Raw genomic sequence first — 144,179 nt, 5'->3', positions numbered from 1 at the left:
GTTCATACGATTTACGTTATTTAATTTGTTTACAGTGCATTCTAACTAACAGACGCGATAAGTGTTACATCCATATTCCAAATTTTGGAGTTGAAGTGCAAAGTAAATATATAAATAAATAAAACAAAATGAAAAACTAAATGACAATGAAAACGGAGAAAGCGTCCTGTTTCCACCAGCCTCAAGAGATAGAAGAGACAGAGAAGAACAAAGTCGATAGAGCTTCTTCGTGTGAAGGGTAAAGGTCTCGAGTTTGAGTCTACCAAGATCTTACGATGTAGGAATATTTCAAAGAAGGGTAGGAAAAACAACGCGTAGAATGCTAGCTCGTTTAGTAGGGACGAGAGAAAAACACAGTCCGAATTAAAAATGATATTATGATATGGAACCGCAGAACATCGACGCTACAACAGAAGACTAGTCGAAGAAACAAAAAAGATAACTGAAGTTGAGAAAGACGTGTTGGAGGAAGTAAAATTGCGTAGGATCAAATTATATGGCTGCATCTGGAGAATAGGGCAAAAGCGTTGGTCAAGGAACAAGTGAGATGGAGAAGGAGAAGAATAAGAATAAGAACAAGAAACTGAATAAAGCATGTGTTTTTAATAGTGGACGAGAAATGCAAAGAAACCTTTAATAACAGAATGATACTTGGAAATGAGGATGTAAGAAACGGCCAAAGAGTGTAAAAATTTCAAACAACCAGCTTCTCATGGTCGGTGTTCACAATTATGTAGCTTCTCCAAAGTACAAGGCTGTAGTCTACAGTAACAGCGAATATGATGTCTTTTAGAAGATTCAAACAAATAAAAAAGGAACATGCCAGTGGTAGTTTTAAAGCTAAAATAAGCACAGACAATATAAAGTTACATAATATTGGTGATGTCGCAAGAGAGAACTGTTATTTTCCACGCACACGCAACATACATCGGAAGCTGTTGTTAATAGAAAATGATTCGTGCCGATGCTGGCGGCTAGCCAGCGGCTGGTTGAGGACATGTCCTGCGTACATGAACGGCATAAAAATGGAAATGGAATAAAAAACTGTGCACACAATTGCGTCTTACTGGGAAATGAAGGAATCAGGAACCAACAACTGTACATTTAACAGCCATATCGGAGACGGGGAAATGATTTCCCCAGACAATCTACCACGGGTAAGCAAAAAGTAATAAACGGTACGTAGAGTCTTTTTGTTTCTTTCTGTAGCTAGACACAACAATTTCCTGATACGTCACCCAATCTATAATTTGTGTACGCAATCTCAGCTGCTTCGCTGTTGTCCCATTTATTCCCAAGAAACTGGAGGTGCTCTGTAGGCCACTGATTGTCTACACATACGTTTTTGCTGCTACGTGATAATGTTTTTTGCTTCCACATGGCGTCCAAATACGCTGTCGGAATCAGAAATTGTTACACTATGAAGTGTCACTTTGACATTCAAGAAATTTTGTGGAGATATTCATCATATAAACGGTGTTAAATGATTAAACTTTCAGTCCATTCGGTGACGAATGCACTTTCCTATAGTCGTGGCATAGATACAAACAACCTCGAATTGTCACCTTGAGCGATTTCTTTTCATGCTGTGTCGGTTCTGGAAAACTGCTACTTGCTGTTACAAAGTATGTAACTTCTCGTCGTATCCCAGACTTACTCTGTGACAGATCAGGGGACCTAACAGGCCAGTCAGGCCGTTTGTGGTGTGAACTGCATGAAGGGGTATTGCAGTATCCAACTGGAATATGTCATTTTTTGCCGTGGTCACTAAGAGAATGACAACAGGGTTCTCGCTACATCACGAGGGCATTTGTATTCCTTTCAACAACTGCCAAATCCGTCTAGATGTCATATCTACTTGCTCCAGGAGTTGGTGAGATATTGTTCTTCAGAATCATTGGTCCTTATGAACTTTTACCTGGTCTCAATGGACACCTTGGCGTCGATCTTACTACCACAAAAAGCAAAGAGGCTCATCCTTGAACACCACATAATAGCATTCAACGATCCAATTAATTATGGGTCTACGCTCCATATGTCTCCATTCAGTGTGGTATGGCGTTACTTTGCTGGTACCCTCTACCTACATTTCCAGTAGTGCAATCCTTGTCTTAGCCACTCGACGAGTACTAAGGTCTTCCCATGTCGTGGTCTTTTTGGCCGGACATTTGCCTTCTGCTCTTGGAACACTTTGGTCTGAGTCCACCACACTACCACTTGTGCCGCATTCTTTGCACTACAGCCAACTTTCTGTCCGGCATGTCTTTACGCTGCTCCCATGCCTCTCATGGCAGTTATTCGACCTGCCTCAAAGACCGAAAGAGGACGGTAACGCACAAGTGCATGTCGTCTGGAAATACTGTGTTGCGGTTACCACCTGAAAAGTTTCTGTAACGATGGTCTCTCCAACTAGCCATCACGAAGTAACATCGCTCGTCATTTGTAGCAATGGCTTTTTTATGTACTGAATGCAGTGTATTTCAGAGAGGTTTCTAAACGAGGAAACATTCCTCTCCCAAACATTCAGAGACAGGCACTTCTACCTGCATAATGTTAATAGTTGGCGGTTTGTATGTCAGGGATCGGTGGCCAGTGGTAACAGTATTAGGTTTACATATGTAAGATTTAGGTTAGTTGTATGATTATGTCCACTACAAGCTGCAAAAAAAATCACTTTCTGAAGTATAAGGAGGATTAATGATGTCACACTTGGATCAAATTTCACCATAGTTTTGTCCAACGCCACCGTGGATGTGTCACACGTAGGGAAGGGCGTCACATCACCTCACATTTCACCACTTCTTTTGACGTACCTGCGGGGCAGCTCACAACCACGACACCCAGCGATTAAATCACACGGTTTTCTTATGGATGACTGAGGAAAACATTTCAGCAACATATCGGTCAGAATCGACACGAAAAGCCATGGACACGCACCAACTGTGCTTCGCTGTTGTACCCAACATCGCCCCACACCATCTGATGCTGCATGTCTTGTGCAAATGCAGTCACTTTGATGCCGTTCCCATTGTCTGCGACGAATAAAATTACAGTCATCATTTTCAAACAAACACAACTTGGATTCGTCTGGAACGACTATCTGATGCCATTCCTATCCCCAGTGATGTCGTCCCATACATCACTCCATTCAAGTATGTTTCTGCACTTTCGACAAAGGTAAACGAAGAGGTAGGCGACGCCTACATAACCCATGCCGTAATAAATGGCTACAAATTATCATCTCTGATTGTGTAAGATTTGTTCCACTGTTGCACCAGAGTCGAGGAGGACGCAGATCTGTCCAGCAACACCATTTGGATGCGCTGTCTATCTTCTCGGTGGCTGGTCTGGGTGGTGCAACATGACACATCTCGTCGAGTTCAACGGCATTCCGTCAACCGTTGTGCATACACCAGTTGCACTGCTGATACACTTCGTCCCACACGAGTGGCAATATCCCGGATGGATGCGTCACATTCTCTCATGCTAATAATGCGCCCTCTTTCAACCTCTCTGATTTCACAGTATGGTTCGCGCATGCTTCTGCGAGGCATTTTGCACGTCTGTTCATGTCACATTGATCATTACCTTTGGTTTATAGCTACAACGAGAGCCATAGCCACATTTTACCTTCAGGTGGACCCATTGCAAGGCCCCAAAGGCTCAATTCCACATGAGGCCTTCCGTCGGCATTTTATCTCTCTTCCTGACCAGTTTGAGGGCTCAGAAATAATTTCCACCGATTGATCAGTGGTTGGCGGTATTGTTGGCTGCGGTTATGCTCAGGTTGGCCATACTGAACAACACACCTTGCTGGATGGCTGCAGCATTTTCAATGGTAGCCATATATCGCGCTCTTGATCACATCCGCTCCTGCTCTTGTGAGTCCTTCGTCATTTGTAGTGACTCTTTTAGGAACCTACAAACTCGACCAGTGCTTCCCTAGGCATCCTTTGGTACTGTTAATCCAGGAATTCCTACCACACTGCCTTCGGTGTTAGGCGACAAAGCCTCAACGGCAGATTTAGTTTTTCGTTTTGTTCGTGAATGGGGTTTTTATCGTGCCTTCTAAGGGTGGGCGTTTGGCGTTCTCTCTGACTCCACCCTACCTCTGTTTTAACTCTGTCACCCTTCCGTTGCATTTGTTTGTCTCTGTGTTCGTCTTTTCCCTACATGTGTTCATCTCGCCTTGTCTTTTTCGGGTGGACATTTCAATGTATTGCAGAGTTGCTGGCTCTGGGTATGGTTCCACATTCATTTTCCCCCTTTTCCTTTGCCAAACGTACTTTGGGAGCTGTTTTACCGTGTGCCGTGTTTGCGTCTGGAGCAAGAGACTGATGATCCTGTGATTTAGTCCCTTTATCCCTCAAACCAACCGACCAACCTGCAGGTGGTGTGCGTCGCGATGTCGATGTTGACCTTGAACCCGCGGGCCGCCATAGTTTAAATGCTAATCATTTCTGTAGAACATACTAACATATATGTCCTGTGAAGATGAACGTCCTACCTCCAGTCGTTGAAAGTGTTCTATTTTTTCTGAAGATGAGTATATATTTGCTGATTTCTGATTTACAGAGGCCTCAATATGACGATAATGAAGCTTCGAAAGTGGCTGCTTAAATAATAAAAATTTTTAGAAACATTTACGACTTTTGGTATCCTGTTTCTGCGACCTTCTGGAGTGCAGTACGACCGCAGTTTTTAATGCTAAAAAAAAGAAAGATAGGAAATATTTTTTATGCAAAAATGTGAATGGATGAAAAAATGAAAACGGGGGAGAAATGGCTTTAAATATTTATGTTATTTACTCTTTCAGTACGAACTTTGTTGTAGAACCCCTTATTTACGTGTGGTAATAAAAATTCATTTCCACAGAATTAAGCACATTTAAAATTACGTGAACCTTAGCAACCCTCTCATGCTAATAAATTTAAACTAACTGATTAATAACTTTTATTTGAAACTTATTTAAGTTAAATTTTTTTACGTATTTCGGCCTTGGCACACGTTTTCTAGATGCAGTGGATTTTTTAAATATTTACTGAATTCTTTCCCGGCGTTAGCTATGGAACACAAGACTGTCTCTGTTAGCATAAAATGGTTAAATATTGCCAAGCCGACCTGAACGTTTGATTATCATTGACAAAACACACTTCACTATACGTTTAAGTTATTTGCTTTAGAAATGGAAAGCACCAACAGATTAACAACTTCAACGTTAATTATCCGCCTACGAATGCACAAATGTAAAACCAGTAATAAATTCAGTCAGCCTCAGGATCGCTGTAAAAGAAAAATATTTGGTAATTCACTGCTAATTTTACCTGCTCCCGATTTACGGGTTTGGTTAATTTTATAGCGGAACAATTTTTTAAATGTTCCGCCGCTGCAAATCGTTCGGTCGCGGCACAGCCCAGCAACACCAACGATAATCGCTAAAGGTGCTGAAAATTCTTTAAAGAAATATTATAGATGACATGGGCAAGCTAATTTACATTAGTAATACACAATTTTGATAAATTATAATGCATTTAGACCATAACAATAATAAAAATTACACACCTTTCCAATTTCTCCTCTAATGGCGGCTAAAGATAGATACAGGCAAACGAAGTCTACTCATTCATATAATGCTACGCCACAGGTTCCTCTCTCTCTCAGCTCTCGAGGAAGACGACAAAGAATGCACGTTATGTAGTGCTTTTTGTATTATTGCTGATTGTGAATGTCTCTTTGTAATCTTACATTATTTTCCTCTGTGGCTATATTTTATATTTTTTTCATCGCAGATATTAACATATTTCGTAATTAAATTATGAGTATAGAAATATTACAATCATAAATACATCGAGAATATTATTACAGAAAATATTACAATAATAACCAACGTCCTTTACAGTAAACTAAATAACATTTTTTGTTAAACAATTAGAGTACATACGAATTGCTTCACAGCGGCGTACATAGCACAATTAAATGTCGTTTCATTTTATTTATAGTGTGTGTGCTGCCAGGAAACGTTACGATTTCTTGCTCTGGTGTACATGGTGGAACCACTAGGAACCTTTGAAAGCCGGTGTATGCCAGACAAGATTAGTGTTTATTGACACTTTTAGATTGTTTTCCGTATTTTGATAGTTCTGGTGTCACCTAGCCGAAGTTGACAACCTGTTTGAGCCAGACTCGTTACCTCAGTTCTCTACACCAGCGGACTTGACAGTTTTAGATGCTTCTAATAATACCAAAGCTGTAATTAGATTTAATTAATATGGAAATATACGTAAACAACGATGCCTATGAACTCTAACTTCGGTGTAGCCTTTGCTGTGCTTGGTTGAATCACTTCGCCCACATTTGAGAGTGAATTGCGGACAAATGTGAGGTCGCTGATGTCTATAATGTAACGTGTGTGGGCATATTGAACTACGAGTATTACTTTGGAGCAATAACTTACAGCGTCGTAGTTCCAACTGTGTAATAGGTTTCAGAACTATAATAGTCATGTAATGGATTTCACATACGGCGTGAAGCACACTGAAAGCAGAGAAATAGTAGTTCGCACCAATGTCGCACATTGTTTATAGTTTAATAACTTAGTGTCCGATGACTTCACTCCGGCGACCTGTGACTGCTTCATATGCCACTGTGGCATCGTCGTTGAGTGACTGTAAAAGGATACACGGTTGTTTAGACAGTTGCTAAGACAATATTTCTATTTGTTGTGATGAATGGTAGCGTGCTTTAAATGTATAAAAATTTAACTTAATGGAGATGAGTAGCAAAAAGAACGCCGTGATTGTACTGCGCTGCTTGACACAGTCACTTCGATTTAATATCTAGACGTCACGTTGCAAAGCAATACGAAATGCTTCGAATATCCAAGCAATATAGTACGGAACCGGATGATCGACTTCTGTTTATTTGGAGAACTTTAGGGAAGCGTAGTGTCTCTGTAAAGGAGAGCGCGTGTAAGAACACTTGGGCGACTCAATCGTGAATAGTGTTACAGGATTTGGGATCCCCACCAGGTCGTATTAAAGGAAGACATGGAAACAATTCCCAGGCGCGCTTCCAATTTTGTTACAGGTACGTTCGATCAACACGCGAGTGCAGGGCGGTTATAACTAAACCATAGCTACTTGGGAGGGACCCATGACGCACGGCTATCGTAGGATAACGAAACTTTGTGGAAATATTTGTAAGGACATGCAGAAGTGAAGTAACGAATAAACAATTGAAAGAAACATGTTTAAATTTCCATATGAGAAGGGAACATATTTTAACTGCGTACCATGTACATTCAAGACTACAGGTGTTCAATGTGATGAACATGTGCATCCACGACAGCCTGGAACCGCAGTAGAGACTTTTCTACTGCTGTCCGCAACATCTTAGGTGGGCCATGGAACGTTCAACTGTCGTACCGAGCGAGGTGGCGCAGTGGTTAGCACACTGGACTCGCATTCGCGAGGACGACGGTTCAATCCCGTCTCGAGCCATCCTGATTTAGGTTTTCCGTTATTTCCATAAATCGTTTCAGGCAAATGCGGGGATGGTTCCTTTGAAAGGAACCCGAGCTTGCGCTCCGTCTCTAATGACCTCGTTGTCGGCGGGACGTTAAACACTAACCACCACCACCACCATCAACTGTCGTGAAACATCTCGGTCACCGCTTGAACATCGCATGCAGCGTGCAGCATTCTCAGCCATGGGAACAACAACTTCAGCAACTTGTGGTGCATTTTGTCGTCAGCCTGACCCAGTAGCAGTTCCCAAATTGCCATTTAATTCTAACTTCCGAATCACGTACTTAGACTCTGGTAGGGAAAGAGGACCTCTCCGTTTCTTTTAATGCGTCAGTACTCGGGAGGAACAGCAACAGTATTGCTGTTGTCTTGATAAAAAATTTGATACGAGTAAAGCTGTGTTCACTTTGTCCAGACCTGTGTTGACTGTCTATAACTGTACAGCATACTCGTGTTTGAACCCTACGTCTCCGTACGCGTACCGGCAAGCCATGACACCAACACTGAAAAAAAATAAAACAAAGTTTAAAAAAAGCGAATCCTGCAGTCCTCAGCCTGAACATCGGTTCTATAAAGTTGGCTACCGTACGGTAAATAGTATTCCGTCTACAGTGGCTCATGCAGCAAAAGTTTAATTACAACCATCCTGTAATATGGCGAAACGTCGTGAACTAAAATCACACTGAAGCACCAAAGAACTTGGTGCAGGCAGCATTTGCTGCCACAATGGCAGGTAATCAAGATTTAATAGAATGTTCGTAGATTTTCCCGGCGAATGAGATGCTTGAAGGTCTCTCGGGCATGCAGCCGGGTTGACTGGTCGTTGTTGAACGAATTTTCGACGGCGTAACGTGCCATCATCATCAGGTTACTCTTGTTGACTGACGTCCTAGGCCGGCGGGTGGTGTGGTGTATATACCTGTCGCCTCTCCCCTCCACTGACTCCATGTATGGACCGAGGGATGTGCAGGCCGCGGTGGAGGGGGTGGTGCCCCGTTTCCGCTGCTCCTGCGGCACGCATACTGACGCCCATCAGTCATCTCGTCAGCGCAAGCTACCCCCACCACCGCGGCCTGCACGTCCCTCGGTCCATACGTGGAGTCAGTGGAGGGGAGTGGCGACAGGTATATATACCACACCACCCGCCGGCCTAGGACGTCAGTCAACAGGAGTAACCTGATGATGATGGCACGTTACGCCGTCGAAAATTCGTTCAACAACGACCAGTCAACCCGGCTGCATGCCCGAGAGACCTTCAAGCAAGATTTAATAGAGTTGGAACGTGGTGTTATAGTCGGAGCACGAACGATGGGATATAAACTGCACTTTTCTATAGTATCTTACATCTGCGTAATAGGCGAGAACATGACAAAACACTGGGGGCTGTAAATATCTCTCAAACTCCGCATTTGAAGTAGGGCTCTGGTTGCGAAGTGGATCGACTATCCATCCGGAGGTCAACGCTCGTTGACTATTGCCGAAAAAACGAAAACATTACAGCTGAAAATTACACCCTAACGACTCGGAGTTATTAATTAGTCACAGCTGTTGCATGCTGCAATGGAATGTTCTGAAGAAACGAATACATTGCAAGTGCGCGAGTAACACCCCCGACTGCACGAAGCTCTCCGTGCGTAGCAGGTTGCGACAAGAAACTCCGAGGCTGTCAGTTAGGGAGACAGTGAACGATACACACTGATTTAAAGCTACTATAATTTTAACACCAAGATGATCAGTGTTATGAAAACTTATTAGTTTTCTCGTTAATATTTTAATCAGAGACATTTCTCTTCGTGCATCGTACGTCACGAAAACTTTTTATAGGCTAAGGTGTGAAACTTATTATCCGCTTAACACATTTCAGGAAAATGTGCAACACCTTCAGCGACTGTCTGCAGGGTATAATATACGCATTCTGAGGGATTGTATGTTAGTTATTCATTTTTTAAATGGCTCTGAGCACTATGGGACTTAACATCTCAGGTCATCAGTCCCCTAGAACTTAGAACTACTTAAACCTACCTAACCTAAGGACATCACACACATCCATGCCCGAGGCAGGATTCGAACCTGCGACCGTAGACTGAAGCGCCTAGAACCGCTCGGCCACTATGACCGGCCAGTGATTCATTTGTCACGGTAATCGGCAGTCAAATGACAATCAGAAGGGGTATGTGGGCCAGTGTTATCCTGCTGGGAAATATGCCCTGCAATGGTGTTCATAAATGGCAGCACAAAAGGCCGAATCACCATAGTGACACACAAATTTGCACTCAGGGTGCATTGGCACACTACAAGAATGCTTTTGCTGTCATACAAAATCACACGTAGTCAATAACTCAACGTGTAGCTTCAGTGTGTCTACCACACAGAGAGGTTGTTTTCAGGCCCTCAGCTGCTCTCCTCCTAATCAACATACGGCCATCACTGGCATAAAGGATCGAGGTAGAACGAGCGTTCATCCCAAAACACAACAGACCTCCACCATACCTTTCAATGAGTTCTCGCTAAACTGCACTGAAGTCGCAAATGGTGGTGGTTTGGGGTCAGCGGTATGAAGGACGTCTGGCTCGGAGCTTTCCTTGAAGAACCGATTTGTAACAGTTCGTTGTGTCTCTGTCGCGCCAATTGCTGCTCCAATTGCCGCTAAATATGCAGTCTGATTCGCCAGAACCTTGCAGTGCCACGTGGCCGTTCGGAGTTCCGTCTTCCCGTGACCGCAGCTGCCAGTTAATCATGTATAGTGATTACAATCCTGGCAAGTCTTTCTGCAATGTCGCAGTCCTAACATTCAACTTCCCTTAGGTCTATTACACGATTTCGTTCAAACTCAGGAAGGTGTTCACGATGTTGTCTTTGCCGCCTTAAAGGTATTCTTGACTAACATTAACTCACCGCGTCCAGTCTCAAAGATAACAAACGCTCATGATGACTACAGCGTGTTTTCAGAGCAGACCTGTTTTGCATCCTCATAGTGGTGCTACTAACGCCACGCTCATGCACCTGGCGTGAAATCTGAAGAAACATCATCATTCATATGTACAAAAATGCCTGCTAACTTTCGTTTATGTTGTACAACTCCATCTTTGCACTGCGACTTTTCCCGTCAGTGTAACTACTGCGAATTATGCTTATAGCCCCTATGTGTTAGACAATACAACGGGGATTTTACATCCCCACTGCACTCGTTCTCTCTTTAAGAGAGGATGCAAACATACTTTCAGGTCGTGTTATGAGGATTAAGTGAGTTGATAATTTTGCATTGACACGTATATAAGACCTCCTTATAATTACTGTTACAGTATGAAATCCTTTCTGCTTTTGAGTGTATCATGAATCGAAGTCATAATTTACACCGAAGCAATGATTAAGAGGTCAAGTTTTTTTTCTGTCTCATTTGATGCAGCCCGTTACGAATTCCTTGATTGAGCCTTGCTCTTCATTTCAGAGCAGCCCTTGCACTCTTCGCCCTCCATTGTTTATTCGATGTATTCAAATCTCTGTCTTCCTCTAAAGTTTTTCATCGCCACAGCTTCCTCTAGTACCATGGAAGTTATGGCTTGACGCCTATCATGCTGTCCATTGTTCTTGCCAGTGCTCTCCATACTTTCCTTTTTTCTTCGACTCTCCAGAGAAACTCGTCGTTCCTTATCTTTTAAGAGCACATGATGTTCAACGTTCTTCTGTAGCAACACGTCTACCCTTTGATTCTTTTCCTTCAAGTTGTCCTACTGTCCGCGAGTAGCTACCATACGATGCTGTGCTCGAAACGGACATTCCCGGACACTTATTGTTCAAATTAAAGCCTATGTTTCATATTAGTATATTTCTTTTGGCCAAGAATGTTCTCTTTGCTAGACCAGCACATGGTCTATTTTTTATGTCTGCCTTGCTTGTCATGGTTTATTTTGCTCCCAAGATAGCGCAATTCCTTAACTTCACCTACTTTCTCATGATCAGTTCTGATCTCGACCTTCTCGCTAATTTTATTTCTGCTACATCTCATTACTTTCATCTTTCTTTGGTTTACACTCAGTCCATATTCTGCACTCATTAGAATGTTTATTCCATTATCTAACTCTTATTCGCCTTCACTAACGGTAGCAATATCATCAGCAAATTTATGAGTTATATTCATTCCGCCTGAATTCTAATTCCACTTTTGAAACTACACTCCTGGAAATGGAAAAAAAGAACACATTGACACCGGTGTGTCAGACCCACCATACTTGCTCCGGACACTGCGAGAGGGCTGTACAAGCAATGATCACACGCACGGCACAGCGGACACACCAGGAACCGCGGTGTTGGCCGTCGAATGGCGCTAGCTGCGCAGCATTTGTGCACCGCCGTCAGTGTCAGCCAGTTTGCCGTGGCATACGGAGCTCCATCGCAGTCTTTAACACTGGTAGCATGCCGCGACAGCGTGGACGTGAACCGTATGTGCAGTCGACGGACTTTGAGCGAGGGCGTATAGCGGGCATGCGGGAGGCCGGGTGGACGTACCGCCCAATTGCTCAACACGTGGGGCGTGAGGTCTCCACAGTACATCGATGTTGTCGCCAGTGGTCGGCGGAAGGTGCACGTGCCCGTCGACCTGGGACCGGACCGCAGCGACGCACGGATGCACGCCAAGACCGTAGGATCCTACGCCGTGCCGTAGGGGACCGCACCGCCACTTCCCAGCAAATTAGGGACACTGTTGCTCCTGGGGTATCGGCGAGGACCATTCGCAACCGTCTCCATGAAGCTGGGCTACGGTCCCGCACACCGTTAGGCCGTCTTCCGCTCACGCCCCAACATCGTGCAGCCCGCCTCCAGTGGTGTCGCGACAGGCGTGAATGGAGGGACGAATGGAGACGTGTCGTCTTCAGCGATGAGAGTCGCTTCTGCCTTGGTGCCAATGATGGTCGTATGCGTGTTTGACGCCTTGCAGGTGAGCGCCACAATCATGACTGCATACGACCGAGGCACACAGGGCCAACACCCGGCATCATGGTGTGGGGAGCGATCTCCTACACTGGCCGTACACCTCTGCTGATCGTCGAGGAGACACTGAATAGTGCACGGTACATCCAAACCGTCATCGAACCCATCGTTCTACCATTCCTAGACCCGGCAAGGGAACTTGCCGTTCCAACAGGACAATGCACGTCCGCATGTATCCTGTGCCACCCAACGTGCTCTAGAAGGTGTAAGTCAAGTACCCTGGCCAGCAAGATCTCCGGATCTGTCCCCCATTGAGCATGTTTGGGACTGGATGAAGCGTCGTCTCACGCGGTATGCACGTCCAGCACGAACGCTGGTCCAACTGAGGCGCCAGGTGGAAATGGCATGGCAAGCCGTTCCACAGGACTACATCCAGCATCTCTACGATCGTCTCCATGGGAGAATAGCAGCCTGCATTGCTGCGAAAGGTGGATATACACTGTACTAGTGCCGACATTGTGCATGCTCTGTTGCCTGTGTCTATGTGCCTGTGGTTCTGTCAGTGTGATCATGTGATGTATCTGACCCCAGGAATGTGTCAATAAAGTTTCCCCTTCCTGGGACACTGAATTCGCGGTGTTCTTATTTCAATTTCCAGGAGTGTATTTTTCTTTCCGTCATTGCTTCTTCGATATTTAGATTGAATAGTAGAGGCGATAAACTGCAACCTTTTCTCACACGCTTATTAATCCGAATTTTTTGTTCTTCGTCTTCCGTTCTCAAAGTATCTTCTCTTTTATTCTACATACTTTATTTTACTCGTCTTTCCCTGCACTTTAATTCTATATTTCTCAAAATTTCGAACATCTTGCAGCATTTTACATTGCGTAAAGCTTTTCCCACGATTTTTCTTCGGGCACATTTTTAATTTTTTTCGACCTGTAAAAAGAGTCAGACAGTGTAAAATGGTACAAAATATTCGAAATTCTGAGAAAAATAGGGTTAAGCTATGGCGAACAATACGAGGAACGTCAGTCTCGGTGCGGCTGTTTCCGTAAATGAACTGAATTCATCACTCTGATGGGCTTATTCAAATGTAACGGAGATTGAAGACTCACAAGTCAGACTGAATGCATAGCACTATGCTAAGAATAAATTATCCATTACGCAAATTAACCTAACTTTTCTTGTGTACCAACGTATTCCAACGACACAGAGTGAAGGTAAGGTAAATTTTTTTCAATAGTTGTAGTTAATAGCGTAGCATGATTTTGGGCATTCCCTGAATGCTTTCAGAGTAATTAAAGGGAGAAAGTCGCCTGTGTTCGCGTAGTAATAAAGCATTCTCAGTGCTACAAAACTCTTATAAACTGCTAGCATGAAATATATGATGGAAAACTCCATTTGACTCTGGGTCATTAACTGAAGCATGGCGACAGTCGGATGCCATCCGCAACGGAACACACAGCAACGTCGCACCGGGACATTCAATTCCAGCGACAGGAATGCCGAAAACGTAAACACAGGCATTTGCAATATACCACTGGATGTAGCTACTGACAGGGTAGGCATAATTTACGGAACAGATAAATCGTGCACGATCTGCTGCATTTCACGAGACTCTGATACGAAGTTCGAAACAGAGAAGAACAATTTTAAATCTTTCACCTGAGTGTACACAATGCAGAAACGCAGATACTCAGATAAGAATACAATCCCAATATACTTTATGGGCGCTAAACTGAAGTGAATGTAAGAGGTAATGCAAGTTGACAAAAACAAGGGCGCCCAAACTCGGTGGAAAGGGCGTAGCGAAATCATTCCCTCGCACTCAGGAAAAGGGGAAAAATATAGTACAGGCAGACCTTATGTTTAAAAAATATCGTTTATAAGTCAATATTATGCAGTATTTTAGAAAGAGTAGAACTGGTTTTTGGCTACTTACAAGTCGCCATTCCTCTTCTTAAAAAGAGGGATGTTCAATAAGTAATGCTACACCTATTTTGTCAATCAGTTCCAGCTAAAATAATGCGGAATTTGCTTTAAAACATAGTGGAGTATTTCTGCTTCAGTTCCAGCTCCGACAGTTTCATGAAGTTCCGGAAAGTGGCGGCGCTACACGTAGTCTTCAAAATGGTGTCTGTAACAGAGATGCGTTACAAGCAGAGAGCTGTCATTAAGCTTCTTTCATCGGTAAACTAGAGCATCTCAATATTCATAGAGGCTTGTAGAATGTGTACGGAGACCTGGCAGTAAACAAAAGCACGGTGAGTCGTTGGACGATGCGTCTGTCGTTGTCGCAACAAGGTCCCACAACCCTGTCTCACCTTCCATGTGCCGGCCGATCGCACACTGTTGTCCTATCCTCTGGAAATGGAGGGAACCACTTCAGCAAATTCGCCACATCTACATCTACATTTATGCTCCGCAAGCAACCCAACGATGTGTGGCGGAGGGAACTTCACATGCCACTGTCATTACCTCCCTTTCCTGTTCCAGTCGCGTATGGTTCGCGGGAAGAACGACTGCCAGAAAGCCTCCGCGCGCGCTCGAATCTCTCTAATTTTACGTTCGTGATCACCTCTGGAGGTTTTAGTATTTGACACCTCATGCACAAACGCACCCTCTCGAAACTTGGCGAGCAAGCTACACCGTGATGCAGAGCGCCTCTCTTGCAGAGTCTGCCACCTGAGTTTCTAAACATCTCCGTAACGCTATCACGCTTACCAAATAACCCTGTGACTCAACGCGCCGCTCTTCTTCGGATCTTCTCTATCTCCTCTGTCAACCGGATCCCACACTGATGAACAATACTCAAGTATAGGTCGAACGAGTGTTTTGTAAGACACCTCCCTTATTGATGGACTACATTTTCTAAGGGCTCTCTGGCACCCGCCTTACCAACAATTAATTTTATATAATCATTCCACTTCAAATCGTTCCGTACGCATACTCACAGATTTTTTTCAGAAGTAACTGCTACCAGTGTTTGTTCCGCTATCATATATTCATACAATAAAGGATCCTTCTTTCTATGTATTCGCAATACATTACAGTTGTCTATGTTAAGGGTCAGTTGCCACTCCCTGCACCAAGTGCCTATCCGCTGCAGATCTTCCTGCATTTCGCTGCAGTTTTCTAATGCTGAAACTTCTCTTTATACTACAACATGGAAAAGCCGCATGGAACTTCCGACACTATCTACTAGGTCATTTACATGTATTGTGAAAAGCAATGGTCCCATAACACTCCCCTGTGGCACACCAGAGGTTACTTTAACGTCTGTAGACGTCTCTCCATTGAGAACAACATGCTGTGTTCTGTTTGCTAAAAACTCTGCAATCGAACCACACAGCTGGTCTGATATTCCGTAGGCTCTTACTTCGTTTATCAGGCGACAATTCGGAACTGTATCGAACGTCTTCAGGGATGTTGCAACGGCCTTGTGATCACTGATTCCCTGTTCTGCGCTTACAGAGTTGAAAAGTTCGGGTCTGTTTGTTATCAGTAGGTCCAAGATGTTACCTCCACGAGTCAGTTCTCAGTTTAATTGCTCGAGGTAATTTTCGGATAGTGCACTCGATTCTCTGTCCCTACCACCCGTCCCAAACGTCTGAGTGTCCCAGTCTATATCTGGTAAATTAAAATCTCCATTTAAGACTTCAACGTGCTGAGAAAATTTATGTGAAATGAATTCCAGATTTTCTCTCAGTTGTTCTGCCACTAATGCTGCTGAGTCGTGAGGTCGGTAAAAGGAGCCAATTATTAACCTGGCTCGGTTGTTGAGTAAACCCTCCACCCATAATAATTCACAGGCACTAACCACTTGTATTCCACTACAGGATAAACTACTACTAACAGCGAAAAACACGCCACCACCGGTTGCATGCAATCTATCCTTTCTAAACAGCGTTTCTACCTTTGTAAAAATTTCGGCAGAATTTATCTCTGGCTTCACCATGGAAATACGAATGAACTGCGCCTTGTTCGCGGCAGTGCAAGGCCTCACACAAGTCTGCGCACCCAGAGGGGCTCACAAAACTTCATTGGCCAGTTCTTCCTCATCCACTCTACCGCCTGGATCTTGCACATACTACCATCTGCTTGACCCAATGAAAGGTGCGTTCCGCGGGAGACGGGACACGAACTTGGAGGTTAGGCATGCAGAAAGACATTCCGTACGACGTCGGTCAGTAGAATGGTACCCTGCGGCAAAACTGGTCTTTCCAACAAGGCGGCGTAAGGCTGCCTCATGAAATGGAGAATACGTTGAAAATTAGGATTTAGTATCCAAAAGAGCGAGCAATAGTATAGTGTATAGGAAGCCCGAATAAAACCAACTAGCTTTCAGAAAAAATATGTTGCATTACATATTGAGCACCCCACGAATAGAAGTAAACCATGCCCTTCGTCTAGAAAAATGATGGAACAAAAGCAGAACAAGCATAGATTCTGATTCGCAGCATCAGTAATATTGGAATTCGTGTTATGCAAACTATTTACTACGTTGAGTAGCCACAGTGAAAATAACCACAGTAGAATTACACCATGCAAGCAGCTCTGGCCACCCTCTCCCACTCCTATGGGATATCGTATGAGCACACTTGAACAATAACAACTTTCGTCAACACGGGTTTACTTCGAAATTCTCAGTTCATTCGTGGAGGAGTACACCTAGCCAAATATTTATGACAGTTCCAGAAGCGTTACCATGTTGGAAGTTAGTCTGTGAGTAGGTTCTTCATAAACAGGAAACTGTAATTAAATGGTAATTATTTTCTAGATTTCCTGCTTATCGTTTGACTGATATAGCCGATATAGTGGGTCTTCAAAATTTCCAACATGCCATACTGGTTATCAGCAAGCAATTATTAAACACATAGTCCCCAGAGAAAAGAGTCATAACTTTTATGGGCGGCACAGAAACTTGAAACTAGCAGAATAAGATAAAAAAAACCGAATCTAAATCGCTGGTCACACGTCCTAAGTAAAAAATAGTGTTTTACGCAAACTATTTACTACGGTGAGTAGCCACAGTGAAAATAACCACAGTAGAATTACACCATGCAAGCAGCTCTGGCCACCCTCTCCCACTCCTATGGGATATCGTATGAGCACACTTGAACAATAACGACTTTCGTCAACACGGGTTTACTTCGAAATTCTCAGTTCATTCGTGGAGGAGTACACCTAGCCAAATATTTATGACAGTTCCAGAAGCGTTACCATGTTGGAAGTTAGTCTGTGAGTAGGTTCTTCATAACCAGGAAACTGTAATTAAATGGAAATTATTTTCTAGATTTCCTGCTTATCGTTTCACAGATATAGCCGACATAGTGGGTCTTCAAAATTTCCAACATGCCATACTGGTTATCAGCAAGCAATTATTAAACACATAGTCCCCAGAGAAAAGAGTCATAACTTTTATGGGCGGCACAGAAACTTGAAACTAGTAGAATAAGATAAGGAAAAACCGAATCTAAATCGCTGCAGTCACACGTCCTAAGTAAAAAATAGTGTTTTACGCAAACTATTTACTACGGTGAGTAGCCACAGTGAAAATAACCACAGTAGAATTACACCATGCAAGCAGCTCTGGCCACCCTCTCCCACTCCTATGGGACGACAAAAGGAATTTTATTGTTATTTGTTCTAGAGCCTCGGAACTTCAGCATGTTACAATAACTAAGCCTCCCTCACACAGTATTGAGTGCTTAAAAGGTGGGATACATCGTCCAGAAAAATGACTAGGTTCTTCATAACCAGGAAACTGTAATTAAATGGAAATTATTTTCTAGATTTCCTGCTTATCGTTTCACAGATATAGCCGACATAGTGGGTCTTCAAAATTTCCAACATGCCATAATGGTTATCAGCACGCAACTATTAAACACATAGTCCCCAGAGAAAAAGAGTCATAACTTTTATGGGCGGCACAGAAACTTGAAATGAGCAGAATAAGATAAGGAAAAACCGAATCGAATTCGCTGCAGTCACACGTCCTATGTAAAAAATAGTCTTTTACTTACGACAAAAGGAATTTTATTGTTATTTGTTCTAGATGCTCGGAACTTCAGCATGTTACAATAACTAAGCCTCCCTCACACAGTATTGAGTGCTTAAAAGGTGGGACACATCGTCCAGAAAAATGATGGAACAAAAGCAGAACAAGCGTAGATTCTGATCCGCAGCATCAGTAATATTGGAATTCGTGTTATGCAAACTATTTACTACGGTGAGTAGCCACAGTGAAAATAACCATCGTAATTTAAAACGCAAGAGCTACAATACGTGGCAGTACAATGATCATTTTAAAAATAAATTCGAAATAAACAAAGAATATTAAATGTATCACATGTGATTCCTCGGAGAAATCAATATATATTATAAAAATTAATGTCTGTATATATTGGTATGTTCGACATCTCTACTAAACCATACATGTTCAAATTACGTGCATTGTGTTGTCACCTACTGCCAGGTACTCCAGACCAGCGATCTCAGTAGTCATTAGACATCGTGAGAGAGCAGAACAGGGCGCTCTGTGGGATTCACGGAATTCAAACGTGTCAGGTGATTGGGTGTCACTTGTGTAATATATCTGTACGCGAGAATTCCACACTCCTAAACGTCCCTAAGGCACGTACAACACCAAAGCTTATAGGCCGACCTCGTCAGTTGACAAACAGAGACCACCAACAGTTGAAAAGAATCGTAATGTGCAATAGGCAGACATCTATCCAGGCCATCACACAGGAATTAAAAACTGCATCAGGCTCCACTGCAAGTACTGTGACAGTTAGTGGGGAGGTGAGAAAACAGATTTCATGGTCTAGCGGCTGCTCATAAGCCAAACATCACGCCGATAAATACCAAACAACGCTTCGCTTGGTGTAAGGAGCTTAAGCATGGGACGATTGAACAGTGGAAAAACGTTTTGTGGAGTGACGTATCACGGTACACAATGAGACAATCCTCATGGCCGGTCGTGGGTACGGCGAATGCCCAGTGAACGTCATCTGCCAGCAGTAAAACTCAGAGGCGGTTGTGTCAAACTGTGGTCGTGTTTTTTTATGGAGGGGGCTTCCACCCCTTGTTGTTTTGCGTGGCACATTCACAGCACAGGCCTACATTGATGTTTTAAGCATCTTCTTGCTTCCAACTGTTGAAGAGCTACTCGGGGATGGCATTTGCATCATTCAACACGATCACGCAGTTGCTCACAATGCACGGCCTGTGGCAGAGCAGTTACACGACAATAACATCCCTAAAAATAACTGGCCTGCACTGAGTCCTGCCCTGAATCCTATAGAGCACTTTAGGGATGATTCACAACGTCGACTTCGTGCCAAGCTTTACCAACCGATGCCGCACTCCGTGAAGAATGGGCTGCGAGAGTGGAAGCTGTTATCAAGGCTAAGGGTGGGCACACACCTTACTGAATTTCAACTTTACCAATGGAGGGCGCCACGAATTTGTAAGTCATTTTCACCCAGGTGTCCAGATACTTTTGATCACATAGCGTATATGACTTACTCTCGGCAAAGAATCGCTTTGTTGAGTAAGGCCATCGTCCTATCAAAGGGGTGGGAGGGTGCAAAAGTGCAGCGAAGTCCACAACGCACGAACACCCTTACTTTGGCCATCCAGTTCTTGAGAATTAAAAGCACTTGACTTGCAATAAACTTTACTAAGCTTTTTACGTTTACGAAGCTTTTTTTGGATTACAACACACACAACATGTTAAAAGTATAGATGTTAATCACTTACGGCATTTTCCGTGTTCATGTAGCAAATATATCGCATAAAGTACGAGCGTTTAATTTATACTCTTTTATTGCTCACTTTATTCACAACACATATTGCACTGATTGTACCAAGAAAAATATATCATTTTATGACACGTAGTTCAGAAGATATGACCTCATGAACACTGATATGCTTGTAGAACAGCCGCATCATGCATACTTTATTACTACTAACTCTATTCACAAAATATCTCGGAAACAATATTCACATAAACCAAACATATGATTGCAGAATAACGTCATAGTAAGCACATATTTCAGGAGGTACTACATCATGAACATTCAGCTACGTGGAAATGAATCTGTAGGGCGAAATTTGCTGAAGATATATTTGACATGTCGCTCATCCTAAATTCTGAATAGATTTAAACCAAATTTTGTACTCAATGAGACGTATCACACCCACACAGGGAAAACAGTGATCTATGTTTACAGAAGTTTAATGACCAAGGAAACAAACGTCCGCTTAGACGATAATAACAAAACGCCAATTACTGTGTCTCACAGGCACACATGACACATTCATAGACAAACACACTTTTATGGTACGTATTCTAAGTCAAATGAAGCTATTCTGAATAGGTCGGCCGGTGTGGTCGAGCGGTTCTAGGCGCTACAGTCTGGAACCGTGGGGAATGGATGTGTGTGATGTCCTTAGGTTAGTTAGGTTTAAGTAGTTGTACGTTCTAGGGGACTGATGACTTCAGCAGTTAAGTCCCATAGTGCTCCGAGCCATTTGAACCATTTTTATTCTGAATAACACCAGCATAGAAACAGAGAAGTCTATCCTGGATAGTGTCTGACTGCACCAGGGGAAACAACGATGAATGCTGAATACAGCGGCGTAGGTCCCTATGATGGAATACGTTCTAAGACGATGGGGTAGGTACCACACACTCGGAGGCTAGGCCAGGTTCTCCAAGCCAGAAGAACTGACTTGCGCAACTCTGGCGCCGACTTTATAGAGGCCAGCTGCGGAATACTCGAGGTATTATTTTCAGATTACATGCATGGAGGTGTCTGCTAGCGCTGGTACCGCCACCTGCGTTTTGCGAGAGGGCGAGTTCGAAGCGCTGAGGCGTGCAGGGCCCACGTAGGTTGCACGAGTGCACGAGGTGCCCGAAGGGTTGCCGATAGCTTTTGTGAAGATCTCCAGTATATCATTCACATACACTCCTGGAAATGGAAAAAAGAACACATTGACACCGGTGTGTCAGACCCACCATACTTGCTCCGGACACTGCGAGAGGGCTGTACAAGCAATGATCACACGCACGGCACAGCGGACACACCAGGAACCGCGGTGTTGGCCGTCGAATGGCGCTAGCTGCGCAGCATTTGTGCACCGCCGCCGTGTCAGCTAGTTTGCCGTGGCATACAGAGCTCCATCGCAGTCTTTAACACTGGTAGCATGCCGCGACAACGTGGACGTGAACCGTATGTGCAGTTGACGGACTTTGAGCGAGGGCGTATCGTGGGCATGCGGGTGGCCGGGTGGACGTACCGCCCAATTGCTCAACACGTGGGGCGTGAGGTCTCCACAGTACATCGATGTTGTCGCCAGTGGTCGGCGGAAGGTGCACGTGCCCGTCGACCTGGGACCGGACCGCAGCGACCGCACCGCCACTTCCCAGCAAATTAGGGACACTGTTGCTCCTAGGGTATCGGCGAGGACCATTCGCAACCGTCTCCATGAAGCTGGGCTACGGTCCCGCACACCGTTAGGCCGTCTTCCGCTCACGCCCCAACATCGTGCAGCCCGCCTCCAGTGGTGTCGCGACAGGCGTGAATGGAGGGACGAATGGAGACGTGTCGTCTTCAGCGATGAGAGTCGCTTCTGCCTTGGTGCCAATGATGGTCGTATGCGTGTTTGGCGCCTTGCAGGTGAGCGCCACAATCAGGACTGCATACGACCGAGGCACACAGGGCCAACACCCGGCATCATGGTGTGGGGAGCGATCTCCTACACTGGCCGTACACCTCTGGTGAACGTCGAGGGGACACTGAATAGTGCACGGTACATCCAAACCGTCATCGAACCCATCGTTCTACCATTCCTACACCGGCAAGGGAACTTGCTGTTCCAACAGGACAATGCACGTCCGCATGTATCCCGTGGCACCCAACGTGCTCTAGAAGGTGTAAGTCAACTACCCTGGCCAGCAAGATCTCCGGATCTGTCCCCCATTGAGCATGTTTGGGACTGGATGAAGCGTCGTCTCACGCGGTATGCACGTCCAGCACGAACGCTGGTCCAACTGAGGCGCCAGGTGGAAATGGCATGGCAAGCCGTTCCACAGGACTACATCGAGCATCTCTACGATGGTCTCCATGGGAGAATAGCAGGCTGCATTGCTGCGAAAGGTGGATATACACTGTAGTAGTGCCGACATTGTGCATTCTCTGTTGCCTGTGTCTATGTGCCTGTGGTTCTGTCAGTGTGATCATGTGATGTATCTGACCCCAGGAATGTGTCAATAAAGTTTCCCCTTCCTGGGACAATGAAATCACGGTGTTCTTATTTCAATTTCCAGGAGTGTAGTTACGATCTGAAAGAAATACAGTGGGGATTAGAACCTCCAGAAGATACAGGGGGATTAGCGGGTGGATAGAGAGGGGGGGGGGGAGAAGGGAGAGAGAGACGGATGGGGAGGGTATGGACAAAACAAGTAAGGAGGAGGAGATGAGCAGAGCCAGGGGGAGGACGACAGAGGCAGACAGAGAGGGGAGGATAAGATGAACAGTGGAATGGTGAGGAGGAAATGGACAGAAAGAGGGGAGATGGGCTGAGAGAGAGGGGAGAGGAGCAGATGCACTGAGAAAGAAAAGAAGATGTGCAGGAAGAAAATAATGGAGCAGATAAACAGAGACGGGGGAAGAAGGAAATGAATAATAAAAGATAGGAATTTGAAGCAAGGTCAGAACAGTCTGAAACACTTGTAAGGGTTGTTGAAGGTTGGGGGTGCTGAGAAATAATTGTTAAGGAAAATTTCGAAGTTTTGCGCCATTTCCCAATTAATTAGCATTGATATTAGCAAAGCAGTCAGTTTCGCGCCGGCTGGCCCGGGGCATTTAGTGTCATTTTTTCCTCACAGCGCAGATTATAGTGTACGAGACATCTCAGCCTTCGGTCTAGTATGTGAAGTATGAAAAATGTACCAGCTTATTCGAAATAGGTTATATTTCAATAATACATAGAAAAGGAAGACAAAATGGTTGTAAACCGTGTAGGGGAAATCAGTAACTAGTCCCCTCAGTTGACTTATGGAAAAATTGTTGACAGTAGTGGATAAATTTTGCCTATGACAAATAATTGAGAAAAAAAGGATTATCTCATCTTTCAGTGTCTATGAATACAGTAAACGTCTATGTCTGTGTACAAAATAGCTAGTCTGCGGTAGACTTAAAACCAGATGAAATATATCAAAAAATAATAAACATAATTTCAATATTATAGAAAAATTCTCTATAAAACTATTTACGTCTTCGATTTCAAGTTACTAAATGATTACGTCGGTATTGTTGCAATTAAATCAAGTTACATATAATATACGCCGTAGAAATCCTACAGCACCGGAAGGCGAACTATAAAAATATGAAGATCTCAGTGAATCATAAAATGATGTACTCATTATCTGCCTTCTTATTCAATTGCTATACGGAGGGCGTTAGTCCATTTCCTTGTACTGTCCATGATTTTTCCTGGAACAGGGCGCACACGTCCTATGGGAATATGGCGCATATGTCCAGAAATCAAATTATAATAATATAAAAAGATGGGTTAAAAATAAATGGCATGGTAACTGATGAAATAAATGAATATTTATGATTGGAATAAGCGAAAGGAACAGTAGTTGCTAGGCAAAAATAGAAAATACAACGAGTGAAAATTACAAGTGACGGCAAACAAGACAAAAGAATTAGATAAAATATAATTCTGGAAATATGTATATTTCTTTGTTCAGTACAATACTCTGTAATAAGCGCAGAAGAACTAAGACTATAATGACAGTTTTTAAAACAAAAGCTAGGAGATTTAATGCAGATCGTTTAGAAGTGTGCTCTATCAAAACCCAACTAAATTAAAAATCAGTCTTCTTCTACTTCACGAAACGTTTCGGATTATGCAAGTCGTTCAGACTTGAAATTAATAGCTGCAGAAATACTTTTCTGGAGGTGTTCGGCAATTATTTCAAGGAAAGGAAATCTAAGACTCAAAGTAATCACGCACCAAATTAATGTTCAAAATCCAGTTCTGGATTTTATTCAACAGAAACACTTTAGAAATTTCAGTTTTCAAAAAAAGTTCGGAACGAAGTATCATGGATGATATACTTTATACCATAATGAAGAAAGCAGAGACCAACAAGTAAATTTTGTGGATTGAGGATATTCGGTTGTTAATCAGGCAGTTAAATATTCGTGAAGAGTTATGGGTAGAGAAAAAAGTGGAGAAAAAGAGTTAGAATTACTCTGTAATCACAGGTGCATATACACAGAAATTCTAGATATACACTTGTAATGCCGAACATCTTAAACGGCAATCTATGGTAACGTTAAACCTTTGCGAGGAATTTTTGATAAAGTTGTGACCGTGAGATAACCAAATGGGAACAGAACAATCACACTGGGATTCGTTTGCGGAACACTTCCGCACAGTGTAACCTACAGTGAACAATTTAGTCAGGAACAGACATTCTTCCAGTACAAAAGAAAGTCGTAACATTACATATTAATATCGGTCGCGAGCCTAAATAGGCATTCTTGTGTCAAGCAATGCAATAAAGCAGAAGGCAGTGCTAAGGCTAACCTAACGTTCCTTGACACACACACACTAAACTCTGTTCACACTGCAATGCAACAACCTAACATTGCAGATAACTGTACTACTAATTTGAAAACCAGACAAGCAAATGGCCAATGAAACAGCAATCAGTAACATATGCGTTTCAGCAACATGTACCTTAAAGGAACTAGATGCAACAGTTCATAGAACCAATCACCAACACACGTGAAACTAGTATCAATACTAAACAGAGAAGAGCATGAAATGATTCTGATTTAAATCAGGGTTTATGTTCAGGATCATACTCTATAACGACACTTCTTAGTACAGAGTGCCTATGACTGTGTATTAACCAAGTTGCATTATAATAGGTAATACAGTAAAAATTTCTTTCTTATACTCGGTCTGCAACAATTGATCAGAATGCAAATCTAGCTGGTAGTACTGGTGGCGTAATTTTCAGTTGCTTTTAACATAGCGGCGACGCAGTCATTGTAGTTCTGTGGGCATCGCAATGTTAAAGATCTTCTTGGCGTCGGATTTATACATTTATAGGGCCAAAAACCATGCCATGATAATACTATCACCAAATAAACATCCGAGGAACATAAATGATGCTCTTAAGCTCCTCTGGCCTCAAAACTCGAAGAATATGAGCCACAATGATCCGCTACTGCTAGCGAGATGCTAACCACGGCATTGCTCAGTCCTGACAACTAACCCGTCACAAAAGACGAGTTGCCACACTAGGCTAGGCTACTTCCGTAACTGTGGGGCTTCCCCACATATTTTACATTCAACCCCTACGTTCCCTAACTATGGACCAAGTCATTTACAGAACATTATGTAACAATCATTCCAGTTGCTATCTAAATCATAAAGCACAGTTCACACATCATCATTCAAAATATTTACAAAATTGGAATAGGTATACATAGTCAAAGAATTTTCATGACAGGTACAACATTCTACATAAGCAGCACTACGAATTTAAATAGAAATATCGATACAGATACAAAATAGGTCGAAAACATGTGTTACACTCTGAAGAGTCAAAGAAATTGGTACACCTGCCTAATATCGTTTAGGGCCCCAGCGAGCACGCAGAAGCGCCGCAGCACGACGTACCAGGGACTAGACTAATGTCTGAAGTAGTGCTTGAGGGCACTAACACCATGTATCCGACAGGGCTGTCCATCAATCCATAAGAGTAAGATGCGTTGGAGACCTCTTCTGAACTGCACGTTGCAATGCATCCCAGATATGTTCAATAGTCTTCATATCTGGGGAGTTTGGTGGCCAGCGGCAGTGATTAAACTCGGAAGAGCGTTCCTGAAGCCACTCTGTAACAACTCTGGACGTGTTGGTTGTCGCATTGTCCTGCTGGAATTGCCCAAGTCCGTCGGAATACACAATGAACATGAATGGATGCAGGTGATCAGACAGGATGCTTACGTACCTGTCATGTGTCAGAGTCGTACCTAGACGTATCAGGGGTACCATATCACGCAACTGCACACGCCCCACAACATTACAGTAACTTGACCAGCTTGAACATTCCCTTGCTGACAGGCAGGGTCCATGGATTCGTGTAGTTTTCTCCACACCAGTACACGTCTATCTGCTCCATAGAATCTGAAACGAGACTCGTCAGACCAGGCAACATGTTTTCAGTCATCAACAGCCCAAGGTCGGTGTTGGTGGGCCCAGAGGAGGCGTACAGCACTGTGTCGTGCAATCATCAAGTGTACACGAGTGGGCCTTCGACTCCGGAAGCCCATATCGATGATGTTTCATTGAATGATTGATGTCATAGCATTGAAATCTGCAGCTGTTTTGGGAAGGGTTGCGCTTCTGTCACGTTGAACGGTTCTCTTCGGTCGTTGTGGTCCCATTTTGCAGGATCTTTTTCCGGCCGTAGCGGCGTCCGAGATATGACGTTTTACCGGATTCTTAATATACACGGTACACTCATGAGGAGGTCATACGGGAATATCACCACTTCAACGCTACCTCGGGGATGCTATGTTCCATCGTTCTTGCTCCGACTATAATGCCTCGTTCAAACGCACTTAAATCTTGATAACGTTCCATTGTAGCAGCAATAACCGCTCTAACTACTGCGCCAGACTCTTGTTGCCTTATATAGGCGTCACTGACAACAGCGCCGTATTCTGCATGTTTACATATCTCCGTATATGAATACCCACTCCTATATCAGTTTCTTTGGCGCTTCAGAGTATATGCTGCCTAACGAAAGACATACGCGGATGTCAGTGTAACTTAGTACACGTACACACCATCGGTGGGTATGTAAGAGATTAGTTGCAATTCTCTATCGCAGGTAAAGTTGTCACCAGTGTGAATTATTGTTTTAGTACTGGTAGGTTAGATAATTGGCGTGACCAACGTCATATTTGATAATCACTGTGAACGACATTGAGATGTCGCACATTTCTGTCAGACAACGTTATCAGCACCTCACACAGCTTGAACGGAGCCTGGTTGCAGTCTTCATTTTACGGCTGGTCGAATTGTGCAGCATCTAGATTTGTGGAGCGTTCGGATGCTCAACGGCCCGATGATGGACTGCATGGAACGTAAGAGCAGACATACTCAAGTTTCCTAAGACAATGTCTGTCCACCACAACGCAGGATCACCGTGTTCTACACCAAGCAAGTAGCAACCTGTTCACATCTGTGTATGGTATCCAAGAACAAGCAATGGACTCCATGCAACATTCTGTTTCCTCCCAAATCAAGGGTCGGAATAATCCAGGAGCCAGACTAGTAAATTATCATCCCACGCGTAGACTGCCATTACTACAACAACACAACGGGCTTTGTATGGACCGGGAATCATGGACGATACTTACTTCCGATAAACTACCTCCGTTAGGTACATCAGGACCAACATAACAAAATTCCTCTCAGAGGGTAACACTGCTCTGCTTCTTCATACTATAATTACTTGAAGAAGAATAATTTCATTATACGAACTGCCTTCAGCTTTGAGGTTATGGTACAGTAGTAGCAGCAGACGGAAGTGTCATACTCTCACTTGATCATCGGTCTGAGTATGCACTACCACCTCACCTCGAAAATTCAGCACGTATAACCGTCGAGATTGTTTTACTGAAACTTTTCTCAGACTTATAACCACTTGAAGAAGCCTCAGTAGCTTCTAGTCTAGTCCCACGCAAAGAAAGACACTTTCGCTAAAATAAAATCATGTTTCCAGTCACGATGTCATACTACACATTTAATAGAATCAACTGTAGTGATCATGGTACTATTGGTTGATTAATTAGAAAGTCGACGTAATTAATCACTTACTTAAATCATTAATATCAGTTTTCCCTTTCCAACGGAAACCACCGATGACTCGCGTAAGTAGAATTGGCCCAGATCGTCGATTGGTAGGGGGAGGGGGAGACTCATTTTTCATATCCACCAATCAATTACATTGGAAAAACCACAAGACAACGACAGTCAATAAGGTTCGGGACTGTTACGTTCAAATTATAGCTGCAGACACATCGTTGTGTAGGGGCACCGATTTCTCCGCCGCTCACTGACCTGTCGCCACAGCAGGATTGTCAACTGAAAAGCCAGAAGTTCGGGCCATCCCACATGCCGGAAATAGCAGATAACCTCTTCACTGCTGCCATCAGTAGTGTTGGATATATGAAACCTGGGTATAGGAGCCTTTTTCACTTGTAGCAAGCACACTGCTGCGCTGCGCCAGACTTTACTAAACAACGGAGAGACGCGCTGGGACCCTTACTTGGTTGCAATTTTTAACTGGTGTTAATGTCATTGCTGGTATATGTGCTGGGTTTTTCCGCCATTTTCTTGTACATGAGTTCGCTTCCATCACTTTGGAAGCAGCGTTGTGTGGAGTCAGTCACCTTTAGGTTCTGCGCTTTCCAATAGAATGTCCGTGGCTACTTGGGTCGTTTTTATGACGCGAGTACGCCGCTTGCACCGCGACCGAGAGGCACAGCAACTTCATCAATACTGACGCGGTAAGCTGCCTCTCGCTGCCCTTATCTTTGCACTGGTATCAGTAACTACTCACGGCTAACCACCTTCTATCGTGATACTCACCTTCAAGAGCTCAATATTCCAAATACTACACTCCAGAGACGGAATGATTTATAATTTGTTTATTATAGATTTCCGTGTACTTTTCACGTTTTACTGAGAGACGTCTGTGTGCCAAGTAATCCAGAAATCCGTACCTGCAACTTCCTTCTTTATTTTTACATACCAACAACATACTTTGATTTAATTTAAAATGCTGTCCGTTACTGGTCTGTATTCCCCCCCCCCTTTTCCCCTTCCTTCTTTATGTTATTAATTCTAGAAATAGAGACACTTACATTAACTTAACAGGTCTCACATCCCCATGGTCAGCGGACAGACTTCTGGCAGGAGAAATTTCTTTTATACGTAAACAGGGAAACGGTGACAAGCAGTACTGATGATTCTATCATTCATTCAACGCTATGAGGTTATGCCACATCACTGCATAACTTTGTTACATTTTCATTGCTACGTTTCATTGCACAACACAGAAAGTTTTGATACGGAAGGCTAGCGAGTAGATAGGGTCAGAAGGCCGACTCATCGAACGACGAGCCAGATGGTGACCTAGCGTGAGATCGGCCAGGTGAGCAGGACCAGAATCGTAGTGGAGCAGAGTGAAACAGTGAGGATTCCCGTACGACCATTTCGCGTCGTGAACATCAGGAATCCGGCAAAACATCAAATATCCGGCGTTGCTGCGGCCGGAAAAGGATCCTGCAAGAGCGGGACCAACGACGTCTGAAGAGAATCGTGCCGTCAACGTGCGAACCAAGAAGCGAAACATCATTGATATGGGCTTTCAGAGTCGAAGGCCCACTCTTGTACCCTTGATGACTGCACGACACTAAGCTTTACGCTCGTCAACACCGACATTGGACTGTTCATGACTGGAAACATGTTGCTTGGTGAGATGAGTCTCGTTTCAAATTTTATGTGGCGGATGAACATGTATGGGTGTGGAGATAATCTCATGAATCCATGGACATTGCGTGTCAGCAGGGGACTGTTAAAGCTGGTGGAGGCACCGTAATGGTACGGGAAGTGTGCTATTGGAGTGATATGGGACCCCTGATAAGTCTAGATACGACTCTGGTAGGTGAAACGAACGTAAGCATCCTATCTTATCACCTGCATCCATTCATGTCCATTGTATATTCCGATGAACTTGGGCAATTCTGTCAGGGCAATGCGACACCACACACGTCCATAATTGCTACAGAGTGGCTCCTGGAATACTCTTCTGAGTTTAATCATTTCCGTTGGCCACCAAACTCCCCAGACATGAACGTTACTGTGCATATCTGGAATTCCTTGCAACGTGCTTCTGAGAACAGATTTTCAACCCTCGTACTCTTACGGATTTATGGACAGCCCTGCAGGATTCGTGGAGTCAGTTCTCTCCAGTACTATTTCGCACAATATCCGAGTACATGCCACGTCATGTTGCGCCACTTGTGCGTGCTCGCGAGGGCTCTAGACGATATTAGGCAGGTGTACCACTTTCTTTGGTTCTTCAGAGTAGTATTACACTTTCCATTCCTTGCGCATGACAGCGTAAAGACGTCTAACAGTTATCGACAGATTTTATTGGATTTCCTTGTTTTCACTTAGTTAAATAGTTTGAAACCCTTCACTGCTGATTCCGTAGTTACTTCAGATTTATTGCTCAAAAACTGCGACGAATTCTGCCTTAATGCTTGCTTTCTTAGCATCACTTGCCTTGTTCCTGAGCACCAAACAAACAAACAGTATTACGACAAAATCAGTTGCAGCTCTCACACTACAGTCTGAAGATGTTGCCATATCAACAGGGAAGTTTCTTACGTTTTAATTTAATGGGAAGCAAATATGGAAACAAGGAAACCAAACGATCTCGATAGCGAATATCTGTAGAATGTTTGTAAGCGGACCGGAAGTACGTACTCTAATGCATGACTATGAGGTGATGGCTCTGAGCACTATGTGACTTAACATCTTAGGTCATCAGTCCCCTAGAACTTCGAACTACTTAAACCTAACTATCCTAAGGACATCACACAACACCCAGCCATCACGAGGCAGAGAAAATCCCTGACCCCGCCGGGAATCGAACCCGGGAACCCCAGCGTGGGAAGCGAGAACGCTACCGCACGACCACGAGATCCGGGCGACTATGAGGTGAAGCGCATTGTATCTCGCGTTTGTAAGTCGGACGGTAGCGACCAGACAGCTACGTAAATTAGTCACGGTTGTAGTGGGACAGAAGTGCTCTCTGATCCAGCAGCAGATGTAAGTAGTTTCGGCTGTGACTGAAAGGAATTAGCATCTTACGGACCTCAATCATACGTAGTTAAGCCGGTATATTTCGAAAAAAAGCTGTCTCTCTTGTGAATATTGCATCTTCTTTAATTACTGTTGAATCAATAAGTTTAATTACACTGTCCAACAATGAAAATGTTTCGTGTTCTAAAATACTTAATTCCTGTGTATTTCGTTTGCTGAATTAAAAAAAAACACGATTAAAATGAAAGATTACTTCTTGCTTTGGAAGTAAATTGATATTTCATTTTTTGTAGTCAACATTTTCAGTTTGGGAGAAATTTTGTTTTCGGAGCTGGGACACTTTTCCGTCAAGATAACACAAATGCTCTTACGCTGTTTGTAAGTCATAAACATAGATACTGTTGCTGTGTCTGTTTCGTATAGTTTCTGCTGTAATTAAAACAGGATTTCCGGTTTGAGAGTGCTTTTCTAATGTATAATTCGTAACAATACAACTACAATGTGTAAATAAAACCAATAATTTATGTTACATTTGTAGTGAAATAACATTTTACTCACGGAAACACAATCTGCCACCTCCTGTGGAGACTGTCCATCAGCATTATTTAGGTATGAAAGCAGGGATTCAGGATAAGTCTTGGGCTCCACATGTATGTTGCAACGCCTGTTCAGTTATATTGCGATAATGGTTGACAAATAAAAAACGTTCTGTGGCGTTTGCTGTGCTTATGCTTTGGTGGGAGCCTACAAACCATACAGATGACTGCTGATTCTGCTTGACTCCACGTGCAAAGATAGGATTTTCTAAGAAGAAAAGAAGATCAGTTTAGTATCCCAATCTTCGCTCTGTTAATCAACACATTCCGCGTTCAAATAGTTCACCAGTTCCTACTTCACTGAAGTAGAAAATGAAGACAAAGTGGAACAAGCCTTACGTATCCCGTTACCCTGATTTTGAGGGAAAAGATGATGAGCACACAGACTAAGGCAAGCGGAATTGAGTGAACTCATTACGAGACCTCGACTTGTCAGAGGAGAAGGCAGAAATTATAATGTCCCGACCACAGCAATGGAAACTTTTCGAAAGTGATGTCTCATCTTACAGTATATAAAACATCACATGGAACTGCTTCCCTATTCACATACTCCTCCAAACTTAATTTGAAAGCTTTGTTACTTCTCAATGGCACCGTCTTCATGCTATTCCTATTGGTCATGCGGTTCACACGAAGGAGACATGTAAATATGACAGCCTTCTTACACTCAATCAAATATCGTGAACGCAAATGGAAATTCTGTGTTGATCCAAAATTCATTGCCATACTCTCAACTGGGCTACACGAGACACTGCCGCTTCTTGTGTGACTGTAGGGATAGGAAATCACGTTATATTAAAGCAGACTGGCCTGCAAGAAATCTTTACCCGAGCGAGAAAAATGTAATTTCCGAGCCTCTCGTGGACCAAAAAGATGTTTTTTTTCCACCCCCCCCCCCCCACTCCCGCGACCCACCCCTTCCCATTTATAGCTGGGTTTGATGAAAAATTTTGTCAGGGGTATAAACCAAGAAGGACGGGCATTTAAGTACTAAGACCGAATTTTCTGAAATTAAGCGATGCGAAAGTTCAGGAAGGTTCTTTTATCGGTGGTTCTTCAAGAGGGGCAGCGGACTTCTCAGAAGTTGCAGAGACAACCGTCTGGTAGAGGACTGACCTTGTAACATCAGCCAAAAGGGCCTTTCTGTTCTCGAATTGCGATGAGATGAAAGCAAGCGGAAACTTCATCCGTAACTTTTCCCGAGAATATGCAGTTCTACTGCATGGTTAAATGATGATGACGTCCTCTTGGGTAAGATATTTCGGAGGTCACTAGTCCACCATTCAGATCTCCAGGCGAGAACTACCCAGGAAGATGTCATCAGAGAAAAAACTGACGTTCTCCGGATCGGAGCGTAGAAAATTAGATCCCTTAATCGGGTCGATATTTCTGAAAATATAAAAACGGAATGGACAGGTTGGACATAGTGCGAAAACTTCGGAGGCAGGAGGAACGAGATTTCTGGACAGATACTACAAGGCTACAAAAATAAAATGAAACAGATGTAATGCAGGAGTAGGTTTAATAAGGAATAAAAAATAGGAATGCAGATAAGCTACTACGGACCGGATTGTGAACGCAGAATAGTAGCAACAATAGACACAAAGCCAACACCTATCACACTAGTACAAGTTTAAATGTCAAATAGCTCCGCACATGATGAAGAGAGTGAAGAAATGTATGACGAGGTAAAAGATATTATTCAGATAATTCAGATCATCATCGAAAAGGATTGTGACGAAAAATAAGAGGATGACATCTACAAAAGGCACTACAGAAGTGGTGGTCACACTCGTGAAGTCTGGCGGGACCAAAACAACACGAAAAGAGTCCCATTAGCAGGGAATTTCAGGGCTACCTGTATTTCCAAAGCAAATCGTGATGCAAATGCCCGTAAAAGGGAAATGTGATGCCGAATCAATGAAATCCTGAGTATGGAGCAAATCCTTCATTCGGATGAGTGTTGTTGTACAGTGTTTCTAACGTCAGAACAGTGCAACGTGGCGGGTATTCGGTGATTATTTGAGCAGCCGTATCGTGGTATTCCATGAGCCCTATGGATCACGCGACCACACTGGCTGATCGGGTCCAGCCCATTAAACACCGTTTTCTCCCCAATGAAGATGGTGACAAGACCCCTATTCACACAGCTCGTATCGTCAGCATTTGTTTTGTGAAAATGGAGATGCCTGTTCGCATCTACCTTGGGGGCTATATCTCAAAACTAATGAGCCTGTATGGCCTATCTTTGAATAAAGGATGATCGCCCTCCACCTCAAACTTAATTACTTGAACTTGCGACTCTGTTGTAGGATGAATAGTACAAGCTCCACTTTATGACCTCACAGGGCCTATAGTTATCCCTTCCGAGACGACTGGAAGCTGTTTAGAATGCCAACTGTTTTCCTACACTGTTTTAGGCAAACTAATGTATTTGTAGTATTTCCATATTTCTCTCCACCGTCTCGATGTTTAGAACTCTGCTACTCTGTTTTTACTGGAAATTTGTGGTAAGTTCTTATGGGAACAAACTACATCGGTCCCTACACTTACACACTATTTAATCAAACTTTCTAGTAAACTGCCGTACGCTAAGGACAAACACACACCCATTCCCGATGGAGGGCTCGAACCTCCGACGAGGGGGAGCCTCGCGAATCGTGGCAAAGCGCCTGAGACCACCTGGTTTCTGTTTTTAGTCTGCAAATCATTGTAGCTTACGTGGGAAAGGGTACTTGTCATTGAACTATAAAACGAAGTCTGTTCCCGTTCCATTCGCGACTGGTTCTACGACTCTTTGCGAGGCCACATTCTGCACGCTTTATGCGGGACGGATAAGTAGAGCGCTGATGAACGTTGACGGTTTTTTTCTCCGAAATATGAGCCTTGGCATTTTCCAAGCAAGTTCTCGAGGAATGTACGACAACTTGCATCGACTTCTGCCAGTTAACGTTTTTAGTCGTTTCTGTTTTTTCTGCCAGTCAAACAAACCTGTGATCAGTCGCACCAACCTTCTCCTGTTGATATCACTGCAAAACAGAATATTCGTGTCAGACTCATTGTCGAACGTAAATATTGTTAAACAAAAAAAAAAGAATTTTCTCTCTTGAAGGAGGAACTCTCAATTTTTGTAGCAGCCGCAGATTTTGTCTGACACGACATAACGGCTGTGGCTACTTCACTGTAACTCAATACCACCTCTGCTAAATCCAGTACACCACACACATTTTACTTCTTTGCTTCAAATGTAGTTCTTATCTAAATTAGCTTGGTTGGAAACAGAATGGAATGTGATGATAAAATGTCTTCAAATACTTAAGCGCTCTCTTTTAAGTCTTGGTCACAAACGATTGTATGAAAACAAGTTGTACTGCTATCCACGCATCTATACTGTACATCATTCCTTAAATCCAAGAAGAAATGTTTTACATCATTGGATAACACTTTAAGACCAGTTATGGGCTCCGTCAGTCAGCCGTCCTAGCAACACTGATCGGAGTACTTTATTGTTAATTTTGCAATTTATTAATGGCTTTTCGGCTACACCCATAAAGCCACCTTCAAAATGATTTTTTAACAGTTAAATGTATAACATCCTGAAACATTATAAACAACAATTACCTATTACATCCATTTAACTTGAATTAAGTTCATTATCTGATGAAATTAAAATACGTTCATTGATATGAAAAAAGGATTGCTAACACAAATCATATCTATTCATTTATAAAGAGAGTTCCACAAACCAACTAGTGTCGGACAAATGGTTTTCAAGAGACTATTACACTATTCTTCCTGCAAAATGTGGCAAATACAGATAACAATGATGGACGCGGATCACTCACTTTTCTCTCCAGAGTAAAGCACAGTGCCTCAATGATAGTGAGATCTGCTAGCTGTGATGGCCATGGGAGTGCACCACTTCATCCTCGAGCTAAAAACCTGTCCTGCACGATATGCACTATGTAATTTCGATCCGTGTCGTCTTAGAGCACAGAATCACCACTGAGGAAAAAATGGGATGTAGTACATCACACGAAATGGTCACATAATCCTTCGCAGTGAGGCAAAACTGCAGAATACACACGGGGTCTGTGGAATACTACCGATATGGCCACCCAAATCATCACCGAACTCCAGCCATGCTTCACTGTTGGGACGTAAATTCGAACCAGAGGTTGTAAATAGTGTGCAGCAAGACTCATCCGACCAAATGGTTTTTTTTTCATTTCTCCATTATCCATGTTCATTGGCTTCGGCACCACGTTTCCCCGTTATGGGCATCAGCTTCACTTACGAATGGTTTCGGAATATGAGCTCGTCCTGCCATTCCCGGCTGCTGGAGATCCGTTCGTGTTTTTTTTATTATTATTATTTTCCGCAGTGATTTTTGCAGCTGCCATCCTCTTAGCGATCGGTGCCTCTTGAAACATCAAATACTTCATCTCCCTTGGTTACGGAAGCACCAGCCAACCAAATGACAACCAGCAGTTTTCCCACGTTCACATTCACTTAGCACCACAATAAAGCACTCACAACATCACAAAACACTGTTCTGACCACGACTGACACTTGAAACCTGTTAAAGACTTTGCACATATGTCATTCGTGGTCACAATAACAGGCTTCACCTGTAGGCTTGGCTAGTATCTGCGTTTATGTTCAAGTACGCAGTTCTCGTCGAGTTTACCCCATGTACGAGGGTTGGAACTTTAATAGTGGCAACTATTCATTTAAAGTTCTTGCAAAATAGATACGTGTTTCAAAGCTTTTCCGACCTTTCCGTAATAATACGAGGGTTGGAACTTTAAAAGTGGCAACTATTCGTTTACAGCTAGTAAAAAAATTTATACTTCTTTCAAAGTTTTACTGACTTTCAGAGAAGTCACCAGCATTGTGTATAACCCGTTGCCAGTGATGTGGACGTCGTGGGATACTCTTAGCAGCGGCAGTGTTGACAGTTCGAGCGGCGAGGTCTACTGCCTGACGAATTTGTAGCATTTCCGAAGCGAATGCCTAAGTGTGTTTCCTTCAGTTTGGATATCGAGCTGAGCTCACGAGGGCTTAAGTCAGGGCAATGTAGTAGTTGGTATAGCACTCTGCAGCGCCATCAGTCAAACAAATCAATAACAGCTTGCACTGTACGTGCTTGAGCATTGTCCTGCAAAATGATGGCCACGTTCTGCAAAAAGTATCATAACTTCTGTCTCTATGCTGTTCATTTTCTGAACACAACCTCCGACCAGCTTAGAGACAGATGTGATGACACTTAGAGCGCGCTGCTCGAACTGTCCTCACAACTGGCATTGCTAAGAGTATCGACTTCCACATCGCTGGCACGGGTTACACACTATGCTGGTGACTACTTTGAAGGTATGTAAAATTTTAAAACACGTAACTATTTTGTACGAGCTGTAAATAAATAGTTGCCACAGTTGAAGTGCCAACCTTCGTATTACTATGGAAAAAACTGAAAAACAAATAAAATTAAAAATAAATGGATTTAGTTGTATTATTGTTTGCCCTTCTGCTATAAAATTACACAGGAATTTATACACTAGTCCTCTGTCGGTAAAGGAGTTTGAGTGTATGTTAGTAAAATTGTAGCCAGAGGACATCAGATGCTCAATTAGTTTCGTGTAAGCTGAAGGAAATGTGATTAACAACTTTCTTGCTGACACATTCAAGTGGAAAACGTGTGATCGCATTGAGGCGGTAGTGTAGTTCTCGGAGTCACCCGTGATGTAGTCGACGCTGTGAAGCTGTCACTATAAAGTTCCTGTTGTATCTGCAGTTCTGGTACCAAGTACACGATAGGAACTTAGGTACCATTGCAGTACAGTGTCTCTCCTAATTTCGTAAAACCGATGGAGGTTTTCGCTCCTGCATAGCCTATCTTTCACACATGTTGTAAGTTTCGTCAAGCCATTTGCCGAATGATACTTCGATCCCAGTTAATTCTGTTAGTGACGCGCAGAGGTGGTGTAATGGTGAAACACTGGACGTGCGCTCGTGAGGGTGGCTATTCAGATACCGGCATCTCCCAGACGCCCTTCCCCCCCCCCCCCCCCCCCCAATCTAGATTAAGGTATTCCGGGATTTCCGCCCCCTCCCCCCAAATCGCATGAATTATACAGTCGATATCTGTGCCCACACTTACCCTGTACGAGATTGTGCTCCGTCTCTAAGAACCTCGTTGTCGACAGACGTTAAACGCTAACCATCCATCATTTTTTCTGAGAAAGTCGTTCCTAAAATTCGATGTGTAGCTGCAACGCCCACAGTCTTAGACTGTAAGTTCTTAGGTGTTGTATCAGTTCTTCCCCTTCATTCATATTCGATCTGAAAAGCATACAACTGTGTTATAATATCTATTGCTATACTTCGTTCGTTACATTTCTTGTTCCCACGAACAATGCATGTCTGGGCCTTACGAATATGTATGAATGTCTGTGTAAGTGTACAGATGGTTTCTGGTCGCCATGCAAATGAGTTGGATTTGGTCTCTTTAGTGTTACATTGGGAACACTCTCGGAAAAAGTTTTAAAATCCTACGGCCGTCCCATGATGTAACGAAAAAAATTGTAATTTTCTTAATTGTTTTACAAGATGAGCTATTTCCTGATTAGCCTCTTTGCTGTACAGAGACCTAAATTGCAATTGTGACTTGATTTTTCTTCGAACATCATTCTATGTGCCGCTCATGGTCGATGCTCCGTCACAAGCTTGGCAGGAGCACTTGCTCACATTCACTTCCTTTCTTTCTATACATCCAGTTTACTTACGCTGGTGTCCAAATGTAGAATGATCTTCTACCTGGGAAAACCAGCTAAATGATACGCGTGACTTTCGTCAAGATGATTTACGAAAAAATCTTTCATTATTTCAACATAACGAAAGACTTCTCTTGACTTATCGATTTTTCTGATTTTCCCACTTTCCTTCTCCGTTTTAATATTCTGCTTTTTTTTTCCAGAGGCCCGGTAACATCGTGGGCACTGCACCGGTCGTCTCACGTAGCGACTCTGTCGCTACTGTCACTGGATAGTTTCCTCAACTTACGGCTATTATTTTCCAAACACCCTCTTAGAGAAAACAACGTATCGCGAGGTGGCGCAGCTCTTAACAATACAGGGGTCTTTTCAGAGGCCAGAGCCGCTGCTTAGCAACAGCCTGTGGCGATGTAACTCCAGAACAACATGAATGTGTGCATCACCAGTCAGCAGAATGTTAAGAAAACCGTGGACTGCGGCAAGAACACGCAGCATCGATGCAAGAACAGTCAAAAAGTAAGCAAACAGCAAACGTCTGAATTACTCTCTTCCGTACGACACAAAACACGTACGTCAATTTGTTTGTACCTTTCTGCGGAAGCACTACGTAGCAGCTCCCATTCATGTATGTTTAATGGATATGGAGATCTTCGACCGCGCATTCATACTGAGGCTACTTTTATTCTGTAAACCAGTCTTCTAGACAGTTTATCAAAATTTGTGTGAGGCAGTTTACGTTGGATACGAATGAATTAGCAGATCTCACAAGAAATAACACATTTTTAAAAGAATTTCTGACGATTATAGACTTGCTTCAAACATCAAGCTGTTTCCTGTCAGACATAATTTTCCCTGACATTGGTGGCTTATAAAAAGAATGAAATGTGGTGTTGTTTGTGCTGACGTGTAAGTAAATAATGTGGGTCAGAGGTACAAGTGCAGTTTGTATCTGAATGCCGGTACAGTGCGCCCATGCGTCCTTGGTCTTTCGTCTTCCTAGTACCGTATCGGTGCAAATCGCTTGATTCTAGCTGCCAATATTTTGATTCTTTTTTCAGCCAACTTTGGCGATGAAATAATACCGTGAGCGATAGGCCTTACATAGTTGTCAGTGGAGCCAGGGTTTTGCCATTTGAGTAATAAACGCATATCTAAAAGATATCGTCGATATACACTCCTGGAAATGGAAAAAAGAACACATTGACACCGGTGTGTCAGACCCACCATACTTGCTCCGGACACTGCGAGAGGGCTGTACAAGCAATGATCACACGCACGGCACAGCGGACACACCAGGAACCGCGGTGCTGGCCGTCGAATGGCGCTAGCTGCGCAGCATTTGTGCACCGCCGCCGTCAGTGTCAGCCAGTTTGCCGTGGCATACGGAGCTCCATCGCTGTCTTTAACACTGGTAGCATGCCGCGACAGCGTGGACGTGAACCGTATGTGCAGTTGACGGACTTTGAGCGAGGGCGTATAGTGGGCATGCGGGTGGCCGGGTGGACGTACCGCCGAATTGCTCAACACGTGGGGCGTGAGGTCTCCACAGTACATCGATGTTGTCGCCAGTGGTCGGCGGAAGGTGCACGTGCCCGTCGACCTGGGACCGGACCGCAGCGACGCACGGATGCACGCCAAGACCGTAGGATCCTACGCAGTGCCGTAGGGGACCGCACCGCCACTTCCCAGCAAATTAGGGACACTGTTGCTCCTGAGGTATCGGCGATTACCATTCGCAACCGTCTCCATGAAGCTGGGCTACGGTCCCGCACACCGTTAGGCCGTCTTCCGCTCACGCCCCAACATCGTGCAGCCCGCCTCCAGTGGTGTCGCGACAGGCGTGAATGGGGGGCCGAATGGAGACGTGTCGTCTTCAGCGATGAGAGTCGTTTCTGCCTTGGTGCCAATGATGGTCGTATGCGTGTTTGGAGCCGTGCAGGTGAGCGCCACAATCAGGACTGCATAAGACCGAGGCACACAGGGCCAACACCCGGCATCATGGTGTGGGGAGCGATCTCCTACACTGGCCGTACACCTCTGGTGATCGTCGATGGGACACTGAATAGTGCACGGTACATCCAAACCCTTATCGAACCCATCGTTCTACCATTCCTAGACCGGCAAGGGAACTTGCTGTCCCAACAGGACAATGCACGTCCGCATGTATCCCGTGCCACCCAACGTGCTCTAGAAGGTGTAAGTCAACTACCCTGGCCAGCAAGATCTGCGAATCTGTCCCTCTTGAGCATGTTTGGGACTGGATGAAGCGTCGTCTCACGCGGTCTGCACGTCCAACACGAACGCTGGTCCAACTGAGGCGCCAGGTGGAAATGGCATGGCAAGCCGTTCCACAGGACTACATCCAGCATCTCTACGATCGTCTCCATGGGAGAATAGCAGCCTGCATTGCTGCGAAAGGTGGATATGCACTGTACTAGTGCCGACATTGTGCATGCTCTGTTGCCAGTGTCTATATGCCTGTGGTTCTGTCAGTGTAATCATGTGATGTTTCTGACCCCAGGAATGTGTCAATAAACTTTCCCCTTCCTGGGACAATGAATTACGGTGTTCGTATTTCAATTTCCAGGAGTGTAGTTCCATGAATATAGACACTTAGAATGCGTACTACATTATATTTCTAGCCTCAATGGGTATTTACCAATAGATTCAACGATAGCACCTGTTACTGATGTTTTTTTACTTATGGATTAAGCCAAAAGGGCAGGACATGATTAGTTTCACGTATTTTGTTATAGTATGTACACTTTTTAGTAATCTCAGGCCTCCCAATTCTGCTCGGCAGATTTTGGTAGAAGTCAACGTATTTCGTGACAATAAATTTAAGTAACAATGGGCCCTGTTGTTGTTAAACGGCGCTGCCTCATGTATGATGAAGCCCAGGAAAACAATTAAAATATTTTACCTTAATGTTACTTGTTTAGCCCATGCGCTGCATCGTATAGCTGAAACACAACGTGTAAAATACGACAATGTGAACACGCTGACATCCTTCACAATAGAGGTAAATGGAGACACATAATACAGAGGTTTAATAACTCTGAGAGCATTAGCTAACTCATATGAAATGCATTGTCTCTTTTTCTTAGTGATGGTACTGAAAGCACCTATCAATGTTAACGCATTTAGAAATGCACTGCCAGATTTAGCTTTACCACCGCAACCCATTTTAACAAAATGGAGTACCTGCATTAATGCTACCATCTTTTACAGTGATAATTTTAATGAAGTTGAGTCGTTAATAGACAGTAAATTTTCGTAAATTTATTGAAGTAAACATCCGATTGCTTCATTGCATTGAAAATTTTAAGGTTACTGTGATTTAATTATTTATGTCGGTTTTGGTTCGGGAAAACATTCGAAGCGAGTAATGCAGCATGTGGAAATGGCATACAAGAAAACCAATTTGAATAAAGATCTGATTTATATCAAATCACGTTCTGTGCATTTGCCTGCGACAATAAGGGTGTTGGAAACCAAAAGTAAATGGTAAAATCTTTGATATTTATTGAAGAAGTTGAAAAATCCTTGCAATCATCCTATGGAGCAGCTGGAGTTGCAGCAAAAAAATTAGATGAAGAAAGTTATCGGTTCAAATCCTGATTTTTGAGTTTACGAAGCAGACAAATTAAAGTTTTGCAGTGAAAATGTAAAATACGATCAACCTGATCTGACTGACTGCAATTTCTTCACTTTAGTGTGCACCTGTTACATCCTGTCACGTGGAAAGATTATTTTCTATGTGCAAAAATGTATGAGCATAAGTAAAGGTGATTTGGAAAAAATGGTTTTAGTGTACTGCTATAGAACAAAATAGAAATTATTATATAACTGATTTTCAGTATCGCATATTTTTATTGATTTATCTCCTCACTATGCCTCACGATGCGTACCATCTGACCCGTCGCGTTGTGTATTAATCTCTACTCTGAGAGGACTGTAGGAGCAGCGACTGACGGGAGTAACTGTTTCGATGGAGGTCGAAAGACTGTGTGACTTCAAAATGATATGCACTTGACTTCAGCCGATACGAAACTTAGATTTCAATGCTAGGTGCAAAAGTTATCTTCATTGAAAGGATCAATAATTTCATACCATTTCAAATTCAGTTATATACAGGGTGAAGAAAAATTCGAGCACTCGGACTTCGCATGGCGATACAAGAATGTCTCACATAAAATTTCGTCCTGCCCATGTTACAGGCAGTAAATCGACGTTAAAGGTTGGCAATCTGGCAACACTGTAATCACACTACGGCAACTACCTCTATGAGCAAGTAGAGAAAAGCTGTGTAGTTAGTGCAGTAGACAGCATTTTGATTTAGCATGCAGCAGGTTGAGGCTTCAGTTCTGGGTCGAGGGTTATTTGTTTTTGTTTGCTAAACGTTGTCTGCGTGGTACGGTATCTGGCGTCTTAATCGTCATACAGCGATTACAGTGGGTCTTCTGCAAAAAATTTTTGGTTATATACTATGAATACAGAAATGGAAGTACAATCGTTTTCATTGGTCATCTTTTAAAGAAGTCTTTTGCACGTCGTGGACGCGAATTGTTTCACACCCTTGCATCTATTAGATTCCAAACCTATGTGTGTATCCTTCCCCAATGGCCTCATAGAAATTATTTGCAAAGCACGTTGCTAGTCTTAGTGGCGAAAGCCCAACGATATGTGATGGACCTAAACTTGGCACGAATAGTAGTTGGTATGGAAAATGCAAATGAGCGCTGGCGTCATTGGCCTGGAAGCCCCTTACAGGGCAGGTCCGGCCGCCTTGGTGCAGGTCTTATTACATTCGACTCGCCACTGGGCGAGCTACACGTCGGATTGTATTTGGTATTAATCGATGGGATCGTTGGGGAAGGGTACCCGCAGAACAAGTTTGGAATTTAGTGGATGGAGTGGTGCGAAACCGTTCACATCCACGCCATGCAAAAGACTTCTTTAAAAAGTGACCTATGAAAACGATTGTATTTCCATTCCGGTGTTCGTAGTAGGTAACTGCATATGTTTTGTAGAAGACCCACTGTAATTGCTGTCTTAGCAAATTAAAACAAATAAGCCTCGATCCAGAATCGAACCCTCGACCTCCTGTGCACTAAGCCAAAAAGACTATCCACTGCACCAATTGCACAAAGCTGATCAGGTGTACTGACAGAGACAGTTACCGAACACCTGATTTCAGTGTTGTCAGATTGCATATATTTAACGCCCATTTACTGTCTGAAATATGCGCAGGATGAAATTTTGTGAGAGATGTTTTGTGTATTACTAGTACGTGAGGAATCGCACTGTTACGCCCGAGTGAGAAAATTTTATCTGCGTCCTATATATACCGTTTCCAAGCTCTTCCACTCCCTGTGTCGTCTGCTTTCGTTTACACACTATTGTCTGCTAGCAAAAGCTGTCTAAATGATTCGCATGGCGTCTGTGGCCATGAGACAATGTCTCTAACTATCCGAGTCTTTCTGCTTTTTGTGGTTTGGCTCACAACCTAGTAATCAGTTTATCGTCGCCAGTTTCTGCCAATGCCGATACAGTTCTTCCAATTAAGATGAGAGTTGTTGCAACATTTATCCTTGCACATTCATTTCGTTTTCTGGGCACCGCATTATACTGGAGCATCATATTAAAGGCGTGCTTCTGATGGTGAGTTTATGGTGCCACCACGCTGCCCGCAGCCATGACTCAGCGTCGATGAAACGAGGCCACAGAGTCCTGCTCCATTGCTGCTTGCTATAAGGGTCACCAAGAGATAGTTAGACAGGTTTGAGGTTTTTGTCTTGCACTGCAACGACCGTCGTATTTTCTGAAACTTGAGCCGCGATTGGCTACTTCAAGGTCATTGTAGGAGTGCCGTATTTGGCTGTCCCTCACTGCGGAGTTTCTCGCACAATGTACATCTGCTTTTGCTCTTCATATGGATTCATAATCTGCATGACCGTAACATTAATTGAGGCATAGAATGCTGGAAAAATGACTTCTTAAATAATACTTTGCGAGCTGAAATTAGATTAATGTTATCTTCGTAATCACTGCAAGGCAGGTGGTACACATGGGGCTGTGGTATAATCTTAAATGCCTCACATATTTGAAACGTTACAAGCTCTGTCTCAAGAGATAATTTGCGCCCAATTTCAAGCTTCTTAAGCTCAGCATTTCCTGCTCTTTCGTGATACTCATCATAAAACGAACATGTGACCGTTGGTACTGCCCTTCCTTGTATATTTTCAATGTCTTCTAACAGTCTAAAACGTCCCCTTAGAATAATTATACACGACTGGTCTATATGAAACGTCCCCTTAGAAAAATTATACACGACTGTGCTTAAACTGACATACAACAGTTTTTAGCGCAACGCAATCTGACTTTCAATAATCCCTACAAGAGAATGGCCCTGACTAACATTAACCTATATGTTTCACAAATCACTTACCTCACAAAAATCTTGCTTACTCGAACTACTGCAATACAGCGAACGCCACTACTGCCAGCTAAATAAAAGATTCAAACTACTGAAGGCACTAACTACTGATAGGCATAGTTAGCAAATGAAAGATTTTGATAGAGAAGAAACAATGTATTTACCTTAATAGTCATAATATATATAGCAGTTCATGACATCCAGTCTTACCAGTTACAAAACTCCGCCATCTCTCTCCCCACGTCCACCACTGCTGGCGGCTCACCTCCAACTGCGCAACGCTACGCGCTGTTAGCATCCAGCCGCCCAACACTACAATGGCGAGTATTGCAACAATGCCAACCAGCCACTGACTGCACACAGGACAGCCAGTGATTTTCATACAGAACGCTACGTGGCGGCGGCGTTACCAATAAAAAAACCTAAACAGCCTACTTACAAGTCTTATTTGGTATCGATACAATACACTTCAGCTGTGTCCTAGGATGGGCCATGTGAATGTTTCGTAAGTAACCTTCTTTGTAAAACGAGTACATTTTCTCTGTATCCTACCAATAACGCTAAGACATAAAGTTGTGAGAGTTGCAAGTGATGTTTTAAATAGACACTCATTTCAGTCATTTTTGGACGTAAAGCTATTTGGAACCAGGGGCATCCATATCATCATAACCACTTTATGATGGATAGCATCAGACATAATAATTTTGGGAAATTAGTTACTCTCATTTACCCATTTTATAGTTCTATTTACTTCATTAGAATATTACACGAAAATCTAGAAGTGGTAGATGTAGCAGATGAAGTATATGTGGATAAAAACTGACGAAATATCATCTCAGAGTGAATAGGCCTACGAATTTCTGCCAGAACTGGTGTCCACTCACGAAAATTTTAAAGCACCTATCACAATGTACATTGTCCACTACAAACACCTGCTTTTGGCGTGGGATCATTTCAACGAACTTTGACATCAATCGCTCCCTCCATACAGTCCCATAAACTGCCGCTAGATCTAAAAAAAGTGCACCAGATTTGAGACCTCGTTGAAATCCTGCTAGAGTTGCCAATGTTAAAACCTAGTAGCATTTGGTTTGATGTTTTCTAAAGCCGCCTTTTCGGGGAGGATTATTTGATCAAAGAGCTCTTGAATGGGATTTAGAATAAACCTTTCTAGTAGCTCTTGTACCAATGGGCGCTTAGTTTACTACTCCATAATATCCTATGGAATTTTGAAATCAGAGAATTACCATTTCAAAGTTTAAGATCTCTGTAACTTACTGGAATACCAATAACATATTTTGTTCAATGGGAGCTTTCTAACGTTAGAGAATAAAAAAGGAATAAGTATTAAAAACATGTTTATTTGGTAACAGGCATATTTTTGTACAAATGTATAAAATGGGAAGTCAGTAATGAGTATTCTTTCAGTCTAAGTGAGTCTATGATGGGAGTGCAGTTTTCACTTTGGTGGGAAGATGTCATCGTATGGCACCTTGTGAAATAAATTGTTGGAGATGTCCTTAAAGGCCACAGAAAATGCTTCTTCTATTGTCGGCCTCAGCTCCTTCAGGATCTCTTCCCAGTTGTCGTTCAGGAACTTGTTCATGTTGTCTCCTGTAACGATAGGCAAATTAATTAATCCCAAGGAAATAATTGAGATCTAGTAACGTACGTGGATTGTATGACTTAACATTCACTTTCATCAGGAAATAAAAAATGCAGTAACTCTCGACGCGAAGTAGAAGCACTACATTTTCTAGTGCAGGTGGTCCAGAGCAGCAGAGGTAAAGATAGAAACGTCGTACTTCAGACTAAGGGGGAACTGAGAAATACGTTAGCAGAGAACAGTAGTAGGAAATAAACTGTTACCAAAGCCTAGTACATAGTGACGACCGTCTCTGGTGTCAAAGCTGTTACCGTTTGGCAGCTAGAGCGACAATAGCACTCCAAGCGATGAGAAATGAGGCAGTCACATGCTTCGTAATGATAGTGTACGTTTCGATTCATTTTTCTACTTAATTAACGAAATAGTTGTTCAATAAATTAATAAATCAAGAGACGTGAATTATCGTGGAACGTAAAAACAACCGAATTTAACTGATTCAGCGACATAAGCTACAACTCGTGAAGAAATATATTCGCATATGTGTACAACTGCAGTTTACTCTGACAGCAAGAGAATATAGAATACAATTTCATGCATGAGAAGCATGTAATTCTGTTGTGATCTGCTCTTGTTATGATAGGCATTTCTCTTGAGGTGTAAACTTTTTTAAGGAATCTTATGATTCACCCATTCTTATACATTATTCGACTTTCTAATAGACGAATATTTTTGTAAATATAAATAGTCCTGCTCCAACAGTGAATATGCAGAATATTCTTGCCATTTGTGCGTCAGATGTAGCAAGAATAGTGGAATTGTTCCTTCTGTGTTGGGAAACAGTTTTATTGCGTTTGACGTTTTATTACGACGTTTATGTGGTTTACCCTTCAGCTACGGATGTGTTGATACGTTACGTAATGTAGCTATTACGTTCCACACATGTCTGCTACGTTTCACATTCACTGATTTAGCTACAAGTGTAGCGAGCAAAACTTCACGTCGTTGGGTAGATTCTAGACATCTTTCTGCAAAAGGTCATGTCATCTGGTGTTTACTAGCAAATTTTCGTTATTAAAGGAAAACTACATTTTTCCGTGAATATCTAAACGTTAGAAGTTAATCCTAAATAAACTGTCCTGTAATGTACCGTTTCATACTTCGTACTGGTCCTTAGGAAACTAAAGAATGACAAATGTGGTGTTAATTTTTAGTTATCCTCCATCTTTATGGAATTTCATACCCTCGCTATTGTGAAAAGTATCTAATAAATCAGTTTAATCGGTAAAATTTTATCATGTTCAAAAGTGTCACTTGCTGGCCACTTGGTGCGGTGCTAAAGCAGAGAGTAACTAAAAGGAGACGTTGACTCTACTGTTAAGTTAGACAATCGGCCGCCAAAACCTTTCTGTTCAAGAGCGATACTGACCTTGTGCAATAGCACCTCGGTCTGCATTTGTACCGATCTTATTATTAATTGGCAACCTACGTAAATTAGTGGTTCATTAGCCACGAGTAGGGCGCGAGAACTTGACCGCGGACCCCCAAGTACTGATGATTAAAAGTCGGCACCACTCAAAATGCTTCATGTAGACATTTCTCTGCTTCATATTGCTGCCAGCCTCGGCGACACCGAAGTTATGACACTGTGATTATCTAAGTATTGTTGTGTTGTCTATGCGAGCTAATGACTAACTGACTAATGACGATAGTTTTACTTATTCTTAAATGCATTATGGAATATGAGCCGCAATCATAAATGTTTACTAAATGTTTTGAATGTCAATTTTTTCTTCTATCTGTTGCGTTGTAGTGCAACAGCCTTGATTTAATTTCACCAAGCGCCGAGGCGCAATAAGTAGAACAGTGAACTCTCGTTCGGTAGGGCGACAGTTCAAATCGGTGTCCGGACATTCAGATTTAGATTTTCCCCGAATTCCCCCAATCACTCCAGGCAAATGTCGCTATGGTTCCTTTCAAACATTCCGAAATTTGGCTTCGACGTTAATAACTTCGATATCGACGAGACGCTAAACACTAATCTTCTTTCCTTCCTTTATTTAATTTCGTGATCCTTGTTACGAATATATACCGTATTTTCAGCTGGCAGTCTGTGTCAAAATTTATGCTATAGTTGCTGATCGGTACGAGTCGCTGACGGTACGAATCGCTGACACTCGTGAGTTGTCAGTATTGAAAGACATATCCCTCTGTCTCTGAGGTAAGTGGCCAACTTTACTTACTACCGAAGTCACCAACTCAATTAAAATTAAGCATATATTATAATCTTACTGCCTCAATTGTCTTTGGAAGTTACTGAGTGCGAAAATTACTCCCTTAAGAAGTTCTTAATGCGAGCTGATGTTCTGGATTCGGCTGTTAGTTGCTAGATGCGTTTTATTATAACATACGGCTGAGAACCGCGGGCCACACGAATATTTTACTCGCTGGCCGCAGTTTAATGAACACTAAGTTAGACTGTGGCATTACTTACATACGATATAGTACTACATACAATGACGGAAATGGAAAGTGGTATGTGGTGAAAACCTTGTTCGAACGCTACCTGACTGCTACTCCAGTATTTTCATGCCTGTAGGAAATGCTAATTAAACCCTTATTCCTGTGCGAGTTTTTTTTTTTTTTTTCAGCAAAGAAAAGAACCATTCCTGTGGTATGCGTACATGACAGCTACCTGGCGTGTATAATATAATTTTAAGCTTCGAAGTGGACGTCTCTTGGCATGAAGGGCGAGGGAAAATCGTATTGAAAGATGATCACATAGACAATAATGAGTGCATAGCAAATTGTGACAAAGTGAACTCAGAATATTGCGGCAAGCAGACTATGCACTGCTCCTACTGAAGGTTACACAGCGAGAATATCGTAGGACCGTTACACTTGCTCTGACAAATAGACGGATCTACTGAAAGAGGCTACAAGGCGTAATCTCACTACAAACAGCCGGAACCAGATCACTTAATGCTAGTTTGTGGTCTCGAGCTGCCAGGTGTTTCTTTACTAGAGACATCATACAAACATATGTAGAATGTAGAACAAGAGTCATTTAGGACAACAGTGGGATTTTGTGACGTCCAGCGAACAGTCTAGATTCTGTTTGCGTCTCCGTAAACGAGCTGGTGAAAGGTCACAGGTAGCAGGGACTTTCGTGACCCGTACTTCTCCAACTGCGGGAATCAAGGTCTGGGGAGATATTGAAAATTCCAAAATGTCTGATTTGGCAGTTGTTGAAAGGAAGCTGAATTCTCCCCGGGATGCAGCAAGAACTGTAAATCCCGGGAAGGTAGCCGAGTGACGTCGTCGAGAACTGCCGACATTTCGGCAGGAGGACAACTCTGCCATTTCAAGGCAAAACTGCAGGAAATAAGTGCTGAAATTAAAACCCGGTTTTCACATAAACTAGGTAAATATAACAAGCACACACTGTAAACATTATCACAAACCTAAGACGACCGATGTCAGAAGCTATCGATAGGGAAATTAATAATCAACGCGTGAGGCAGCCTCTGTTTCTTTGACAAGGAAGAGAGCAGGATTCCACGTAGAATTTAAACAAAATCCGTCATCCATATTTACAAGCTTACTTGCTAATCTAATATCGACAGCTTCCTTAAAATAGCTGGAAGTAAATGTCAGAATATCAGTGTTATATTCTTTAGGATGGCAGGTGCCAAGATAATGTTGTGCAATGACGAATTTGCTCGGGTGTTGTAAGCGTGTGTGCCGCTTCTGCTCAGTACACCGGTCCTCAACAGTCTTGATACTCTGACCTATATTTGACTTGCCACATTTGCAAGGAATACGGTAGACACCCGCCTTGCACAAACCAAGATCATCCTCTGCGTAACCTCGAAGGACACTAGTCATAGGTGGTGGTTGGAAAATATACTTCACATCATATTTCCGCAAAATACTACCAATTCTGTTCGAAATGCTTTCTGCGTGAGGAAAAAGGCCCGTACACTATGGTGCCACCTCGGTATTATCATCACTCGTCCGGCGCACAGTTGGTCGATAGCGCAACACACATCTAACCTGTCTTTCAGTTCAACCAGTCTGACGAAAGTGACTTCAAGATGGGCTAACTCAGCTGATAACCTCTCAGGGTGCGAGATGACTTGGGCCTTCTGAAGCAATGTACGGTGTACCTCTTCACATTGAACTGGATACTGACAACTGTCTGCCTGCAGATAATAATCAGTGTGAACAGGCTTCCTACAAACAGCATGTCCCAAAGTACCCCCCACCTCACTCCAGACCAACACATCAAGGAAGCGAAGACAACCCAATCTATTGTGAAACGAATATTCGAATAGATTGAATTCAGTTGTTCTAAAAAGTCATTCAAAATTCTCTCTGCCTTGGGCCCAAACAACAAAAGTTTCGTCTAGATATTTGAAGAAACACGCAGATTCCAAAGACTCCGTCTCCAATACACGTTGCTTGAAATCTTCCATAAACAAATTGGCGGTAATAGGTGACAATGGGCTTTTCATAGCAACTACACCTGTCTGCTCGTAGTACTTGACATTGAATAAGAAGTAACTCGAAGTCAACACATGTCGAAATAGGTTCGTTAGTTCAGCACCGAACCTAACGTCAATCAATCGTAACAAATAAAACAGAGGAACACGGCTGAATGGAGAGACCACATCAAATGTTTCTAGAATATCAGAGCCATTCAAACGCATTTCCTCTAATCGATGTAAGACACCCCCCGAGATCTTAATATTGTGTTCACACCGACCAACTATAGGGCTCAACAAGGTAGCAAGGTATTTTGCTACACGATATATCGCAACATCGGTGTTACTTACAATCGGGCCAAGAGGAACCCCTTCATAGCAGATCCTAGGGAGGCCATATGACCTACGGGGAAGAGCACGAGTCGAATTGAGACTCTTGATGGTCTTCAGGGATAAGGAACTTTTCTTCAGGAGGCTGTTAGTCTTCCTCTCAACACTTCTCGTGTGGTGGCACCGATTCTGCGATACGTTAAATCAGAAAGAAGACAATGCATCTTTTGAACGTAATCCCGCTTGTCCATAACAATGGTAGCACTGCCCTAGGCCAAAGGTAAAATGACATCCGGATCAACTCTGTTTGTACGTAAAGCAGCCGTCTCAGTCTCTGCGATATTACTCTTGGGTGGACGTGCCTCAGTCAGTATACAACATTCCTCCCTCCTCTGCAACCTTAGGAGGTAGTTTAGAAACAAGCCTGCTCAGCAGAAGTAATAAAATCAACCACTGGCACACGCTTGGGAGTCGGTGTAGTTTTGCCTTGAAAAAGGCAGGCTGTGCTCCAGTCGAAACATCGGTGGTTGTCGACGGCATCACCCGGCTGCGGTCCCACAAGTTGTTTGAAGATTGTAAAGCCGGGAGAATATAAGGCCTCATAGTAAATCCTATTGCCATATCCTTCATCAGGAAAGTAAGAAGTGGCATATTCTGAATCTACATCTACATTTGCTATTTCGGCAGCTAAACAACTGATGACCGATTTACAGAAGATATGAAACAAATAATTCGCAGTAATAAAACAACATTTATGAACATTTGTTAACATTGAAGATCAGTTGTTAGGAAATCTCATTTGAAGATGTCTGTCTGAAGTGTACACTTGTCAGGAGGTGAAAAATGGACGATATGCTCTTCTGACAATACAAGAGTAGTAGCCTCTGGAATGTACTGCTATACAGGGTGAAAAGTATTTAAACCGACATACTCTGGGAGGTTGTAGGGGACATCAAAACAAATATTTTTCCCTAATGTCATTTTTTCCTATGAGGAAGATTCCTGTGGCGGCAAATTAATTAAACCAACAAACACTTTTCCATTTTTTTATGACCAAGAGACAACACATTAACACAACCCAATTTCAATTACAGATTTTTAAAAATGCCTCCATTGACAGGTAAACAAAGATTACACCGTCGGATGATGTTCTGTCTAACACGGGCAAAAAACGCAGGAGTATCCTGAATTGTTCCTGCTGCTGCTACTATCCGGGCAACCAGATCCTCTTCTGATGCAACAGGAGTTGCGTAAATAAAGTTGCGCATCTCTTCCCCCACAAAAAGTCAGGAGGGGACAAATCTGGGGATCGAGCAGGCCATGGTACAGGACCACCTCTGCCAATCCACGTTTCTGGGAACCGTCGGTTCAGGAATCGACGCACACGTCAACTGAAATGTGCCGGCGCCCCGTCATGTTGGAACCACGTGCGTTGTCTTGTAGGGAGCGGGACGCCTTCCAGCAATTCTGGCAATGTTCTGGCGAGAAAAATTGTAATAGTGCCTGCCATTTAATGACCTAGGTGGCAGATACAGCCCAATTAAACTGTCCCTAACAACACCGACCCACATATTAACGAAGAACCGCACTCGATGAGCCCTAGTAACTGTGGCATGTGGGTTATCCTCACTCCAAACATGCGAATTGTGCGTGTTGAACGTTGTTTCATCTTTAAACAACACAGAGAATGGAAATGTTGGATGCATTTCACACTGTTCCAGGTACCACGGTGAAAACTTACTCTGGGTGGATAATCAACTGGTACCAGGTTGTGGACACGCTGTAAGTTAAGTGGACGTAACAATTGCTCTCGAAGGACTGTTCTTACATTCGTCTGATTCGTCCCCATGTTACGTGCAATTGAACGAGTGCTGATTGAAGGATTTCGCTTCACATGCTGCAAGACAGCGTCCTCAAATTGCAGCGTTCTTACCGTGCGACGGCGTCCCTGTCCAGGTAATCTGCTAAATGGCCCGGTCTCACGCAGACGTTGGTACTCAGCAGAAAGGTCGCACAGTATGATTCAGGATAGTAACGAATAGGATATTGTTGTTGATAAACCCGTTTTGCAGCTCGTCCGTTGTGGTGGGCTACGTAGTACGAACCAACCATATCAGTGTACTCACTACAGCCGTATCGCTCCATTAGTAAACAGAGACAATGCACTACTGCACTGGTGGATAGCAGTTGGCTACAACTGAAGAGCGTAATATGCACTCTAACAACTGAAGATCGTAAAACGACCCCTAACAACTGAAGAGCGTAATACGGCCTCCACCGGTTTAAATAATCCTCACAGGAAAAAATGACATTAGGGAAAAATATTTGTTTTGGTGTCCCCGACAACCTCCCAGAGTTTGTCGGTTTAAATACATTTCACCCTGTAGAATGAAGTTGAAAATTAAATAGGCAGAATGAGTAACTGATTAACATGTACTAAACCTAACTTTAAAAAATGAAAGAAATTTACTGCACAATTTGACTGAAAGATGAAATCAGTTGATATTACTCATCCCGAAGCATTATGAAATCGTAAATTTGGTACTAGAGGGAACTGTTTGGGAGGGGGGTGACAAAAACTGTAAGGGAAACCAAGGCTTTAGGTTCAAATGGATGCCGTTTGCTGTAGTTACACAGAGATGAAGAGACTTGCACGGGATAAAGTAGCGGGCAGAGCTGCATCAGACAAGTCATCGGGCTGGAGACCACAACAGCAGCTCATGGTTGCAGCAAAGTGCGATAGTTCTCACCGAGTGCCTTGTCTCCGTTGAAGAGGTTGTTGAAGGTGAGGTAGACCCGGTCCGTGGTGAAGCTGAACTTGAAGTCTTTAACGTCGAAGTACGTGTCGCCGTCCTGCTCCAGCGGTGCGCCCTTCAGCAGGAGCTCCACTACGGTGTTGGCTGGAACAGTAGCAGTAGCAGTATTTGTACTCGCTGCTGATGGAAAAACTTTCTGAACTACTGACATTTCGACAAATTATCTACATGGCATCGAATAGGGAAGGTGAAGTATCAGGGACGATCAAAAAGTTTCCATTCGAAGGCTGTGCAATCCAGAATCGGTATGCCAATCAGACAAAATCGCCGTGACCACTGAGGTTATCACCCGACTGACGCACCAGATTAAGGATATCGGTCCACAATGGTGGTTTTCGACAGTCATAATGCCCCTTCCACATATTTCGTTCTTGGTGGATATCTACGGGTGTTTGTCCTTCGGCTGCCAAGAAAGGAATGACAGAACGTTGGTCGAGTTCCGACACGTTTGGTAATGACGTCGCCATAATTGACCGTTTCGCATTTACCGCACGCACGTCGGAAAGACAAAAACGCCACACCAATCTTTTGCCTACATTTTGGTGCTTATCTACCAACATCAGAGTCGCGCTGCGTTGCATACAGGGTGTAAACGGTATAAGGCGCCAAAATTATACAGATGGTACATCTCGGTGTGCTTGACAAAAAAGTCTAATGACATTGTCTTGTATAATGTACTTTATTTTTGTATTACTAAAATCCAATGTTCGAAGGATAGATAGTATACGCATTTCTGTTTACGTAGTCAACCGACACTGCCCCTACAATGACGGGGCGGCCAGAGACAGGCAACGAGCCGACCAGAGGATTGAAATCATCAGACGTGTACAACGACGTGGTGTGATAATCAGGTAGTACCGAAAAAAGGAATGTAACCGATTCTTTGGTTGTCAAGAATGTGTAAATCGCTTTAAGTGAATGGAATACAGCCAATTTGTTTCTCAACAAGTCGATAACGAAGGTTATAGTAGTAATGAAAAGCTAATATCAAACACAATGTATTTCCATTAGTACAAATTCAATCAATCACCAAGTAGATAGCTGTGCATTAATTACAATCAACTGTTTCACCTTTTTACGCAATGCCATAACGAATACTAAATTCACATTATTTTCCTTCTGTACAACAACATCGTAACGAAAAGAAAACCCATTACTTCGTTTCCTCTTACACCAATGGTACAATAAATGTTCGAAATGACCATCATTCGCTTCTATACGGAGAACCCAGTTTCACACACATGCACATTGGCCTTTATGGTACTGGCATCATCTAAAACCTTCTACGTCAATTCCTCCACATTATTTACTGGCTCAGCATGAACAAGTTCCTTCATATGGCCCCAAAAGTAAAAATCCAGTGGATTTAAATCAGGGCTGCGTGCTGGCCATCGATGTGGACCCGAACGCCCGATCCATCGCCCTGGAAATCGACAATCCAAAAATCTGCGTACTCTGTGACCAATGAGGGGTGGAGCACCAAGTTGGAGGAACCACATGTTATGACGTACACCTAACGGAATTTCTTCTAACAACGTTGGTAACAATGTTTCCTCTATAAACGTTCGGTAATAGTTACCAGTCAAACTTGCAGGTAAAACATAGGGCCAAATAATTTAATTATTGAGCATACCCGCCCACATATTTACGGAAAATCGTCACTGAAAACGTGTTGCCACTACGTGGTGAGGACTGTGTACACTCCACGTGTGCATGTTATGGAAATTAGTTATTCCGTCGGGAGTGAAACATGCTTTATCTGTGACGAGTATTTTGTTGACAAAATCATGCTGCGCACTGTGTAACAAAAACCACTCTGAGAATTCACGACGTGGAGGGAAATCTTGTTCTTCCAATGCGTGTACGCGTTGAATGTGGTAAGGCCGCAGACGCTCCTCTTGCAAAGTACGATGAACGACAGTGTGCGATATACCCACGTGGCGGGCGATGCTTCTAGTACTCTGAGAAGGATCCTCCTGGATGCGTTCCAGAATTCTTTCCTCAGCTTCCAATGTACGATCGGGGCGTTGTGGGCCTCTGCCTTCTGAGCGGGGCAGTAAAGAGCCAGTATCTCTCAGTCTAATGAAATTAAATACGTACTCGTCAGTTGTATTCTCTCATGATGTAACAAAAACGGAAAGCATATCAGAACAGAAGATACGTTTCGCATACGGACGAAAATTTACAAAGGTGCAGATAACTACTGTACTTTATTAAAATGTAAATGCATAATAATCGCATACAAGTAGAGAATTACAATGACACAAACCTTTGGTGGACAGCAGCAAATGTCTTACGTGCAGGAAGTCGTCGTTGTGGGAAGCGTTCACGATAAATTCGTACCGCTGCCCTCACAACACCTTTTGCCTCTCCATAAATTAAATGCATATCGCATAGTTCAGCTATAGTAAATCTCCTTTCCATCCTAGCAGTTAACAGAGTTGCAATAACATCTGCACAGGTTACTCGCCTACTGTCGTCGCTCGGTGTATTACAATGATGCAGCCACTCAAGCCGCAGTTGCCTATATGTTAACGATTTACGCTCGCGATGTCAATACGCGCAGCGGGCAATAACAGGAACCGAATGATTACGTACGTGCACCGCCAAGTATCTACATTTCCAAAACCATTATACTGAGACGAACTGTTTTTTTCTGGGACAATCGTAGGTCGCCGGTGGCGACACCTACAACGGGCTGACATGAGGTAAGTTTCTAACTGATTTCTCATGCACAAACGGCAGTTGACAGGTGTTGCCTGAAGAAACGTTGTTGTGATGCCTCGTCTAAGAAGGAGAAATACGTACCAATACGTTTCCCACTTTGATAGAGGTCGGATTGTAGCCTACCGCGATTGCGGTTTATCGTATCGCGACATTGCTGCTCGAGTTGGTCGAGATCCAGTGACTGTTAGCAGAATATGGAATCGGTGGGTTCAGGAGGGTAATACGGAACGCCGTGCTGGATCCCAACGGCCGCGTATCACTAGCTGTCGTGATCACAGGCATCTTATCCGCAAAACTGTAACGGATCGTGCAGCCACGTCCCTGAGTCAACAGATGGGGACGTTTGCAAGACAACAACCACCAGCACGAACAGTACGACGACGTTTGCGGCAGCATGGACTATCAGCTCGGAGACCATGGCTGCGGTTACACTTGACTCTGCATCACAGACAGGAGCGCCTGCGATGGTGTACTCAACGACGAACCTGGGTGCATGAATGGCAAAACGTCATTTTTGCAGATGAATCCAGGTTCTGTTAACAGCATCACGATGGTCGCATCCGTGTGAACGCACATTGGAAGCGTTTATTCGTCATCGCCATACTGCTTATTACCTGGCGTGATGGTATGGGGTGCCATTGGTTAGACGTCTGGGTCACCTCTTGTTCGCATTGACGGAATTTTGAACAGTGGACGTTACAGTTCAGATGTGTTACGACCCCTGGCTCCACCCTTCATTCGATCCCTGCGAAACGCTACATTTCAGCAGGATAATGCACGACCGCATGTTGCAGGTCCTGTACAGACCTTTCTGGAAACAGAAAATGTTGGGCTGCTGCCCTGCCCAGCACATTCTCCAGATCTCTCACCAGTTGAAACGTCTGGTCAATAGTGGCCCAGCAACTGGCTTGTCACAATGAGCCAGTCACTACTCTTGATGAACTGTGGTATCGTGTTGAAACTGCATGAGCAGCTGTACGTGTACACGCCATCCAAGCTCTGTTTGACTCAATGCTCAGGCGTATCAAGGCCGTTATTACGGCCAGAGGTGGTTGTTCTGGCTACTGATTTTTCAGGATCTATGCACCCAAATTGCGTGAAAATGTAATCACATGTCAGTTGTAGTATAATATAGTTGTCCAATGCATACCCGTTTATTATCTTCATTTCTTCTTGCTGAAGTAATTTTAATGGCCAGTAATGTATATCAGAAAGTGTGACTTTACTTCTAAAAACAAAACCTTGTTAGTCCGAAGCGAGAAATTGTTACTTGTTGTATTATATTTCTGTTATTGTTGATTTATAAACATGTTTCAAGAGATTTGTTTAATTTTTGTGTGCAAGAACTGTAATATATTTAATAATTACAAGTCTCAGTGAACCGAGCTGCCCTGTTCGCACAATGAACGAAATCAATGATAAGCATTTTCGATCTGACTAGCAGATCATGTTCGAATCGGGTCCTGCAAACGTGCAGTTTATTAATAGCGGTCACTACTGACAAACCGCACCTTACAACGTTAGATCTGAAGACGATTTGCTAGTCATGTAGAAACCGATCATCATTGTTAAAAAATCGATAGTGACCCTGAAGGTATTTTTCATTCATTGCAAATTTTTATTACATTCAAAATAAATGAAATCTATGGAGCTACGGAGTGGCAATGAAGTTAATGTAAGCTTTGAGTAATCTGAATCGCAAATAGGGACGACAAAGCAGCAACGTTAATGTATATCGTGATTTAAATTGACAAGTGAGCTGTGCTATATTTCAGGCATTCAGTGCAAACAGGATGAACAGTATTGTACTATTTCGTTTTCAGTAATGATGATGCCAGCCTTTGAAAATAGGCTCTTAGCTGGTACTGAACTCGGAATACCCCTCCGCTACTTTCTTGCTAACAAGTAACAATGCCGAGTACACATGATCGAGATTTTCCCACATTTACAGGATTGGCCCTCTGACTGACAGCTACAGGAGTTGCCAAGTCTTCTAACTCGAGGTTGTCAGAACAAGGTAAAAGACGCCTCCATTTTCCTGGTCGTGTTCATTTCGAGCGGCTTATGGTGTTATCTTACTCCTTCATTTCTCTCTCTGTGTCTGATCACGGTGCCTTTACTGACAGCACTGCAGGGAGATGTTCAATCTAAATTATAGTTCTATGAGATAAATTTCGCTTCAAAAACGAACCTAGTCTCCAAAAACATTGGCACAGAGACTAAACATGTCAGGTCACAGTCCTTAAACCTCGAATCAAATTCCTTCAAAAAATCCAGCTGTCAAGTTGCTGGTCAGTGCTAAAATTGGACAGTGTGTAAACACTGACGTCAGGAACCAATGTAATAGTGAAACTGTCGTCTGTGCTGTAACATATGGGTCTATGCATGTTGCTGACAATATCTGATGAAACCATATTTGTTCCATCATGTAGGGTGTGGAGTTCGGGTGTGTCTCAACTCAAATGCGATTTTAAAATTTTCTCCATTTAGAAATCCTGTCATCTTTAGCTATTGTCTCAAATGCATTTGTATTTACTGTGATTTTTATGAATTTGATAATCTCTCATCTCCTTAATTATTGTCATGTGAATATGATACTGGAAATACTTTATGAAATCATGTTGTTAAGTTTATTTGACAATATATGCGAGAAAACTGTGATTACTTACACACAATGTCGAGGAAAAATATATAGAAAGTACAAGTATAAAAGCCCGACAGATGGGGACAATGACCGATATCATTAGCATAATAGCAATGTCTAAATATCTATATTATTTCTTCGGAGCCTATAGGCGTCCAGGAGTACCAGAATCTGGAAATATAGCATACATAGACCAAGAGAAAACAGTTGAGCTCTTTTTGTTCTGTCCACCATTTATCCTTTCCATGAACGTCAATCCAGAAGTGTCATTCCTTTTACTTTTACTGCGTCTTCTTTGGTAAAGGAATTTCGGAAAACCGTGAGTAGTAACTTCACTTGAGTAGCACTGCCTTCGGTATTATTACTATTACTATTGTGAAATGAAGGTCTTCATTGTGTCTTGTCACTGGTGTATTTAACACACGAGCACAGTCTATTTGGATGTTCTATCGGATTTCAAGAGAGTGTTTCTTTGTAGCAACTAACTCTCATTGAAGTCCGCGCTAAACTTCGACCTTCTGCAAAAGATCGACAGTCTTTGGAGATTTTGGTTTCTTTTAAGTCTGGCATGCTTTTTTCATTACTGCTACAACATTTTTCTGACGCCCTTTGTGTACCATGGGGACCTGGACCGTTTCTTATTATATGGTATCAATTTATCTATATCTGTCAATGTTATTTCTCTGAATTTAAACCTTATCTGGCCTATATTTATATATTTAATATACTCTACGGGCCATTAAAATTGCTACACCAAGAAGAAATACAGATGATAAACGGGTATACATTGGACAAATACATTATACTACAATTGACATGTGATTACATTTTCACGCAGTTTGGGTGCATAGATCCTGAGAAATCAGTAGCCAGAACAACCACCTCTGGCCGCAATAACGGCCATGATACGCCTGGGCATTGAGTCATACTGAGCTTGGATGGCGTGTAAGGTACAGCTGCCCATGCAGCTTCAACATGATACCACAGTTCATCAAGCGTAGTCACTGGCGTATTGTGTCGAACCAGTTGCTCGGTCACCATTGACCAGACGTTTTTAATTGGTGAGAGATCTGGAGAATTTGCTGGCTAGGGCAGCAGTCGAACATTTTCTGTATCCAGAAAGGCCCTTACAGGACTTGCAACATGCGATCGTGCATTATCCTGCTAAAATGTAGCGTTTTTCGGGTAAGAGCATTTGAAATGTAACGTCCACTGTTGAAAGTACTGTCAATGCGAACAAGAGGTGACTGAGACGTGTAACCAATGGAGCCCCATACCATCACGCCGGGTGATACGCCAGTATGGCGTTGACTAATATACGCTTACAATATGCGTTCACCGCGACGTCGCCATCACGGTTGCGACCATCATGATGCTGTAAACAGAACCTGGATTCATCGGAAAAATTGACGTTTTGCCATTCGTGCACCCAGGTTCGCCGTTGAGTACACCATCATAGGCGCTCCTGTCTGTGATTCAGCGTCAAGGGTAACCGCAGCCATGGTCTCCGAGCTGAAGTCCATGCTGCTGCAAACGTCGTCGAACTGTTCGTGCAGATGGTTGTTGTCTTGCAAACTTCCCCATCTGAGCGATCGACACGTGCTTGCACGATCCGTTACATCCATGCGGATGAGATGCCTGTTATGTCGATTTCTAGTGACACGAGGCCGTTGGGATCGAGCATGGCGTTCCGTATTAGCCTCCTAAACCCACTGATTCCATATTCTGCTAACAGTCATTGGATCTCGACCAACGCGAGCAGCAATGTCGCGATACGATGAACTGTAATCGCGATAGGCTGCAATCCGACCTTTATCAAAGTCGGAAACTTGATGGTACGTATGTCTCCTACTTACACGAAGCATCACTACAACGTTTCACCAGGCAACGCCGGTAAACTGCTGTTTGTGTATGAGAAATCGGTTGGAAACTTTCCTCATGTCAGCACGTTGTAGGTGTCGCTAACGGCGCCAACCTTGAGTAAATGCTCTGAAAAGCTAATCATTTGCATATCAAAGCATCTTCTTCCTGTCAATTAAATTTCGCGTCTGTAGCATGTCATCTTCGTGGTGTAGCTATTGCAATGGCCAGTAGTGTATTTATTTTGGAACGATGGAGACTGTTCCTTAGGATGGCCCCAACTGAATTTGTCTTTGCTTGCTTTTAAACAGAAATATTTCGCTTACATTTTTGGTCACTTTAGACATTACGATGCTGAGTCTCGCTTCAACGACCTTATGGTCACTAATCCCTGTATCCATCACGATGTTACCTATTTGTTCAGTACTACTTGTTGCTAAGAGGTCGAATATACACTCCTGGAAATGGAAAAAAGAACACATTGACACCGGTGTGTCAGACCCACCATACTTGCTCCGGACACTGCGAGAGGGCTGTACACGTTAGGCGGGTGATGGAGCCCCTTAGGGAAATAGCGGAAAGGTCGGGGAAGAAGGCCAGTGTTCACTCTGTCTGCTTGCCGGGGGGTCTCATCCGAGATGTGGAGGAGGCCCTACCGGCGGCGATAGAGAGCACTGGGTGCACCCGACTGCAAATTGTTGCTCATGTCGGCACCAATGACTCTTGCCGTCTGGGTTCAGAGGTCATCCTCAGTTCGTACAGGCGGTTGGCGGAGTTGGTGAAGGTGGAAAGCCTCGCTCGCGGGGTGGAATCAGAGCTAACTATTTGTAGTATCGTTCCGAGAACCGATCGCGGTCCTCTGGTTTGGAGCCGAGTGGAAGGCTTAAACCAGAGGCTCAGACGATTCTGCGGAGAGCTGGGGTGCAAATTTCTCGACCTCCGCTATCGGGTGGAGAAATGTAGGGTCCCCCTGAATAGGTCAGGCGTGCACTACACGCCGGAAGCGGCTACGAGGGTAGCGGAGTACGTGTGGAGTGCACATGGGGTTTTTTTAGGTTAGAGAATTCCCTCCCTAGGCCCGACAAGACGCCTCCTGAGACGCGGCAAGGCAGGAGTAGGCAAAATGCAACAAGGAATAACAATATTAATGTGCTAATAGTAAACTGCAGAAGCGTCTATAGAAAGGTCCCAGAACTGCTCTCATTAATAAACGGTCACAACGCCCATATAGTACTAGGAACAGAAAGTTGGCTGAAACCAGACGTAAACAGTAATGAAATCCTAAACTCTGATTGGAATGTATACCGCAGAGATAGGCTGGACAGTGAAGGGGGAGGCGTGTTTATAGCGATAAGAAGTGCAATAGTATCGAAGGAAATTGACGGAGATTGGAATTGTGAAATGATTTGGGTGAAGGTCACGGTTAAAGCAGGCTCAGACATGGTAATTGGATGTCTCTATAGGCCCCCGGGCTCAGCAGCTGTTGTGGCTCAGCACCTGAAGAATAATTTGGAAAATATTTCGAGTAGATTTCCCCACCATGTTATAGTTCTGGGTGGAGATTTTAATTTGCCGGATATAGACTGGGAGACTCAAACGTTCATAAAGGGTGGCAGGGACAAAGAATCCAGTGAAATATTTTTAAGTGCTTTATCTGAAAACTACCTTGAGCAGTTAAACAGAAAACCGACTCGTGGCGATAATATATTAGACCTTCTGGTGACAAACAGACCCGAACTATTTGAATCAGTTAATGCAGAACAGGGAATCAGCGATCATAAAGCGGTTACTGCGTCGATGATTTCAGCCGTAAATAGAAATATTAAAAAAGGTAGGAAGATTTTTCTGTTTAGCAAAAGTGACAAAAAGCAGATTACAGAGTACCTGACGGCTCAACACAAAAGTTTTGTCTCAAGTACAGATAGTGTTGAGGATCAGTGGACAAAGTTCAAAACCATGGTACAATATGCGTTAGATGAGTATGTGCCAAGCAAGATCGTAAGAGATGGAAAAGAGCCACCGTGGTACAACAACCGAGTTAGAAAACTGCTGCGGAAGCAAAGGGAACTTCACAGCAAACATAAACATAGCCAAAGCCTTGCAGACAAACAAAAATTACGCGAAGCGAAATGTAGTGTGAGGAGGGCTATGCGAGAGGCTTTCAATGAATTCGAAAGTAACGTTCTATGTACTGACTTGGCAGAAAATCCTAAGAAATTTTGGTCCTATGTCAAAGCGGTAGGTGGATCAAAACAAAATGTCCAGACACTCTGTGACCAAAATGGTACTGAAACAGAGGATGACAGACTAAAGGCCGAATTACTAAATGTATTCTTCCAAAGCTGTTTCACAGAGGAAGACTGCACTGTGCTTCCTTCTCTAGATTGTCGCACAGTTGACAAAATGGTAGATATCGAAGTAGACGACAGAGGGATAGAGAAACAATTAAAATCGCTCAAAAGAGGAAAGGCCGCTGGTCCTGATGGGATACCAGTTCGATTTTACACAGAGTACGCGAAGGAACTTGCCCCCCTTCTTGCAGCGGTGTACCGTAGGTCTCTAGAAGAGCGAAGCGTTCCAAAGGATTGGAAAAGGGCACAGGTCATCCCCGTTCTCAAGAAGGGACGTCGAACAGATGTGCAGAACTATAGACCTATATCTCTAACGTCGATCAGTTGTAGAATTTTGGAACACGTATTATGTTCGAGTATAATGTCTTTTCTGGAGACTAGAAATCTACTCTGTAGGAATCAGCATGGGTTTCGAAAAAGACGATCGTGTGAAACCCAGCTCGCGCTATTCGTCCACGAGACTCAGAGGGCCTTAGACACGGGTTCACAGGTAGATGCCGTGTTTCTTGACTTCCGCAAGGCGTTTGACACAGTTCCCCATAGTCGTTTAATGAACAAAGTAAGAGCATACGGACTATCAGATCAATTGTGTGATTGGATTGAGGAGTTCCTAGATAACAGAACGCAGCACGTCATTCTCAATGGAGAGAAGTCTTCCGAAGTAAGAGTGATTTCAGGTGTGCCGCAGGGGAGTGTCATAGGACCGTTGCTGTTCACAATATACATAAATGACCTGGTGGATGACATCGGAAGTTCACTGAGGCTTTTTGCGGATGATGCTGTGGTGTATCGAGAGGTTGCAACAATGGAAAATTGTACTGAAATGCAGGAGGATCTGCAGCGAATTGACGCATGGTGCACGGAATGGCAATTGAATCTCAATGTAGCGAAGTGTAATGTGATGCGAATACATAGAAAGATAGGTCCCTTATCATTTAGCTACAAAATAGCAGGTCAGCAACTGGAAGCAGTTAATTCCATAAATTATCTGGGAGTACGCATTAGGAGTGATTTAAAATGGAATGATCATATAAAGTTGATCGTCGGTAAAGCAGATGCCAGACTGAGATTCATTGGAAGAATCCTAAGGAAATGCAATCCGACAACAAAGGAAGTAGGTTACAGTACGCTTGTTCGCCCAATGCTTGAATACTGCTCAGCAGTGTGGGATCCGCACCAGGTAGGGTTGATAGAAGAGATAGAGAAGATCCAACGGAGAGCAGCGCGCTTCGTTACAGGATCATTTAGTAATTGCGAAAGCGTTACGGAGATGATAGATAAACTCCAGTGGAAGACTCTGCAGGAGAGACGCTCAGTAGCTCGGTACGGGCTTTTGTTGAAGTTTCGAGAACATACCTTCACCGAAGAGTCAAGCAGTATATTGCTCCATCCTACGTATATCTCGCGAAGAGACCATGAGGATAAAATCAGAGAGATTAGAGCCCACACAGAAGCATACCGACAATCCTTCTTTCCACGTACAATACGAGACTGGAATAGAAGGGAGAACCGATACAGGTACTCAGGGTACCCTCCGCCACACACCGTCAGGTGGCTTGCGGAGTACGGATGTAGATGTAGATGTAGAAGCAATGATCACACGCACGGCACAGAGGACACACCAGGAACCGCGGTGTTGGCCGTCGAATGGCGCTAGCTGCGCAGCTGCGCAGCCTTTAACACTGGTAGCATGCCGCGACAGCGTGGACGTGAACCGTATGTGCAGTTGACGGACTTTGAGCGAGGGCGTATAGTGGGCATGCGGGAGGCCGGGTGGACGTACCGCCGAATTGCTCAACACGTGGGGCGTGAGGTCTCCACAGTACATCGATGTTGTCGCCAATGGTCGGCGGAAGGTGCACGTGCCCGTCGACCTGGGACCGGACCGCAGCGACGCACGGATGCACGCCAAGACCGTAGGATCCTACGCAGTGCCGTAGGGGACCGCACCGCCACTTCCCAGCAAATTAGGGACACTGTTGCTCCTGGGGTATCGGCGAGGACCATTCGCAACCGTCTCCATGAAGCTGGGCTACGCTCCCACAGACCGTTAGGCCGTCTTCCGCTCACGCCCCAACATCGTGCAGCCCGCCTCCAGTGGTGTCGCGACAGGCGTGAATGGAGGGACGAATGGAGACGTGTCGTCTTCAGCGATGAGAGTCGCTTCTGCGTTGGTGCCAATGATGGTCGTATGCGTGTTTGGCGCCGTGCAGGTGAGCGCCACAATTAGGACTGCATACGACCGAGGCACACAGGGCCAACACCCGGCATCATGGCGTGGGGAGCGATCTCCTACACTGGCCGTACACCTCTGGTGATCGTCGAGGGGACACTGAATAGTGCACGGTACATCCAAACCGTCATCGAACCCATCGTTCTACCATTCCTAGACTGGCAAGGGAACTTGCTGTTCCAACAGGACAATGCACGTTCGCATGTATCCCGTGCCACCCAACGTGCTCTAGATGGTGTAAGTCAACTACCCTGGCCAGCAAGATCTGCGGATCTGTCCCCCATTGAGCATGTTTGGGACTGGATGAAGCGTCGTCTCACGCGGTCTGCACGTCCAGCACGAACGCTGGTCCAACTGAGGCGCCAGGTGGAAATGGCATGGCAAGCCGTTCCACAGGAGACATCCAACATCTCTACGATCGTCTCCATGGGAGAATAGCAGCCTGCATTGCTGCGAAAGGTGGATATACACTGTACTAGTGCCGACATTGTGCATGCTCTGTTGCCTGTGTCTATATGCCTGTGGTTCTGTCAGTGTGATCATGTGATGTATCTGACCCCATGAATGTGTCAATAAAGTTTCCCCTTCCTGGGACAATGAATTCACGGTGTTCTTATTTCAATTTCCAGGAGTGTATTATCGTAACCATTTACAGTTGATGTAGTTTTACATACTGGCTGGGTTATTATTCATTTCTATCGTGTGTGTTCAGACCGTGAGAGTAATCGTTTAAAAGCAGTCGTTAAGTATCTTCATAGTTTTTCATCTTAACTGAGCTGTTTTATCCTTTCTTTTAATGTGAGACCTGTCTGTAGTTTCCCTGTCGGTTGAACCACGTATTCGTTTCCAGAATGAGATTTTCACTCTGCAACGGAGTGTGCGCTGATATGAAACTTCCTGGCAGATTAAAACCATGTGCCGGACCGAGTCTCGAACTCTGGACCTTTGCCTTTCACGGGCAAGTGCTCCACTGTCTGAGCTACCCAAGCACGACTCACGACTCGTCCTCACATCTTCAGTTCTGCCAGTACCTCGTTTCCTACCTTCCAGACTTCACAGAAGCCTTTTTGCGAACCTTGCAGAACTAGCACTCCTGAAAGAAAGGATATTGCGGAGACATGTAAATTGACCCAACAGTGTTTATTTTTATTTTTATTTATTTTTTAAAAGGTGAAAACATTTTAAAAAATGAAAATAAACTGTACAAGGACGGTACTCGTATCAATGCTGGCCGCAATTTACGTCTGCTTAAAGCTCAACAGTGACGTTCTGCTTCAGTATTGGACAGTCCTACTTGGAAAGCGAGCGAAGCAACTGCGTGTCTATTGTAAAGGGCTGCCTATACATTTTTCTATTCGGCATATTATACCAAACTTTTGCTGACATAGAGGATAATATTTTTGTAATTTCTCTTGAGGTGCAATTGTAACTATGTAATCGACATTTTCTCCGTCATGGGGTGGTAGTGTGTACAAAAACCGGTAGCGAGTAGGAAAAATAAATAAACTACTACTGTACGCTAAAACATTTGATTTTTTCAGCGTTGTATAGAGCATGTGAAGCAAAATTTGTTCCAAAATCGTTGGGTTCCGATCAAAAACAGCGCCTAATGTAAGGTGGTCAGGAGTCACGAGCTCATATTAACAACGATGCAGAATTTCTGAAACGTGTTATAGCAGGTTCAAACGGTTCAAATGGCTCTGAGCACTATGGGACTCAACTGCTGTGGTCATCAGTCCCCTAGAACTTAGAACTACTTAAACCTAACTAACCTAAGGACATCACACACATCCATGCCCGAGGCAGGATTCGAACCTGCGACAGTAGCAATCGCACGGTTCCGGACTGCGCGCCTAGAACCGCGAGACCACCGCGGCCGGCTGTTATAGCAGGTTATGAAACACGTCAAACAAAGGCTCAGGCGTTCCCGAGGAAGCATTCTGGATTGACAAGACCGTAAAAAGTTTGGCAAGTGCGCTCAAATATTAAAATTATGCTCGCTGTGTTTTGAATTTGACGCCACAATGCACCGTGAGTTATTACAACAAGGTCGAACCATCCATAACGCGTACTACTTGCAAGGGCAACGCCGTCTGCATGAAAGATCCCGAAAAAAACAGGAGCCTAGATTTGCGGCGAGACAATTGATGGTTTTTTCACAATGATAATGCAACTGCTCATATTTCTTGTTCATCAATTTTTGGGCACAAGTAATAATATAATGATGGCCCACACCCCATATTCGCCAGACATGGCCCCATGCGACTCTTTTCTGTTGACAAAATTAAATAAAATCTTGAAGTTCCGCCATATTATAAGCATAGATGTGATTAAAATGTTAAAAGTTATCTCAGTGGAGTGTCGTATGCGTTTCTGGGACTGGAAAAGGCGCTGGCATAGGCGTGTCACCTCTGATGGTTACTGTTTTGGATAGGATACCATAATGTACAAGAATAAATGGAATTATTTTCATAATAGAAAAATTCCCAACCACACCTACTGCCGGACGGACATTTCATGAGTGTAATGTGTTACACCTGCAGGATAGTCACGCTTTGGTGATGGATACTTACAGATGGTGATGTTGCAGTCGCCCATCCCCTGGATGGGCAGTGCGAGTACCTTCCCCTCCAGTTTGTAGTTGCCGTTCATTGTAACAGGGGAGGCAGCGTGGGCGATTATCTTGATGTCGTAGCTGCCGGGCGTCATCCTGCGAACATTTCGTACCGTATGACGTCACTGACGCACAAACGCAGCGACAGTACTGCACAGTCAGAACATGGATTCTCAACTCAGAGTTTCGGAATGAAACCGACACAACAAGATCAATCTTAACCATATCCTTGTATATTGGTTGTATACGTGACTGTTGACTTCCGGTGACAATGAAGGGGAAGAAAAAATCTTAACCATTACATCTATATCTACGTCAGTAATCCGCAAGCCAGAATCACGTGTTGCACAGGGAGATCTTCATCACGTGTAGATATCACTATATACCTAACGGGTCCGTGAGGTGTCAACTCCTCGAAGAAAAACACACCAAGAATCAACAGGCTTGTGGTATCTCATCACACAGTCACATAAGCTGCGTACAGTGGAAGTTACGCACAACATGTGGCGGAGTAGAACCCGATATGCGACAGTTCTGTGCATTCATTGCACCGTGAAGAGGATATTGTGCCTCATCCATCCAAAGAATATTTCCCAGCCATATGTCATCAATTTCCATGGATGCCAAAAAACGAAGGGCAAATTCACTACGTTGTAGCCTGTCTTCTGGCTTTACTGGGTGCACGTTCTGAATAGTGTAGACATACCAGCAGTGCATAGTCTTCCTTCTCATAAGCCACTGGGATTACTACAGAAAACTTTAATCTTCTTATCCCTTTAACACCAATAATAATTTCACGAAAGAAATTAACACATCTTGCCCAGCGACAAGGAGCATACTGACGTCAAAACAGAAAACATTTCACGTTCTGACTGCTTACAGCGCCATATTTCCACCTGGTGGTAGAAAGGGGAACTATTCTTTTTTCAGACTATTGAGCGAGCACCCCGGACTAATGAACAGACCTGCGATGTTTTGGTGCCATCTAATGTATACAGCCCACTGTGCAATACTCGGAACACCATCCCTTTCATTAAAACCACTCAGTGTTTTGGCATGAACGGCAGCGAGTAGATAAATTCGTTTATAGCAAGGAGGTTTTTCCTGGATAAAAAGAGACACGAATGTGTTAGTGTAAGGATGCAAGCAAGGTCGATAACCGATATACAAGACGTCTAGAAGCAACATGGAATCGTAGACATGACCTCAATGCACGAGAAAGTCTATCGGGCAAACCTGCGGATGACGACGATAAGATTCGATTAAATTTCACAGTTACAAGTGAACTGTTGGATTCCTTTTACAGTCCTTCTTTCTACTGCTCCATCCATCGCCAAATTAATTTTCCGGTATGTCATGTATGTACCACTCTCCTTTGACTATTTACTGTCAATGTCTTCCGCTGAGTTATCTTTCTATTACTTTTCAGGATTGTGTTTGCTATGGATTCATAGTCTAGTTAAAGTCTTTGAAAGACTTCGCGTTCGTCATTGTCAGTGGGTTTACTAAAGATCCATTAGTGCAGTTTCAAACACTGGTCATTTCTACGTCAGTAACAGATACAAAGAGTCTCCAGAGCCTACGCCAACCGTCTTGCCGCAGTGTTAACACCGGTTCCCGTCAGATCACCGAAGTTCAGCGCTGTCGGGCTGGGCGTCACGCAGAAGAACGCCGCGCCTACTCGTCACCGCCTATTTCGTCCAAATTTATGCTATACGCAGGTCTTGGCCAGAAATGAAAGTTACAAAAATGCAAGATCCAGATGGCTAAGAGTTTTTGGCATGGGTCGGGTGAGGCATGAGCCATTTGTGTTAGTATAGCTTCCAGACTGCGCTTGGCACAGTGAGAAGAGTGCAGGAGGGTAATCCGTGAGTTGTGGAGTCGAGTTCTCATGCGAAAATTTCTTCTATTTTCAATTTTTAACGTTACCTACACTGTAAGTGAACCCATGCAATGCTAAGTACATTATATTTATTAATCGTTTCATAAAAGGAACCAAAAGGAAATGTAAACGTAAATTTATAACTGCAAATACATTTCCGGTACGGTATTTAAGCTGAACACGAGAACTTCGGATGTAAAATTAGGTACTTTTATAATTTTACGTTTGATGTCTTACATGTGTAAGGTGATATTGATCGTAGAAATAGGGGAAGCAGTAATTTCCTCTGCGCACATCGTAAACGCTACATTTTTAAAGTTACACTGTTGCTTAAAGTTTCTATGTAAAACTAAACTTGGTTTAAATTCATAACAGATTCTCTCTCATCACACAGTTTGGTTCAAATGGCTCCTAACACTATGGGACTTAATATCTGAGGTTATCAGTCCCCTAGAACTTAGAACTATTTAAACCTAACTAACCTAAGGACATCACACATATCCATGCCCGAGGCAGGATTCGAACCTGCGACCGTAGCGGTCTCGTGGTTCCAGATCGAAGCGCCTAGAACCGCTCGGCCACATTATCCGGCACGCAGTTTGGTAATAAACCACGCGTAACGCATCGTTTCGCCGATAATCGGATAGGATAGCTGATGATGTAAATACAACGTAATTATTTTGGTGTAGTCTCTCAGGAGGCGATTTCTTTTTCTCTCTCGATGAGATGAGAGGTGTTTCGAAGCTTTCTGCTCAATTTCTTTACTTAATGATAAAACTATATACCTCATGGTACGATAAAGCGCAGATAATGGAATACAGTGTCACGTACACTTTAATTAGTATTCTGTATTGGAAAGTTATTAGCAAGGACCTTGTGGACGCTATAAGTAGAATCTTTTCTCGGATATTTATTTGCAATCCAAATTTTCCTCTGCGCTTCTTTTTGATGCATTTTATGAAAATTTTAATAAATGCAATACATATTCCATCATTTCGGTTTATTTGTAGTGCAAGTAACATCAAAATTTTTAAAAGAGACCTCTCGCATAGAGAGTCGACCCCACAACCCTCAGATTAACAATATGTACTCTACCCGATGCACCAGCCGCAGCTTAGAATGTAAACGGTTCACCCGTCATTTGACAGGCGCCAAAAACACTATTTTTTTAAAACTCTTGGCCGTGTGGAGCTCCTAAGTCTGTCACTTTCGTTTCTGACCAGGCCCTGCACATACCATGAATTCGGACGAAATCGTTGATGAAGAACGGCCACGGTTCCTCTCTCTCAGTATAGCAATCGCCATCGTCCCGTTCACTCTGTGCAGTGATTTTCCGTGCTGATTACTCACTCAACGGCGTCGATGACGGAGCTGCCTACCCCGGAGATGATGACGTCAGAGAAGTCGAGGTTGACGGCGACCGGCTTGTTCTTCTCCTCGGCGATGCTGAGCGCCACAATCTTGAGCGGGTCGATAGGCTGCGTGCCGAGACTGCGAACACCTGCGCATAATGACGACGTCAGATTTCCTGTGCGGGTGCAACGCCCTCCCTTACAGGTGCGTAATAGGAACCATAATTCTGGGAATATACATAAATAATTTGTCAGATATGAGCAGCAGCACTATCAGATTGTTCGGCATTGATGCTGCAGTCTACGAGAATGTATCTTTGTTCGACGAGCAGACGGAAGTGCAGAAACCTTTTAACTAAATTTCCGCTTGTTGTAATCAATGGCATCTCGCTTTAAACGTGGATAGATGCAAGACAAATCTATAACAAAGAGAAAGCACCCGATAGTGTCCAATTACAACCTCAGCGGCTAACATGTGTTTTACGTTAAACCTTTTAAATATTAAAGGGTAACTCTAAGGTGCAAAATGAAATAGGACAAAGTCCTACGTCGTTATTACGCAAGATTTTTGAAACAGTTATGGGAAAATCTAGTTCTTTTCCAAAGGAAATGGTATACAAGAGCGACCAATTATAGGATGTAGCCAGAGAGTCTAAAAGTAAGGAAGGAACGTTAGAGTTTAACGAGGTTGTTAGACAAGGAGCAAATGGTAGTATTACGGAAGATTTTTTGAAACATTTCTGGGAAAATGCAGTTCTTCTCGAAAGGAAATGGTATACAAGAGCGACCAGTTCTAGAATGTAGCCAGAGAGTCTAAAGGTAAGGAAGGAACGTTAGGGTTTAACGAGGTCGTTAGACAAAGAGCAAATAGTAGCATTGTGTGTGTGTATGGAGGGGGGGGGGGGGTTGTCGGCTAGGGGCCTTCGAAGATGAGGTTTTTAACAACCATACGAAATTAGTAGAAAGTAGCGTGGTTAAAACGAGGAAGATGGGGTAAAGATATCTCACACATGACCGCCCACACAGTCTCTCTAGCTCACATCATGAAAGATTGCATTAAAATTATTCAGATGGTCTAAAATTGTTAAGTCAGTCTAAGTAAAACAACAGGAAAAATGAAGTAGGTTGAAGGGTATTTGTGCTTGGCTGATCACTTACACAGAACATCGGGATATGTACGAATAGGGCACGCGCATCGAGGTTTCTGTAAAAACTTAATTATATATATAGACAGTCCATCCAACCAGGACATCAAGAATTTGGACGATATCTGCCCATCACTGTCAATGAAATACACCAACAGTTGTATAACTTAAGATGTTTTCTTTTACTTTATTTTATTTGGAAGGCTACCAGTTTCAGCATTTCACTATGCCACCTTCTGGCCCCATATGCATACGCATCTCTCCAAGATGGTGTGGTGAAATGCTGACACTGGTAATCTTCGAAATAAAATAAAATAACATTTTAAGTTGCGCGGCTGCCGGTGAGTTACATGGACACTGACAATTACTTAACCAGCCAATGTCGGCGGACCGTGATGCCTAGTGTCAATATCTCCATATGCATGATATCGGTAAAAGAAATTCTATGACTTCGGAGAATTTTTTAATTTTAAGTTTTTTTTATATCTTTGTGCAAATTTACATTCCCCATTGTAGTTTTTCATTTAATTCATTAATTTTGGACGTACATTAACGTGCTACATTAAATAGCAATTGCAGGTGTACTGTCTTCGTCCGCTCTCGTCCATGTTGCAATTACCAGTAAGATTTGACGGAAGTCTCCAGAGAAGAAAACGGTAAGGCTGGCCATAGGGCCATTGTTGTTACATAAGTGTCCAGTTGTTCTGTGGAACGCTTCAATGGATGTTTTAAGGGATATTGGACCTTATCCGAAACAATGGAAGTGCAATCCTGCAACAGTTACCAGTGTTACCATGCTTTGAAATATTACAGATGCTGTACATTTCGTAGGCATAGACTGTCGGTACAGCAGTGGAGCAGCCTGACGCCTATCACCGCTAGATGGCAAACGCATCGTTTTCGCAGCTGCAAGATACTTCATTTCATACTAGCTCAGCCAATTAGCACGAAATATTTGTGAATCATACACACAACCGTTCCTCGTGAATCATTCCACGTATTACTGAAAAACCAGATCAAAATCGCTACACTACTTCCAGAGATTTTTGACAGGTTACGAATGTAATGCAACTTTATAATGCCAAAATGTATTTTTTTTAATTTGATATGATTATAATTTGACTCCTTTCAGACTTACTTGAATGTGAAATCTTCCTTCTTGCCAAATTTCATGGTTCTAGGTCAACAACGTTTACCCTACATGTTTTCTTCAATGAATTGTCGATTATCATATTGGGACATACACTCCTGGAAATTGAAATAAGAACACCGTGAATTCATTGTCCCAGGAAGGGGAAACTTTATTGACACATTCCTGGGGTCAGATACATCACATGATCACACTGACAGAACCACAGGCATATAGACACAGGCAACAGAGCATGCACAATGTCGGCACTAGTACAGTGTATATCCACCTTTCGCAGCAATGCAGGCTGCTATTCTCCCATGGAGACGATCGTAGAGATGCTGGATGTAGTCCTGTGGAACGGCTTGCCATGCCATTTCCACCTGGCGCCTCAGTTGGACCAGCGTTCGTGCTGGACGTGCAGACCGCGTGAGACGACGCTTCATCCAGTCCGAAACATGCTCAATGGGGAACAGATCCGGAGATCTAGCTGGCCAGGGTAGTTGACTTACACCTTCTAGAGCACGTTGGGTGGCACGGGATACATGCGGACGTGCATTGTCCTGTTGGAACAGCAAGTTCCCTTGCCGGTCTAGGAATGGTAGAACGATGGGTTCGATGACGGTTTGGATGTACCGTGCACTACTCAGTGTCCCCTCGACGATCACCACAGGTGAACGGCCAGTGTAGGAGATCGCTCCCCACACCATGATGCCGGGTGTTGGCCCTGTGTGCCTCGGTCGTATGCAGTCCTGATTATGGCGCTCACCTGCACGGCGCCAAACAGGCATACGACCATCATTGGCACCAAGGCAGAAGCGACTCTCATCGCTGAAGACGAGACGTCTCCATTCGTCCCTCCATTCACGCCTGTCGCGACACCACTGGAGGCGGGCTGCACGAGGTTGGGGCGTGTGCGGGACCGTAGCCCAGCTTCATGGAGACGGTTGCGAATGGTCCTCGCCGATACCCCAGGAGCAACAGTGTCCCTAATTTGCTGGGAAGTGGCGGTGCGGTCCCCTACGGCACTGCGTAGGATCCTACGGTCTTGGCGTGCATCCGTGCGTCGCTGCGGTCCGGTCCCAGGTCCCAGGTCCCAGGTCGACGGGCACGTGCACCTTCCGCCGACCACTGGCGACAACATCGATGTACTGTGGAGACGTCACGCCCCACGTGTTGAGCAATTCGGCGGTACGTCCACCCGGCCTCCCGCATGCCCACTATACGCCCTCGCTCAAAGTCCGTCAACTGCACATACGGTTCACGTCCACGCTGTCGCGGCATGCTACCAGTGTTAAAGACAGCGATGGAGCTCCGTATGCCACGGCAAACTGGCTGACACTGACGGCGGCGGTGCACAAATGCTGCGCAGCTAGCGCCATTCGACGGCCAACACCGCGGTTCCTGGTGTGTCCGCTGTACCGTGAGTGTGATCATTGCTTGTACAGCCCTCTCGCAGTGTCCGGAGCAAGTATGGTGGGTCTGACACACCTGTGTCAATGTGTTCTTTTTTCCATTTCCGGGAGTGTATATGGCCGTATCTTTTGGGTTCATTCACTTAGATGTTTGAATTACTTACACTGACAAGGGATTGGAGGCCTTATCAATTTGATACGTTTCCACATTCCTGAGGAAACTGGACAGATAGGCAGGCACACACACACACACACACACACACACACACACACACACACATACGCCCACACGCGCACGTGCGCTGACGGACAATAATTTGATCTTATAAGTGTCTAGTTTTTATTGATTTTGGTACAGATAAGCCAGCCACCCCGATAAGACATTACAAATGTCAACCTAACTTTTCAGGTAACAGAAGGCACGTCGTACAAATTTTAGAAAGACATACCACATTCATATCATTGTTATTTAAAATGAATGGAAAATCAGTTCACAAATGAACTGCTACCCTCTTGTAGGAATACAAAACAGTGTCTGCTAGAATGTGGTGTACCGCAAACTGTACACCACAAGCACCACAGGTGGAAGGGTCCTCTCACCGGAGCAAGAAGCCAAGAGTCGTAGGATTGTGCTCGAATGTATTGTAAATGGACTGTTACAGGTGAAGAATCTTTACTACCACAATCTAACTCTTGCGGTAACAACCAACATGCTTTGGATAAGAAGTACGTTTCTCAAAACTTTCGCGTGGAGGTGAATCAGTCGTACACTGAGGGAAAAAAGGAAAAGGATAAATTCTAAAGGCTTCCGAAAAACAACGACTGAGATGTGTCCTAACAGTTATTTTGTCTGATTAATTTTTGAAGAGGTACTGGAAAGAACAAATTAGCTAAAAACCCTTTACCAGAACAAGGGCAAAATAATGTAATATCTGCTAGAGCACACAAAACAGTTACCCCATCAGGGAAAGAAGCAACGTAGACTAGCACTGATAAAAAGGGCTTTCCTGCCCAAGAGAAGTCTACTAGTGTCAAACATTGGCGTAATTTATGGTAGCGAAACACGAACAATGCTAAAACCGGAAAGAGAATCTAACCATTTGGGATACGGAGTTACAGACGGATGTTGAAAGTTAGGTGAACTGATAAGGTAAAGAATGAGGAGGTTCTGCGCAGGATCGAATAATCTGTGGAAAACACTGACAAAGAGAAGGGACAGAATGATAGGACATCTGTTGAGACATAGGGAATGTCTTCCATGGTACTAGAGGGAGTTGTCTGTAGAGATCAGAAACTGTAGAGGAAAACAGTGATTGGAATACATCGAGCAAATAATTGACGGCGTAGGTTGCAAGAGTTGGCAGAGGAGAGGAATTCGTGTTGGACCCCATAAAACCGGTCACGAGACTGCCGATTCAAAAAAAGTATCGTACTATAGAATGCAAAACAGAACGTGGAAGATGCTGAGTGGTACAGCTTTATAGAAATGGGAAGATTAGAACATGACAGAAAGAGATGGAGAAAGCATAAAAAAGTCGAAAGATTAGAGTCTCGCAAAACATAATTTGATAGCACTGTTCAGCGTTTTTGTTTCTGATTTCAAACCTTCCGCATTGTCACCACTTGAGATATTTTGTGCTCTTTCTAATTAATAGTGTATTGTTTGTATTTGATACTTTGAAGGAAATTCTCGTGTGTAACATTGCAGTATTATTAAAGGCTATGTGCTTTTGTCGCAGCTGAGGCAATAATTCAAATTCATACCTTTCACAAGGGTCGGTACGGAGTCCTGGAGCGCAATCTTGAGACACTGGACGTACTGTGGATCGGTCTGCTTGCACGTCTTCATTTCAGCAGCTGAAAAGAAAAGATTACGAATTACGACTTTGACGGAGGTAAGAAATTACATTATGGAGCTGAAAAAGAGATAAAATGAGCCTTTATGGCTGATTAATACACACAATGATGGATGTGGAAGGTGGTAAATCGTGAACACCTCGACCGAACGCTACAAAACTGGCGCTCCATCATTTCCCTATTTTTTTATGTATATTGATTAAAATTGCATTCTTATACGAGCTTATTGTAAATATTTCAGAACAGAAAAATTTGGTTGCTAGAGATAATGAATGGTATAAGTGACGGTGTGACTAGCATTACTGGAAGTTTTCGGGAGGAAATAACAAAAGCGCGTGTACAGGCGATGTACATGTGCACCTTATCGCCATCACAAGAACTTTGAGAAAGGTCGAATCATTAGTGTAAGGGACTTGGGAGTGGCTTGCAGGCAGACTGGACAGACGGTAGACTGGAGTAGAGCGTCTGCAGAACGTCTGGTGACGATTTAGACTCTGGGCAACAGTGTGGCAAAGAAGGAAGGTTGTAGTTCTTTTACACCACGAGAAGATGTTACGACTGTTCCACTGGCCGATGCGATTAAGCGGATGACAACAGCTGTTAATCCGCGCGAGTATTACAGAGTTCCACCACGCCTGTCGGCAACAGATTGGATTGCCATGTGCCGACCGAGGTGGCCGAGCGTTTCTAGGCGCTACAGTCTGGAGCCGCGCGACCACTACGGTCGCAGGTTCGAATCCTGCCTCGGGCATGGATGTGTGTGATGTCCTTAGGTTAGTTAGGTTTAAGTAGTACTAAGTTATACGGGACTGATGACCTCAGAAGTTAAGTCCCATAGTGCTCAGAGCCATTTGAACCATTTTTGATTGCCATGTATCGTTTATCGCTGACTCTTCACCACAGTCAACTGGGACGCTGAATGGCATCCTGCGTTGTTCGGCGATGAGTCTGACTAACTGTGTGTGGTAATAAAATCGACACTAACATTTCCGTAAGTGACCAGGTTAAAATGGCTGTAAGCACTATGGGAATTAACATCTGAGGTCATTTGTCCCCTAGACTTAGAACTACTTAAACCTAACTAAACTAAGGACGTCACACACACCCACACCCGAGGCAGGATTCGAACCTGCGACCGTAGCAGCAGCGCGGTTCCGGACTGAAGCGCCTAAAACCGCTCGGCCACAGCGGCTGGCAAACGACCAGGTGAAAGTTCACTGGAAGCGGCGATTCTCCGACATCAACCCCTCTCCTACCGCTCGAACCGTCATCTGAGGAGTCAGTGGATGGGACAAAACAACTGATCTAACATTTGTTGAATGATGGCTGTATACTCTCTATTTTAGGGCAAGAAGAGTAACGTCGGTTTTAGTATCCTTTATTATCACGGCAGCAAATGGCATATTACAGCAGGCTAATGCAAGTCACTGCTCTTCACACCACAATCGCCTAGCAGAATGTACATATACTCGACTGGACGAACAACCCCCTTGATTTATAGTCAACCCAAATCTGCAATGGGATGAGGAGACATACTTTCACATCAGCCTCCAGACTGCAGTATTCGTTAACTGACACTGAATGTTTTTCTGGCAAAGCATTAACTTATTAAAATGACATTCGCAAGCCGTTTGCTCCCATGCCACAGAGTATAAGAATGTAATCCTGCCCTTTGGGCTCACACCTTATACTGATGTTGTTGATGGATATCAGGTCCGAATGGAATGAACGTTTAATCATTAGTTGCCGTGTATTGTTGGAGGGATACTACCTCCTTAGTCTAATAGTAGCACCTTTACCTAGTCGCCCTTGGTTCTGGGCTCGATCCCAGCCGCTGTTTAAATTTTGAAATCATCAGCAATGGCGGCCGTGGACTGCCGGTATAAGGAGTCACCCTCGTTCAGCCAACTGCCTTGTCACAGAGACCGAAGGAGCGGACAGAGCTTGTCAGAGCAACCTCTTGCTGTTGGGGTGCAAAACAACCAGATATCACGACGTTAAGGAGACACAACGAGTAGCCACAGGACATGTGGCCTGCAGTTGGAAAAGTATCGTGATGCTGTCTCCTGTGGCACGAGATTCCGCATCAGTCCCCTCTTCCGATCTCTGTTAGGGGACTGCCAAGGAAGACCATGAGAAAAAGACTGAATAATCAATGAAAGGGTAACACACTACTAGTCGGAGTGTGGAATGCCAGAAGTTTGAACGTGGCACCCAAATTTGAATATTTGAAAAGGGATGCGCACTTAGTCTAGATATAGAGGGGGTGAGAAAAGTGTTCAGTTTATACATCGAACAAGCGGCGTTGAAGTAAACGAAATGTTGAAGGATTAAAATTCAAGGTGAAAGGATATCTGTGATAAGATACGCTCATCACATTCCTGTCCTCACTGACAGTGAAGAAAAATAACAGAACATTTTCAAAGGAATCAACAATGTACTGAGAATAGAATATGGGTCGAGAATAAAGAGAGGTGAGACGAAAGTAGTGAGAAGTAGCAGAAACGAGATTGCTGATAAACTTAACGTCGGTACTGATGACCGCAAAGCAGACGAAGTTAGGGAACTCTGCTATCTTGGAAGCAAAATTTCAGATAACGGACGAAGCAAGGAGGATATGAAAAGGAGACTAGGAGAAACAAAGAGGGAATTTCTGTCGAAGACGGGTCGCCATGTATCAAACATCGGCCTTAATCTGAGAAATACTTTTCTGAGAATGTACATTTGGTAGATTGCATTGTATGATAGTGAAACATGGACTGTGGCAAAACCAGAAAGGAAGGAAATCAAAGCGCTTGAGACGTGGTGCTTCAGGAAGATGGCGAATATTAGGTGGACTGATACTATAAGGAATGAGTAGGTGCCTAGCAGAATCGACGAAGAAAGTAACATATGTAAAACGCGGACGAGAATAAGTGACAGGGTTATAGAACTTGTGTTGTCATATTCCAGACCTCACGTCAGTATAGTTCTTCCCTCCTCACGCCAGCCTGCGTGAGCTAAGACGCGTTCATTTCGGCCTCCACTCGTAACACGGTATTGGCTCTTCTGTTAACACAAAAGTATCCCCACTCATATTCCTGTATTTCTCCGGAACCCGACCTGATCTTTCACGATGTTGGCTTCTACCAGTTTTCCGTTTTTCTGTAAAGATTTCGTGTCAGTATTTTGCAGCCATGGCATTTACCTGACGGTTTGGTAGTATTCAAAACTGTCAATAGTTGCCTTTCTTTAAACAATTCTTCTTGAAGTCTGAGTGTTTTTCACCTGTCTCAAATGTCTTGCACAGAAGGTGGAATACTTTCGTCATGCTTGGTTCTCTCAAGGATCTGACTAATTCTGATTGAATGCTGTCTAGTGATCCAGTATGATTGCCAATGAACTGCAAACAGCAACAACCGCAAGGCGGCTAGTTATACCCGACCGGAGTGACTTCAAGTGAAAAGGCTGTCAAAATTAGACGTAGGAAAAATCAATACCAGACTGAAATTCAAAGAAGAATATTTGGGAAATGTACATCATCCACGAAAGAGACAGCTCACAACATCGTCGTTCGACCGATTCGTGAATACCGCTCATATGTTTGTGAGGGTAAGGGGGTAAAGAGAATATTCTAAGGAGAAGAACGCATTTCGTTATAGATACGCTCATTGTCTAGGGAGCATTAACAGCGATACCCATTCCTGTGGCTGGCGCTACAGTAGGCGCTCTGCATTATGTACAAGTTTACTGCTGAAATGCAGAGAACGTACGTTCCTAGAAGTCAGTCAACGTATTAATTCGTTTTATACAGATCTCACAAAACGACCAAGACAGGAAAAGCACATTAATTCGCTTCTCATACGGATGGTTACCACCAGTCGTTCTCATCCACATATGGGACAGGAATGGTGGGGATACGATGGTGGATGGGTGGCTTGCGTACTGCAGAGATAGATGTCAACCGGATGCACAAAGTGAGATGCAGTTTGATGCTGCTTTTAAACTGTGGGTGCAGAGACAACCTTGGAGACAGGCAACCGCAGCAATAAGTAATGTTCTTGGTTATCAATAAACCGATTCATGCCGGCCGCTGTGGCCGAGTGTTTCTAGGCGCTTCAGCCTGGAACTGCGCGACCGCTACGGTCGCAGGCTCAAATACTGCCTCGGGCATGGATGTGTGTGATGTCCTTAGGTTAGTTAGGTTTAAGTAGTTCTAAGTTCTAGCGGACTGATGCCCTCAGAAGTTAGGACCCATAGTGCTCAGAGCCATTTCAACCATTTTGAAACGGCTTCATCTGTATTTATGCCTTTATTTATACATGACTACCAGTTTCATGGCACTAGGAGCCACGTCTTCAGGTGAACCTCTGCAAAACAATGTATAACGAAGGAGTAACAACCCTAACACATCCACTGACATGATAATTTTCTAAAAATATTTGAAATTTTTAAAAGTTTTTTTTAATCTTGTAAATGCTTTTACATAAGAATGATAAAATACTCTCACTCACATAACTAAAAAGTTAAAGTTAAGCTCGAAACTTGGAAGCCAGTATTCGTTATTTGTCAAAATAAAACAATGCTAAAACAGCCGCATGCATGTATTCCTATCCAGTACGATTGATGGAGCCCAAAAAATTATACCATAGTGATCCACTGGCAAGGTGAAAATATATGAGAAACTATTAAGGCCTAACACGAGGCTAGCATGAACAAACCAAGGAGTGATTGAAGTAAAATTGAGGGATATTCTAAGTAACCTGGACTAAATGCGTCAGGTAAATAGCTTACTGACGCGCAAATAACACACTTATCACTTCTTCGGTCTATATGCAATCACACAATTGGGGACGCGGCCGCGTGTTGTTTCTTTAATGCCGACATGAAAGAAAACAAAAATGGTTCAAAAGACTCTGAGTACTATGGGACTTAAAATCTGAGGTCATCAGTCCCCTAGAACTTAGAACTACCTAAACCTAACTAACCTAAGGACATCACATACATCCACGTCCGAGGCAGGATTCAAACCTGCGACCGCAGCGGTCGCGCAGTTCCAGACTGAGGCGCCTACAACCTCTCGGCCACATCGGCCGGCTGAAAGAAAATAGCTGGGCCATAGACCGCTCGGGCATGCGCTGATGATGCGAGGCCACAACTGAATAATCGGTGATCTTTGGCGGAACTTATGAGTGGTGAATGAGAGTAAGGAATATTGGCTACCCAAATACAAAAACGTTTTAAAAACAATAGAACATGATAGTGTTTATTTTTTAGGGACGCCAGTGGATTATGCAAATCTAAAAGAAATCATAAACCATTGGCGTTTAATGACGTAAAAGACGAACATCATATGGTTACATAACGGCAAATGAATAGATCCACTAACAGCGTCCCCTAAATAAACCTTAAGAGCATTAAAAAACTTCAAAATTCTATAGTTATTGTTTCTAAAATGTTATAACAAAGACTGTAGTGAATTTTGATACTTTTTAAGTACAGTTAAAAGTTGAGAACTTTTTTTAAAAACGAGCATGAAAGAAAGATACACAAGAAACCTAAGTAATAAAGGGGAGATGATGTGAGTAGTGAAGGGTAGGAAGGGTGAAAAATGCGAAGACCCAGGAAGAAAGGAGGGGAACAAGGTAAAAGAAAAAGAGAGTATTAGGTCAACTAAGTTAGACATTCGAAATTTACCAAAAGGTCCTTTAACTCTCTTTATCCATTTAGCGTTCGGTGTGGAACACGAGTGGCTCTTGTATTCTCGGCGTAAAACTTTTAAGTTACTACGGATATCGATGACGGAATGCCCTTGCTTACGAAAGTTCGTAGTCATCTAAGAATAAAGGACAAAATACAGCTAAAGCGGTTTATTAAAGCCCGAGACCTTGGATTCCGGTCCTCTCTGCCACAAAGCAAACAAAATGCCTGTTTAGAGACTGCCAGACCAGATATGGTTTTTGTTTCATTCTATTTCTCTTGTTTTTAGATGAATAACTTCTTATTAAAAAAATCATAGCTTCTTCACTTCACAATCTCAGTTATACTTTTTTAAATAATTGAACTAGTAAAATAAGCTCTATGTAATTTTCTTAAAAAAATATTATCAAGTGATAATATACATTCCTCATTTCTCAATCTCAGTTACACTTTTTTGTACAATTGAAATTGTGAAATAAGCTCTATCTATTTTTTTAATATTATCACGTAATAATATTTTTAACACGGTTGCAATTCTCTCGCGGCAAAAACGTCAGCTATAGTGAAAGTCATATGTCTTAAGACTGTTCCCGGATAACACCCATAAACACCACACGGAACACGCAAGAAAGGCGGTAACTAAACCATATGCTCATGGGCAGGGTGTTTCTTGTTGTTTTAGCAACAGTGTGTTCACTACAGCGGTGTACTAGTAAGATCTGGTACCCAGCGGTAAACTTGCGTTTTATTATTTTTTATCCTGCCTAGTGGTGTATGAAGTCAGTTTATCTATGGCCGTCGTAAACGTTGCCTCACCTGCATCTACTAATTGTACTAAAAATATGTCACGTGAAATGTTAACGAAATTAAAACAACAGGCTCATAATGCTGTCATACGTGCCAAGTAAGACGTGAAGCTGAAAACGGATCTATTTTGATAACATTCGTGGACCATAAAGATCAAAGATCACAAAAGATTTTAACAGCTTAGCTATTTGGGGTAAGCAAACCATATTACCACGTCCACACCACAGTCACATCCAAATCCGAAGGTAGGGCCATCAGTGAAGTACATTGGTTAGAACTGAAAGACAGCGACAGACAGCCAGAACAGAATAGACCTCCTGAGATTCACTTTTAGTTTGTGAAGTTGCCAGAGGACGTCATGAAAAACGTGATGAAGAGGTGAATTTTCGACAAAAATGTTTTAAGTATGAAGTAAGAATCTTGAAACAAAATAGGACAGAAGAATTTTTTCTACAAATAATTTAAGATTATCTTACCCCCTTTCAGTCACATAAATTTACACAATCTTCCACAGAAGTGTGTCGTACTGAAAATAAAATGAACTTTCTTTTTTTTAAAATTACTCTCCTGTAATATTTATTGGTGTGGACTTGCCGTTTTTTCCCCCTTGGCCTACTTGCATTTACTGGGATGGATTAGAAAAACTTTCAGATCAATGCTTGCTGTAAGGAATGACTGCTTATCCACTACATAAACAACTTCAACGTTAAGAGTGTAACTAAGACGATGATATGGTAGCCCTGGCGCACAACCGCAAGGTATTTAACTTCCGCTAGAGTGTAACAGGGTGAAATGACCAGGATATTAGGCTGGTTATCGCATCGATGAACGATTATCGTAATCAATCAAAAATTACATAGTGTTACTCATGCAGAGCCATTTTTAAGAGGAACGACGATATAAATGTAGTTGTAGCGAAGTGGAGGCCAGACTAATACAAACTGGAAGAAAAGTCTTATCTACTTAGCTCACGTACAAAATACTCCTCAGACAGATAGGTCGTCTGTATGGGATACTCAGTAATTTGATATAATGCTAGAACGTAGTCTTCCACATACATGCTGTTCGGATAGTTGTTATAGTATCTATGCTTTATCAGAAAGTTTAATGACTTGCCACAGTTACTGAAGGGGCTTAGTGTGAGTTATAAAGGACTTTTAACTTGGCCTTCATCGCATACTGGTATAATGGAAAGTGACGAGCATTTCTGGTTCCACATAAAACACACGGTCTTGTCCTACCGGTTGGGAAAGCCGGTTTACGTAGTCGAGGAAAACAGGACCAACTCCATCCGGACATAGCTCTGAAGAACTTGCTTTCAGACTCTTTTCTGTCTTGATTCTCCTTTACACGACCTACTGTAACCATGTATCTGTTCGGATGCGCATACCGCAATAATGCTGACTTTACCTTAAAACGCTACGCCCTTACGGAAATACACGGACATCCACAACTATATTGCTATTTCCGTCTGTCGTTGCGTTACTGCCCGCATCTCGTGGTCGTGCGGTAGCGTTCTCGCTTCCCACGCCCGGGTTCGCGGGTTCGATTCCCTGCGGGACAGGGATTTTCTCTGCCTCGTGATGGCTGGGTGTTGTGTGATGTCCTTCGGTTAGTTAGGTTTAAGTAGTTCTAAGTTCTAGGGGACTGATGACCATAGATGTTAAGTCCCATAGTGCTCAGAGCCATTTTTTTGCGTTACAAGCGATTGATAGTGACTATTATTAGTGTTTAAGTCAATATTATTACCGCCTAGAACGCGCAGTATCGTAGAGACGGTAGATATTTTCTTGGCAGCTGAAGGGCAAAGGATGGCGGTTGGCAGTCTTTCTGCTTTACAGAACAACACGTGTATCGTGCTTTTAACGAACCGACAGCAGACTTACTTCTGAGTCATCTCCGTTTCATTTACATTAACAAAGATCGCTTCCGAAATTACAGAAAATTGTCATAACGTTTCATGAAGACTCTTCTAGTCCACTTCATTCAATGGAATCTCTTCGTGGTCAGACTATAATTCTTGTATTACCTACACTGATTAACCAAAATTTAATGCCTAAATGCTTAATACATTACTGGCCACTAAAATTGCTACACCACGAAGATGAGACGTGCTGTAGACGCGAAATTCAACCGACAGGAAGAAGGTGCGGTGATATGCAAATGATTAGCTTTTCAGACCATTCACACAAGTTTGGCGCCGGTGGCGACAGCTACAACGTGGTGACATGAGGAAAGTTTCCAACCGATTTCTCATACACAAACAGCGGTTGATCGGCATTGCCTGGTGAAACGTTGTTGTGATACCTCGTCTAAGGAGGAGAAATGCGTAGCATCACGTTTCCGACTTTGATAAAGGTCGGATTGTAGCCTATTGCGATTTCAGTTTATCGTATCACAACATTGCTGCTCGCATTGGTCGAGATCCAAAATTGGCAAAATATAAAATCGGTGGGTTCAGGAGGGTAATACGGAACGCCGTGCTGGATCCCAACGGCCTCGCATCACTAGAAGTCGAGATGACAGGCATCTATCCACATCGCTGTAACGGATCGTGCACCTACGTCTCGATCCCTGAGTCAACAGATAGGGACGTTTGCAAGACAACAACCATCTGCATGAACAGTTCGACGACGTTTCCAGCAGCATGGACTACCAGCTCGGAGACCATGGCTGGGTTACCCATGACGCTGCGTCACAGAAAAGAGCACCGGCGATTGTGTACTCAACGGCGAACGTGGGTGCACGAATGTCAAAACGTCATTTTTTTCGCATGAATCCAGGTTCTGTTTGCAGCATCATGATGTCGCATCCGTGTTTGGCGACATCGCGGTGAACGCACCCGGCGTGATGGTATGGGGTGCCATTGGTTACACGTCTCGGTCACCTCTTGTTCGCATTGATATCACTTTGAACAGTGGATCCCTGCGAAACCCTAGATTTCAGCAGGATAATGAAAGACCGCATGTTACAGGTCCTGTACGGGCCTTTCTGGATAGAGAAAATGTTCGACTGCTGCCCTTGCCATCACATTCTCTAGATCTCTCACCAATTTAAAAAATGTGGTCAGTGGTGGCCGAGCAACTGGCACGTCACAATATGCCAGTCACTACTCTTGATGAACTGTGGTATCGTGTTGTAGCTGCATGGGCAGCTGTACCTGTACACGCCATCCAAGCTCTGTTTGACTCAATACCCAGGCCGTTATTACGGCCAGAGGTGGTAGTTCTGGGTACTGATTTCTCAGGATCTATGCACCCAAATTGCGTGAAAATGTAATCACATGTCAGTTCTAGTATAATATATTTGCCGAATGAATACCCGTTTACCATCTGCATTTCTTCTTGGTGTAGCAGTTTTAATGGCCAGTAGTGTAGCACGTTGCTAAATCTTTGGAACCCTGTACAGCAGCGATTCGTCGTGGAATAGATTCTAAAAATCTTTGACAACTTTTCGAAGGTGCGTGGCACAAATTGTCTACGCACTGCTCACTCATTTCCTGAAAACTGCTGTCCAGTGCTCCGTGGTTCGCTGTCTGATGGCCCATAGCAACCCATATGCGCTCCATCAAGTTTAGATCGGACGAATTTTGTGGGCAAGACACCACCGGGAGTTCACTATCATGCTACTTAGGCCACTGTAGCACGATGCTGGGTTTGCGACACGGACAATTACCAGCTCTAAGAAACCATCGCTGTCAGGGAAGACATGGAGCATCATGGAATGCGGATGGCCGCAATATACACCACTGGCCATTAAAATTGCTACACCAAGAAGAAATGTAGATGATAAACGGATATTCATTGGAAAAATATATTACGCTAAAACTGACATATCATTACATTTTGACGCAACTTTGGTGCATATATCCTAAGAAATCAGCCAGAACAACCACCTCTGGCCGTAATAACGGCCTTGATACGCCTGGGCATTGAGTCAAACAGAACTTGGATGGCGTGTACAGGTACATCTGCCCATGCAGCTTCAACACGATACCAGAGTTCATCAAGAGTAGTGACTGGCGTATTGTGACGACCCCTGCTCGGCCACCATTGACCAGACGTTTTCGATTGGTGAGAGATCAGGAGAACGTGCTGGCCAGCGTAGCAGTCGGACATTTTATGTTTCCAGAAAGGCCCTTTCAGGACCTACAACATGCGGTCGTGCATCATCCTGCTGAAATGTAGGATTTCACAGGGATCGATTGAAGGGTAGAGCCACGGCTCTTAATACATCTGAAATGTAACGTCCACTGTTCAAAGTGCGAACAAGAGGTGACCGAGACGTGTAACCAGTCGCACCCCATACCATCACGCCGGGCGATACACCAGTATGGGGATGACGAATACACGCTTCCAATGTGCGTTCGAACTGTTCGCGTAGGTGGCTGTTGTCTTGCAAACGTCGCCATCTGTTGACTCAGGAATCGAGATATGGCTGCACGATCCGTTACAGTCATGTGGATAAGATGCCTGTCATCTCGACTGCTAGCGATAAGAGGCCGTTGGGATAAAGCACGGCGTTCCGCATTACCCCCTTCAACCCACCGATTCCATATTCTGCTAACTGTCATTGGATCTCGACCAACGCGAGCAGCAGTGTCGCGGTACGTTAAACCGTAATCGCGATAGGCTACAATCCTACCTTTATCAAAGTCGGAAACGTGATGCTACGCATTTCTCCTCCTTAGACGAAACATCACAACAACGTTTCACCAGGCAACGCCAGTCAACTGCGGTTTGTGTATGAGAAATCGGTTGGAAACTTTCCTCATGTCAGTCCATTGTAGGTGTCGCCACCGGCGCCAACCTTGTGTGAATGCTCTGAAAAGCTAATCATTTTCATATCACAGCATCTTCTTCTTGTCGGTTAAATTTCGCATCTGTAGCACGTCATCTTCGTGGTGTAGCGATTTTAATGGCCAGTAGTGGAGGTCACGTAGTCTATAGGTTTCATTCTGTCATCGATTGCTACTACAGATCCAACTGAAGGCTATGTGAATGTCATCCGTGGTATAATACACCCAACTGGCCTGCTTGCGTGCCGACGTGCATGTTTCGAGTAGCCGTTCGTCTGGATGACGGCGTAACTGAGCATGACCTCAACCTGGTGTAACAACAAAAGTGATTCGTCCGACAAATCGACACTTTCTCACTGTTCCACGGTCCAATATGACTGATCATGTGTCCATTGCAATTGTAACGGAGGATGACGTTGGGTCGTCGTGGGAAAAAGTAGGAATCGTGTGCTTTAGAAGCACTATGTAGGGCAATACGCACACAGCCGTGTAGACTAAAACTCTTGTGCCTGCACCAGTACTGTACTGTGGTTTCGTATCTGCCTCACATTTTTGTCTACTCTGCTTTGAAGAACTGGGAAGCATCCGAATTCCACGCTCTGTAATGACATCCAATACGTTGTCGCTTGTTCAAGGTTTCATCATCCTTCCACCAGTTTCCATAGATGCTGACTACAGAAGCACACATACAGACGACCTGTTCCTCCGTTTCCGACATTCCCGTTCCTAGGCAGCGGATCGCAATCAGGGCTTCCTGATAGTCGCTTGTGTTCGCGGATTTTTCCTCTTGCGTTTCGTGTGATCACGAGATCCCCATTCGTCTTTTTTCTTTTTCCCTCTTATACAGGGTGGTCCGTTGATCGTGACCGAGCTAAATATCTCACGAAATAAGCGTCAAACGAAAAAACTACAAAGAACGAAACTTGTCTAGCTTGAAGGGGGATACCAGATGGCGCTATGGTTGACCCGCTAGATGGCGCTGCCATAGGTCAAACGGATATCAACTGCGGTTTTTTAAATAGGAACCCCCCATTTTTTCTTACATATTCGTATAGTACGTAAAGAAATATGAATGTTTCAGTTGGACCACTTTTCTCGCTTTGTGACAGATGGCGCATTAATAGTCACATACATATGGCTCACAATTTTATACGAACAGTTGGTAACAGGTAGGTTTTTTAAATTAAAATACAGAACGTAGGTGCGTTTGAACATTTTATTTCGGTTGTTCCAATGTGATACATGTACTTTTGTGAACTTATTATTTCTGAGAACGCATGCTGTTACAGCGTGATTACCTGTAAATACCACATTAATGCAATAAATGCTCCAAATGATGTCCGTCAACCTCAATGCATTTGGCAATACGTGTAACGACATTCCTCTCAACAGCGAGTAGTTCGCCTTCCGTATTGTTCGCACATGCATTGACAATGCGCTGACGCATGTTATTAGTCGTTGTTAATGGATCACGATACAAATATCCTTCAACTTCGTGATCATCAATCCTGATGTTAATTTTCCCGCTGTTCTCTTTTCTGCTACTTCTCATTTCTTTCGTCTATCTCCTATTTACTCTCAATGCATATTCTGTACTCATTGCGTTGTTCATTCCATTCAGCAGATCATGTAAGTCTTCTTCACTTTCACTCAGGATAGCTATGTGCCGGCCCGAGTGGCCGTGCGGTTCTAGGCGCTACAGTCTGGAACCGCGCGACCGCTACGGTCGCAGTTTCGAATCCTGCCTCGAGTATGGATGTGTGTGATGTGCTTAGGTTAGTTAGGTTTAAGTAGTTCTAAGGTCTAGGGGACTGATGATCTCAGATGTTAAGGCCCATAGTGCTCAGAGCCATTTTCCCACAAGAAACAAATCCGGGGACGTCAGATCCGGTGAACGTGCGGGCCATGGTATGGTGCTTCGACGACAAATCCACCTGTCATGAAATATGCTATTCAATACCGCTTCAACCGCACGCGAGCTATGTGCCGGACATCCATCATGTTGGAAGTACATCGCCATTCTGTCATGCAGTGAAACATCTCGTAGTAACGTCGGTACAACATAACGTTGGAAATCAGCATACATTGCACCACTTAGATTGCCGTCGATAAAATGGGGACCAATTATCCTTCCCCCATAATGCCGCACCGTACATTAAGCCGCCAAGGTCGCTGGTGTTCCACTAGTCGCAGTCATCGTGGATCTTCCGTTGTCCTATGCTACATATTACGCCGCTTTACGTTACCACTGACGCTTCGTCGCTAAATGAAACGCCAGAAAAAAAATCTGTCATCGCCCCGTAATTTCCCTTGTGCCTAGTGGCAGAACTGTACACGACGTTCAAAGTCGTCTCCATCCAATCCCTGGTGCATGTAAATATGGTACGGGTGCAATCGATGCTAATGTAGCATTCTCAACACCGACGTTTTTGAGATTCCCGATTCTAGCCCAATTTGTCAGCTACTTATGTGTGGATTAGCCGCGATAGCAGCTAAAACACCTACGTAGGCATCATCATTTGTTGCAGGTCGAGGTTGACGTTTCACATGTGGCTGAACACTTCCTGTTTCCTTAAATAACGTAACGATCCGGTGAACGGTATGGACACTTGGATGAAGTCGTCCAGGATACCGAGCAGCATACATAGCTCACGACCGTTTGGCATTTGGATCACAATAGCCATACATCAGCACGATATCAACCTTTTCCGCAATTGGTAAACGGTCCATTTTAACCCGGGTAATGTATCACGAAGCAAATACCGTCCGCACTGGCGGAATGTTACGTGATCCACGTAGTATACTTATACGTTTGTGACTATTACAGCGCCGTCTATCACAAAGCGAAAAAAGTGGTCCAACTAAAACATTCATATTTCTTTATGTACTACACGAATATGTAATAAAAATGGGGGGTTCCTATTTTAAAAAAAAAACGTTTTTGATATCCGTTTGACCTATGGCAGCGCCATCTAGCGGGTCAACCATAGTTTTTTCGTTTGATGCTTATTTCGTGAGATATTTGGCCCGGTCACTATCAATGGACCACCCTGTATACTTCCTTTACCGCATCATATGCTCATTTCCCCCTTGGCGGTTTTCAGACTCGCCGGGGATGGTGATATAATATTTTGGCTCAACAATGTATATCATAAACAAAATTTCTGAATGAACACATTTTTGTTTGTTAGTTAATTTTAAGTAAAAGTAATTCTCTTTCAGTAGTTGATGACATACACTCTCTCGATTGTCAGCTTAACATGGATGTAAACATCACACTATGTATCCCTCTGCGTTATCTGACACGTTACTGCATACTATTTTTCGCGTAACTCCGACGTATTTTACGTTTTTATTGTAATTCTTGTATGTGCTTTGCTCCAATGTGGCTACTTTCAAGGACGCATGAATTCGTCATTATTATTAGCCTGCTGTTAAATAGTCTGACATGTTGTTTATACACCACATGTTGAAGTCAAATGAATAAAATACTTGCACGGAAAATGGAGCATTAGTTCTCCGAAACCGGTATCAAATATAAATAAAATTTAGCAGCTGCACGGTTAAAAGATTTCCTCTTTTATAATTAGATACAAGAACTGATTCGCAAAATTACATAACAGATCAATATCCTTAACACGCCCCCACGTAACGTGGACCTCGCCGTTGCTGGGGAGGCTTGCGTGACTCAGTGATAGAGATATCCATGCGGTGGGTGCAACCACAACGGAGGGGTGTCTGTTGAGAGGCCATACAAACGTGTTGTTCCTCAAGAGGGGCAGCAGCCCTTTCAGTAGTTAAAGGGCAACCGTCTGGTTGATTGACTGATCCTTGTAACACTAACCAAAACGGCTTTAAGAGTTTTGAAAGAATGTTGCATACGTGGAAGAAGCCTGGTGATACTGGAAGGTTTCAGATAGATTTTATAACTGTAAGACAGAGATTTAGGAACCAGATTTTAAACTGTAAGACATTTTCCAGAACAGATATGGACTCTTACCACAATCTACTAGTTATGAACTGTAGATTAAAACTGAAGATACTGCAAAAAGATAGGAATTTAAGGAGAGGGGACCTGGATAAACTTAAAGGACCATAGGCTGTAGAGAGTTACAGAGAAAGCGTTAGGGAACGATTGACAGGAACAGGGGAACGAAGTAGAGTAGAAGAGGAATGGGGAGCTTTGAGAGATGAAGTGCCGACCGGAGTGGCCGTGCGGTTCTAGGAGCTACAGTCTGGAACCGAAAGACCGATACGGTCGCAGGTTCGAATCCTGCCTCGGGCATGGATGTGTGTGACGTCCTTAGGTTAGCTAGGTTTAAGTAGTTCTAAGTTCAGGGCGACTGATGACCTCAGACGTTAAGTCACATAGTGCTCAGACCGATTTGAACCATAGAGATGAAGTTGTGAAGGCAGCAGAAGATACTGTAGGTAAAATGACGATGGCTAGTAGAAGTCCATGGGTAAGAGAAGAAATATTGTATTTAACTGATGAAAGGAGAAAATATAAAAACATAATAAATAAAGCAGGAAAAACGGAATACCAATGTCTCAAAGATGAAATCGACAGGAAGTGCAAAATGGCTAAGCAGGGATAGCTAGAAGACAAATGTAAGGATGTAGATGCATATATCACTAGGGGTAAGACAGATACTGCCTACAGGAAAATTAAAGAGACCTTTGGAGAAAAGAGAACCACTTGTATCAACAGCTCAAATGGAAAACCAGTTCTAAGCACAGAAGGGAAAGCAGAAAGGTGGAAGGAGTATACAGACGGTCCATGCAAGGACGATGTACTTGAGGACAATACTATGGTAATGGGATATATTGGAGTGCGTGCAGAATTTGACAGAGCACTGAAAGACGTAGGTCAAAGTAAGTAAGTAAAGACAAGGCCCGGGAGTAGACAACATTCCATTGGAACTACTGATAGCCTTGGGAGAGCCAGGCCTGACAAAAGTCTAAAATCTGGTGCTTAAGATGTATGAGACAGGCGAAATGCCTTCAGGCTTCAAGAAGAATATAATAATTCCAATCTCAAAGAAAACAGGCATTGCCAGGTGTGAAAATTACCCACCTATCAGTTTAATAATTTCAAAAAATGGTTCAAATGGCTCTGAGCACTATGGGACTTCACGTCTGAGGTCATCAGTCTCCAGATTGTAGCACCTAGAACCGCTCAGTTACTCCGGCCGGCCGCTTAATAAGTCACGGCTGCAAGATACTGACACGAATTCTTTACAGACGAATGGAAAAAACTGGTAGAAGCCGACCGTGGGAAAGATCATTTCAGATTCCGTAGAAATATTGGAACAAGTGAGGCAGTACTGACCCTACGAATAATCTTAAAACTGTCCCTACGAATAATCTTAGAAGATAGGTTAAGAAAAGGGAACCGTATGTTTCTATCTTTTGTAGACTTAGAGAAAGCTTTGGATAATGTTAACTGGAATTCTTTCTTCGAATTCTGAAGGTGGCAGGGGTCACATACAAGGTATACAAGGAGCGAAAGGCTGTTTACAATTTGTACATAAACCAGATCGCAGTTATAAGAATTGAGTTGCATGAAATGCAAGCAGTGGTTGACAAGGGAGTGAGACAAGGTTGTAGCCTCTCCCCGATGTTATTCAATCTGTATATTGAGCAAGCAGTAAGGGAAAGAGAAGAAAAATTCGTAGTCGGTTATTAGATTCCATGGAGAAGAAATAAAAAGGTTGAGGTTTGCCGATGACATTGAAATTCTGTCAGCAAAGGGCCTGTAAGAACAGTTGAACAGAATGGACAGTGTCTTGAAAGGAGGAAATAAGGCCGGCCGTTGTAGCCGAGCGGTTCTAGACGCTTCAGTTCGGAATCGCGCGACTGCTACGGTCGCAGATTCCAATTCTGCCTCGGACATGGATGTGTGTGGTGTCCTTGGGTTAGATAGGTTTAAGTAGTTCTACGTTCTAGGGGACTGATGAACTCAGATGTACAGTCCCATAGTGCTTAGAGCCATTTTAACCATTTGAACCATTTTGAGGATATAAGATGAACATCAAAAAAAAAGCAAAACGAGGGTAATGGAATGTAGTCGAATTAAATCGGGTGATGCTGAGGGAATTAGATTAAGAAATAAGATGCTTAAAGTAGTAAATGAGTTTTGCTACTTGGGGAGCAAAATAACTGATGCTGGTCGAAGTAGAGAGGAAATAAAATGTAGACTGGCAATGGAATGGAAAGCGTTTCCGAAGAAGAGAAATTCGTTAATATCGAGTATAGATTTAAGTGTCAGGAAGTCGCTTCTGAAAGTATTTGTATGGAGTGTAGCCATGTATGGAAGTGAAACATGGACGATAAATAGTTTGGACAAGAAGAGAATAGAAGCTTTCGAAATGTGGTGCTACAGAAAGTGGTGAAGATTAGATGGGTAGATCACATAACTAATGAGGGCGGTACTGAAGAGAATTGAGGAAAAGAGGAATTTGTGGCTCGACTAGAAGAAGGGATCGGTGGTTAGGACATATTTTGAGGCATCAAGGGATCACAAATTTAGTATTACAGGGCAGCGCGGAGGGTAAAAATCGTAGAGGGAGGCCAAGGGATGACTTCACTCAGCAGATTCAGAAGGACGTAGGGCGCAGTAGTTACTTGGAGATGAAGAAGCTTGCACAGGATAGAGTAGCATGGAGAGCTGCATAAAACCAGTCTCTGGGCTGAAGACAATAACAACGACTTCCTTAATATCGGTTTGCTCAAATTCGCGAACGTATTTTGAACTATAATAAATTTCCCTGAGATGATAAAGTTTCTGTCCACAAATCAGCAATGATTGAGAAAGCATCGCTCATGCGAAATTAAGTTGCTGTTTTCTAACACGATATCCTGCGAACCATGGCTGTAGGGCAACAGGCAGATTCCATATTCCTAGCTTTCCTGAAGGCGATAGACATGGTAGCCCATTAACGCAGTACGTCATCCACGACGGCGAGTTTTCGTCAAAAACAAGGATTTCTTCAGGAGTGCCCCGGGAAAGTGTGATTGGGCCGCTCTTATCCTCTACATACGTGTACATATATGACCTGACAGACAGGGTGATTAGCAATCTGCGGTTGTTTGCTGATGACGCTATGGTGTGTGGGGATGACTGTGAGAGAATATGATCTACACTGTCCTAGAATTCCCTCAATAAATCTAAGTGGACCATTCACCTTCTGTACAACTGACTCAGTTAGAGGTTTCCATTTCTCGTCACTTTGCAACGTTACACCTAGTTATTGAATCGACATGGGTATGTCAAACAGCGCAGAAGTAATAACGTGTTCGAAATTTATAAGAGCATTTTTCATGCTGATGTTCATTAACGTACATTTTGATACGTTTGAAGCAAGCTGTCATTCATCACAACAAAGAAAAACCATCTCCTAGTTATCCTACATCCTCCTACAATCCTCAAAGGCGACACTTCCCGCGCTCTGCAGCGCTATCAGCAGAGTCCCGCAGACCGCTGCCAACCCTCTCCATCAGATCGTTTATGTATGTGGAGAACAACAGCGGTGCTGCCACACTACTCTGGGGCACTGCTGACGATCCATTTGACTCCGCTAAACACTCGCCGTCCAGGACAACATACTGGTATTATTATTTAAAGACCCTTCGAGTCACTCACATATCTGAGTACTAGTTCTGTATGCTCGACAGGTTGTTACCAGTCTGCAGCGTGGTACAGTGTCAAATGGCTACCGAAAATTTAGGAATAAGAAATTATACCTGTTGCCCGTCATCCGTGGTTCGTAGTCTAACATGCGAGAAATGGCAAGTCTTTCAAGAAAATTTGTTATATTAGAACTAAAGCACGTATAAGAGTTCTGCAGCAAACTGACGTGAAGTATATTTGTAATTTTTCGGATCTGTCCCTGTAACCATCCGTGCTTTTTTCCCCAGTCTCTTGGGACTTTCGGCCGGATGAGAGATTCACAGATTCGTTATAAATGCAAACCATGTAGTGGGCCAATGCCGTAAAATTCTCTCTATAAACCTCAAATGGGATTTAATCGCGGCCTGGCAGAGGGGCTGAAACGTCGATTATTCAAGAACTTTGAACAAGAATATGATGAAGCCTAACAACTATGAAAATTTTCCACTTAAAGGCAACATCTTCGAAGACTTACTTAATGATAAATGTGTCCCAGCAGGTATGCTAGTAAATGAAATATATATATCTCCGTGGATAAAAACTTACAAACAGATACGAACAGATGTATACCAGTGGAAAGAAACTCGATCGTTAAGGTTAGGAGGAACTGGCTTTCCTTATCGACAAAGAATTATATGCGCAGCAGAATATGAAGAGATGGAGTTGAATCGCATAAGAACGGTTTATCAGTAAACATCCTTCAGTTTTCTGGTATAGTACGGAGTCGAAAGCACTAGTGAAGTGGCGATTACGCCCCTATAATATACAATGCAAGTAAGCAGCGGCATCAAATGTCAGACAATTCACACATTTTGTCGTAATTTATACCATGAGACTTCCCCTCACCACTTTGAACAGTTGGTACAAAGTACGGTAGTTCATATACGGTGATCACCTAGGTGATGGCATAGCGATATGCATATACATATGACAGTATTACGGCGTGCGGAAGATACAAAAGGTCAGTGCATTTATGGAGCTGTCACTTGTACTCAGGTGATTCATGTGAAAATCTTCCCCATCTGCATGTGGCCACACGACGGGAATTAACAGACTTTGGGAGCGGAATGGTAGTTGGAACTATACGCATGGGACCTTCCATTTCGGAAATCGTTAGGGGATTAAATATTCCGACATCCTCGGTGTCAAGAGTGTACCGAGAAATATGACATTTCAGGTATTAACTCTCACCACGGGCAACACAGTGGTCGGCTGCTTTCACATAACCACAGAGGACAGCGGCGTTGGCGTCGAGTTGTCAGTGCTAACAGACAACCAATATTGCGTGCAATAACAAATGGCTCTGAGCACTATGGGACTTAACGTCTATGGTCATCAGTCCCCTAGAACTAACTAACCTGAGGACGTCACACATCACCCAGTCATCACGAGGCAGAGAAAGCGCAATAACAGCAGAAATCAATGTGGGACGTACGACAAACCTATCCGTTAAGACAGTGCAGCGAGACTTGAGCTTAATGGGCTATAGCAGCAGCGAGTGCCTTTGTTAACGACATGGCGTAGCCTGTAGCGCCTCTCCTGGGCTCGTGACCATAGCGGTTGGATCCTCAGACACTGTGCGAGCTCATGGTGGCTCCATAATGGAGTGACTGTGTTTACATGAAATGCACTGGGTCCTCTGCTACTAAACCGATCATTGATTGGAAATGGTTATGATCGGCTACTTGGAGGCCATTTGCAGCCCTTCATAGACTTCACGTTTCCGAACAACACTGGAATTTTTGTGAATGACAATGCGCCATGTCACCTGACCACAATTGTTCTAAATGGGTTTGAAGAACATTCTGGACAGTGCGAGAGAATTATTTCGCCACCCAGATGGCCCGACGCGAATCCCGTCGAAAATATACAGGACATAATCGAGAGGTAACTGCACGCATAAAATCTGCAAGAGGAACTAAGTATGGACGGCTATGGAGACAGCATGGCTCAGTATTCATGCAGGGGGCTTCCAATGAGTTCTTCGTCGAGCTTCTACACTACGCCGGGCAGAAGGAGGTTGACACGGTACCAGGAGGTATCCCAAGAAATCTGTCACCTCAATATAAGTTGTTTTGTTTGTTTAAGTAATATCCAAATATCCAATTCCAGCCAACTGTTCCTAATCTCATTGTAATCTATCTAGAACCTTCGAAAGCTTCATCATTTTGACCATATATACCACGGGGAAATGTATTTTGCTCAGTGGGTTAAGCTTGTAGCTGTGGTTGTCTAGTGGTCGGATCACTAGACTATGGTCGTGGAAATCTTGGTTTGAGGCCTGATGAGGGGCAGGGAAGTTTCCTCGTTCCAGTCACTTCAGGGAGACCCCAGTTCTACTCAGTCTGATATCAGATCAGTATTGGAGACCTTTCCCAGGGCTAAGAAGCGGCCGGAGTAACGGCCCTGTCGCCATACGCCTTCCTGTTCTGCTGTGAAGGAAGGCTGTACTCTGCTCACAGTCAAGCTGATACCCAGGTCACGGGTCTGCGCAACAGAAGTTATCTTTTCCTTTTCAAGCTAAAGTTTGGTTCATCCCGTATCGATGTACCACATTATCTCACCAAAATTCTAACGAAGTTCTCATGTCATTCTCAATGGAGAGAAGTTTTCCGAAGTAAGACTGATTTCCTTTGTACCGCAGGGGAGTGTCGTAGGACCGCTGTTATTCACAATATATATAAATGACATTGTGGATAACATCGGAAGTTCACTGAGGCTTTTTGTGTATGCTGCCGTAGTATACCGAGAGGTTCTAACAATTGAAAATTGCACTGAAATGCAGGAGGATCTGCAACTAATTGACGCATGGTGCAGGAAATGGCAATTGAATCTCAATGTAGACAAGTGTAATGTGCTGCGGATACATAGATAGAAAAATCCTTTATCATTTAGCTACAATATAGCAGGTAAGCAGGCATGGTTAGAGGACAAATGTAAGGATGTAGAGGCTTAACTCACTAGGGGTAAGATAGATCCTGCCTAAAGGAAAATTAAAGAGATCTTTGGAGAAAAGAGAACCACTTGTATGAATATCAAGAGCTCAGATGGAAATCCAGTTCTAAGCAAGGAAGGGAAAGCAGAAAGGTTTAAGGACTATATAGAGGGTCTACACAAGGGCGATGTACTTAAGGGCAGTGTTATAGAAAGGGAAGAGGATATAGATGAAGATGAAATGAGAGATATGATACTGCGTGAAGAATTTGATATAGCACTGAAAGACCTAAGTCGAAACAAGGCCCGGGAGTAGACAACATTCCATTAGAACTACTGACGGCCTTGGGAGAGCCAGTCTTGACAAAACTCTCCCATCTGGTGAGCAAAATGTATGAGACAGGCGAAATATCCTCACACTTCAAGAAGAATATAATAATTCCAATCCCAAAGAAGGCAAAGGTTGACAGATGTCAAAATTACCGAACTATCAGTTTAATAAGTCACGGCTGCAAAATACTAACGCGAATTCTTTACAGACGAATGGAAAAGCTGGTAGAAGCCAACCTATGGGAAGATCAGTTTGGATTCCGTAGAAATATAGGAACACGTGAGGCAATACTGACCCTACGACTTATCTTAGATTAAGAAAAGGCAAACCTACGTTTCTAGCATTTGTAGACTTGGAGAAAGCTTTTGACAATGTTCACTGGAATACTCTCTTTCGAATTCTGAAGGTGGCAAGGGTAAAATACAGGGAGCGAAAGGCTATTTACAATTTGTAGAGAAACGAGATGGTAGTTAAAAGAGTCGAGGGACATGAAAGGGAAGCAGTGGTTGGGAAGGGAATAAGAGAGGGTTGTAGCCTCTCCCCGATGTTATTCAACCTGTATACTGAGCAAGCAGTGAAGGAAGAAAAAGAAAAATTTCGGAGTAGGTATTAAAATCCATGGAGAAGAAATAAAAACTTTGAGGTTCGCCGATGACATTGTAATTCTGTCAGAGACAGCAAAGGACTTGGAAGAGCAGTTGAAGAAGATCTAACGGAGTCTTGAAAGGTGGTATAAGATGAACATCAACAGAAGCAAAACGAAGATAATGAAATGTAGTCGAATTAAGTCGGGTGATGCTGAGGGAATTAGATTAGGAAATGAGACACTTAAAGTAGTAAAGGAGTTTTGCTGTTTGGGGAGCAAACTAACTGATGATGGTCGAAGTAGAGAGGATATAAAATGTAGACTGGCAATGAGAAAGCGTTTCTGAAGAAGAAAAACTTGTTAACATCGTATAGATTTAAGTGTCAGGAAGTCGTTTCTGAAAGTATTTGTATGGAGTGTAGCCATGTATGGAAGTGAAACATGGACGATAACTAGTTTCGAAAAAAAGATAATAGAAGCTTTCGACATGTGGTGCTACAGAAGAATGCTGAAGATTAGATGGGTAGATCACATAACTAATGAGGAGGTATTGAATAAGTTTGGGGAGAAGAGGAGTTTGTGGCACAACTCGACTAGAAGAAGGGATCGGTTAGTAGGAGATGTTCTGAGGCATCAAGGTATCACCAGCGATGAATACACTAAGCAGATTCAGAAGGATTTAGGCTGCAGTACGTATTGGGACATGAAGAAGCGTGCACAGGATAGAGTAGCATAGAGAGCTGCATCAAACCAGTCTCAGGACTAATGAACACAACAACAACACATAGCAGGTCAGCAACTGGAACCAGTTAATTCCATAAATGATCTGGGAGTAGGCATTAGGACTAATTTAAAATAGAATGACCATTTAAAATTAATCGCCTGTAAAGCAGATACCACACTGAGATTCATTGGAAGAATCCTAAGGAAATGCAGCCCGAAAACAAAGGAAGTAGGTTGCAGTACGCCTGTTCGCCCACTGCTTGAATACTGCTCACCGGTGTAGGATCCGTACCAGATAGGGTTGATAGAAAAGACAGAGAAGATCCAACGGAGAGCAGCGCACTTCGTTACAGGATCATTTAGAAATCGCGAAAACGTTACGGAGATTATAGATAAACTCCAGTGGAAGACTCTGCAAGAGAGACGCTCAGTAGCTCGGTACGGGCTTTTGTTGAATTTTCGAGAACATACCTTCACCGAGGGGTCAAGCAGTATATTGCGCTCTCCTAAGTGTATTTCGCGAAGAGACCATGAGGAGGATAAAATCAGAAAGATTAGTGCCCACACAGTGGCATACCAAGAATCTTTCTTTCCACGAACTATACGAGACTGGAATAGAAGGGAGAACCGATATAGATACTCAAGGTACCCTCCGCCACACACCGTCAGGTGGCTTGTGGAGTATGGATGTAGATGTAGATGTAACTGTGTTTTGTTTCACTGCACAACTTCAAGTACGAAGGTTCTGCGCTACACAGTAAGGTGATACAGCAGCAGACAAACTCACGCAGTTTGGCTGGGGCAGCTGCAACAGCAGCGGCCATCAGCAAGACGACAGAGACGGCGGAAGACGGAGGAGACACCATGGCGGGATTAGTCCTCGAGAATGACGAAGGCGGTGAACACTACCGGGCCTTTTGCGACGGAGCGACTTTTATTTGCGCTCCGTCCAGAACTCGTCAAGGTGACAACGTGCCACCCTCTGTTTGGCTGGCCAATCAACGGTCTCCGCGGAAACTCGTACGTGGACTTCTCGCGCAACTGCACTCCCAAGGGCAAGTGCGAAATTTACCGGAACATCCACATTTTTACATTACATTATATTACAAATATGCCTTGAGCGCACGAAGTTGAGGACAAAGAACCTGCAGTGCCAAATACAGAATGCCAGGAAAGCGTGAAACAAGTATGAAACGTATCGATACAAACACGCTGTCGATTGATCACGTAGAGAAACAACTGAAAGAGTTGAAAACAAATAAGTCACCAGGTCCGAATGGAATGTCAGTTCGGTTTTGCAAAGAGTACTCTACGTCACTGGCGCCTTACGTATCTTGCATTTATCCCAGAAAAAAGTCCTAAACGACTGGAAAAAAGCACAGACGAATCCTGAGTATGAGAAGGGCAAAAGAACCGACCCTCAAAATTAACATCGGTTTGCTGCAGAATTCTTGAACATATTCTCATATTCGAGACGTAAAAGCTTCTGTCCACAAATCAGCAGAGTTTTAGAAAGCCTTGCCCTTGCTAAATACAGCTTTCTCTTTTCTCACATGATATCCTGAGGAGTATGTATGAAAGCCAACGAACACAGTACACACAGATTTCCGAAAAGCAACGATTACAATTAGCACTTACGCGTTGGTAGTACTGAGTGCCCATGAAAATTTTCGTCTTGGCTGCTTCACTGTTCTGCTGTGTTTAGATCATTTCTTTCTCAGCAATCTGTTTTGGCTTTTGTCGGTTCTGCATGTAATATTTACTAACATGTTTAGTTGTCCTCCTACCAATTTTAGATGATGGCTCCTAAAATCCATCAATGCCCCTGGGTATGGAACAAAATACGTAAACTTAGGAAAGTGACTAGGCACAGATGCGTCGCCCATCTCAGATGCTTCATTTGTTTTCTCACGCAACACATCTTTGAAAATATTTTTCTGTTATCACGAGAAGGGACACGAAATCCATTGGAGGAAGCCGCCGGCAGCAGCCAACAAGGAAAAACTGCAATTTCTACACTACTATTTCTATCTTTCCTTGTTTCTCCCTTTTTCGTTTATATTCCCCCTTTTCCTCACCTCACATTTTCATTATTTCCAGTTCTGAAATATTATTTTGTTTACATTTAGCTCCTTCCGTTTGCGGTTGTACCTGGGTTGTTATGTACAGTGTATCCTACAGCCCGCGTATTATCGCACTTCTAGGTCAGTGATTACTTAATGCGCAGTACTCGTGTATCCTACATTATATGTCCAGGTATTTTTCTTGGCTAGAATAATACGAGGACGTGCTGAAAAGAAATGCCTTAGATTTTTTTTATCTGAAAACTCTTAAAGGTTTATGAATAGAATAAATGTTATTAACATCCTTCATGTTTATTCATCACGTCTGCATATTTGCAGTCCTCTGCTGCTAGAGGGCACCGTACTGTAGCGTGTAATATGCCAGTGTGTAACGTAACTACGTCTGTGCGTGAGAAACAACGAGTTGCAATTGGGTTTTAAATTCAAAATTTCGTTCACACATTGAGCGCCTTCTTCTGCTGTTCGACAATGTCAGATCACACTCGAGAGCAGCGACGTCTGCAACTATCCGACGCCTTGCGTCCACCGTCATCGATCATTCTCCATACAGTACCGACTCGGTCCCATGCGAGTTTCATTTGTTTCCAAGACTTAAAGAACACCATCGAGAACCTCACTCTGGTAGTAATGAACCAGCGCAAGCAATGACGAAGTTCTGGATCCGTCAACAAAGTCAAACATTCTACAGTGACGGTATGAAAAACTGGTCTCTCGTTGGGAGAAATGTATTCGACAACGGGGTATCTATATTGAGAGATAAATACCTAAACACGAAGAATAAATATGTAGAATGTTAAAAACGTTTTTTTTTTTTTTTTTTTTTTTTTTTTTTTTTTTTTTTTTCTTTAAGAGTTTTCACACAAAAAATTCGAAGGCATTACTTTCCAGCACGCTCTCGTAGTTTTCGTGAGATGTTTTTGAGATGTGCTGTATTACTACTCTGCAGATCAAAGCACATTGTTTCTACACCGTTCACACATGACGCTGTGGGGCTGCGTATTTTTAAAAAAAATTGTACTCTCTAGATTTTTCAGTCCCCGACGAATTTATTTTGTTCAATGTTTCTTCCGTTAGTATAGTTTCATAAACTATTTTGTAGCAGTTTCATGTTATGACCGTTGTCAACATAGGGTTGTGAACGTTCTGCCAGATTATGATCCAGTCCTTAGATGGAGTCTTTACTTACATAAGGTTGACTATTCTAATGTTGCTCACCAGCTGGTGTAGTTTGGACGGTAAATCGATGCGGCACTGTCAGGCAGTTATTTCCTGTAGAATCGTCCTTGTTTCGCACTGTTTTGCATCTTCCCCAAATTTATTGGAACTTGTATATTATTCAGAATTACGTCTCTAAAGCCCACTCAGTGCACTGTCTCAGTATCTGTGACACAGCTGCCTCGCTGTCCATATCAAAAGTTTCTTGCATTTTGTTTCGACATCCGTTAAGTCTATGGCTCCAATTTTCTTGTAAGAGAGTCATAACATTTATCCTCACTTTGAAGATTTCACTCTATAGACGCACCGTCCTACTGCAGCCATTTGATTTTCCTATCTAGATTTCAACTAGTGGAAGTATTTGTCCAATGAATTATAGTCTTGAAACGTCTCCTTAGAAAAATTATCAATGACTGTGATAGTAAACTTCTACGTTATTTGATACAAAGACAGCTGAGTAAAACTGAACTTACTCAGAGAGTTTTCTCTTTACTTATTCTCATCATCAATAAACGGACACACTATATTTTTTTAGCGCAACGCAATCTGACTTCCAATAATCCCTACAAAAGAATGGCCCTAACAATAACCTATGCCTTTCATGAATCACTTACCTCACAAAAATCTTCGTTAGTCGAACTACTGCAATACAGCGAGCGCCAATACTGCCAGCTAAATAAAAGATTCTAACTACTGAAGGCACTAACTACTGATAGGCATAGTTAGCAAATGAAAGATTTTGATAGAGAACAAACAATGTATTTACCTTAATAATGTTCAAAAGTCATCATATATCAGTTCATGATATCCAGTGTTACAAAGTTACTCTTCCTGATGGACACACGCCCAGATCGTCCGCTCTCAAAATTCTGCCATCTCTCTCCCCACATCCACCACTGCTCGCGGCTCACCTACTACTGTCCAACACTACTCTATTCCAACAATGAGTCCAACCACCCACAGACTGCACACAGCGCAGTCAGCGATTTTCATATAGAGCACTACTTGGCGCTACCAACATAAAACCTAAACTGCCCACTTACGGTTTTAATAGTTTTTTGTTGTTGACAAAGTCTACCCTCTGTATCAAATTCTGTACTCTGGCTAATATGTGTCACAGACAGTCTCTCGTAATGGCTAAAACTTTCTCCCAGCTGTCCGGCTTTCTTCTTAGACGCCTGCTACTCGTCTTTATGCCCAGTAGTTTCGGTTTAGCATACACTGAGTAGAGTGTTTTCGTGTGTCTCTCCTGGTCGGCATTGGGCTAGTTTTGCTGAGGTTTAGATTAGAACAAGACGCTTTATCATATCAAGCGAGCTGCTGACACCAGATGTAGTCGCCCGGTGACCGGATGGTGGGTTAGACCAGACCATCACCCGTTGGGGACGGGTCAGTCGTGGTCCGGGGCAAGATGACCTTCTCTCTTCCTGAAGGCGTTAAGAAAACGCCATTAAGAGGCAAGCATTTATTGCTCTAAAATACACTATGTCGTTTTCCTCCGGCAGCCAGCAGTAGCTCCGGGCAGCACGGCGCTAGCCTCGCCAGAATGCGCTTGCCCTTGCGTGCTCCGCGACGCCTTGGCCGCTGCAAAGCGCGCGCTCAACGCCCAGTGACGTCACGGCACGTTGGCCGCAGCTTTGGCGGTACTGTCTGCTTTGCCTCTGGAGTTAGCAGCGCGTGCCAGTGGGTTGCCAGAGCGACCAGAGCGCTCTCGTGCACGTCATATGCAGTGCCCTAGTAAGCAACCACTGGCTCTGCACAGAGTGAGTAACATCGGATTGTGTCACACTGGGACCTCCGAAAGAGGTAGGGCCTGTAGCCTAGAGTAACAGAAGGCTGGCGGCGACTGCAGCATACCCCTCCACGATGACGGTCATTGACTACTTCCTGGCACACCTGTTAGGCCTCCGAAAGACTTAATCAAGAACGTGGCACACAGCTTCTCCTCAAAGTCTTTATTCTAATTTCAACACTGCGAATTGCAATAGCTAAGTCCCACTCGCAGGAATCTTTGTTCCATTAGAGTTCGAAAATTGCCTCCACACAGAGAGGATAGACTGACACAGGTCCTACCTCTACGTTTGTTGTTGCCGGCCGCGGTGGCAGAGCGGTTCTAGGCGCTACAGCCTGTAACCGGGCGACCGCTACGGTCGCAGGTTCGTGTCCTGCCTCGAACATGGATGTGTGTGATTTCCTTAGGTTAGTTAGGTTTAAGTAGTTCTAAGTTCTAGGGGACTGATGACCTCAGAAGTCCCATAATGCTCAGAGCCATTTGAACCATCTACGTTTGTTGATGTGCAAAATGAGTACAAGTAGATCAAACCACTGAGTAAAAGGAATATTTATACAAGAACCATCTCATATTCATTGACATTGCGAGGTGATGATGACATAACTTGGCCTGCTCTTCTCGACTGCTCACTTTTCTGCCCGCTTCGGCATTTGCTGAAAGGCGTCTTAACTTCGCCCTTCAGAAGCAGAGGTGGACGTATTCCGCAGCGTGTAGAACCACTCGGCCACATCGGCCGGCCGTTATGGAGCACGTAGAACATTATCCTATTTAAAGATCTTGAACCAAGGGTTTGGACTGAGCACAGAACCGCTGTTCAGAAGAGCCACGGACAAACATCAGATCATAAGCTGATCTCCAATGTTCTTGAATGACAAGGCACTTAAAGAACAAGAAGAAGACGGGCATGATATTTCACTATGTGATCTCTCTATAATCAGCTAGACGCTAAACATTGATCGTGTTGGTACTGCTATTGGATTTTATTTGCTTCGTAGACTTTCTGCTTTATGTCAAACAACGTACGTCAAACACCGAGCGGTTCTTTGTGCCCAACGGCAGATGGAGGCTTTGCCATGCCTAAAAGTCACGTCGAGTCCCCCGTATGAACACTTGTTCAGATCTTAGAAACTGTACATCTGCGGATCTGTGTTTACTAGAGGTGTTTTCTTTTTCTTGTGAGTACTGTCAGCTCTCATAATAACCGATACTTTTTATACTCTATATTTCGTGATTCCACCTTTAGCTCCAGTATGCCCTAGATGTCAATGACATCCTACCAATGAGATAATCTGGCTGGTTGTTATAGTTCCGCAAGGATGTTCCACAAGCATGTCTCGGTAATGAATTCTGGAGATAATAACAGTCCATTTGTCAATATACAACAACCCACAGGTTTCAGTGTTTGCGTGTCTGTCCAACAGGAACTATAGAAGTTGTTGAAATGAGATAGCTACTGCATATTGGGGCTTCTTCTCTGGCTCAACAAAAATAAAAGTTAGCTTAAAATTTCACTAGGGACGACATTCTAAACCAATATGAGTGGGACAGGGAATGTGGAGGAAGAGGAGGGTGAATGTTAGCTGAAGTGGCGCAAAAAAACTACGAAAGCCCTAAATTGGTATGGGCTTGTGCAGATATTCACCCAACTTCTGCGGAATTCAAGTCGAGTAACTTAACGAACTACGTCTACATCTGTGCAATGCAAGTCACCATACAGTGTGTGATGGAGGTTGCATAGCTCTCAATATCACTTTTCCCCAAATTTTTCCATTCGTGGAAGATAAGCTGGAAGCTAAACTGTCCTTACCCCTCCGTAGGCCCAGTTTGCTCTAGATCTACCGAAATATTCATTGCAAGAAGTAGAATATTCGACGAGTCGTTTTAAACTTCCACTTGCGGAATTTCATCTTTTCACCATGCATAATGCCTCTTCTGTAACGTCTCCGACTGCAGTTAGCTGAGCATCTCTTTGACGCTCTCTCGCTCACTAAACAAACATGTGGCGAATCGTGAAGCCCATCTTTGAATATTTTCTGTCTCTTCCATTGACTTGTAAGGTTACCAGAATAATGAACAGTACTGAATAATTCGTCAGTAGAGATTTTTGCAAGCGAATTAAACTTTTTTGGCTTCTTTCGAATAAATATAAATATGATATCTGTCTTCCGCACAGATACATACACTAGCAACTCAAAACATTATCATCTTTGCCCACTGAGACACTGAATGTCGCCCAGTGGCGTCGAGGGTACATAATGCGGTCCGAAAGTAGTATGTGCTGAACAGAGACATATAGGTAATCTAGTGACTACAAGGGCTGCAAATTGCAAAACACAATGACATAAGCAACTTTGACAAAGCACATGACTGTTATGATCCGGCACCTAGGAACGAGAGTTTCGAAAACTGCGACACCGGTCAGCAGTTCGCGTGCCACTGTCGTATCCATTGAAAATGGTTGAAGAACGGTGAAGCCACGAGTAGGTCACAAGTTGTTGGGTATTCACGCCTCGTCACAGATTGTGGAGGTCACCAGGCTCGCCCATTCTGTAAAGCAGATAGGCGGTGATCTGTAACAGACCTCATGGCAAAGAACGATGCTACTGCAGGTACAAGTGTTTCAGAGCAAACGCGCTCATTTTCGAACATGAGGCTCGCCACTTGTTCCTGTGTTGACCCTTCGCCGTCACCGGTTACGACTGCCGTGAGTACGAGACAGTCGAAATTGGAAAATAGATCAAACGTGTGGCTTTGTCGCGTCATTGACGTTCTGTGTTATAAATCGTCGGTCGTTGTCGGATACGCGAATACCTGCTCGAAGCGTACAACGTACGCTGTATTAGATTACGGGGCTTCCAGTGGACAAGTGACAGTAAAATGTGGCAATATGACAATTGCGGGCTGCGTGAACGTTATTACGGAACTTCCGCATTCCTTCACCTTGACGTCTTCACCAGCACTGATGGCGTCGTCCAGCAGAATGGTCGTCCGTGTCAGAAGGCCGAAATCGTGGATGGATGGTGGATGACATCGGAAGTTCACTGAGGCTTTTTGCAGGTGGTGCTGTGGTTTATCGAGAGGTTGCAACAATGGAAAATTGTACTGAAATGCGGGAGGATCTGCAGCGAATTGACGCATGGTGCACGGAATGGCAATTGAATCTCAATGTAGACAAGTGTAATGTGATGCGAATACATAGAAAGATAGGTCCCTTATCATTTAGCTACAAAATAGCAGGTCAGCAACTGGAAGCAGTTGATTCCATAAATTATCTGGGAGTACGTATTAGGAGTGATTTAAAATGGAATGATCATATAAAGTTGATCGTCGGTAAAGCAGATGCCAGTCTGAGATTCACTGGAAGAATCCTAAGGAAATGCAATGCGACAACAAAGGAAGTAGGTTACAGTAGGCTTGTTCGCCCACTGCTTGAATACTGCTCAGCAGTGTGGGATCCGCACCAGATAGGGTTGATAGAAGAGATAGAGAATATACAACGGAGAGCAGCGCGCTTCGTTACAGGATCTTTTAGTAATCGCGAAAGCGTTACGGAGATGATAGATAAACTCCAGTGGAAGACTCTGCAGGAGAGCCGCTCAGTAGCTCGGTACGGGCTTTTGTTAAAGTTTCGAGAACATACCTTCACCGAAGACTCAAGCAGTATATTGCTCCCTCCTAATTATATCTCGCGAAGAGACCATGAGGATAAAATCAGAGAGATTAGAGCCCACACAGAAGCATACCGACAATCCTTCTTTCCACGTACAATACGAGACTGGAATAGAAGGGAGAACCGAAAGAGGTACTCAGGGTACCCTCCGCCACACACCGTCAGGTGGCTTGCGGAGTATGGATGTAGATGTAGATGTAGATGTAGATCGTGCTACGGTGGTTCGAGGACCACGATAGCGAATTCACTTTGACTTCTTGACCACAAAATTCGCCTGGTCTGGATCTGGTGGAACACATCAGGGAATCTACCGGGATCCAGCTCCGCTCTCATAAACCACCGGCCGTTAATTTATCGAAACTGCGTGACTCTGCGTAGGCCTCTAGCGCCACACTAATCCGAAAAACTACTAAATCGACGCTACGCAGAATCGCTACTCTTTAGTGTCACTAAGTTTAACCAACACGCTACTAAGCAGATGGTAATAATTTTTTGCTCATCAGTGGTATGGGCCCCATCTTAAATCGCGCCTGAGAAATACTCATGATTCATTCCAGGTCTGATGGCCGATCTCTTGGTCACAAGTCGTCTGATCGTTCGCGTGTACGGCATTACATTTTGATCGTGTGAATCAGCATCCCACGTTAGCACCTTGTACTCATGTACTGCTAATCTACTTTTTGTTCTGCCTACGGCATGTCTCTGGGGGAAGCCTCGTCAGTGAGGTCCACTGCATGAGCGCCTACGGAAGTGATTCCAGCGGTGGTTTCCCGTTGACTTCCACTGATGATGATAAAATGATAATGAGGAAAACACAACACCCAGTCCCTGAGCAGAGAAAATCTCCTACCCAGCCGGTATCCCCTTGGCGTGACAGACCACCGCGCTGACCACTTCAGCTATCGGGGCGGACAACTGTAAATCTAGAGGGTGCATTTTGAAGCAAGTTTCTCGCAACTTCATCTCCCCGCACAGAACTGCAAGATGTGATACCAGGTCCCTTTGACACTGACATTGTGCTCTCAGTCATTTATTTATCTATTTGCGTCATCCGATTTCTCCCTTGTTTGATGTAGCCTATCACGATTTTGGCCCTCGAGCGAATTTCCACAGCTCAAGTTAGCACTACACCAGACATTCTCAGTTCTTTGTTGTATATATTCAAATCTTTGCTTTCCACTGTTACCTTTGTCATCTATTGCTTCGTCTAGTAACATGGAACTCATCCGCTTACCGTCTTAGTGCATACGTTATCAACCTGCCCCTCTTTCTTGTCAGTGTTTGGCACGTACTCGTACGCTCTGATTTTACGAAGACTCTGCTCATTTCGTATCGAATCAATCTATTTAATTTACATGCTAACACCACGGGAGTAAGGTTAGAGAGATTAGCACTCGTACAAAAACAACATACAATCGTCTTATTCTGTCTCAACAGGTGAATGGAAAAGGATACAAATTTGATAATATTTGCAGGAATACCCTCCGCCGTGCGCTGTACTCTGGCTTGCCGAAGATATACGTAGCTTTAACAGCTCGACGAGCTCCACGAAAACGACGTCTGGACCAAATGTCCTTTCTAATATCCCACATTTGATACCTCATGGCCCTACAAGTCTGTAATAACTATACATTCCCCTCCCCCCCCCCCCCCATTCTACGTTCCTGTGTCTGCCCAAAAGCCACCGTTTTAGAACTGAATGAATATTAGTCAAAACCGTATCTTGAGAAAACCCCTGGCTCTCAATGCAGAAATTACTCAACTTTTCTATTTCTTTACCATTCTTCCACTAACTGTGCTGAACTTTTGCACCATACTGGGCCGTACAGGTTAGAATGGACAGCGTGTTTCAATATGTTCCAGTATGTGTAAATATTTATATTTAATTCTGCAGACGGTGTACTAGTAACTGGTTTCCTGATAAAAAAAAGGCCAAGACAAACATTGTCTCATTTTTTGGTCTTTGTTTAAGGTTGCCTGTCTCATACAGGTCTGATAGTTGATTTCTGAGTTAAGAGCGAAAGGTCTATAATAGCACCAGGGGTAGTCCCCTCTAGTAAAGACTGTCTGTTCAAATTACTCGAAATAGTTATCAAGGACGTTTTTTAGCATTACTTCGTAAGAGACTTAATCATCTTTGCTTGGAGAAATGCACATTTGCGTCGCCTTTTTCCGGGAGGTTATAATCTTAAATTAGTGACACATGACATTTGTACTTCCGCGCCGTCGTCCTCGACTTTTTCTGAATATTTTTTTATCATGTTCTCTAACGTCGAGTTACTCAGATAGTAAGAGTACCTGTTTCTACTTATTACAAACTCACCATTAGATTACATGCTTTAAAAAAGGAGTAAAATACTAGGAAGCTACTTAACAAATTAACTTCTACACATATCTTTAAGTATTTTAATACGTTGTTATTCACGCCGTCCAAACTGACACTCGGTGCGGTGACTGCCATTTAAAGTTGTTACCGTCAGTCACCGAGCTTAGTATAACCTTGGACTGCGTGTATAGTACACAGTGAATTCGTCGATAAAGAGTCCCGAACCGGCCCGGACAATGTAAACATTCGTGCTCTCTGATTGCTGAAAATGAGGAATACAGTCAGCTATCGTGGTACAGTGTCCAGTCACATTAACGAGAGTCCATGAGGTTCTGGAAGGTACTGAAAGGGATGTGATGCCATGTCGACTCCAGTGCCGCTCTAGGCTTTGCCGATTGAGGATCCAGCGCGTGAATAGCCCAATTGAGATGGTTCAAAAATGGTTGAAATGGCTCTAAGCACTGTGGGACTTAACCTAACTAACCTGAGGACATCACACACATCCACGCCCGAGGCAGGATACGAACCTGCGACCGTAGCAGCAGCGCGGTTCCGGACTGAAGAGCCTAGAAACGCTCGGCCACAGTGGCCGGCCCGATTGAGATGAGCTCGCGGATTCTCGACTGGGTTTTAATTCGGGGAGTTTAATGGGAATGGGACTACGGTGAGTTCATCCAGGTGCTCTTCGAACCACGTACGTACACTGAAAAGTGTGTGACACGTTGCATTATCCTGTTGGTATATGTCATCGTGTTAAGGAAATAGAAACTGCTATTAGGTGTGGGCATGTTTCCCAAGTATATATGCATACTTGTATTGATCCGTTGTGTCTTCCAGAATTGCCGGCCGGTGTAGCCGTGTGGTTCCAGGCGCTTCAGTGTCGAACCACGTGAGCGCTACTGCCGCAGGTTCGAATCGTGCCTCGGGCATGGATGTGTGTCCTGTCCTTAGGTTAGTTAGATTTTAGTAGGTCTACGTTCTAGGGGACTGATGACCTCAGCAGTTAAGTCCCATAGTGCTCAGAGCCATTTGAACCGATCTTCCAGAATTACGATACCACCGAGGGAATGCCACGAAAACATTCCCCAGACCATAACACTCCATCCTCCGGCTTGACTCTTCCTTTTAGACGTTTCACACCCAACACGCCTATGACCATCTGTCCGAAGGAGCACAAAACGTGATTCATTTGAAAAGGCCACCTATCGTCACTTAAAGGATGTCCAGATGCGGTACTGGCGTGAAAACTCCAGCCTTCGGCCCCGATGAGCAGCAGTGCTTAGGCGTGCATGAACCGGACGACTGCTACGGAGGCTCATAACCAGAAACATTCGCTGAACAGTACAACACAGTTGCCTCAGTGGCGGTTTCTAACTTCGTCATTTTGCCATGCACGGTATACTTTAATCACGGAGGCACACGAACAGTTTACAAACAAAGCTGTTTCGGGAATGGTTCCACCCTTGGCCCAAAAGCCAATGATCATGCCGTTTTGGACGCCCCATAAATCGCCCTCTTTACAAAATACGGCAATGACTGCACCGTTTTGCGACTCCCCTAGACACTCTTTAGATACTCTCCACTGCTTGTGTTGCAGCCCGCCGATTGTTCCACTTTGACGTCGAACATGGATGATGGTCACGTTAATGGACCGTGTAGTATGGAGTTGCTGATTTTTAAATCTCAAATATAAGTCTAAAAATATTCAGGATATGTAATTGATTTATGGAATGTCAACACTGCATTGGCGAAAGGATAGTAACTGTATTCAGTCTTATTTTTCTTTACTTTTCTGTCTGAGTTGAGCTGACGATTAAGGGTAACGGTGACTAGTTTCGATCGTGCCCATTCGTTGTCGAACCTCTACATACGCTAAGTAGATCGTTAGTCGAAATGTAAACGCATAGTATTAAATTATAAGAACAGTTTTCCACCACCGATAAAAGTACATCATTAGTTAAAACGTAAAACACAAATATTAAACAAGTTAAAATAGTTTTCCAGTACTGTGTACATTCAAATCACTACAGTTCATTTCAATGGTTATAACACTCATAAGAGATTCTAAAGGGGTGCTTTCATAATTAAGGTAGCAGAAGTGTTTGGCGTTTCAAGAGGCACTGTATCTAAATTTGTACCGCATTCAGAGAAAGCGGGAAAAAAATAAACCTCTGTCATAACGTGGATGAAAGTGCATATTGAGTAATCAAGACGGACAAAAACTGGAAATGATTGAGTCGAAAAATAAGAGGACGACAACTGCAAAAGTAACTGAAGAACTGATTGTCGCACACATGGTTCCTGACAGCATCAAAACAAGACGTAAGTAGCTCAGTAAATAGGGAAATTTAGAATGTCCTGACTTCAGTGCGGAACCGCGCTGCTGCTACCGTCGCAGGTTCGAATCCTGCCTCGGGCATGGATGTGTGTGATGTCCTTAGGTTAGTCAGGTTTAAGTAGTTCTAAGTCTAGGGGACAAATGACCTCCGATGTTAGAACCATTTGAACCATTTGAGCTCCATAATGCCTGCATCCAGTCTTTCTTTGAAGTAGTGCTTAGAGCCATTTGAACAATTTTTTAAAATGACCTAATATTCCAGAACCACTCATCAGTGATGCAAAAGTCCGTTAGGTGAAAACGTGGTGCCGTAGTAATAACAACTGTGCTTTGTAGCAATGAAGCAATGTCATTTCGAAGGATGAGTCTTGCTTCACACTGTTTCCGACTTCTGGCGCAATTTACGTCCCAAGAGTGAAACACGATGTGGGACTGATGATGATTTGGGCCGCCAGGTCGTGTCATTCCAAGAGTCCTATGGTTACTCTGCAAGGTCGCTTTACTGGCAAGGTTTATGTGAACGTTTTGGCTGATCATATCTATCCGTTGGTACTATGTTTGTTCTCCAATAGTGATGCTGTGTTCGAAGCCAACAGGATCGCTGTTCAAACAGCTTTCATCACCTAGGTAAGGAGGATAAACTGTCGCGCCTCCCTTGATTAGGTCTCACTGTTATTGAGACTTCGTCCATCTCCATCATCTTTACTTGAACTTTCCATATTTTGCAGTAAGAATTGTGTTATATTCCCTCGAAAATCATTTATATCACAGGTTAATGCAGACCCGAGATAAAAAGTGAAATGCTGGTACATTAATAACCAGTTTAACTGCCAGAATGTTGAATGCAAGCATGAAAAAGTGCGTCGATTGTGTTATACAGGTGGCAAATGCCAATTTGTGGGATGGAGATCCATTCCCATTGCACTTGACTGGTCAGTATGAGAATGGTTAATGCTGTTTGTGAATGACACTGGAGTTGTCGTTCGATGCCTCATGTCTGCTCGATTGGACACAGGCCTGAAAATCGGGCAGGCCAAGGCAACATATCGACACTGTAGAACATGTAGAGTTACAACAGCGGTTTGTGGGTGAGAATTATTCTATCGAAAAATAGCCCCTGGAATACGGTTCATCAGTGGCAGAACAACAGTTCGAATCACCAGATTTACCTATGATTTTGCGAAATCACAGCCCAAGTCATATCTCCAGGTGTTGGTTCAGTGTGTCTAGCACGCAGACAGATTGGTTGCAAGCCCTCAACTGGCCTGTTCCTAACCAACACACGGCCACTTCTGGCACCGAGGCAGAACCAGCTTTGATCAGAAAACACAACAGACGTTCACCTCACCATCCAAATGTGCTCTCGCTTGCACCACTGAGGTCACAAATGACGGTGGTTTGGGGTCAGTGGAATGCATGCTACAGGGCGTCTGGCTTAGAGCTGTCCTTGAAGTAACCTATTTGTAATAGTTCACTGTGGTGCCAACTGCTGCTCTAATTGCTACTGCACATGCAGTATGATTCGCCAGAGCCGTACGCCAAACACTATGGTGTTCCCTCTCGGCAGTACCATTTGGCCGTCCGGAGCCCCGTCTTCTTGGGACTGTACCTTCTCGTGATAACCGCTGCCAGCAATCACATACGATAGCTACATTCCGGCCAAACCTTTTGCAGTTTCGCTGAAGGAACATCCAGCTACTCGTAGCCCTATTACACGAGCTTGCTCAAACTCAGTGACGTGTTGACAATTGTGTATTTGTCGCCTTAATGGCATTCTTGACTAACATTAACTCTCCACGCCCAATCTCAAAAGTAAGTAACACTCACGACGTCACGACATATATTTACAGCAAAAGATATTTACATCCTACTAAATTCTGCGACTGGGGTGCAATTGGAATAGACATGATCTCTGAGATGTAGCAACACACCAAATAGCTCTCATTAATGTTTCACGACTCCTTCTTGGTGTTGCGATTTTTTCTTCAGTGTAATTTGGTGTGTGACTAACAGCATGGTATAATCGAATTTCGAATTCGAAGAGTTTGTCGCTACAGGAAGCACCTTCTCCTTTGGCAAGACAATGCCAAACCATACACAAGTGCTGCGTTATCTACAACAATCCGACGTACTGGGTTCTGTGTCATCTATCATACTGCATATAGTCCCAACTTGCTCACATTAGATTGTCATCTATTTCCAAAACTTAAAGAACACCTTCGAGAACTTGATAGTGATAGTGGTAGAACAGTACCAGCAGAGGTGAGGTTGTGGCTCCGTCATCAAAGTAGGAAATTCTACAATGACGTTATCAGTAAACAGATCTCTGGCAGGCAGAAAAGTTTTCGTCGTCAGGGTGACTATATTCAAATGGCTCTGAGCACTATGGGACTTTACATCTGTGGTCATCAGTCCCCTAGAACTTAGAACTACTTAAACCTAACTAACCTAAGGACATCACACACATCCATGCCCGAGGCAGGATTCGAACATGCGAGCGTAGCAGTCGCGCGGTTCCGGACTGAGCGCCTAGAACCGCTAGACCACCGCGGCCAGCTGACTATATTCACCAATAAATATATGGACATGAAGAATAAAGATGTAGAATGTTAATAACGTTTGTTTTTCTTAAAAAGCTTTGAGATTTTCACATAGGGTTTACTGAGGCGCTAATTTTCAGCATGCTGTCGTTTAATATTCCCTTCATGTTCATTTCCCGTTCCATTTTTCAGCAAAGTTAGTACTTGCTGGCCATCTGAGTCCTTGATTTTCTCGAAAGCTTTCCCTATGCAGTCACTTTCTTTCTTACACTCACGCCTGGTTCTATAGCCCTCCATTTTTCCCGTTATAATTTTTATTTTACCATTTGGCATTTTCATTCTCATTCGTAGGCACTGTATTCCCTTTCACCATTTGCTGTCTTTTTTAAAATAATTTCTCCATTTAAATTCAGTATCTCGTGTGTTGTCAAAAGAATCTCTGCAGGAGCTCGTCGTTCTGCCTGTTGGATCCTCTGCTGCGAACACTATTTCACCTCTCAAAGCTACCTAGTCTATTCTATTTCTTTCCTCTGTTACAGTCACTTGTTGCCTAATGTTTCGTTTGAAACTCTGAACAGCCTCTGAATCTTTCTGCTTTTCCATTTCCCATGTCCCCAATTTTGCACCCTTTTGAAATTGCTTGAGTTTTATCTGAAGTTCATTACTAGTAACTTGTGGTCAGATGTCGAGCAAGGCAGCTCTCTCAGTTCAACAAACGCAAAGATAGCTAACTGAACACAAAGTTAGTTTTTACATCTACATCTACATCTACATGGATACTCTACAAACCACATTTAAGTGCCTGGCAAAGGGTTCATCGAACCACTTCCACAATTCTCTGTTATTCCAATCTCGTATAGCGCGCCAGCATCGCGTGGTCGTGCGTCAGCGTTCTCGCTTCCCACGCCCGGGTTCCCGAGTTCGATTCCCGGCGGGGTCAGGGATTTTCTCTGCCTCGTGATGGCTGTGTGTTGTATGCTGTCCTTAGGTTAGTTAGGTTTAAGTAGTTCTAAGTTCTAGGGGACTGATGACAATAGATGTTAAGTCCCATAGTGCTCAGAGCCATTTCAACCATTTTTCGTACAGCGCGTATCTTTCGGTACGAGCTGTGATATCCCTTATTGTATCGTGGTGACCGTTCCTCCCTATGTAGTTCGGTGTCAACAATATATTTTCGAATTCGGAGGAGGAAGTTGGTGAGAACATTCCGTCGCAACGAAAAACGCCTTTCTTTTAATTATCTCCAGCCCAAATCCTGTAATATTTTTGTGGCACTCTCTCCCATATTTCACAATAATACAAAACGTGCAGCCTTTCTTTGACCTTTTCCGATGTAGTCCGTCAGTCGTAAGTGGTAAGGATCCCACACCACGTAGCAGTATTCTAAAAGATAACGGACAAACATAGTGTAAACAGTCTCCTTAGTAGGTCTGTTACATTTTCTAAGTTCGTAATTGTAATACCTAGGTATTAAGTTGAATTTACGGCTTTTAGATTACACTGATTTATCGTATAACCGAAGTTTAACGATTTCCTTTTGGCACTTATGTGGATGGCATCACATTTTTCGTTATATAGGGTCAACTGCCACTTTTCGCACCATTCAGATATTTCTTCTAAATAGTTTTTCATTTTGTGTGGATCTTTTGATCACTTTATTAGTCGATAAACGACAGCGTCATCTGCAAACAACCGAAGACGGATGCTCTGATTGTCTCCCAAATCGTTTATATAGATTAGGAACAGCAAAGGGCCTATAACACTACCTTGGGGAACGCCAGAAATGACTTCTGTTTTACTCGATGACTTTCCGTCAGTAGTACGAACTGTGACCTTTCTGATAGGAAATCACAAATCTAGTCACATAACTGAGACGATATTCCATAAAAATGTAATTTCACTACGGTCCGCTTGTGTAGTACAGTGTCAAAAGCCTTCCGGAAATCCAAAAATACGGAATCGATCCGAAATCCCTTGTCAACAGCACTCAACACTTCATGTGAATAAAGAGCTAGTTGTGTTCCACAGGGACGATGTTTTCTAAACCCATGTTAACTGTGTGTCAATAGACCGTTTTCTTCGAGGTAATTGATAATGTTTGAACACAATATTTTGTAGAAATCCTGCTACATGTCGACGTTAACGATATGGGCCTCTAATTTAGTGGATTACTCGTACTACCTCTCTTCAATATTGGTGTGACCTGTGCAACTTTCCAGTGTGTGGGTACGGATCTTTTGTCGAGGGAACGGTTGTATATGATTGTTAAGTATGGAGCTAAATGGTATACAGTCTGGACCAGAAGATTTCCTTTTATTAAATGGTTCAAATGGCTCTGAGCACTATGAGACTTAACTTCTAAGGTCATCAGTCCCCTAGGTCTTAGACCTACTTGAACCTAACTAACCTAAGGACATCACACACATCCTTCCCCGAGACCGGATTCGAACGTGCGACCGTAGCGGTCACGTGGTTCCAGAATGTAGCGCCTAGAACCACACGGCCACCCCGGCCGGCGTTTATTAAGAGATTAAGTTGCTTCACTACTCCAGGGGATATTTACTTCTACGTTACTCATGTTGGTAGCTGTTCTCGATTCGAATTCTGGAATATTTACTTCGTCTTCTTTTTTGAAGACATTTTTAGTAACTCTACTTTTCAAAAACAGACATAATGTCTTATGGGATAACAGCAATCAGTAATTTTATAATGTTACTTAAAAACCGTCTTGATTGCAATTTTTTATTCATATGACCGGTTTCGTTTCATTCAGAACCATCTTCAGATCTGCTATTTCAGTTACAGGAGTAACCCGTCCAAATCCAGCAATTTTCACATGCTAAGTCACATTTAAAAAAAAAATGTGAAAATTGCTGGATTTGGACGGGTTACTCCTGTAACTGAAATAGCAGATCTGAAGATGGTTCTGAATTAACCGAAACCGGTCACGTGAATAAAAAAATTGCAATCAAGACGGTTTTTAAGTAACATTGTAACTCTACTTTGGCAGCTCTGTCTACGACAGTATCCCCACTGATATCACACAGAGAAGGCATTGATTGTTTCTTACCGCGGAAACTGTTATAGGCATCTCGCATTGAAGTCCGCTCTAAATTTCGAGCTTCTGTAAAAGATCGCCAATCTTGGAGATTTTGCGTCTGTTTAAATTTGGTATGTTTGTTTCGTTGTTTCTGCAACAGTGTTCAAACCCGTTTTGTGTACAAAGGAGGATCACCTCCGTCGTTTGTTTATTTATTTGGTATAAATCTCTCAATTGCTACCGATACTATTCTTTGAATTTAAGCCACATCTGGTCTACACTTATATTATTAATGTGGAATGAAAAAGATTCATAGTTTGCAACCTCTTTTCGAAACCTTTGTTTTACCACTGGGTTCTTGCATTTTGTAGTTGATCTTGAGATGCTGTATTTTCGCACCGCCACATCTCGTCACATAAAACACTGATTTGAGTAATGAAAGAGGCCAAGAACCATTTATTTGCCAATGTATAATATTTAACTACGTATTATAATGATGTATTTTGACGATTTACAAAGAGAAATGAATCCAGCGCTACTGACGTGCCTAAGAGACTGTCGACTAATTCAACGAGCATGTAAAAACATCGATATTAAAGACAGACTCTGAAGACATTTGAATATTACAAAAAACAAGCGCGCAAACCATTGTCCACTGCCGGACAATATTACTCTCTTTTTATCTCCCGTATAATGTTGTTGTTGTTGTGGTCTTCAGTCCTGAGACTGGTTTGATGCAGCTCTCCATGCTACTCTATCCTGTGCAAGCTGCTTCATCTCCCAGTACCTATTGCAACCTACATCCTTCTGAATCTGCTTAGTGTATTCATCTCTTGGTCTCCCTCTACGATTTTTACCCTCAACACTGCCCTCCAATACTAAACTGGTGATCCCTTGATGCCTCAGAACATATCCTACCAACCGATCCCTTCTTCTGGTCAAGTTGTGCCACAAACTTCTCTTCTCCCCAATCCTATTCAATACTTCCTCATTAGTTATGTGATCTACCCATCTAACCTTCAGCATTCTTCTGTAGCACCGCATTTCGAAAGCTTCTATTCTCTTCTTGTCAAAACTGTTTATCGTCCATGTTTCACTTCCATACATGGCTACACTCCATACAAATACTTTCAGAAACGACTTCCTGACACTTAAATCTATACTCGATGTTAACAAATTTCTCTTCTTCAGAAACGCTTTCCTTGCCATTACCAGTCTACATTTTATATCCTCTCTACTTCGACCATCATCAGTTATTTTGCTCCCCAAATAGCAAAACTCCTTTACTACTTGAAGTGTCTCATTTCCTAATCTAATTCCCTCAGCATCACCCGACTTAATTCGACTACATTCCATTATCATCGTTTTGCTTTTGTTGGTGTTCATCTTATATCCTCGTTTCAAGACATTATACATTCCATTCAACTGCTCTTCCAAGTCCTTTGCTGTCTCTGACAGAATTACAATGTCATCGGTGAACCTCAAAGTTTTTACTTCTTGTCCATGGATTTTAATACCTACTCCGAATTTTTCTTTTGTTTCCTTTGCTGCTTGCTCTATATAGAGATTGAAAAACATCGGGGAGAGGCTACAACCCTGTCTTACTCCCTTCCCAACAACTGCTTTCATGTCCCTCGACTCTTATAACTGCCATCTGGTTTCTGTACAAATTGTAAATAGCCTTCCGCTCCCTGTATTTTACCCCTGCCACCTTTAGAATTTGAAAGAGAGTATTCCAGTCGACATTGTCAAAAGCTTTCTCTAAGTCTACGAATGCTAGAAACGTAGGTTTGTCTATCCTTAATCTTTCTTCTAAGATAAGTCGTAAGGTCAGTATTGCCTCACGTGTTCCAACATTTCTACGGAATCCAAACTGATCTTCCCCGAGGTCGGCTTCTACAAGTTTTTCCATTCGTCTGTAAAGAATTCGCGTTAGTATTTTGCAGCTGTGGCTTATTAAACTGATTGTTCGGTAATTTTCACATCTGTCAACACCTGCTTTCTTTGGGATTGGAATTATTATATTCTTCTTGAAGTCTGCGGGTATTTCCCCTGTTTCATACATCGTGTTCACCAGATGGTAGAGTTTTGTCAGGACTGGCTCTCCCAAGGCCGTCAGTAGTTCCAATGGAATGTTGTCTACTCCGGGGGCCTTGTTTCGGCTCAGGTCTTTCAGTGCTCTGTCAAACTCTTCACGCAGTATCGTATCTTCCATTTCATCTTCATCCACATCCTCTTCCATTTCCATAATATTGTCCTCAAGTACATCGCCCTTGTATAGACCCTCTATATACTCCTTCCGCCTTTCTGCTTTCCCTTCTTTGCTTAGAACTGGGTTTCCATCTGAACTCTTGATGTTCATACAAGTGGTTCTCTTTTCTCCAAAGGTCTCTTTAATTTTCCTGTAGGCAGTATCTGTCTTACCCCTAGTGAGATAAACCTCTACATCCTTACATTTGTCCTCTAGCCATCCCTGCTTAGCCATTTTGCACTTCCTGTCGATCTCATTTTTGAGACGTTTGTATTCCTTTTTGCCTGCTCATTTACTATTTTCTCCTTTCATCAATTAAATTCAATATTTCTTCTGTTACCCAAGGATTTCTACTAGCCCTCGTCTTTTTACCTACTTGATTATCTCCCGTATAATATGGAAGCACTATTACATAGGCGTCATTATTAGACTTGTAATTTGTTAAACCTTAGAGACAAATACCGTCATTTCGTTGCATGTGGGACTAGCATGTGTGAACAACGCAGAGTGGTTAATGAATGGACATTTCTACTTGAGTTATAAACTTTTCAAACCACTCAAGCTCTGTCATTGTTATTGACGCAAGTTGTTATATGTACGTTAAGTCCAAGTTGTTAATTATAGTGTCAATAATTATTCTAAATTTGTGCTTGCTTAATCATTTACTTACTATGTGCCACGTTTTTTTAACAGAGCAAACTGTGTCCGACGTGTCATTGTGCGGACAGAACAGTCGATGCCGAAGTTAATATACTACTTATATTCCCCCTTTGTAATATTCTTCAAACTCACTTTTTAAACTGGCCCTTAGGTACATTTTCAGTGGGAGTGACGTCCGGGAATTTCTTGGCAAACTTTACTTCTCCAACCGCACATCGCTCGAACAAAGTCTCACTGTTCCATAATTGTACGCGGCAGTTTATAAACGGGAGAGGGAGCCACGCAAGTATATGTTGCTTCCCCTTCTCAATCGGATGCTTAATAATAACAACAACAATAATAATATTCCTTACATCAGAACCTAAAGTGATTCTGATACTTCCGACGTGACTTATAAGCGTACAACGTAATTATGTGCTTAGAGTCTTTTCTGTAACGTGGATAGCCGAGAGCGCTAACGCGCTGCTTTCCGGGACTCGGGTAGGCGCGCCGGCCCCGGATCGAATCTGCTCGGCGGATTAACGACGACTGTCAGTGCGCCGGCCAGCCTGGATGTGGTTTTTAGGCGATTTCCCACATCCTACTAGGTGAATAGCGGGCTGGTCGCCAAGTTCCGCTTCAGTTACACGACTCGCAGACACATTCACACTATTTCACCATTTACAGTAGACGCAGACAACTGGGGTACACTAATTGCGTCCCGGGGTATGGGGTGGCGGCAGGAAGGGCATCCAGCCACCCCCTAACTTAACCATGCCAAATCCGTACTTAACCCAGTCGGCCTTTGGCTGTGGAGCGGTGCGGTACGTCCCGGCCGCTCCGTGTCGCGTTTCCGGGTGTGTTGTTGTTTACCGCGCCGGCGCGCTAGTGTTACGTATTGCCGTCACGTTCCTGACACACGATGGCTCTTTCGTATCGGAAAGCCACGATCAAGCTGCAGTTCGACACTACGTACTCTAGACCCAAGGCCCACGAAGTAGAGCGTTTTTTACGCGATGTGGTACATGTTGATCCTAACGAGCTGATCGGTATCCACTTATCTATTGTCTCCAGCGTCGTATATCTTAAGTTCACTGACGACGAAGCGTGTGACAAACTTCTCAGACGCTCGACGGCAGGTTATCGGTTCTGCCACTCAGACGGAAACGTGGGTGTGGTGACGCTCGAACGTGCTGGATTGGGAATCCAAAATGTGCGCGTGTTTGAGCTCCCTTTTGAAGTTCCAGCGGATTTGGTCACCCTTGCTCTTCGACCCTATGGAACAGTTCTCGGCCACACGACCGAAAAATGGAAGACCTTCGACACCTACCCTGTCCTTAACGGGGTGCGACAAGTCCGTATTGACCTGCATCGCCATATTCCTTCGTATCACACGATCGCTGGTTGCAGGGCAATAATTATTTACGACGGTCAGCCAGAACCTGCTCCGGTTGTGGCCAGACGGGACACATGCGTACCGAATGCCTGCAACGCCGTCTCGTGCAGACACCCTCGACCGACCAGATTCGTCCGTCGACACCGACCTCTCTGCCGATTACGTATGTTGCGGCGGCGAGACGGGAGACGCCAGCTGTATATGACGACCCCACTGTATTGGTGCGAGCTTTGGAGGACCCTGCAGTAGCTTCCACGGAGCCCCAAGCGTCTTTCAGTGCTGATGCTACTGATGTCCTTTCGTCGGACCCCGGCGCACCGTCACAACGGCTCGCCGACGGTGCGATGGAAGTTGAAGCACAGGATGCAGCGTCCTCCCCTTGCCCTACGTCGGAAACAGAGGCGCGGCAGCGTAAGCAGAAATCACCCAAGCGTCATAAGAAGCGGCGCAAGACAACCGACGACGTAGAACAGCCCGAGGGGACACCGCTGGATGACGAGGTGCCTCAACCGCTCCACCGCGCCGACACAGGCGACCCTACCGTCTCACACGGTTCGACGTCTTGTCCCACTACCGCTGGGTCTGGACCACATGGGGATGCGGGAGATCACCGCAGCTCCGACACCGGGGATGCACCCTTGCCTCCGTCTGCCTCTCGAGATCCAGTGGTGTCAACGTCCCTGGGCGACTGGGCGCAGGAGATGGAGTTGCAGGATGCGTTTCAGGACCAAGACGATGCACCGATGCCGATGGCAGCGTCTACGCGGCCGGCGACAGACGCCTAGGGCGGCATGAGCACCTCTCGTCGCTGCCTAGCACTTCGCAAGACCGGCGCTCCACGTCACGACTACTGCCCTCCTGTCATACCATGGTCACCTCCCGAGACTTGATGGACCAGGCATACCGCCTCGCCACGATCAACGTCAATGGCATTACATCTGATGTCAAGACCCGTATGCTGAAGGATACGTTACGCGCTGCGGATCTGGACGTTGTTTTCCTTCAAGAAGTCCGATCAGGACTCTGTCTCGATGCCTACGGATATGACGCCTACACTATGCCTGCAGATGTGGGCGGCGGAGGTACGGCGATTCTACTGCGGGAAGGGATAATGGCCACTGATGTCTGGTGAACTTATATGCTCCTTCAGGCACCGGCAAAAGGAGAGAACGGCGCACCTTTTTTGCCGAAGATATAGCCCCGCTCTTCCAGGGCAATACCGACCACTTGGTAGCAGGCGGCGATTTTAATTGTGTGCTCCGCCCATCCGACCAGGAGCCACACTATACCACCTGCCCGGCACTCCAGGCACTTGTACAGGACTTGGCCTTGTTGGACACCTGGATCATCCAACACGGCGACCGTCGAGCACACACCTACTTTACTAGTCACTCCGCGAGCCGTTTGGATCGAGTCTACGTCACCCGCGGCCTACGATCGGCCGTTGTCGACGCTGAGATGTGGCCGGCAGCGTTCACGGATCACCTCGCATATGTGTGTACTCTCACCCTTCCCCGCCAGCGCGTCCGCCGAAGTAGGGGTCCGTGGCGCCTCAATGTGGCCCTTCTTGATGAGATAAATTGCAGACGCGCAGTCAAGTCCACATGGAGCAATTGCCACCGGCGTTTACCCGCCTACCGTTCTGTACTTCAATGGTGGTTACGGTGTGCAAAACCCGCACTGTGCCGAACATTAGTCAGCTATGGACGCGACCGAGCGCGCTGGTATACTGCGACTACTGATTTTTACTATACTGCGCTCCGCGAACTGGCTGTACAACCGGCGTCGCCAGAGCGACAATCAACAGTACAACGCGTCAAGGCACAATTGCTTCGTATCAACGCCGTACGTCTTGCGGGTGTGCGGGTGCGAGCGACGACGACTGATGATGTTCGTGGTGAACGACCTTCCCTCCACCATATCATTCAAGAACGCCGAAGACGCAAGAGGCAGCTCATTACCGAGGTCGAGACGGAGGATGGGCGACGCGTCGACGCACAAATGGATATCGTCCGAGCGTTCACACAGTCATATAAACTTCTTTACGAGAGGGAGTCCCACATGAATGTAGGGGTCAGGGAAATCCTATCTGACCTACCAGTCTCTCGGAACCTACAAGATGATGCTACGCTCTTGTCGGCGGTGACTTTGGAAGAACTGCGAGAGGCTCTGTTGCGTGGCTCTCCCAACAAAACGCCTGGCCCTGACGGTCTCCCTCTTGAATTTTACAAGCGGTTCTTTGATCTCATGGGCCCAATGTGGGTCAGTATGTACAGTGAACTCCTGGACGCCGATTTTCAGGTACCATCTGACTTTACTGAGGGTCTCTTGATCCCTGTGCCCAAACCCGTTGGAGGCCGTCGCCCTCTTGATTTTCGCCCGTTGACAATGCTAAACGCTGACTATAAGCTGTTGACACGCATGCTCCGTGAGAGGCTCAAACCTACGGTAATGGCGGCCATTCACACTGATCAAACCTGCCTCGGGGGCGACACTAATGTGTTTACGACTTTAAGCACCTATAGAGACGTGGTGGCGCTCATGCAAACTTGCCGCCTCCAAGGCGCTCTTGTTGCGCTGGATTTCGACCATGCTTTCGACCGCGTTAACCATGGTTTCCTGCGTGCTGTTATGGAACACATCGGTGTCCCGCGTCTGACGACGTCTGTTGTGCTTCGATTGATCCATGGGGCTGTCACGAGGATTATGATCAACGGCTGTCGGTCCGCCCCCGTCCGTGTCAACAGGTCCGTCCGGCAGGGTTGTCCTCTTTCTGCCATGCTCTTCGCCGTTGCCCTCGAACCAGCTCTTCACGGACTACGGCGACGCTTAGAAGGACTTAACCTCCGTTCCGTAACCTTTCGATGTGGTGCATACGCCGACGATGTGATGTTCTTAGCGCGGTCTGGTGACGAAATACACACGGCGTTTTCCTGGCTCCACCAGTATGGGGCGGTGGCAGGCAGTGTGCTCAACCTTCGGAAATCACGCTACATGGAGGTAGGACGAGGAATGCCTGCAGGTCTGGCCGTACCTCTGACAAAGGTCCCGATGCTCAAGTGTTTAGGGATATCACTCCATCGACAAATACAACGCACGGCGGCCTTTACGTATCGTATGGTCTTACGACGACTCCGTTTAGAGGCTCGTCTCAATAAATTCAGATCATTGAACATTTTGCAACGCGCCCAATACGTCAATGTGTACATGGCTTCTCACCTTAACCATTACGCCCATGTACTGCCGATAACGGACACGATGGCTTCCAGGATACAGGCAGTGTTTAGACACGTGGTGAACGATGGTGCTGTTTTCAAGATCCGTTTTGTTACGCTTGCTTTACCCTTCGACAAAGGCGGTGTTGGACTCACTCACGTCAAGCACAGAGCGCTGGCACTGTATCTCCGTTCCATGAGGCGACTCTGGCTTTCACCAACAGCCAGTCTCCCCGGCCTACTGATTGAAGAAGTGGCCCCACGTACGCTGTACCCACCGGTACCAGTTGGACATTTATCGCCCTCGCTGTCACATATTAGAACGTTTTTCGTAGAGCATAGCTATGTGTTGCGGGTTATATCGGAGACACGGAATCCGACAGCGAAGACTTATTATAGTGCTCTCCAGCACTGGACTCCGGATAACGACATTGTAATGCGCCACCCTACGGTCGACTGGCCACGGGTATGGCGAGCCATCCACGCGCCGTTCCTGTCCACTTTCGTGCGGTTGACGTGGTATGTGGTCGTTAACGAGAAACTTCCAACCCGACAACGGCTGCATGCCATTCACCTAATTGACGACCCTGTGTGCCCCCGTTGCACGACGTTAGACACGGACGAACATAGACTGAACTGTGGCCCCGCGCGTGAGTGCTGGAAACTGATCCGCCAGATCCTGGCTTTCCTGCTCCGCCGCCCCTACGTTTCGATTTTACCCCAAGAACTCTTTCATCCTGACGCTGTCTATTTCCCTATGACCCGGATGAATGCGGTTAATTGGGTACGAGGAATGGCGATACACTACATATACCGCGATGGAGACAAAGACGTCCTCGATTTATGGTACTATATGATCGACGAGTTTCTGGTCTTAACGAACAGACAGGATTACCGGAACCTTTTTGCGAACTATTTGGGTTCGTCATTCATGGACCCACCACCCAACTGGGGTGTGCCGGGTGTGAGAAGACATTAACTTGTAGATGTGATCTTTCCACGATTCCCCTATGGTAACAGAAACAGTCTCTGACTGTGAGCAGCGGCCCCGGGCGCTCCAACGATTGGTGGCTGGTGATGTCCAATGTAATGACGACCGCCCGTTCCTGGCCGCCCGCCTAGCAATGTGACCGCGGCGAGCAAGATGGCCCTTTTTAGTTCACTTTATTGGCAACTTTTTGCGCATGGCTGCCTTGTTTTTTTTTATGCATTCTCAAAAAAAAAAGTGGATGACTGACTGTAACTGAACTTTGTTATGTAAAAATGACTTTCAGTAACCTCAGCATTACGTAATGAAAATTTAGGGGAAAAAAAAGAGCGCTAACGCGCTGCTTTCCGGGACTCGGGTAGGCGCGCCGGCCCCGGATCGAATCTGCTCGGCGGATTAACGACGACTGCCAGTGTGCCGGCCAGCCTGGATGTGGTTTTTAGGCGATTTCCCACATCCTACTAGGTGAATAGCGGGCTGGTCGCCAAGTTCCGCTTCAGTTACACGACTCGCAGACATTTGAAACACATTCACACTATTTCACCATTTACAGTAGACGCAGACAACTGGGGTACACTAATTGCGTCCCAGGGGTATGGGGTGGCGGCAGGAAGGGCATCCAGCCACCCCCTAACTTAACCATGCCAAATCCGTACTTAACCCTTCCGATCCTGCACACACTGCGGGATAAAGGCAGTAGCAAAATAAAGAAAGAAAGAAAGAAAGTCTTTTCTGAAACGTAGTTTTGTATGCGACGCCCCGCACATGCCGCTCACTGCAGGCACTGCGTGCGGCATCTGCGGTGCAACATGAGAGAACCAGTCACCAGCCTGCTATCGACTCGATCCGCATCCTTCAGAACCCTGTCCGGCCAGTATTGCACGCTCCGGGACAGGTTGCGCAGCCCTGTAACAAGCCGCCTCAGTTAAGTACGAGGAACCATTTTCAGTAATACCAGTATACCGATGAAATATTCGAGTCGATTTGCCTTCCTTGTTTACTTGGCGGTCTCTCGGGGACTGACGTGAGGTTTCCAATCTCTTCCTGCATACGTGAAATCCACAATCAAGGTCTTCAGTGAAATGCACTGGTGCGCAAAACTGACGACGAAAGAAACGTTGGCATGACGTGTCACTTCCAAGTGTTGTACAGAAGATAACCGAAAGAAATGCGTAAAAAGGCGAACAGAAATGACACTTTTATTGAAAGATCATAATTACTCTGAAGTCACGGCGGTTCATGACCTCCTGGACATAATAAAAGGCGGGACATGGTTCTTAAGGGGAGTTCTATCTTTTGGTTCAAAAAATCGTTTTTTTAAACTGCATCTTTGGATCCATAAAAGAGTTTAGAACCCACTCCTGAAACGGTTTTTCCGAATACGGAACGGAATCGTTTGTTATTCGCAACTGAACAAAAAAAATACACCTTCCTGAAATAGGCCATTTTCACGTACCAGTTTTTTTTCGGGAATTTCGACTTTGTAGCCGCGAAAATTTATTCAGTGCGCTTTCCCATGACTGAAACTGATAAAATGATCAAGAAGGTTACGACGTACTGCGGCTTGGCAATCCGACGGCATTCCAGTTCGGTGGAACAGATGAAGAAGGCAATTTGGGCAACCTATTTCCACAAGTGTTCGTCGGATGACGACCCACAACACCAAAATTGTTCGGCTGGGGAAACTAGTTGGTGCAAGTGACGCATTGCAGAGGCTACCGGACGTCTGGACGAATATCAACTCAACCAGCCGTTTTCTGTATAAGCTCCACATTTCATCGAGTTATCTTACTTAGTAGTGAAGCATCATGCGATATTTACTTTCGCCCTTAAGTTTAGTGCATCTGTGTATGGCATGTATTCTGATTTTGCTCCAGCAGACTCTCCATCATGTGGTCCTACATTATTCACCAAATTCTGCTGCCCACAACTACCTACCGATATCTTCTTCAAGTACGATGCATTTTAATTTTAACATTCTTTTGTAGCTCTGCGTCTAAAATCATTCCAGGTTCTTCCCTCCTGGCTTCATTGTGACGTTCCTGGAGGAAAACAAACTCTTCTCAAAGACGATGAAATTTGTAATGCTGCTTTTCCCGTTAATGATTTGCGCAATGCAATACACTGATATTCTAAACTTGTAAAGAACACAGGCTATCCATAAAGTGACATGTGGGCACTATAACGAGCATAACGGTGTAATAAAAAAGGCATAAATGAAGCAAATATTTTATCGTTGACAATACAACGTATGACGTGATCTCGTAAAGTTCTCCATATTCACACACATTTTTTTTATTTTTGTTTGTGCAGTTTACTACTGCCTGGACATACCGTAAAAATGCTACTGCACGTTTCATTGTGTAACTAGGTCCTTTAACTCAGTGCAAAACCGCATATGCAGTCAAATATCGACTAATATGTCAGGGAAAAGAATGACTTGCTGGTGTGTAGAACAAATTTTTGACAGGAATACAGAAGGAGAGCGTATCAAAACTGAGTAATATCCTGTGAAAATAGAGCCGGAGCAAGTAGCGATACAAAAGGGTTAAGCCGGAACGTTATAATCACGTACTTAATACCGTGGTGGTCCACCTTTGGAAAGCAATACAATAGCAACTCTAAGTAGCAGAGATTCAACGTAAATACGCGACAGTGGTGTTTGTGTACGGAAATGACGCCCGACAGCGCCCCAGACGTGCTCCATCGGCGTCATAACAAGTGAATTTTGTGGCAAAGACGTCAACATGAGTCTATTATCACGCTCCTAAAGTCACTCATCGTTCGTATCATACTCTTGTACCCCTTCCAAAAACACTTCAAATGCCTTATATTTGCTTCCAACGTATCTTTTAGCACCGTCTGGCAGCATCTTCCACATCTCTCATACGACTTCAGATTCTGAGTTCCTGCCCTTTAAATGTAGTAGTTTACAAAATAAGTTTCATAAATTTCTTTTAAGATAAGAAAATAAGGATGCTACTGACGGCAAACTAACTGTCCTGTTTCTGTTCTGACCAATAGTCTTGTACGAAGTGCTCTTTAAATTCAACAAACGTAATATTCTGTATATCTAAATCTAACGCCCATCGTTTGGTGTTCCCAGACTCAACATTACTGAATAGTTCTTCTCATAGTCACTCATATCCTCCCATAACATGCTGTCACAGTTTTCTATGAAATCTCTAGGATGTCAACCCTCTGGCTTCTGAGAATCAAACTCCTTATGCTTACTTAAAACTTCAGACTTATGAATTACACACGGAGAATATTTCAATCTGTTTTGGACTTGCAAAGGCTCCACATTGCAACTGACCTCCAAAGTCATACTGTCGCATGCAGCTATGCTTGTTTGCACCTCAGTCCATAACTTCATAGTACTAGCATCAGCTGTCCCTTGAATTTAATTTTAACCAGTTTTACAGACTGTTTTACTTTCGCCTCAGTCAGAGGTTATCATCAATTCTCCATACCTCAGAGACAAACTTAACGTTTATTTCTGAAACTTGATTTGTTGCTTTTAGTATTTCATTCTGAACATAAACCACGACAGCACCAGTTCCGCTTACCTCTTAAGCTTGCTTTCCAGTTCGACTAACTAATCGGTCATTTATTCCTTTCATTTCCATCTTCAGTCCCTGGATATTACCAAAAAAATCATTCTGGCTCTTTCCCATCTTACTCGTCTTATTACCCACTTCTGGCATACTTCAAGACAAATTTTTCCATCACTAAGTAAGACTATCTTTGAAATTATTCCCCTTGAGAAACATATTCTGTGCGGTAACATTATTAAAAATTTGCAACATCAGTAACATTTGTACATTCAACAGAGACTGATCAATCTTGACGTCTTGTTTAATTCCATCATTGTTTTTTTTTGGTGGGGGGTGGGGGGCATAGGTCTTCTGACTGGTTTGATGCAGCCCACCACGAGTTCTTCTCCTGTGCCAACCTTTTCATGTCAGAGTAACACTTGCAACCTATGTCCTCAATTATTTGCTGGATCTATTCCAATCTCTGTCTTCCTCCACAATTTTTGCCCTCTACAGTTCCGTCTAGTACCATAGCAGTCATTTCCTCATGTTTTAACAGATATCCAATCACCTGCCCCTGTCCGCCCCGGTAGCTGAGTGGTCAGCGTGACAGACTGTCAATCCTAAGGGCCCGGGTTCGATTCCCGGCTTGGTCGGAGATTTTCTCCGTTCAGGGACTGGGTGTTGTGTTGTCCTAATCATCATCATTTCTTCCCCATCGACGAGCAGGTCGCCGAAGTGGCGTCACATCGAAAGACCTGCACCAGGCGAACGGTCTACCCGACGCGAGGCCCTAGCCACACGACATTTCCATTTACCTGCCCCTTACCCTTCTCAGTGTTTTCCACACATTCCTTTCCGCTCTGATTCTGCGCAAAACAGCCCATGTTTCGTTACGATATTATTCTGTCCTCCAGACGTGCATTCCCAGAAATTGATTCCTCAAATTACGGCCTATGTTTGACACTAGTAGGCTTCTCTTGTCCAGGAATGCCCTTTTCTCCAGTTCTAGTCTGTATTTGATGTCCTCCTTGCTCCGCCCGTAATTGATTATTTTGCTGCCTAGGTAGAGGCCCTTAACTTCATCTACATCGACTTGGATACTCCGTAAATCACATTTAAGTGCCTGGCAAAGGGTTCCTCGAATCATCTTCACAATTCTCTATTATTCCAATCTAGTATGGCGCGAGGAAAGAATGAACACCTATATCTTTCCGTGCGAGCTCTGACTTCCCTTATTTTATCGTGGTGATCGTTCCTTCATATGTAGGTCGGTCTCAACAAAATAATTTCGCATTCGGAGGAGAAAGTTGCTGATTGGAATTTCGTGAGAAGATTCCGTCGCAACGAAAAACGCCTTTTCTTTTAACGATGTCCAGCCCAAATCCTGTATCATTTCTGTGACACTCTCTCCCATATTTCGCGATAATACAAAACGTGCTCCCTTTCTTTGAACTTTTTCGATGTCTCCGAGAGTCCAATCTGGTAAGGATCCCACATGGCGCAACAGTATTCTAAAAGAGGACGAACAAGCGTAGTGTAGGCAGTCTCCTTAGTAGGTCTATTACATTTTCTAAGTGTCTTTGGTTAGCCTTCCCCACAACATTTTCTATGTATTCCTTCCAATTTAAGTTGTTCGTAATTGTAATACCTAGGTATTTAGTTGAATTTACGGTTTTTAGATTAGACTGATTTATCGTGACACCGAAGTTTAACGAGTTCCTTTCAGCACTCATGTGGATGACCTCACACTTTTCGTTATTTAGGGTCAACTGCCACTTTTCGCACCTTTCAGATCTCTTTTCTAAATCGTTTTGCAGTTTGTTTCGATTTTCTGATGACTTTATTAGTCGATAAGCGACAGAATCATCTGCTTCGTGATCATCTACTTCGTGATCATCAATCCTGATGTTAATTTTCCCGCTGTTCTCATTTCTGCTACTTCTCATTTCTTCCGTCTCTCTTCTACTTACTCTCAATGCATATTCTGTACTCATTGCGTTGTTCATTCCATTCAGCAGATCATGTAAGTCTTCTTCACTTTCATTCAGGATGGCTATGTAATCAGCGAGTCGTATCATTGACATTCTTCCGTCTTGAATTGTAATTCCATTCCTGAATCATCCTTTTATTTCCATCATTGCTTCTTAGACGTACAGATTGAATATTAGGGGTGACAGACTACGTCCCTGTCCTACACCCCTTTTAATTCGAGCACTTTGTTCTTGGTCGTCCACTCATTATTCCCTCTTGGCTCTTATACATATTGTATATTACCCGTCATTCCCTGTAGCTTACCCTTATTTCTCACGGAATTTCTAACATCTTGCACCATTTTGCATTGTCGAACGCTTTTTCCACGTCAACATATCCTATGAATGTGTACTGATTTTTCTTTAGTCTTGCATCCATTAGGAACTGCAACGTCATAATTGCGTCTCTGGTACCTCTATCTTTTCTAAAGCCAAACTTACCTTCATCTAGCAAATCCTCCATTTTTTTCCATTATTCTGTGGATTATTGTTATTAGCAACTTGTTCGCATGACCTGCTAAACTGATTGTGTGATAATTCTTGCACTTGTCAGCTCTTGCACTCTTCGGAATTTTGTGGATAATCGTTTTGTTGCTACTTCGCCAATAATTTTAGAAATTCTGATGGAATGTTATCTATCCCTTCTGCATTATTTGATCTTCAGTCTTCCAAAGTTCTTCTAAATTCTGATTTTAATACTGGATCTCTTACCTCTTCTAAATTGACTCCTGTTTGCTTCTATCACATCAGACAAATCTTCCCCTCATAGAGGCTTTCAGCTTATTCTTTCCACCTATCAGCTCTCTGCTCTGCATTTAACATTGGAATTCCCGCTGCACAATTAATGTTGCCACCCTTGCTTTTAATGACTCCGAAAGTTGTTTTTACTTTTCTGTGTGCTGAGTCTGAGCTTCCCACAATCATTTCTTTTTCGATTTCTTCACATTTTTAGTGCAGCAGTCATTATCGTATTCGAAATCTACCACTTTCGTTTTAATCCTTATTGTTCTTTCTACTCCTTCTCCTGAAATCTAGATCTGTTTAAGGGAAGACGTAAGGCAAGTGGGCTTCAAAAATTCGATTTTTAGATTTTAGCATATTTGAAATGCCTGGTCTTTCTTCAGTGAAACAGTTTTTGTTTATATAAATACGACAATTTTTTCATGAGATATGATGGTTTTACTGACGCTCTGTGCAATTTGGCATTTAAATGCCACGCCTTCCTTTTTGCGCCATGCAGAGATAATGCACGTCATTATTTTACTCCTTGTATATTATTTCATGCTTCTGTTGTTTTATCGCTTCAGTGTTTCCTACTCTGTATCTACTATCGATATTCATTTTTCCAATCGTATTTGTTATTGTTTTCGAGCATTAATGGTTAGTGTAGATGGTTGTGAGTGAAGTACGTGTAGATTTGTATTTTCTTTGGTTCCGAGTGTTTTCATAAAAATGCCACTAATAAAGAAATTCTCGCCTAAATTAAATTCAGAGGAAATAAATACGTAAAGGTAAACGAGGTTAGTGGGTCAAGGACGCAAGAATGTTAGACATAAAGAAAATCATCACACCAAGAAAGAAACAGCAGTGTCTTGAAGGCACTTCCTCACAGTCAGCTTGTGGAGATGAACATTTAGTTGTAGTGAGACAAGTAAATGACATAGCAACAAAACATGAAAAACAAGTTGATGATTTTTTATGAGATATTAGAGACAGAGCCTTCAGAAGGCTGCTGAATAAACGATTACCGATGTGTATACGGAGCAGAATATGTCAGTATTAAAGATACAGATTGAGTTAGGTCAGATAGAAAGCACACTTGTACAGGATCTATCTAAGTGGAACAATCATGGACAAACACAAATGGGAGCACAATTAGAGAAATTAGAAGAAGAATGGAATAACATTGGGGAGCAAGCAAGGAATGATAGCACCTATACAGGTAAGAGTACAGATGACTATCACAGTTCTGATTCTGACGCAAAAGTATGTGCACAACGAACAGTAGCCAGCACAAACACAGCATCAGAAAATGCTATTATACGAAATATGGGGGCAGACATTATACTTTATCACCTATATTCCAAGAAATATACGAATACAATAATCTCAGAAACGAAATCAATTCATCGAGTTAGTTTTTCTTTTAGAAGCGTGTTGCTTACATGTTGCTACACTACTGGCCATTAAAATTGCTACACGATGAAGAAATGCAGATGAAAAACGAGTATTCATTGGACAAATATATTATACTATAACTGACATGTGATTACATTTTCAAGCAATTTGGGTGCATAGATCCTGAGAAATCAGTACCCAGAACTACCACCTCTGGCCGTAATAACGACCTTGATACGCCTGGGCTTTGAGCCAAACAGAGCTTGGATGGCGTGTACAGGTACAGCTGCCCATGCAGCTTCAACACGATACCACAGTTCATCAAGAGTAGTGACTGGCGTATTGTGACGAGCCAGTTGTTCAGCCACCATTGACCAGATATTTTCAATTGGTGAGAGATCTGGATAATGTGCTGGCCAGGGCAGCAGTCGAACATTTTCTGTATCCAGAAAGACCCGCACAGGACCTGCAACATGGGGCCGTGCATTATCCGGCTGGAATGTAGGGTATTGCAAGGATCGAATGAAGGGTAGAGCCACGGGTCGTAAACACATCTTAAATTTAATGTCCACTGTTCAAAGTGCCTCAGTGTGAACAAGAGGTGACCGAGATATGTAACCAATAGCACCCCATACCATCACGCCGGGTTATACGCCAGTATGGCGATGACGAATACAGGCTTCCAATGTGCGTTCACCGCGATGTCGCCAAACACGCATGCGACCATCATGATGCTATAAACAGAACAAGGATTCATCCCAAAAAAAATGACGTTTTGACATTCGTGCACCCACGTTCGCCGTTGAGTACACAATCGCAGGCGCTCCTGTCTGTGATGCAGCGTCAAGGGCAACCGCAGCCAAGGTCTTGGAGCTGATAGTCGATGCTGCTGCAAACGTCGTCGAACTGTTCGTACAGATGGTTGTTGTCTTGCAAACGTCCCCACCTGTTCAGTCACGGATCGAGACGTAGGTGCACGATCCGTTACAGCCTTGTGGATAAGATACCTGTCATCTCACTGCTAGTGATACGATGCCGTTGGGATCCAGCACGGCGTTCCGTATTGCCCTCCTGAACCCACCGATTCCATATTCTGCTAACAGTCATTGGATCTCGACCAACTCGAGCTGCAATGTCGCGATACGATAAACCACAATCGCAATAGGCTACAATCCGACCTTTATCAAAGTCGGAAACGTGATGGTACGCATTTCTCCTCCGCACAAGAGGCATCACAACAACGTTTCATCAAGCAACGCCGGTCAACTGCTGTTTGTGTATGAGAAATCGCTTGGAAACTTTCCTCATGTCAGCAAGTTGTAGGTGTCGCCACCGGCACCAACCTTGTGTGAATGCTCTGAAAAAGTAATCATTTGCATATCACAGCATCTTCTTCCTGTCGGTTAAATTTCGCGCCCGTAGCACGTTATCTTCTTGGTGTAGCAATTTTAATGGCTAGTAGTGTATAAATAACAAATGTTTCCGTGTGTGTAAGTTATTATACAAGATGAAGCCGCGCTTTGGGTATCCGAGACGGCAGAGAGCTGTCACACATTAGGACAAACCAGTGAATGTAATGGAGATCCCCGATAATACACATTCGATGACTACGAATACGTTACATTAGAATTAGTAAAAAAAAATGTTTAAATGTGTGTGGGTTCCTAAGGGACCAAACTGCTGAGGTCACCGGTCCCTAGGCTTACACACTACTTAAATTAACTTGCACTAACTTATGCTATGAGCAACATACGCATCCATGCACGAGGCAGGAGTCGTACTTCCAGCGGGAGAGGCCGCGCAAACCATTACACGGTGTCTCTAACAACGCGGCCACTCCGCGCGGCTTGAATTAGTCAAATTACATCCTCCGGTGCTGACCATGGAAAGGAGTGGGGCCCGTCCACATGTGAAGAGTAACACGCTAAGATTAGCAAATCGTTAAAAACATTTCGTTGTACAATACACCGTGTAGACCATCTGATCTAATACACAAAAACAAGGAAATGAACGAATGCCTTACGCTGACTCCGCGTATGCCTCGGAAGGAGGTATCTCTTGAATAAAGGGCAAGGCAAATAATAATATCTTCAAAAGAATGTGCCAAGGCCCGAAACATGCATTATGAGAAGCAGCTGCGTAGAGTTAATCCATTCTTTGTTGGGGAAAGTGTACTGCTAAAGATCCACTGTAAACAATCATCGTTACAAAGGAAAACCAAGAAATGGCAGTTCATGTAAACCGGTCCTTTTCTCATTGTGCGAATACCGCACAATGAGAGCTAACTACTCGCATACCGACAGAGTGAAGATAAAAAATAAAAAAAGCAGGGACAGTGCTTCTGTAGGTAATACTAAGACCAAAAATCAGAAACAAGAAAGTAAGACTATAGACAGGAACACAAGATTTAAGAACAAAATCATAACACAAACATGCTGGCGCTATTCTGTCTTTTACACAGTACTTAAATAAAACGAAAAATTAGTACAGTTATGTGGCAGATGACACTGGATTTTAAAAAGGCAATTGGCGTAGAGTACATTTATGTTTACCAGATAAGCAGCGAGGTAACGTATTTGTAATTCTCAGACAATATAGTATATAGATCATTGTAGATAAGGTTAAGGAATAGAGGAATCCAGTCTATGGGTACGAACATCGAAAAGTATTAATACAGGTTGAGCAATATAAGTGGACAAACCATGGGACCAAAAAAAAGACCTCCGTAAAGGAATGAACACAAGTATATTTTTCTTTAACTTTGCATAAATACATCTACTCCACGCGACTTTCACATCCTAATATTTATCTTGACGCCAATAAGAGCTAACTATTCCTAACATACAGAAAAGTACAAATTCTTTTAAGCAGAGTAGTTTAATTTTACCATTATTTTCCAGAGACATGAGTGCACAGGCCTAAATTTTGGAACTACATGCAAAAAACCACTTCTAACCTACAGAAGGGTAGAATTACAAACCACTCGAGAAGAACCAGCCAGGAAGCTTGTTTTGTAGTGAGGAGTAGGTCCTAAACGTTTGTACATTTTTGGCATACACTAGTTCTCTGACAGAAGCAGAGAAACGAATGAAGAGACATAAATTTATGTAGCATCACGGCATTACCTCAGCCTTAGCAAACTTTTTTTTTTATTTAATAGGTATGATCCATGCAGAAAGTAATGGAAGGCGAGTTATCATTAAGGTAAGCAAAACACACAGTGAAATGAAGATGAACGGCTATCGTAACTGGCACAAGCACATGAGTTGTTACGGTGAACCTAGTAGGAGAAAATCAAACGTTACACGCTTAGATATAAAGCTACATACATAAAGATGTCACTAACTAAGAAGGTATAAGAAAGTAAAAGTTAAATAATTTGAGTTCTGGATCTCGTGGAAATAAAATATCCTCCCCCCACCCCCCCACTCTGCAGTAAACCTGTGGTAAAAAGAGTAATTCACATCTCACACAACCTTAAGACGGTTCCGAGCGCTTCATTGTGCTCCGAAATATTTATCTGAAAGTAAGCAAACAATTAAGAAAAGTGGTTTAATCCTAGACAAATGATGAAAAAGTTACATACTCGCTTCAATTATCGGCACTGCGTGCTCTACCCCCTCTGGAAACTCCCCCTCTGCCTGCTTCAGACTCCGTCTGAATTTTTCTGGTGACATCAACGTCACACTCACCTTCCCATGCAATGCGTGACATACTGCCTCTTGCAATTCATCCATCCTCACTCGTGCATCACCAATGCTGTTAACCAGTTCCCGCAGCAATTTAGCCATTTCCAGCTTCCTTTCCACTATATCTAATCGTGCTTGTACCTGTTCCAGATCCGTATTCAATAATTTCTGTGTTTGCTCTATATATGCTCGTACTCCTGTAGCCATCCCCCGCACTACGTGTGTCACATTCAACAACTCTGTACCTAATCCCCGTGGTTCTGCTGTGTGTACGTCCACTAACTTCCCTATGCTTTCCTCCCTGTCACGAATAACTGTTAAAGAATTGTTCAAACCCTCAATATCGTCTCTATCCTCTGTTCCAAAAATTGTTTTCAGCAATTCCCCACCTGCATTCTACCGACCCCTCTTTACTCTCTTTCTCCTCCCTGGAATCATGCTCACGACTTGGCGCAGTTGTTCCCTTATTTCACATCCCGTAATATTCCGTTCTTAGATGCAACCATTTCCACACTCTATACCACCTCCTGTATCTGCCGCATCTCGTTCCTTACCTGCACGATGTTGAGTGCCAGCCGAGGCATCCACTTGTGACTCGTGAGGACCACATCCGGTTGTTTCCCGAACAACACCCCACTTTGCAACGGCATATCCTGTACCTGGCCAGCTTGTGTCAGCTGCCAGAGGACTACGCCCCATACTATCCACTTGAACCCCATCTTGCGTCACCTACAGAATAGAGAGAAAAGGAAAGACCTCCCATCACTACACCTTAATACCAATAAAATAACCCTAGTCCGCTTCTTTTCGCTTTCTGACAGAAGGAGAAGTACATATACATGGATCTACTACCCCCTGGAATGGCTTAACACTACCAACGTGAACCACTGTTGTCTTGGTAGACAACTGTAATTTTACACTGACAGGTGATGCCATTTCCACTACCTGGTACAGTCCCTGGAACTTGCTTGTGAACCTCTTGGTTCTCTCTTCTGGAACATACGGATTAGCTAATAGCACCCATTGGCCTACTCTGTACTATGGCAACTTCCTCATTGTGCCTCCCATCCGTTCTTGTCGTTCCAAAGCTTTCGTGTTAGCTCATCTAACTCTCTGCCATACTTCCATAATTGTTTTCGCAAATTGCCTTACATGGTCGCCCTCGCCTCCCAGCCTTCGACGAAGCATGTCAAAATGTGATGGCATCTTCCGTCCATACACCATTTTGTAAGGCGACAATCCTGTCGATGTATGTACCTTGCTATTATATGCACTGGTTACGAATTGCAAGCACATATCCCAGTCGGTGAGTTGAATATTTACATAGTGACTCAACATCTTAGCGATCATGTGATGCACTCTCTCCATTCGTCTGTTTGCTTGCAGATGGAATGGACTAGTCCGTAGCTTCTTTATCTTCAGTAACTTACATAGTTGCTTCATTAGATCAGGCGTGAAATTAGTATCTTGATCCGAGATTAAGGACTGAGGTATCACATACCTGAGTAACCAATTACTAACTAAAGCTTGTCCCACCGTATTTGCTTTCTGATCTGGTAATGCGACCATGACCAAATACCTAGAAAAGTGGTCAATCACTGTTAACACATACTTATTCCCTGCTGCACTCCTATTAAATGGGCCTAACACATCAATTCCGATTTGTTGGAAAGGTCTGGCTGCCTCTGATAATCTTTGAAGCTGAATCTTTTAATAGCTCAAGTCCACATGCTGTGCACATGGCACACAATTCCTGACGTACTCGTCCACGTCTTGATGTCATGTCCTCCACCAAAACTTCTCCGCTATCCACCTGTCCGTAGCTCTTCTCCCGCCATGTCCCTACGGAACTTCATATCTTAACGCTGCTGGTACGACGACGTGTGGGCCACATTTCATCGACCTGCAAAGTAACCCGTCCTGTACTAGGAACTGTGGTTGCTTTCTGAACAATTGGCAATCACTATCCATGACTTTTGCCCTTTTCCACTCATCTTCAGTCACCCCTGTTACTTGTAATACAGCCACTTTCCTGCTCAATGCGTCAGCATCGGCACGTTTTACACCTGGCTTGTGTATTACCTCATAATCGAACTCACTAAGTTTCAGCGCCCATCTCATTAGCCTACTTGCTGGGTCTTTCAGACCTAATAACCAATTCCGAGCTGAATGATCCGTCACAACCTTAAACCTTCTACTGTACAGATAACATCGAAAGTACGAAATCCCGTATATTACCACTAACAATTTCTTCTCCATCGTGGAGTAATTTTCTTCCACCTTGTTAAGTTGGCGAGACACGAACACAATCGGATGTTCTTTGCCATCAATTTCTTGCCCAAGTATAACCCCAAGAGCGTGATTAGATGCGTCACATTGTAGTATAAACTCCTTCGAAAAGTCTGGAAACTTCAAAACTGGATCTGATGTCAGTATTCATTTCAACTCTTGAAATGCTTCCTCGCACTCTGACGTCCACTGGAAGGTGACACCTTTTCTTAGCAACTTAGTAAGTGGCTTCGCTATTTCTCTGAACCCCTGTATGAATTTTCGATAGTAGCTCTCAAGTATATACGACTGCAGTTGTTTAACCATTTGCGGAACCAGAAAATCTCGTACTGAAGATGTGAGACGAGGATTTGTCCGTACCCTGTCCTGACTGATAACATGCCCAAGGTAATTTACTCGTGCTTGCCCAAAATGGGATTAGTTCAAACTTAATGTCAGCCGTTCTGCCTCTGATCTTTTAAACACCTCCCTTAACCATTCCTTATGGTGCTCTATATCTCTTGAAAACACTATGATGTCATATAGATACACCATGCGTTATTTCGATTTCAACCTGCGAAGGACTCCATCCAACAACCTCTGAAATGTTGCTGGAGCGTTTTGTGGTCCAAACGGCATTCTTTTATACTCGAAATAACCACAATGCGTCGTAAATGCTGTTTTTAGCCTGTTCTCCGAACATACTTCAATCTGCTGATAACCACTTCACAAATCTATAGTGGAGAAAAATTAACACTGCCCTAGGTTGCCGAACGTTTATGTGATATTCAGAATCGGATATATGTCCGCCACTGTCCGTTCATTCAAATGTCTGTATTCGCAACAAAAGCGAAATTTTTTCGATTCGTCCAGTGTCTTCTTCGGAACTAGGACCACGCTACTACACCAAGGACTATTACCGTGCTGGATTATCCCATCTTCCAGTTGTTGCTCTATTAATTGCTCTACTACCGGTTGTAATTGTTTCGGTAGTCTGTATGGCTTACGAAACACCGGAGCATGATTCCCTGTCGGAATGCGATGCTGTGTTATCGGTGTAGCAGGTAACATACCCTGTGCTTGAAACAAGGCTTTATACTTTAGTAATAATGCTTCCATACCTGAAGCATCATTTCCTCTCAAATGATTTACCTTGTCATGAAGTGCAGACGTGCTGACGGTTTACTTAGTCTAGCCTCGTTCTATCGCTGTCCTCTTCATACATTAACTCTACTGTGGCTATTACTAATCGCTTCGGCAGATCGACATCATCCGGCTCGAAGTTATCCAAATTCACCGGAACCATAAATTGCCCGTTTATGTCCGTAACCCATGATACACTCCTACAAATAAAGCAATGCTTTTCGTCTGAAACCTCATTTCTCGGTAGTGGCTCTACCAAGAATAACCCCTGCTGTGGTACATCAACATCCACTGGTACCCACAACAACTTGCCTGTACCTGTTCATACTTTGTCACATGAAATCGCCTTTAATGCACTTCTACGCAGTTTAGATGGTATCACCTTAGCTATCGGTGCACCTTGCGACTGTGAAACATTTGCAATGGCTGTACCCATTGAGAACAAGTTCCCATCGAGTTCCAAGGTATGTTGCGAAAGGTCAATTTTGGCGTGATGTTTAATCAGAAAGTCCAACCCAAGTATCACTGAAAATCCCTGTCCCACAGTTGACAACACCTACATTTCCTCCCAGAACCACATGTTCCCTATCTTAAACTTGAGCTGTGCTGTCCCTAGTGAATCTAATTTTTTATCACCTCTTGCGCTCAATATGTATCTCGGAGCTTCCAATCCTTTCTTGCCCACAAGGTCCACACTGACAACTGATACATG

General features: G+C 43.7%; 1 protein-coding gene across 1 annotated transcript; it reads right to left on the bottom strand.

Moving 5' to 3' along the window:
- Positions 1 to 46,552: 46,552 nt before the first annotated feature.
- Positions 46,553 to 102,081, bottom strand: LOC126284606 (protein takeout-like). The gene is made up of 6 exons (XM_049983654.1): positions 101,974 to 102,081; positions 77,564 to 77,656; positions 72,109 to 72,259; positions 68,836 to 68,972; positions 54,382 to 54,531; positions 46,553 to 46,825 (listed from the first exon to the last, which is right to left on the bottom strand). The coding sequence occupies exons 1-6, from the start codon at positions 102,050 to 102,052 to the stop codon at positions 46,671 to 46,673; spliced, it is 765 nt and encodes a 254-aa protein (XP_049839611.1). The 5' UTR covers positions 102,053 to 102,081; the 3' UTR covers positions 46,553 to 46,670.
- Between the last annotated feature and the right edge of the window lie 42,098 nt (positions 102,082 to 144,179).

This window comes from Schistocerca gregaria, chromosome 8 (genome assembly GCF_023897955.1).
Source record: "Schistocerca gregaria isolate iqSchGreg1 chromosome 8, iqSchGreg1.2, whole genome shotgun sequence".
Taxonomy (NCBI): Eukaryota; Metazoa; Arthropoda; class Insecta; order Orthoptera; family Acrididae; genus Schistocerca; species Schistocerca gregaria.
This window is presented reverse-complemented; position numbering and strand designations above follow the sequence as displayed.

Excerpts from the sequence above, each read along its gene's own strand:
- LOC126284606 (XM_049983654.1), bottom strand. The coding sequence starts at position 102,052 with ATGGTGTCTCCTCCGTCTTCCGCCGTCTCTGTCGTCTTGCTGATGGCC. Across the intron at positions 68,973-72,108 it reads TCCGTCATCGACGCCGTTGA|GATGACGCCCGGCAGCTACG; the intron begins GTGAGTAATCAG and ends AAATGTTCGCAG. Across the intron at positions 46,826-54,381 it reads CAACGGAGACAAGGCACTCG|GAGACAACATGAACAAGTTC; the intron begins GTGAGAACTATC and ends CTATCGTTACAG.